Genomic DNA, 144,179 nt, shown 5'->3' on the forward strand with positions numbered 1-144,179 from the left:
GATTTGGGATTTCTTTTCTCTGTTAATGTTCAAAGAAGCAGGCAGATAGACTGACAAACCAGGTCCAGCGCTATGGGGGTGCTTAGGGGTGCATTGCACCCCCAGACACACCTCAGTGCACCCCCAGTTCTGTCCGTATATCCCAACATCTACATAGCATTTATGACTTTTTGCGCACACCTGTGGATTGTAATTGTGCCCCTCTGTATTTTCTCTTGGTGACGAGCCTGTGACAGACATATGAAAAGGCATGGGTAATCCTGTGGTCTCTGCTCCACCTACCTTTGATGATTAAAAAAGTACACAACAATTGCCCAGCAATTACATACAACACTTTGATTTGCACAGCAGATAATGACAAAGAGGCACCAATGTCAGACATGCTTGAGTACCTTGCAATACATGATGACAACATACTTGGTAACATATTCATTTACATACATACAAACATGATTACGTACTTCAGAATCAGACCAGTCATCTGGAAAAAAAGTTTCAGCAGATTACTCCACAAATATCATTTAACACACAAGCTCTGAAGGTGGTCAACATACATTTATAATCAGTAGGTGGTGACTGTGATAGGCAAATGTGACTATACACTTTCCCTTAGCCTTATTGACCATCAAAACAATCACGTCATCCTTTAAATCCCTTGTGATGGGATTTTCATTATGTCAGGTTTTCAGACTGATCATCTGTGAAGATCAGCAGGTTTGTTTTCAAACAGGACTAACGCTGTACCAGGACTAACAGAGAACACCATGCACTGGTGTAGTAGGTTTGTATAAACTGCTTTCTGTTCAGCAGACTAAATTGTCATTGTGGATTTTACAGAAAAGTAAAAACAACTGGTCTGCAATAAACGCATATGATAAGTGACTCCCTCTTCTATGTGGTAGAGAATTTAATGAACTGTCAAGATATACTGTTAGTGACCATTAACTGCAATTTGCTCTCATTCGCTGTTCTGAGGTGAAGCTCTCTGGTCCTGCTCTACAACATCTCTTTCCAAAACTTATTGCCTAAACTTTCAGCATAAACTACATTTACACCATGAACCATGATGAGAAAACATTCCCCCTCGAGCCGCAACTGTTTAACCATTCCCAGATTTATTCACAAAGTACTCATTCAAACGGTGGAATGTTTCAAAAATAGAAGGAAGAGGGTGAAAGTAAGGAAAATTAGAGCGTGCATGCTGAAGCACCACTCTCTTTTATGGTGTCCCGGCTGCGTGTTTTTTAAAATAGCATCTCAAACGTTAAGAATGGCAAATCACCTCATACAGCTTGTTAAGTGTTTTGCTTTTTCCCCATAAAGCAAGGGAGGTAGCACAGAGGCACAACCTGCACTCACAGCATGCTGACGCATATACAGCACTGCCTGGCACAGAGAGATCTGGACAGCACAACTTAAGAGGTAAACACTACGAAGCTGAAGGCTGGCACCCAAGCCATCCAGTATGGAGTGTCCATATGACCAAACTGATGGGTAAAGAGAGATGGGCTTGTTTTTGTTTTTTTTTTGCATCTTTGTATGGGGGAGTGTGAAAGGGGAGCCTTCACCTCCCCCTAGAAACTAAATGTTAATTGTTTATGGTTTGTTAAATGTTTAATGGCCCTTCTATACTTTTCAAATTGACCAATAGGAGATCTTTTGTCATCAACTTGACCAAAACCTGTTAGTTGCTACTTGTGTAATTGCTTGTTTGTCTGAAGCCAGCCTATTGGTTAACAAGCCACACCTGCCTAATTGAAGGCTTATTAAGTACAGGTGTGTGGCTGGAGTGAGAGAAGCTCATTTTGTTCCTGTTGATGGTTTGTGTTGGCTGGTTTCCTCCTTTTTATTTGTTGGGCTTTAAACTAAATTATTGTTTTCTTGAGCCTTTATTCTTTTCTGCACATCCTGTTGGTTGTCATACCCACTTGGAGGGGGCAGAGGGGGAATATTACATTATTGGCATTTAGCAGACACTCTTATCCAGAAGCAAGTTGCATCAATTCCAGTTTTTTTTTTTTTAACAATGTTATCCATTTATACAGCTAGATATTTACTGAGGCAATTGTGGGTTAGGTATCTTGCCTGAGGGTACTATAGCAGTGCCCCCATGGGGAATTGAACCGGCAACCTGGTGGGAAGTGAGAGCGGGAATAGACAGGTGATGCAAGCTTGAGCAGGCTGACCTCAGAACCTTTTAGGCACTGAGTCATGGGAGATCACCATAGTAACAGCAGCAGCAAGGCCCAGGAAGTTTTGTCTCAGCAGAAGGACAGTACATTGTGTACGATGTGTCCGAAAGGGCCGAGGAACAGGCTCAAACCAACTGTTGGAAGGCCTGTTGTGACTAATGGAACAGTGTTACCCACTTGAGTTTTTTTTTTCCCTTCAGCAAGCCATCTGGCCATGCCCAGTCCTCGAGCGTCTTCACAAATGTGGACGTCTGTAAAATTTCAGACCAGGGGCATGTCACAGGTTCTCCTCTGTCCTACTTGGCCTGGGTTTTTCAAGTAGTCACTTCAGTGCTAAAGGAGATTACGCATATCACAACAGAATAGGCAGTCCATAACTGAAAAGTGGTTTTACTGGACAGATGGAGAGGGTTTTTTTTTTTCTTCATTTGCTTTGTTTTTTAGTTCCTGACTCTGACGCAAGACTTTGCTGAGGTGCTGATACGTGCTGACACTTGTATTGTTAATTCTGTGGCAGACGATGACAGCCCAATTAGGTGTCAGATGCAATGAACCCAATGAAACCATTGTGTTCAAAGTTACTCTGCCTGTCAGATGAGTGTACACATAAGCTTATTTTTTTTTACCTTGAATTTAACCAAAAGAAAAACAAATTGCTCACAGAAGAAGAAAGGTTTACGGAAGGACAAATAATTTAAGACTAGAGACCAGAAGTGGAGTCATGCTCATTTTATTTTTTTATGGGTACATCTGCACTGCCATACAATTGAACCAACCTGTTTTGAAAGTGTAGTATTTTCCTATTTGCTTGTTTACCATGGACCTCAAATCATGAATTTAATATCCTTTATAGAATCATGCAACAGCATTAATAAAAATATAATTTTAAAAATAAAATAATAATGATATTCATCATAACCATAATTTCAAGAAATAAGACACAAACTTGCTGTACTTTGTACAAAAGGCACTTTCTCTGAGTTTATTTTCTACAGCAAAACTCAGTGTGTGCTTCTTTGCTATTGTCACTGTCATTGGCTGGGATAGGGATCCTGCTGCAGGTGGGAAAAGGGGTTCTGGTGACATCATTAGTGTTGGACAATAAATGGGTTCTGATGACATCATTAGTGCAGGACAGTAAATGTGTTCTGGTGACATCATAAGTGTGGGACAGTAAATAGGTTCTGATGGCATCATTAGTGCAGGACAGTGAATGGGTTCTGTTGGCATTATTAGTAAATGTGAGGCAGTAGAAGCCTGGATAGCAGTTATTCTCCATTTCCTAAGAAACAGAACCCTACCCAGCTGTCTGGCTGGTAAACTCCACAGAACATTTAAATCTGTGGTACGCTGGAGCCAATAAAATGAATCCATAACAGCCCTCGGGACTTTTATTCCAATTGACCTTTCAGATGTAGATTTAATTTAAGCTTTGGACTAATTTTTAAACACTCTGGGGCTGGAGAAAAAAAATGAAAAACATTTGACGATGAATCCTCTGGGTTTAATCTGAACAGGACAAGCACTCAGGTTTTCAATGGCCTTCAAAGTGCCTTTTGAAGTTGTTCTCCATGTCCCACCATTCCAAGCCCTCACACTGCGCATTTCATAATCTTGAATATTCATACTTCTTGTTTAAGTATACGTGAATGTATGACGATTTCTATGGTATTAATATCTTACAGACATCTGTGTGAAGCAGAGCCTTCAGCTGTCCCCCAAAAACTGATGATTATTTGTTAGTTCTATTAAATTGTTAAATTAGGGATTAATTAAGGATCATCATTAATGTGCCACTCTTTACCAATAACAGATCTGCATTTCATCTGTGTCATTTTCAAACCAGTTAATTGTGATTATCATTGTCTGTCTGTAATTATGTGACTCTTTTCTCAACCAGCTATCAGAAAATTAGCCTCACCTGTCTAATCAGAGGTCTTTAAAAACAGGTGTGAGGTTGGCAGGCTAGGCAGGTTTTTTTTTGTGAGCAGTTTGGCTATGGCCTCAGCCAGGTTCTGTTTTGTTGAGTGTTTGAAAAAATGATTTTGTTTTTGTAGGCAGGAACATATTGGGCAAAAAAAAAAAAAGCCAAAATGAACTGACACAGCAAAAGGCTCCAAACGTGTAAGAGGGCAGCGAGATGTGTGATGCTGGGAGAGAGGTGTGTGATGGAAGACTGAGGGGGCCGCGCGCTACCCCGCTCGATCTGGTGGCTGTTTGGCACGGGCCGCCCCTGCCGGGAGAAACACAAGCCATGTGGGCGGCTGCAGCTGGGGTGTTGCGGCGCCGGCGGCTTCCTGCAGCTCGTCTTCTCCTCTCTCGTTCTCCCTTTCTGTTCATCTGTTCATCTGCACTCAATGACATGCTTTCAACGGCCGCTCATGTCTCGTTCGCTTAGCAGATTTGTACTCTTTGGGCTTTTTTGTGTTTTTTTTTTTTTTTTTTTAAAAACAACCATATTGAGCAGTCAGTCTGTTTCACTCGCTGTTACGTCAGCCATCTTTAAGGCTTCTCTGCAGCTGTATATGTCCAACAAAAACACCACTTAGCCTGCAAACAGTCCTTCCAGTTGAATGCCAGGTATCAAATGTAAATGAAAATCCATGGCAACAGAAGACACAGGGTACAGAGCAAAATGGACTTTCAGCAAACAGTTTTTTTTTTTTTTTCACCAAAATCCGTACAATTTAAGAGTTTAACAACATGTAAAGATGAATATTACAGATTTTATACTCTTTTTAGGTACCCACATATTGTTTAGGTACCCACATTATTGTTGCTGTTTTCTGAGCACATTTCAGCCACATTGACCCATGAGTGTACATTTCAAATGTCTGCATATTTGCTGTTCTGTAATGTTCTCGAGCTGTAAACCAAGTGACCATTTTAACAATGTTTGCAGAATAACACTCTAAACAAGTAGTATAAAAGGGGAAAAAATTGTGTTTTTATGAGATCATGGTGGTTGGAATTTGTACAAATCATTCATTAGTGGTTGAATGATGGGAAATTGTTCAAGATTCCTCACCTGGGAGTGGATATGGTGCCTTGTTCATCATCTTTAGGCTGTAGGGGTGAAATGCAGATGAAGGATGTTACCTGTAAAAACTGCATGGTCCTTCCATTAGCCAATCTGGCCTATACACATTTAAGAAACCGACAAGTTCTTAGCTGATATGAATCAATTCAATTAATCCTGACATTTAGACATGCATCAGTATGATGTGTAACACAGTGTTCCCCATTCATATTTTTTATCATTCACTGTTTTGCTTTTCACCTTCAGAGGACAAACTACAAAGGCACATGCTACATATGAGTGGAGTACCTGCACAATTGTTCAGATAACAAGAGTCTTGCTTTCATGTTAACTCTCATGTGTATTCATGATTATGAGAAGTGGAAGGAACAGACATTCCCTATCTGCATTGTGTACAAATCCAGGCCAGCAATATGCATCTTGTCTGTCTGTAATATTAAAGCCTTCAAGTGACCTACTGTGGCCTGCTATTATCCCTTGCTGTTTCATCTCATTACTTGTCAAAAGTAACATTTCGTCAGCTTCTTCATGCTACCACAGACTGCATGGTGAAGAGCAAAGTAACAATAGGAAATGCATCTCATGTATAATGGACAGATGGAGAGAAATGAATCCCTGTACCTATGTTTCTAAAGGAATGACCTTAACTGACACTCCTAAATACAAAGTGAAAATGTGCATTTCCCTCATTCCCTCTCTTTACCTCCATCTCCCTTGGTAACAACCCTACTTTTCTCCTTTGCTTTCAGTCAAGACGGGCAATGGTTGCTTGAATCAGGCAGGTGGGCGTCTTTTTGTCTCTCTGACTTGCCAGAACACTCTGTATGGTGTGTGTGTGTGTGTGTGTGTGTGTGTGTGTGTGTGTGTGTGTGTGTGTCTTTAACAATGAAGAACTCAAAAGGACACTGCTTATGATGAAGCGCGAACCAGCGTGCATTGCAGCCTTCTAGCAGAAAGGCTGAGTAGTTGAGGTTTCACATTCACGTTTTTTTCCACTATATGGAAGTCTCAAAAACAACAAAACTGGGATAACAATGATAACTCTCGTGATATTCAAGTCATTCTCCTCTGCCTACCAGATGAAATTCACAAGTGAGTGAAAATGGAACCCCTGTTGTTTGCCCGATGGATGAAAGGCAGAATTGTCTCCATAATTGCCGGGTTGGATTGCCACTCTCCTATACAACTGATGCAGAGCAGCTGTTTCCAGTCCTCAAAATGAGTACTAATTAGTTTGTGGTGAATTGTTTATTACATTTTAATTGTGAATTGCTACAAAACGTACATAGGTTATGTGCATGTACGCAAATGTGCTCTGTGAGTAAGAATTTTGGAGGGATATGAAAGTGCGCCGCTACAGTGTAACTTGGGCTTGTGACTGGTTTCAGCAGAAAGACTGAGGCAGTCCTGTGCTTCTCAAATCTCTTAATGTCTTCTTTTCAGTATGCAGACCAAATCTGAACCTACCCAAATGTGCACCAAACCAAACTACCCTCATATACCCTCATGGTTACACCTCTTCTCCCTGCAAATTACATGGTTGTAAAAAAAAAATGTGTAAATACACAATCCACTCCTTGTACACTTAAGCTGATTTCTATCTTACTGCATGGGATTAGTATTTATATCCACTTTTATTAGCACATTAGTCATGAGCAGACAAGGAGCAATCAGATTCAGTGCAGTCTAGGGACCAGAGGCACACAGCAATAAAGTTATGGGGATTAAATGCTAAAAATTTAACAGAATGTAAATGGATGAAGTAACACCAGGATATGCTTGTGGAAGTAAGAGGAGATTTCTCTCCATGGAAACTGATTCCTTGGCTTTCAGTGTACCTATTTACTAAACTGTAAGGTGTGGAGCTCTGACGTTATCCTGTGGTGCTTACAGGTTGGGTGATCTTTGGAATGAATAGCCCACAGACAAAGTTTTTGATATGATGTATTATGCATGAAAAAAACACAGTCTGCTTAGCATGCGTGTCATAAGTCCAAATAAACATTTTTTTCTGGTATCATTTTAAAATGTTCACAGCATTATTCAAACATTATTCAAAAATAAACAATTCAGTATCTTTCAAATACTGTATGTAGATATAATGGTGAAATCATAAATGCAAATCAGAATTTCAATAACAGCAAATTTAAAATGATGGGAAAAAAAGTACTGTGAGATGTGAGAAGTACTGTATATGTAGCTTAAATGAAAAAATTGGCTGATTACTTGTTCTATTTCAAGTGCTAAAATGATAGACATGATAATAACCAAGTCTGACAATCTATTCTCTGCATGAATCAGAATTTTCCTCTTTAAAGTATTGAGTGCAACACACCAAGGGCGAGTGTTCATATCACTACAAATATAATGGCAGCAGTACTCAAGAAATACCTGCCCACAACAAAATCAATCTATGGTAGTTTAATTGCAAAGCTTTAATATCATTGTTTTTTTTAATGATTTGATTTGATATTTTTCCAATATCATTTCATTACATTTTACAATTGTGTGAGACATGACATAGAATATTATATGAAACATATAATTAATTATATAATATTATTATACATGGATACATTAATATATGCACTATGTAACCTCACATTCACACATTTTATGTTCTGGGAAACAGCATCTGCTAAATGAAAAGATGCAGCTATACTGAATTGCAGTGGAATCAGAGCTATAGGGTGCTAAGTGCTACTGTTTTTGCTTTCCAATAATACAGTAATTTGCATCACCATATGATACGCTCACAAGATGTTATCAGGCATTTAAAATATCAACAAATGCATCCATTATCCTCACAGATGCTGTATTGTACTGTATCTCCATATTGGATTATTCTTCCTGCTCTCCACTGATTGAATATAATATTCCATTAAGTGACACAGTACAGTTTAGAATTTCTTATATTGAAATAAACAACCATGAAGTATTCGGGCAGTGTTATGATGCTCTGCGGTAAATAATGTTTTAAAAGGCCATTCTGGTGCATTGTTCCATAATATTTCATATTTTTATTATTGGTATGATTCATTGAGCAAAGGGAAGTCACAGATACAACAAGATCAGACATGGAACAGATCAAGTTGAGGTGTGTGTGTTAGCACCATCAACAGGATCAGTAATAGTGGAGACAGTAACAGTTGTTGTTGTAGTAGTATTAACAGCAGTAGTAGCAGCTGTAGTAGTTGCAGTACTTGTAGTGTATTGGTAATAGTAATCATAAATGATAGCAGAAAAGATGCAGCGGTAGCAACAGAAGTAGTAGTAATACTGGTAATAAAAGTTTCTTTGTGTCCCTGTCTGTCATGGATTGATTTAGTGACGCTAGTGACAGTGTGGTTTTTGCTGTATACTCCACTTTGTCTTCTTTATCTTTTCACTGCTCAATTATAGTGCCAAGTTGCCCAAGTTGACCTGACAAAGTGGAATGAACTCCCAACACCTACTTTCTGTGACACACTGTTTACGGTCTAGTTTTCTGCCACCAGTAAATTATTCCCGTCTTAGATTTTTTCATTGCCAAATTGCCTGCTGTCTGCCCATTTTTGGATCTTATTCAAATCTTCCTGTGTCATTTCAGCAACTTTCAAACTGTTTATAAGTTTATCAAACTGTTTAAAGTTTGATATACTGATCAAAGGTAACACATTTTATATAATAATAATAATAATAATAATAATAATAATAATAATAAATCAGTGTCTCAACACTAATCCTTGGGGGACTCCTCCTCCTACATAACTCAAAAACTACATTACCTCTTATGTCATGATTATGTAAGATTTCTCTATCTGAGTCTATGCCTAAGTACATCTCTACATGTAGCTCCCTCTCAGGTCCCTAGTTTTAAGTACTCTTCAGCTTCGCTTTGCGAACAAATAATTTCCCAATCCTTTCATGCCTCTCTAGTTCAAGTGAAATGCATCCCACTTGTACAGGGAGCAACTGTTCCAAAGGGAGCTCTAGTGTTCTATAAACCACCTCTAATCCCTGCCTTACCAATTTTGGGGTCTTGTACTACAGACCTGGCGCTATGGGGGTGCTTAGGGGTGCATTGCACTCCCAGGCGGACCTCAGTGCACCCCCGGTTGTCTCCTTACATCCCGATATCTACATAGTATTTATGACTTTTTGTGCACCCCTGTAGATTGCAATTCCCTGGCAGTTTTTTTTTCACTGGCACCAAGCCTGTTATTCTAGAATACGGGACAGAATTACTAAATCATCAGTCCAGGATCTGCTCCTGAGGTTTCTAGCCTATCCAACATGACTGACAAGAGCCAGAGCACTCTTGCATACTACCTACGCTTTGTGGCAAACAGCCCTCAGCCCTCAGCGCTCAGCCTAAGGCATATCAGGTGAACTTCTATAATATGATATTTTATATGTTATTTTTGATGTCAATAATAATGAATAATGAGTTTTAATCCAGGAAACATGAGGATGATATGTATTCACACCTCTGTAGTGAGTGTTTTGTAAATCCTCATATGGCATGGATAGCACAGTGAAGATGCTTCCAGAAGTATTTTATGCTTTTGGGGGGTTTTGACCATTCTTCAGGGTGGAATTTCTCTATGCCCTTCAGATCTTTTTTTCCACTTTTGCTCTTGGCCTGCTTCATTGAGTCTGAAGGACAGATATTTCGTACAGGGGCAGCAGTGTGGTGTAGTGGTGAGGAGCTGTTGTACCCTTGGGAAAGGTACTTAATCCAGAATTGCCTCAGAAAATATCCAGCTGTATAAATGGGTATAACTGTAACCTCTATAAGCCACCCTGGATAACAGCATCTGCCTAATGACAATAATGTAAAGTACATGTACATTTACATTTACATTTATCTGGCAGACACTTTTATCCAAAGTGACCTACAAGTGAGGTAGAGTACAACACAAGCAGAAAAACATAAGGAGTCAACAATATTAGAAGCGCTGCATGACCAGGTTTCAATAGTTGGCCAGACAAGGTACAAGCTAGCAAGCAGAGATAAAGAGTGTGTTACACCATTAGATTACACATTTTTAATAGTTTAGTAGGGAACAGTTTTGAGACATGAGAAATTCCTTTAGGGGGTAGTGTTTCAGGTGCTCAGGTGAGAGTGGAAGAGCTGTGTCTTCAGATGTTTCTTGAAGACGGAGGGGGACTCAGCAAAACAGACTGAGTGTGGAAGTTCATTCCAACATTGGGGGACAACGCGGCGAGAGGAAGTTCTGGATAGCGATTTTACGCTAAGATGCGACGGGACCACCAGACGCCGTTCAGTAGTGTAGCGGTCAGGAGGGAACACAGGCTTGCAGTAGTGAGTTCAGGGAGGTAGGTGCAGGCCTTGAACATGATGAGGACAGCTACAGAGAGCCAGTGGAGTGAGACCAAGAGAGGTGTAAAGTGAGCCCTTTTTTGGTTGGTTGAAAACTAGACATGCAGCGGCATTCTGTATAAACTGCAGAGGCTTAATAGTGCATGCAGGTAGGCCAGCCAAGAGAGCACTGCAGTAGTCCAGTCTTGAGATGACCAGAGCCTGGACAAGGAGCTGCGCAGCATACTCAGATAGATAGGGCCTGATTTTCCTGATGTTATACAGCGTAAATCTGCATGATCTGGCAGTCATCACAATGTGGTCAATAAATTTTAGCTGGTCATCAATCACTACCCCCAGGTTCCTTCCTTGGACGGTGTTAATGTCGTTGAGCTGAGCATGAACGGAGATGTCATGCTGGATTGACGGGCTGACTGGAATGACTGAGAGCTGAGTCTTGGATGTGTTGAATTGAAGGTGGCGCTCCTTCATCCAGGCTGAGAGACAGGCAGAGATCCGTGCTGAGACCGTGGGGTCATCAGCATGTAATATTTAGATTCAGATATTTTCCTGGTCATTTATTGTGTGACTGTATTAGGCTTTCAGTATTCAAAATCAAGGTGAATGTACATGTACATGTCAGGGTTATTGTGGTTCCTTCTCTCAGATATTCCAAAAAAGACTGCTTTTTATACTGCTCCATAACCGTGGGGCAGGCTCCACCAACCCATAACATGGTGAATGACATGCCTGTATGTATATATATATATATATATATATATATATATATATATATATATATATATATATATATATATATATATATATATATTTACTATTATTATTATTATGATTATTATTATTAATATTTTATTGTTATTATTATTATTTTATTGTTATTATTATTATTATTTTATTGTTATTATTATTATTATTTTATTTTTCACATTCCATGGGTCAGTTTAATTTTTCTTCAGTACATATTGACCATGAAATAAAAATGGTATCAGCTAGTACCCTGGGTGACCCTTATATATAATGTTTCATTCACACTTGTAGATACAGAATGGAGACTCTACTGCACCGTATCTTAGTCCCTCAGATTGCTGTGAATCCTGAGAGAAATAACCCTTCACTTGTGCAAATATAATTCCCATCAGAACTTCACATTAAAGAACAAAACGCAATCCTCCAGGAACACCTGAGGCTGCACTGACAGTGCTGTAAGGACAGTGAAGAAGATGGAAAAACAGCAAAGATTGATGGGACACTGCCACGATAAACCCGGTGGACATTCGGCACAATGCCATTCCAGTTTACGCTCTGTTCACAAGCAGTGACAGTAAGACCACCGTTACCATACCGAATGACCGACATCGAGCGTGATGGGCAGCTCTGTATCTCTTCTGCATGGTTCCCCTGTCGCTCTTTGCAGGATTGCACGGCATATCTCTGCACAGTTCAGTCTGCTTACAGTAAATGTGATTTAACAAATGAGTAAACACATCCAGCTTTATGGGGGGGGGCTTGGGTAGGCCAACCTAAACTTTCACCTGGCCCCATCAATTATATCGACCTATGTCCACAATTGCTGCTCGATGACCCTCTCCCATAGCCCCCCCAGGCACACACACACATACACACACCCACACATGCACACCTTTTTATACCAGTAACCTTCCACTCTCCAAAAATAACAGACCTGGAGCCCTGCAAGTACCAAATGGTTCAGATACCCAAAAATTGCAGTCATGGGCCCTAGTTCTGACAGCGGATTTTGAGTGTGAAAGTGACAGATGGCGAGTGTCATTTTCTGATGTCAAAGAGACAGAGACACACAGTTTCTCACATAAAGTGACAAGAACACAGAGACCTTGATCTCTGCTTGGCACAGGGCACAATGGGAGGGAACTAACCAGTCTGACATCCTGGCGATAATTATAAACCACAGAAAATAACCGACTTGACAGAAAGAGAAGTTTCTATCTAGTAATAACACCATACCTATGAAAATGCACCTTAAAGTGTGGATCTCATAAGCAATCAGCCCCCTTGGCAGACAGCTACACAAAGCTAATTACCAGATTTGAAATGTTTTCAGGCAATTATTAAGTGGCTGTGTCCCAGGTGGCCAGATCAGCAACACGCAAACTTCACATGTGGGGCTCAGGTGGTCGCTATTCAGCCTCTGGTGACAAGAGCACCCTGACTGCATCCGCTTCAACCAGCAGCTGGGTGTGCAGCACATAGTGTAACACATTCTATGTCTATGGCTAACATTACATCCACAGTGCACCCAGGAAGAAACAACGGCCTGATGCATCAGTGCACCAGCGCAAGCATGAGAATACTGATGTCTTTAGGACCGCAAAAAGGTGCCTTTTTACACGTCAGTGCAAAAATGTTGTGTCTTTAACCATGTTACATAACTTGTATTTGAAGCAATTTATATTTAGATTTTTGCATATTTCAAGCAATTCACATTAAGTAAGTGCTCAAGGATGCAGCAGCAGTACAACTTCTTAAGTGGAGGGGGAAAAAAAATATATGACAGAATTTGGAATACAACAAATTGACTCCCCTGACTCATTCACATTTAGTGTGTTTAAGCACCCTGAGTGCGGTTATGCTGCAGTTGTTGTTACTGGTACGCTCAAAATGAACCCATTTTCCCAAGAAAGTCTCGAAATGTCAGACACCAAATGGCAGGTGGGGTGGCCTTAATAATGAGCTCTCTTAATAATTGCGTTTGAATGGGACTGTGAAACCAGCCTGGTTGTCGGGGAAGGATATTTGTCATTATTTTGCTCTCCCGAGGGTCTGTTTTGATGTGCGAGGAATTTGCCATGACCCCTGCAGAACAGCTTTAAAAGGCACTGCCGTTGGGAGTTTCAGTGGCGGTGCTCTATCAAATAAATGCGGTCGTATTAAATTAGTTTTCCCGCGTTGGAGTAAACACACTGCCTACACTTAACATCAGGGGGCATGCGCTGCTAAGAAACATCAGGAAAAAGGAAAAAAAAAAAAACAGCACTAGATGAGAAGAGTCTAATGATTCATAAGCCAAATAAACCAGTTTGCAGAGCATAATTAATTAGCATGTTTTCCCTCTCTCTGCTTTAATGCGTGGTACTGAATGGCAGAGTTGTTTCAGACATGTTGATCACATCAGAAGGAAAAGGATTAAATGCACCTAGCCAGTGTGTTTCAGTGAGAACATCAGATGGTGCACCCTTTACAATAAAACGTGACATGAAGAGAATCTGATGAAAATTCATTCAATATCAATCTATTCGTGGTTGGTATTATGTCAAGAATAGCATCCGTAATAATAGTAATAAAAAAACTCTTCCTATGCATTTCCACCCTGAGGTTTGGTTCAGATTTACCTCTCACACCTAACGGTAACTTAATATATCACCAGCAAGACACTGGACTGCCTGAAAACGTCATCCCCTCAGATCTTAAGCACGAGACAGCAACGCAGGCGCTCCCGCGATATAAAAGGTACGCCGATTGCTTCACTCGTGCTGTTCTCCTCGTAGCAACAACTTCTGGACAACCAGATTGCATCTGCACTCCAGACGGGCTTGTCCACAATTACAAGTATTTCTGCGCTGCTGGACGATGATATTTAGGAAACGCCTGCAGCCATGCAATCCGCATTTCCTGCCGCACCGCTAAATTTCGGATCCCCCACCCTTGCCCCCTTGGACGGGGATTCTAGGGCTTTGCTGATGGTCAACTGGTCGTTGCCTCCGCGAGAAAACGTCTCGGAGGTGGACCCGGAAAACCGCCGGGCGCTTCAGTATGGAGAGTTCTCACCGTCCACTTCAGTGTTCTTAGCCGTGCTCATGACTCTGCTGGTGTTCGCCACCGTACTAGGCAATGCACTCGTAATTTTGGCGTTTGTCGTGGAGAAAAGTTTGCGGACTCAAGGCAACTTTTTCTTTTTGAATTTAGCCATAGCTGACTTTCTTGTAGGTGAGTGCGCTGTGTGATATTTTTGTCACAATTGGTAATGATAATCATATATAATGATGGCAGTTACAGACGTATAAAATATTACATACGTGTTTTGCATTGCTGACAGATGCTCTCATGCGGACTTAGTAACTGTGCTTTCATCCTCTTTAAACTCGATTTGTCCGCAATAATTGTGGTAAGGCACCTTGCTCAGCAACACGTCGGCAGTGGTATCTGTGATTCGCTACCGATGCAACTTTTCTCTCTTCGTGCAATTAATGTATTCCGGTGTAATTAACTTGGACCGTCGCAAACAAACATTTGACTGATGCGCAGTTTTTCACTTATTGTGTCTCTTCAGGTGGTTTTTGCATACCAGTGTACATTCCCTATGTCTTGACGGGAGAGTGGAGACTTGGGCGAGGTCTCTGCAAATTGTGGCTCGTGGTGGACTACATGCTCTGCACAGCCTCAGTCTTCAACATCGTCCTCATCAGCTTCGACCGGTTTTTGTCCGTCACAAGAGCGGTAAGAGGACCCTCCATCCCTCCGGCAGCCTGTACTGCACCACTCTCAGCAATTTTTTTTATTCATTTTGCTCATAGCCCGCCCTCTCGTATAGAAGTATTCTCGGTGCTTTCCAGCAAAACCCTTTTGAAGTATAAAAAGCAAGAGATAAGCAGCAACAGGGAAAATAGATCAAAGGAATGAAGAGGTAGTTAAGATGAGCCTTACAAAGTGCTAATTAATATCACATATTTATTTACAGCATTTAAAAAGCAACGAACGTAGGAGTTATATTGTTAAAGCCAATCATTCCACAACTATAAAGTCAAATACAGACCAATTTGTCGTTTTATTAATGGAGAAAAATCGGTATCAAAGGGCAATAATTGTATAATCATGTTGTATAATCAAACTTAACATTCAAATAAATACAGGTTGTATTGCACCTGAATACTCTCCAGCTCTTTAGCCGTTACAGAGATAATGAAGCATGATCAGCACTGAAGTCACTGTGAAACTCATTACGCTACACATGCGTATCATAGCTTTGTAGCAAACAATTTCATGGGCTTCAAAAATACTAATTATAAGCATGTTGTGAAATCTGATGAAGTCTTGCATACAATAACTAAATTGATTATGCTCTGGAAAGAGTTAAAATGTAATGTACTGAAGGGAGTTTAGCGGTTGTATGATCTGTAGACGATGGAGATCATTGTTGATATCAGACGTCATTCTCCCAATCCAGGAAGTATGGAAACCAGTGAAGCTCTCTCTCCGTCTCTCTCTGCGTAAGGTGAGCTACAGGTGCCAGAAGGGCGTGACCAGGGAGGCAGTGCTGAAGATGGCGAGCGTGTGGCTGGCGGCGTTCCTGCTGTACGGGCCTGCCATTATCAGCTGGGAGCACATCGCCGGCGGGAGCGTGGTGCCGGAGAGCGAGTGCTACGCCGAGTTCTACTTCAACTGGTACTTCCTGATGACCGCCTCCACCGTGGAGTTCTTCACCCCCTTCATCAGCGTCACCTACTTCAACCTCAGCATCTACATCAACATCAGACGGCGCAACCTGATGCGGGAGGGCGTCGGCGCGGGGTCAGGGGCGGGGGTGGGGCCGGGGGACCGCGAGATGCGGCCGAGGGGGTGCGGCGACCGCGGCGAGGAGCAGCAGGTGTTCTTCGTCAGGCCCGCGGCGGCCCGGAGCAAGAGCGAGGATGCTGAGAGGTCCAGGGGCCACACCTTCCCCGGAGGCAAGGAGCCAGCGGGGGATGGCGGCAGGAAGAGGCGGGACAGCGGGCTGCTGGACCTGCCGCCTCTGCAGCTGGAGGGCCTGGTCCAGAGGCCGGGGGAGAGGCGCGGGGGCCCGCATCAGGGCCGACCCGACGCCGCCGACCCCAGCATGACCGGACGCTTCCGCCTGTCGCGGGACAAGAAGGTGGCCAAGTCCCTGGCGGTGATCGTGTGCGTTTTTGGCCTCTGCTGGGCGCCCTACACCCTGCTGATGATCATCAGGGCGGCGTGCCACGGCCAGTGCGTCCAGCACTACCTGTACGAGATCTCCTTCTGGCTGCTGTGGATCAACTCGTCCATCAACCCAGTGCTGTACCCGCTGTGTCACACCAGCTTCAGGAGGGCCTTCAGCAAGCTGCTCTGCCCTGCCAAGGTCAAAATCCAGCCCCAGTATGTAGAACAGAAATGCTAGGGGGTGAAAGACTATGGGGTATGTGGGTAATAAGTTCATGACTGAAAACCTTTCTTTTTTTTCCTGGAGATGTACAGGGAAAGTCATGTGTCCAGTTTGGTGTTAAACTGCTCATTAGTGACCAGTTACATCTGTATGATACAATGTGATGACTTTTTTTGGTATGGTAATTTTTTGTGCTGATAGTTTGGATAAATGTGGTGGGGTGCACCAGAGTCAAAGTGTGATTCATTTGATGTTGTCCAAAAGACTTTTTCCAACAAAATGTATGTTTGTTTTTATTAATATTGCAAATGCTTTTCTTTCCCCTCAAACAGCCATCTTGCTTAGACCACTTGTAAGATGTTTGTCATGGTATTTATCCAGTTTAAAAGGTATTTTTAATGGTTATGCCTTTCCAAAATCTCAGGAAAGCTTGGCACAGCCAGATGCCCTGTTATATTGTGCACCAAAGGCTCTAATAAAAAGGCTCTTTCTTCTCTAAAGGTGTTATTTTTCTGGATCTGCTGGATCTGCTGGACCAACATTTTCAATATTGTTTTGCCAGCGCCTAGATGACAAGGTCATCCATTTACTGGCACTGAGGGTCTACAAATCTGTAAACCAACATTTGATTAAAAAGCACTCAGGTGTTTCATGTTAGCCGTACATGTCCTGGAGTTTCATTTCAGCTTTTACACAAACATCCCCACATTTGGGCAGGTTTTCCAGTAAATGTCCTATATATGCACCAGGTAGTCGTAACACAAATTGCCATATTGTTTGTTGCCATGTTGCTGCATGTCACCTGACTCATGACACCGACACTGAACCCCGTTAGTCTCAGTATATTGGCATCGGAGTCTGGGTTTCCAGTGTTGTACTCATTAAGGCTTACGCAGATCTCCCCTTCCCACTAGCCCCTTCCTGAGGACTGTTGCTGAAAACAGTTTGTTCCCAGTGACTAACATAACATCAGTAACGCTGAAATTGATTTTTGAAATTGTTCTTGAAAAATAAAACTGCTGAACCCGAACCTACTGCACTCCACAGTAACAGGAAAACTACAGCACTGTCTATAGTTCTCATTTCAAACCACAGGTTTTTTTTTTTTTTTTTTAATATTTTTAATAATCTGAACCTCATCTCATTATTACCTCGGGTTCAGCAACCATAGCTATACATTTATGTAACTTCTTTGCCTTTGAATCAGCCCATTACAGTTTATCTGGATCTCTACTGGCAGTGACAATGGTACCTTTTTGCCAGCAGCACTTCAGGGTAATTTCTTGTTGCGAGTTATTTCATATCATATTAAACCTCACTCTCCAAGGCCAATGATGAAAGGTAGCCATGTGAGGAATTGAAACTAGGGAACAGACAATCAGCCTCTCTGACAGCATGATTGGCCTATGAAGGCCAATTCACAAAACCAGTGGGATTAAAATTTCTCCAGGGTAAAAACACAATGGGACCTAATCCTAAAAGCATTCACACCTTCATGTTATAGTAATTCTTAAATCAACATCTTGAAATTAGGTAATGCGCATTTTCAATGCCTTTTGCCTTCCCACAGATGAGAGAAAAGATTTTAAGACAACCTCCACGCTCTGCAGACAGTGCCATATTCAATGCATTTACACTGTGGGGAAAAAAAGAATAAAAAACAACCATTTTTATGATTCATTGCCGCTGAAGTTTATTTGGTCATCAGATGACAACTAACAAAGACCTCCGTATTTAGACTGTACTACATAAATTGAATACTGCCTCACAGAATTACTCTGTAACTCCCATGTACAACTCGCTTCTATATAGCATTTAAGTTGTAATGATATAGAAATACATATTCAATATTCATATATTCCTTCTGTGTTAAAGCCACATTGCTACTTTTAATCTATATAAAGTAATTCCTGTGTCCTTGATATCAGCTTGCTCCTCTCTGAAAATGATCTGTGAAATTAGCACTCATGTTTTTTTTCTGATTCACAATAAGGTTGTAGAAAAATATACAGAACAAAAAAAAATAAAAAAATGGAAAAGGTTTCTGTTTTGGATTGACTTCAAGCTAAACGTTCAGAATCAGGGTCCTCCTGTTCTCTCGATTACAGCGGGTGCACACACAGCTCCCGCTCTCATCTTCTGATGTGTGTCAGTCTGTCCATCCACACCTGTGTCCATCCCACCAACTGTCGCTCAAGATATTCTAGGCATGCACATTACACTCAAGCAAATGGCACCTGCCTCAAAGGTGAACTGCAACCAGAAAAAAAATGAACACGCAGAGGGAGTCACGCTATCGTCTCCAGAAGGGAGCTAATGGTTACGTTCTACCATGCTGCAGCAGGGCAGAAGAATGCACACAAATATGAGCACTTAGCACAACAGCCTGCCCTGTCTGGAGTGCGCAAGATGGAGACGGCTAACACATCCACATGCTGTCTGCAAGGTCTCACTCACGAGCAAGGAATTTTTGCGTTAATGAAACACAGAAATGGGTGAAACAGTCGGGGGGGGGGGGGGTTTATTCATTGCCTCTCGGCTGAGGGAGATACTGAACAAAGCAAAGCCTGGCAAAGCAGGTGGGGCCGTTAAGGCTTGTTTTCTTGTTACTTTGAAAGGTGTACTCGACGGGAAAGGAAAGCTTCGGATTGGCCAGGCTGTCACGCAAAGAAAAGACAAAGCAATGAATGCAGGGGGAAACAGAAGTGCTGGGAGAGAGAGAGGCGGGGCAGGAGAGGGGTGGCGTTTACCACTGGATGGACTATTTTGGCGTGGGTGGCGCCCTTTACAGGACCAGCCCCTCGTAGGGTCGGCCCTCGGCCGCGGGCGACTCCCTCCTCAGGCGCAGGTGCTCGAGAGTGTTGTGGAAGTGTTTGTTGATCTGTTCTGTCTCCTCGCTCGCCTCAAGGTTCGGAAGGTCCTCCTGGATCTTCTGGATGAGCTGGTTAAGGACCTGAACCGTCACCTGTGGAGGAGCAAATGCGTGAGGCCACAACAGCCGACCATTTCACATACCTTCATGCACATCTGTCTCTTTTTTCCCCCACATTGGGTGCTTTTAGTGGTGTGAAGGTTTTCTGTCATGCACTATCCACCACTGCCTAGGGTTTTGAAGAGTGGTTTCACATTTAAAGGCAAATTAACAGTACATCTGTAGTTTACACAGATTGACTCTATAAGGCATTCTCATTTTCACAACAGCTCATGCTAACAAGGTTGAATGTACTTTGGTTGAAGGTGATTTCTTGACTGATACCAACTGAGATTTACTGCATATGGCACCCTTAAAAAAGAAAAAGTGACTGCCATTAATAAACTGCATTTCACAGAAACAATGCAAGTTACAATAAAGGTACCTTCCAGAGAAGCGGAATGCTCTGACAAAAAAGCAGACAGAAGCAGTTAAGAGAGGAATAAGTCAGCAAAACCACCCTGGAGAGTAATAGCCAGAGTTAGAGTTTTCACATGGCTGCAGATAAAGAATTGCCTGCGTCTGTGTCTCCCGGTGGCAGCTCCTCTCCTTTCTCTTGTCCTGGAGGCTGGCATTAAGGGCCTCCTCTTTCACTCTTTCATCACTACCCGCCACTCTCTATTACCGCACAACCTTTCAGTGTCAGCTTAGAATACCCCTCTGAAAATGAGAACAGAACGCCACACAGAGGGGGGGCACGCGGGGCAGACAGGAGATGCACTCCGCGCTCCTCTCTGCTCGCTTTTCCGAAAATGACCCAATCAGAGGAGCGTGGGCGCTCCCGGGGAAGTGACAGCTCAATTCCTATTGTGGTAGGCGCGGGGTTAGTGCGGCTTGTTGCCGAGCTCCCTCAGCCAAGGGGCAGGTCTGACAGCGCTCTCCTGACAAAGGGAACAAAAGGGGCACCCAGCCAGGAGCAAAACAACAGGGGCGTCGGAGGAGAGCTCGTACCGCCTCGTTCTCCTTCTCGTAGAAGTAGACGTATCTGTTGAGGATCTCGATGAAGAGCTGGACCTGCAGCGAGGGGTCCATGCACTGGTTGGCAATTTTCAGAGCTTTCTTCAGGCACTCCATCACCCGCTTGCCATCACGGATCTGAAACGCACCAGAGGCTTATCGTTTTTATTTTAACTGTTACGCCTATCCCCAAATTAGGACAGCTTTTCTATTTAAATGTCTTACATATTCACCACATAGTCATAACACAAATTGCCATATTGTTCGTTGCCATCCATGGTACTGCATACCATCTCACGTCTGACAGAATGACACTGCACACGGTTAGTCTCAAGTCTGGATTTCCATTGTTGTACTTATGAAGGCTTCAGTATTGGCCCGAGGGGGGCATTGGGTTTTGACTTGCAGACAGCAGGCTGTTATTTGAAATTGTAATTTAAGTTTCATTACACTTGCATTAAAGCTATATTTAATAAATAACACACCAACATTAATATGCAACGGGGTCAAACAGCACACTCAGACACACTTGCAGACACGCGCACACACCGCTTCCCGTCAATCAGAGAAATGAGAAGCAGCAGGAAGACTATTCTCAGAGAGCCTGGTAATCAGGATCCCCGCTTTCATTTCACAGGCTTTCTCAGCTAAATGTCAGTTCACCCACTAAACCATAATCACTGGTGCCAGGTGAGGAGCTTTGCCTACATTTATTTCAGCTGCACACCCCATGCATGAAAGTAAAATTCTCTCAAATCTTTTGAAGTATGACTAAACAAGTGCCACTGATATAGACACTATAATACATGTATTGTTGAGAAAATACATTTGGGTCAGTCATGTTCTATCATAAAGTCAATACAATCATAAACTATATATAGACTGGTAGAGGCCTTCCTTTTCATGTGCCCGATAACAAACTGTGGGTACATGTATCGTATCACCATTCCTCCTGCACACTGTAACAGACTGCAATTACAATGGGATAACCCACTTCCTCTGCCCAGCAAATCAACCAAGAGGTGATCATAACACAACCAGAAGCTTGTTGTAAACATCTGGCCTTGTTTTCTGTCCCCTGACTGCATCTAATCAGCCCTGTGCCTCCTTCGCGGTTCCCTCAGGCCAGCGGTGACGTTGAGACCGCACCTCCTCCCCATTTTTGTCGGTGTTGCGTCCCGACCAGAAAAGGTGGGCGCAGGTGCCGACGGCGCGGCACTGGTCCGGCTTCTTCAGCAGCTTGGAGGCGGCCAGCGCGCACTGGGTCCGCAGCGGCTCGTGATTCTCCTCGCTGAAGCAGCGGGTCCTCTCAAACGTGCCGATGATCAGCGTGATGGCCGCCAGCTGGGCCTTGGAGTCACCGATCTCGTCCTCGTACAGGGAGAAGGCCTGCGTGGGAGGGCACACAGGAAATGACCTCAGTCACAGGAAATGACCTCAGTCAAAGGAAGTGATCTCACAGCCAGGAAGTGACTCCAGTGCCCTCACACACAGGAAGTGACCTCATTCTCAGGAAGGGACTGACACCATTGTTTTTCACGCCATCGACATTGGATAATCGGAGGGGGTCCACAGTACCTGTGACATGAACTCGTAGGCCACCGTCTCATGATTCTCGAAGCCGATGTCACCGGCCGCTATCGCCCCCTGCAGGAAGAGACGCAGCGGCAGCTCCGCCAGCTCAGCTTTGATCAGTGCACTGATGGTCTGGTGGGCGAAGGAGAAAATCTTCTGGCACTTCTTCTCCCACTTGTCATCCTGAAACAGAGGGAAGATTTCACACACAACATCCTGCACACATATCTGCGCTAACAGGGTCTGCACTTAGCCCAAATTGGTGGGTGTATACCCCCATGCCAGGTCATACCATAACATCCATGTTTCCTATTCATTTGGAATTAAAACACAGTAAGGTGGTTAGTGATCTGTGATAGATTAGCATGCTGTGTAGGGAGTATACTTTATCCACACCACAGAATTCTGTAGAAACTCTCAGCTGACAAATCCTCACTGCTCATACAAAGCTTTACTATTTATAGTATGCCAATATGAACTTAAGAGTACTATTCAAGCATTTCATGAAAAACCAATTTGGAAAGACTGTGCAGGAGAGCAAGAGAACAGCTGCCTTGATTTTAATTACTTGAACGGCTGAAAGTAACATTGTTCACAGTCAATTGTCACTTGTGAAGTATGACACAGTATGCCATGTGGCTTCAGGAAATGACAAATGCGTGCTGTAAGCTTCTATTTTAGGCAAAACATAACTTAAATTGGGAAAATAGAAGAGTGAAAAACAAGATTTTGATCCACTGTTTATTTGTTTATATGTGGTCATACTGTTCATTTCTGTGATGTATGTAATTGAATCATTATGTGTTCTAAATGTCATCAGGGACTGAGTCGTATGTTAACAGTATTTTGCAGACGGAGGCTTTTGAGGCTTCACCTCAAAATTTGTTGAGGCTTTTACTTGACAAAAAAAAGAGATTTGAATGAATTATTCATGTGCATTTCGCCATATCAAACCCAATCCCGCAAATTAAATAAGTGCATTATCCTTTTCAGCTGGAAACCAAAAAAAAAAAAAAGCTTTCTTTTTGGACTTATCAAATCTAAAAGGCTGAGCAACAATGTTAGAGAAAAGCGTAGGCACTTTCATGATTGCTCCCAAATAAAGGGAAACAAGTGGCTTGTGTGGAACGGAGAACGGGGGCAAAGGAGGGAGTAAGAAGGGGAGGGAAGAGGAGCAGAGAGCCCCCACATACCGAGCTGGCGTTTTCTTTGTAGCGGAAAGCCAGCTGGTATGCGGCGAAAACTAGCGGCGGGAGCGTGTGACGAATCCTCTGGTTCCCTCCGGCTCCGAAGTGCTTCCTGGCTGTGTTCAAAATCTGAAGGCCAATCACAGAGGACACAGAATCAAAAGAATGAAAGCTGGCAGCAGCACTGTGCTGCAGGGGGACAGGTATATTCCCCTCACTGTGGGATTTTTCAATTAGCCAACCAACAACAAACGCCTGCCGCGGAGAACAAGTAATCACAAATAACACGTCAAGGCTAGTTAGGAGAAAACAAACAATCAGGAATTTCTACACACACTCTCACCCCCCACCACCACACAGAGGTGCAGCAAAAATGTTTTGAGGGGAGGGGTTGTGTGGCTGTCCATATGCAGAAGGACAGGAGCAGGCTGCTTACCAGGTATTGCTGATCCGGGTCCTCGGATCGGAGGAGATGAATGAACCGGCCCACCAGACTCTGCTCCTCCGCAAAGTCCTCGGGGTCTGGGTCTTCGGCGGGCTGGTCCGGCTGATCCTGGATCAGCGTCGAGACCAGATTCAGGATGGCATCCACCTGGAGAGAGAGCACCGCATCAGAAGTGATTTCCACCTAGATACCATGTCAGGCCCGATGCTGTTTGTGATGTTAATCTAGGTAGCAATCATAGATATGGTCTGGCCCCATGCTGGGTAAGTCATACTTAAAACCTTGATGAACACCGTTTTGCTGCCTCTGTGGTACTGTCTACTGATACCACAATGGACCATCACCATGTCCAGCAGTCATTTGGTAGCATGAACACGCTACCAGTCTCCTCATAATAATATACCCACTATAAATGGAAAAAGAAGTAGACCCTTGTTCAATATTTTTTGAGGCACTCTGACAGACAACACAGGAATGACATATTGGCCTTTGTGTCACAATTCAAGACATATATAAGACATACAGAATATGGGCAGGTTACTCAACAGTCTTTAATCGTAACAGTACAAAGTCAGGAGTTTGACCCTCAAAATGACACTGCACGAAGCCTGATGAATTCCCTCCCATACACACATCCTGACGGCAGAAACTGACAGCCTACAGAAATCCTTATCACGAAACATAAATCCAAACAAAGAGTCAGTGTGGCCTTCATTATCCTTAAACCCATCACCTCTCGCCCTTGACCCCACCTTGGCATTATGAAACTACCCACCCAAAACAGGTTTTACAGTCACATAACCCACACATAGTTCTTTGTCAGTATAGGTGACCTTGGTGTTTTAAAAAAAGAAAAAAAATGACCTGTGGTGCTACACAAGGACACAAGGATCTGTTTTTTTCCCATTGTACATGCCTCCACTGAGTGAAATCATTTCTGAAGTTCATGTGACCTTCACACAGTTCTACACTTCTGTATTTTTTACTTATTTTATCTTTTTTATTTTTTTTCCTTTTATCCATAATGTCATTTTAAAGATTTTTACATTTTATTATGCATTATATAGACTTTAATTGTTGCATTTTTTTAGTGTTTCTTACATTATTCTGTGCTTTCTACATTTTCTACATACAGTATTGCTTTTCTCCATAAAGCACTTTGAGCTGCAACTGCTGCATGAAAAGTGCAATATAAATAAACTATTATTATTATTATTATTATTATTATTATTATTATTTATTATAATCATCATCATCATCATCCATGTTTTCCACAAAGACACAAGCTCTGTGGATTGGTGTCAAAAACCTAGGCAATCTTCATACAGGTCTATCAGACTAACACTTGTCCTGTTTGTCTGAAAAACCCCAGAGCTTTCACACACCAGATTAAACGGCATTCATGTTTTAATGCCTCCCAAATGACATTGTGGGCACTGTACTGACAGGTATTACAACTGAGGGGGAAATCTGAAGGCTAGAGCCCTCCATCAGCAAGAGCGAGGCGAATATGCTCAGCACCAGGGAATACTTGCATTGATTGGATTCCTGGAAAGGCAAAATGTGTAGTTCCTCCCTGTTACAATGTGAGAGGTTTTTTTAACATTGCCTGCCTGACCAAAAAAGAAAAAAAAACAAAACGCAAGGGTGAGAGCTAGAGAGGCAGAGAGAGAGAAATCAGCTTTTACATTTTGTCATTTAGCAGATGCTCTCATCCAGAGCAACATATAAAGCAAGAGCACGTCTAGTAAGGAAAATCGATCACGCAGAACATTATTAACCATATTCAAAGTGCATCAATCCCAAACAATGTAGCAATAACTAGCAGGTACATGCTTCCAATCATAAGTGAAGTGCAAGACTATAATCTTGCAACCACAAACTGCCCTCTCTCCACCGGTAAAGTTCCAGCTCATTTTAAAGGCATTGTTCATTACACAATACCCATGACTCACTCGACGAACCAAGGAAAATTTCTTCAGCTGGGTGCCGCTTTTCAACAGAGCACAGGCAGGAGAAGTTCAACACATTGTTGCTTGAAAACCTCTCAATGTGTTTCAGAGGTTTGTTTTTTTTTTTTTGTTCCAATTTCTCCCCAATTTGGAATGGCCAATTCCCCAAATTCTGGAATGTCCAATTTGTCATCATCGATGTTCGGTCCCATTGGACAACCCCCACTGTCTATCCGGGAGAGCATGGACAAGCACATGCCCTCCTCCGAGACACATGATGTCAGCCGCTGCTTTTTTTCACACTGCGGTCCACAAGCTAAGCTAGCACAGAGATGAGTCAGAGGAAGACATTTCATATGCAGCTTTGGCACGTGGACCACAGGTGCCCGATCGACCAGCAGGGGTCGCTGTTGCTAATGGGACTGAATCCCCTGCCGACATACCCACCCCTATCCCCGGCGGAACAAAGCCAATGTGGTCCTTACTGTGAGCTCCCGGTCACTGTCGGTTAGTGACACAGTCCGGTTTGAACCCGGGCTGTAGTGCTCAGTCTACACTCAGAACAAGTCATATTAGCGACTGAGCCACTTGGGAGCCCATGTGTCAGAGGTTTGTTGTATGTATGTATGTGTGTGTATGTGTATGTGTATATGTGTGTGTGTATATTATTTATATATATATATTATATATATATATATATATACACACACATACACATACACATACACACACACACACACACACACAATTACGATATTGATCTCAATATCGTGAGTTTGATTTTTGCCATAATTGAGCAACCCTACTGCGAACCGCTGGTTGGGCCTCTTGGCAATGCATTGCGCCAGTTCCACCTGACAACACCCTCCCAGGGAAAAGGCACAGGTGCTCAGTGCTGGCGTATTTTTAATAATGCGTTAGTAATTACTTGTGCATCACTGTCATACACAGCAGCACTGGCTACAAATTTGTTCCCCATCCTCCACCCTCCTCACCATATGTACAAAAATGATGAGCCTGCATTGAAGGGACAAGTTTATGAAGGCAAAGCAAATATAAGCAGTAACTACTACAACTGAGGTATTTGCTTGTAGGGAAGAAGTGGGGGGGGGGTCTCAACCATAATGAAACAAGAAAGAAGAAAAGATGTAGCAAAAGATGTGGAGACTGGCCACTACTGGACCTGAGACTATGTTCTGCTGGAAGTTTCCATGAATAACATACAATTCAGCATTAGCGCGACCGCTGTGCAGTGCTCCAATGTTCCGCTGTGGAGGGGTCGGTAATTACAAGGTGCTCTTTGCCGTTTTTGCATGGAAGATGTAGTTTCCCCTGAGAACTTTTTTTTTTTAATATTATTATTCCAGTGACAACGTGAGCGTTTGAGTGACTATGTATGCACCGTCCTCCACAGTCTTTATCAATCGCTACTGATTACGCGAGACCAAGGGGAGCGACAGGTGTACATTATTATACGAGGCAGCGGCAGAATAAATGACCGCTGTGCCAGGATGAAATAATTAATCTGCATGCGTTTCAAAAATACATCCCTGTTGCCTGGAGGGGAGCAGTGAAGTTTCAATAACCAACTCAGAATGAATTCCTGCTGACAGATGGGGAATGGCAGGTTCTCTACGCTTTAGCCAATTTGGACAAACTGGACTGCAACTGACAGCAGAGGAGTGTAGGCTCTGGCTCCTTCAGAGTGCCATTCTCCGCACGTTCACAGGGAAAGCGTGCCCATTCCCTCCTGAGGAGCGACAGATTCCCCTTTCAGTTCCAAGGAGTGGGGTGGGTGGAACGCCTCACCTGTTCCTGGGCCACGATCTCCGTACTGTAGTCCAAGGTGTTGCTCAGTACGTAGCAGCTCATCGCCTTGCGGGACTCGTAATCAAAGTACTCGAATAGCGGGTGGAAGTGCTTCAGCTGCAGAATGGTCAAGATGTTGTTGTAGGTGTCCACAGGGATCTTCAGGAGCCTCATCAGTTCCTTGGATACCGCACTGCTGGTTGCTATGCTATAGGGAGGAAAGAGGGTGGAAAAAATGAGAATCCCAGGAGATGGTTCCCCATGGTGGTTCTGTGAGACATAGGTCACATTCTCATATTGACTTTATTCTCACTTCCCCTGATATCAATCAGTTTGTTCCAGCTGCCAGTATATTCTTACCTCATACATTCTGCTTTCTTACTAAGGTTCCATCATATATTCATTTCGTATGCAAACTGAAATGGCTAAAGCTAACAGACAGCAATTTAAAACGTCTTCCACCGAAATGAGGACTGAGGACTGGCTTAAACAAAAAAATTGACAGAATTTTTGCAGCTGAACATGCAATCTATGGATGATCCTACAACACTAAGAAAAACGTTTTCTTAGAAGTAATTGTACTGCGTTTGTTTTACATCTGAACTCCTCTCTAATAGAGGAAATGGCAGATCTGGAAAAATAAACACAGGTATTGGGAGACTGAACAAAAACACCTTTTCTGAAGGCCAGGCACATAAATTACTGACACCTAAGGCTAAATAGAAAGAACTAACCTCTGTGAGGGGCCAATTTTTAATTCACAGATCCAAACAGAAGTATTATGAGATCCCTGAATGACCCAGCCTACGACTGACATTAAGACTGAATAATGAGAAACTATTGGCATTCATTAGTGGGCACACTAATACTTAACTCCATTAACCATGTAGGAAGGATTATTTGTTAGGTATGAAAAGCTATTATTTGTTAGGTATGAAAAAGTATTAAAAACAGTAAAGACCCCTTCAGTGTTCCAGTTGTTGGTTATTAAATTCAAATTTGAAAATGAATTTCGTAAAACTTCCGGTCTTGAGTGCTACAACGTATTGACTGCAACACTGCTTATAACCAAACAGGCTTTCTTAATGGGCTACATCAGGTACAGAAACAAGTCTTTAGAAGCAGCAGCAGCAGATATTGTGTAAGGTATTTATGTATGTTTTTTCCCTGTCTCTGTGGGGTACAGTCATGTATAACTTACAATTTATATTTAATATCATGCAGACCAGCATGTAGCCCTTGGAAAAAAAAAAGCAAAATCTAATGCATCTAAAGCTATTTGAATGTGCTGCCTCACGCACCCCATTCTCAGACACACCTAGCCCAGCATGCCTCACTTTGTGCGGAGGTCTAAACCAAACACATACTGTGAAAGTGTGCAGCAGCAAGGTCATCGGGGCTACCAGTAAACGACCTTGAGAAGGTGCAGCCCTTCAGCCCACCCCAACAGACTGTTAAATGCTCACTGTTTAATTGTTAGAATTGGTGAAATTGAGGATTCTCATTGCCTGCTTTCCATCTCGTAAATTAAGCGCTCTGATCAATCAATTACAACTGAAACTTTTGCAGGAAGCCATTTTGTGTGCTGGTAGCTGTAGACTGGTTCTGTTTTTTTGAGTTTTTTTTTTTTTTTTTAAATAAATTATTGTTTTTTTTTTTTGTGAAGTTTTACTCCTTCTGTTAATTTATGTGCAGAGCATCGGCCAGCTCTGTAACGGACCTCTTTCACAGGTGGGGGCAAGAGATAGAGAAATGAGAAATGACAATATATGGTATGAGGATAATGCAATCAGAGAACATACAAGCATAATGTGATTAGAAATGACAAAATGCATAAAGATAACAATGAGAAAATGTACTAAGAAAATGCCCAGCTACATATTAAGTTCAATTACACTGAGTGCCTTTTATATGATGAAATAATCCTTATCAGTACACGCATTGATGCCTTCTGTCACCAAGGCAATCACTGTAAGGCCCCCTTTGCCAATACTAACAGTCACTGCAACAATAAGGCAAAGCTGAGCGTTTCACCAGACCGATAACCAGACATTTGCTGCGATATGAGTTCTGTGCACAGAAGATGGAAGACTGGCAGCCTTTCAAGCACAGCCAAATTGAAAGAGGGATGTAGGCTATTTATTCTATCTGCAAAAAAAAAAAAAAACATCACACAGGAAAATATAAATCGATGCTATAAAGCAGGAGTGGTCGACCTGACCCAGAGAAGGAGCCAGAATTTGCCAGTGTCATTGACAAAAGGCCACAGGGGAAATCAGCTGGTGCACAGTCTCTGTTTTCAATGATTTACGTCACAGAAGAAGACCTCACTGAAAGAGGATCGATCTGCATGGAAAAGCACAGCTAGTTCTTTCAACCTCAATCTGGTACGTGTATGTGTACCATTGCTCTTGTGCGCGACTAGCTGTTCAAAGAGTATGTAGCTTAAATTACACAAGAGTAGAGAAGGGACAGACTCCTTTCTGATGTAGGTAAAATTTTAAATGTAATTTACATGTCCAATTCTACAGAAAGAATTCTGAAGACTTCCACTACCTGTCAGCTAATCAAACCTTCCACTATCAAACTGCAGAAAAACTCTCTCTCTCTTGTCTAACATAACCACTGGATAGGTGTGATTCAATCAAACCTTGGAAGAGACCCCCACACTTCCTGTAACACACAAAGGCTGAACCTCACACTTCCTGTAACACGAAAAAAGCCAAGTCCCACACTACTGAAACCCCGATCCCCCCCACAACACGTTAAAGCCAAGCTCTGCACTCACTGTTCCAGGTTCAGTTTGTTGAAGATCTCCACGGTGCTCTCCAGCACTTTGTCCACGTAATCCACGCGGTCAGGGTAACACTTCATGGCCAGGTTAATGAGGGACACCTGCAGAGACACCACATCCTCCGCAGGCATGTCCTGCCTCGACTGGGGACAAGGACACCACAACAAATAAAAAGAAAATAAAATACAAACAACTTCAAGGTCCATCCAACAGTCTGAACAATGTTTGAAAACTGAGTTTGAGTGACAATACATGAAACTCATTCAAGTTCAAAAGCATCCTCTCACCTGTATAACTGTAGCTACTTGCTGTGAGAAGATGTCAAACAGTTTAATATCTGCTGGGATGCCAGGACCGTCTTCTCTGTGAGCAAATAATGCCAGTCTGGAGAAAACAAGTATTTGGTTTTTAAGCTACCATTATCAAGCACCTGTCCTGTGTCTATCTAGAGTTCTGTTTCCATCTTTTTTTCTATTTATAACATATATAATTTGAATATTAGGTGAATTTCTAAAATTATGACCCAATACATGAGTAAAAAAAAACAAATTGGTGAATTTTCCCAATAAATATTAAGTATTGGGTAAATGGACGTAACATATCACACAGGAAAAGTATAGAATGGTACAGAATTTTGCATTAACTTTTAATATTTTGTACCACAAAATGTTTTGCAAAATGCAATATTTTATCAAAAAATGGTGTGTGTCAAATACAAATACAATCATTACAATTGCAAAAGTCATAGATAATTTTTAACATGACCGAACAGACCTTCAAAGACTTTTTTTAGGTCAACTCACTACATCCTGGAATTGCACGATATATCGTACCATGTTTTAATGTAAGTTACTGAACCCATAACAATGCTTTTGTACCCTTTATACTTTTTAACACTGATATGCATGTTGGTAATATAGTATTACTTATTAACAATGGTCTGAGAATTTTCCAAACTGTAAAAATCTGCTTAAAAATGATGTTGTGGTATGACACCCTTTAAAAGTGTGTTCTTGTAGCAGTGCTGTACCTGTCAATGAGAGCAATGATGATATTTTTGACATTCACGTTCTGGTGCAGCTCAGCACAGGAGCGCAAGAACGGGTTCAGTGTCTGCAGGTGGAACTCGTCAGGGAAAACCTATGGAGGGGGAGAGGGGACAAACAGAACAGGACACAGCTGAAAAAGCGGTTGCGTCCTAGGCCCAGTCCACTGCTAGGGATTTTAGTTGATGTGAGTGTCCGAATTCTTCCCAGCACACAAACACACACTTGCAGACCTCCTCACTGACTTACCGCACATGCCCGTCCACTTAAACTAAAATAGGATAGAATAGAGGAGGAGTAGAATAGAGGAGTCCTGCTGTAGCACTGCCAATGACGGTTCATGGTTTGCTGAATTTTTTAAATAAATTATTTGTTCATTTTTCATTTATTTTTTTTTTTCCATTTCTGCTGTGTTTTTATGAACCAGCAAAATTTTTTTGGGTACCAGCCAGGGAATGCCACACTGGACAAGTGGTCTTCGATTGAAGTGTGCATGATGGAGTTACAGCCACTGCATGAACCACTGTGGCAGTTCACAACTGTTATGCCCTTAAGCAAGGTACTTCCCCTGAGCAGTGTGGGTAAAAATGGCTGCAAAGTTTCAGACAGATATCACTTTATAAGCGCAGAGCTCCCCTTTCACGCTGCTGAGCGGTTTACGGGTTGAAGCTCTAGACTAAATATGATCCAGTGACAACAACAATACAGACAAGACGCTGTAATGGCGTTAAAAGAAAGATTACCTGTATAATGCATTCCATGAGGTACTCCTGTGCAAGGGAATCACGGCAGTTGACCACCTGCTCCAGGACTCCAGACAGGACAATCTGCATGGGAAACATGGGAAAGGTTTACTGACATGGTGGGAGAGAAATCGCACACCCTAGTTTTCAACGATTCAGCAGGTGCGCCTTTTCTATACCAACCTGATCAGTCATTCACATTCCAAAACTGGAAAACTTCAGTTGATATTCTCTCTAGGAAATAGTTTGGAAGTGTTAAATTCATTCTAAAGCTCAACATTACTCTTATCTTGTCTTTCCTTACACTTTATGCAGCATGCAAACAAAGTTTATTAAATCGTCTCAGCAGCAGAAATCTCTTTCTCACTCCTCAGCACCAAGTCAGGAACTGTCAACGCCTGACATTTCTCCACTCCATAAAGTGCGAAGTGAGTGGACACTTGTGTTCTGACACCCTGCAAATCAATGTTTTTTTTTTTTTTTTACCAATGTCAATGTGAGCCCTCAAAGCATGCTGTCTCGGACGGCAATGCATTTATTTATATTTTTATGGGGATGTCGTTTCACAAGATTTCAGCTGATTTCAGTTGGATTTCAACATTGCTGCTCTCTGTGGTCTCTCGTTTCCGGCAGGCACTGAGCCACGCTGAGCCTCTTTTGTCTATTCAAATGCAAAATGCCTTCTGCGATTTGTATGAGACTTTGAGTACCATAGAGCTGGTTACGAAACCGTCAAAAATTCCAATTAGCTTGTCATACTGCTAAATAAAAAGAAAAAAGAAAAGACTTTTGGATCCCTACTCTCTACAAGGCAGGACACAACACATAACAACAACTCAACAACTACAAAGCCTTGGCCATTTGTTCTGAAACCATTCCTGTCTATTTAATGCCTGTACCATATGACGAGGTCGCTCAAAGATAGCCAACCGCATATCTCAAAGACAAAACTTGTACATCAAGGTGTTCTTGAATTATCTGTAAGAGGCCTGCACCACATTATGGACAAGAGTACAGTTATTAAGAATAAAAACAATTACACAGAACAGCGGGATCTGTGGCGGCTGTTCAGAGAAGGCAAGAAAAGCCAAGCCACCTCGAAAAGTAATTAAACATTCTGTTTTATATTTTTGCCTTCTTACATAATTAAAAATGCATAAATATAAAGAAGTACTGCATGTGACTTGAAACACATGACGAAATGGCACCAACTATCGAACATCTTAAAATTGCCTCTTGTTCATCATCAGTACATCATTGTCATTTACCAGATGTTCTTACCTACAGCAACTCACATTGGTTTCAATCTTTACATGTTATCCATTAATACAGCTGGATATTTGCTGAGGCAATTCTAGATTAAGTACCTTGCTCAAATGTACAGCAGCAGTGCCCCAGCGGGAAATTGAACCAGTAACCTTTCGGTTATGAGTCCTGCTCCTTAACAACTATGCTACACTGCCGCCCACTATTACAATCAAAAGTATGTTCTGCTGAAATTTTCCATGAATAACACACTAATTTTAGTCAAAATGGAAGCTGGGCTCCCCATTGAAATCTATAAGTAAAGTGGATTTCAACAGAAGTAAATAAGCTGCTTTATCTGGCTCTGATGGGATGATAACATCATTATGAGGAGAATTTAGCCTGCTCAGAAGCTCAGCTGTGCCCAGCTTCCCTTTGAAAACCATGAGAAAATGGCTTTCAACTTAAATCAATGTTTTGTCGAGCTCTGATTAGACAGTAACAACATTGTGACAAGAATGTAGCCCCGCCCAGAAGCGTAGCTTCATGTCTGCTTTGTACAGAGCTTGTCCTGCAGGGACATTAACACAGGACCTTATGACGACCAATGGATCTTTCCCTTATAGACAACCAATCATAACTATTGGTGAGCACTGCCTCCATCAGTAAACCCACAGTGCTCTGTACATAGTGAATTGAGGCGACTGCAGGATGTGAGAGTAACTTAACGGGAGAGTGGAATTTAAATCATTATTTTATTCTTGCTAAATTGGAATATCGACTAATTGGTGTGTGTTGTCTAGTGTGTGTTAAAAGTTTCTTTTTACATTTTAAATGGTTGTCCTCTTTCATTCTCAATTCATGAAAAATATATTTAAACAAATGATTTACACTTAAATTAAACAAGCAGTGAGCTTGTATTATATTGGATGTGTTGCCTAATTCATTGCAAAATTAACTAATCTTCTTCCCCCGGAGACACCACGACTGACTCATTCAGATCATTTTAGAGGGATCCGGCTGAAAATTTTCTTCCGGACACAGCCCCCACCCCCCCAGTCTCAGCAGGTTTACAGCCCACCAGCCACAACCGGTGACAGCACAGCAGAGGGATCCATGGCAACAGGAAAGTAATTAGCATCTCTTGTCCACGGAAAACACTGGAAGTCTATGAAGAATTGGGAGCAGGCTAGCACGTAACACAGGCACCAAAACTACAAGGGATGACTCACACCATCCATATCCCCCAATGTCATGACTTAACATCAATTACGTAACGGCACAAAACTGTCACTGTGCCATTGAAATTGGGACAGCAACCTGCACCATTTAGTCTGGCTTTATGTGATACACCCTGCAGAAATTGTACGCCCATTAGGCAACATCAGTAAGTGTGACATCAGTGCACTGTCATTTTCACCACTGGTCCACAGAATTTTTTGAGAAAGAAACATTTCACTGTGTTCTTCTCGGCTTTTAACCACCATAAATGACTTTGGGCTACCTGCCAGATGTCTGGTTTAAAAAACGCAGGTGTGTTTTAATACTTATTACATTTCAAATCAAACGAAATAAAATGGTCTGTCTAAAATGCTTAAGAACACAGGTTCAATTATAATGCTGGGTAATCTGCTGTTTGTATGTCATGGAAACATGTTCCTTCTAATTGACATGAAATACACAGACGTGACATAAATGCACAAATCCCCGCTGTGTAGAAGACAATTATCATACAAAAGTGTGGCAGACTGCTGTGGCATAACGCATTCATAGCTCAGCGCTCTACTCCACCAAGGACCTGAGGTGCTCACTTTTCAGATGATAGGTTGGGCACCCCTGCTGTTACATGTATACCATGTGTGATATGGTACACCAGCACAGATACTCAAACATGCCAAAGCATGCACTGACACACACACACACACACACACACACACACACACACACACACACACACAGACGGACCTGCTTGTACTTGTCCACGTTGACACCCTCCAGCTGGCTGAGCCGCACCAGGTTGGTCCCCACCAGGATGCGCAGCTCCTGCCTCTCCTTCTCCCTCTTCTCCCGGTCCCGGCTGTGGCCCTGGTGCTGCATCCGCACCCACAGCTTGTTCATCTCCGCAAAGTTCAGCAGCACAAAGTCCATCGAGTCGTTGATGTCCCCCGTCGTCTCCTCCCTGCCAGATTACACAAAGGACTCAGCGCTGCTTTCAACAGCATTACGAGTTGTTCATTAGTAGTATACTTAATATTAATTATCAGCAATTGTTGTTATTGCTATTATAATGGCAATATTGTCACCGTTGTCAATATTACTCATACTACATATCCGCACTGTTCCTGAACTTAGATGTGGCTACGTGACGAAACAAAACACGTAATGCTTCACACTGCGCTGTAAATAATGAAATAATGCAAATATGCATATAATTTGAATGAAAATTTGTTTGTGGCGTGATCTGAGTTCAGGCAGCGTGGGCAGAGTATGTGATTCAATGACAGCATCTGCCTGCACATCACCAATGATGCTTCCAGCAACACATTTCAGCAATGAGCTGCTATGAACAATCACTGCCTGACTGGGATTTGTACCACCATTACTCTCTTGCCTTACCTAACAGTACTGCCGTTCCAGCAGTACCTCTCCCAGTGGCGGCTGGTGAGCTGGAAACAGGGGAGGCTGAAACATTACCTTTAAATCTATCATTACTTTCAACCTGCTCCCCTTTATCCTCCTTGATTAACAATAAAACAAATAATGCACAGAATAATTGACACCAATGCGTAAACAGAGTAAATGATTATGCTCACGAAACATCGCAGATTGTCTGTAGTTTGTGCGCTATTGTGAAAGCTACAGCATGAGGTTGTTTAATTAACAAGGATCGCAATTTGAACAATTAAGTGGCAAGTAATCCCAAAGCTTTCTCTTAAACGTTTCACACTATAGCTTTCTTATGTTACAAAATTCAAATTACAAAACGGAGCTAAATTTAGTTAGATCGATTTAAATTACTGAGAATAAACTTTTAGGTTAGGTTGAGTGCAATGAACAATAACGTTTAGAACACAGACCTCACAAAAGCTGTGATGTGTCATGAGCATTTAATGTAATTTAAATTGATAAATGCCATCCTTGTTAATTAAACAACCTCATGCTGTAGCTTTCACAATAGCGCACAAACTACAGACAATCTGCGCTGTTTCGCGAGCATAATCATTTACTCCATTTACGCGATTGGTGTCAATTATTCTGTGAATTATTTGTGTTGTTTCAGCCTCCCCTGTTTCCAGCTCACCAGCTGCCGCTGATCTCGCCACATACAAGATCAGTGAGAAGCGTGTCCAACCCTGCAGATTTGTTTTGAGTTTTGTCCTGTCTATCTTCTATTCAGCATTCTTAATGCAAAAAAAAAAAAAAAATCCAGAAATTGCTTCTTTGCCCAACCGCTCCACTCCCACCGACATGTCCAATTACAGGGTCATCCGCTATGTCACAAATAAAGAAAAGAATGGATGCATTAAGAAAAAAATAACATGGCCTTTCCAGTAATGAGGACGCAAATAGAATATGTTCATCTCCGCAAAAGGAAAAGAAGTTATTTCCTGCAGTGGAAATAAAATAAATTTTGATAACAATGCTTTGTACACTAAGGCCTGCTAAGGCCTGAATAAATGGGACTTCCAATTAGATCCATTGATTACCTAGAATTTTTACTGATATGTTGCATTTTAAACCTGATTCAGAAAGTATATATATTTTTTTTTCCACTTCCCCTGTGAGACATATGAATGTTTTCCATTCATCAGCCCTGACTGCAAGCAGGTATGCATGCATGAATGCACAGTGGTCAGAGCTTCTTGACGTATACTAAATTAGAAAAATAGAAATTACTTGGTACAAACATGCAATTTATGCCTAACACAATTGCTTTCTAATCACAGACACACGGGTCATGATTAGGCTATTCAGTTGAATACACCTGTGATACTGCAGCTAATTTTTGTGTTCTGTATTGCCAGACCTTGAAATGACTTGAAGTGAATGGTCTCCAGCAGTGCACAGTGGCAGGTGAGACTCATTCAGATTACCTTCAATTAGGTTAATGAAGGGAAATCAAGGGCTGGCAAAGGACTCTGCTGGCAAATGCAAAAATAAAAAAAGAATCTTGATGGGTAATGGGATGCAAGACATCAAAATTTCACTCATATTCATAATTCATAAGTTTCACCCTACTATGAGAGGTAGGAGCTGAAAGAAGTTTGAGCACTTTTTAAATTAGCTAGTGAGTGGATTAAATGTTAAATTTGCACCAAGACACTATTTGGCTCAAGTTTTTGTAAAGGGACAGTCAAATCCCTATGATTATCTTATTCACTTGTTTAGGTTTAGCGTTCCTATCCAGGGTGCCATACCTTTTTTATGTTTATTTTCACACATTTGACCTATTTATCGAGCTGGATATTAACAGAAGCATTTCAGATTAAGGATTTTTAGGCTAAAACAGCATTATCCCACTGGAGAATCTGACCTGCAGTCTCTGGTTTGTTACCCTAGCTCCTTAACCACTACCTTCTGATTCTTATGCCTACGCAGTGCTAAAAGAATCTCACACAGTGAAAGACTATATATAGACTGATTCTTATGGACAGGCAGCACTGAATGAATCTGTGTTCTGTACAGTGAGTGAGTGCTGACTGACTCCTATAAAGAACCACTGCAGACTGGTTCTTACAGACAGCCAGTGCTAAATATCTCTCCTAAAGATAACAAATGATTACCAGCTCAATAAAGACAGAGCAGAATGATATCTGACCACTGTTCCAGAGCTAACTGACTTAATTAGAGACAGTCTGTACTGATGGAGCCCTGAATAGTGATCCTGAGCTGACTGACTCCTGTCTGATTGGCTGTGGAGACCTGCTGGGGAGAAGGGGCGGGGCTCGTCTTACTCAGGCTGCTCGCCGTCGTCAGGCAGAATGTTCCGGGTGCACTGCAGCAGGTAGTTCCTCAGAAAAAGCCCTCTCAGCGGATGCTGGACCCCGCGACACATCTCCACCAGGTCCTTAAGGATGTCCTTCCGGGACTGGGGGAAGGACCTCACATAGACCACACCCACCGTGATGAGCAGGTAGCTGGGGGCATTGGGAGAGGAAGTCAAAACAACACGCATAAGAGGAGTATTCAGACTACACATAAGTTGCCAATTTCAAAATCACACAATCTAAAGGACTTCTACATAAAATAAAATACTAAAATAAGGTAATAAAACAAAGTACTCAGTTTAAGCTGATGGGCTGCTCAGACCAGCTGAACACTGAAATTCTACATGGCCTACTAATTCTTCAGAAATTAATTACCAGTTGGAGCATACAGGACTTGCTTGGGCACATTCATTTTAAATATTGCACCTCTGGGACTTCCCTTGATCTATTTGGATAAATCTAGCTCTGCCAATTACTTCAGCCATCTGAAAAATATTTCGCACAAGAGGTCCAGTTCATCCGGAACCAGGAGTGGCAGGAAAAATGAGTCCGAAAACATTACACAGCGAGGCAGAGATTAGATTTTTTTCCCTCCAGGAGACCATAGCAGGACGGAAAGGGGTCTGAGTCTGTTCTTGTGAGTTTACATTTACACTTATTCATTTAGCAGACGCTTTTATCCAAAGCGACTTACATAGGTTACAGTTCTTTACAATGTTATCCATTTATACAGCTGGATATTTATAGGCAATTGTGGGTTAAGTACCTTGCCCAAGGGTACAGCAGCAGTGTCCCAGCGGGGATCGAACCGGCAACCTTTTGGTTACAAGTCCTGCTCCTTAACCACTATGCTACACTGCCGCCCAGTTCACATCTAACAGATGAGGGAAACTGAAGGGCCTCCTGCACTTAGGAAAGACTTTCCCACTGTTCCTTCCCTGACGGTGGGAAGAGGACTGCCCTGCGATTCCCAGAGACTCACAGCCTTGGGATGATGTTCCCTGCATACTGGACCAGCTCGTACAGATCCGCGACCTTCCTGCCCTTGGCAAACTCATCCGTGAGGTAGACCTCCAGGTAGTGCAGCTCGTCAGAGATGGCCATGTCTGCGGCACAGGTGAAGGATTCAAAGCTTTTTTCCTACTGTGTGTTTAACAAAAGTTGCATCCAGAGCATGCAGTGGTCAGGGAAATAGACTTGTGTTCACAGGTCTGCCCGCTAAATCGACTGCGCTTAACCCGGTAAAATTCAGAATGTCTGCAAAGTAAACAAAGTAAGCTGGTTTGGCTATGGATGTCTACAGAGGAAACGCACAATGAGATTGTCTGGAGCACAATCCAGTAAAGTCGTTTAGACTACTGCACGGAAAGTCCCAGTCGCAAAGAAAGTTATGCATGCTTGGCACTGCTCTCTGTTACATGTGAGTGTGTTGGGTCTCACTGGAATGTGAGATACAATAAGATAAACCAGCCTGGAGAAAGAAAGCCTTCCCTTACAAACGTATTGCATACTCTCGCTCTGAAGCCCAGAAGCAAATAGAGAAACAGCTGTTGTCAGCCTTCAAAAACATTATATCTGTGATGCACTGAAATACATATTTTCTCACTCATCTTTACAAGCCTGGAGCCTGGACTGGATATGTAATATCACACACACATATCTACACACTTGTTAAAGCTGCCCCTTCAAAGCCTCTGTAGCGAAGGGCAAAAGCAGTCACCCCACCCGGCCTCGAACCCGGGTCTACAAGGTGCCAAACCTGCTGCTTTGACCGCAACGCCAAAGAGCCAGGCTTACTGGTATGGCAGTCAGAGCGCACACTCAATCGTAGTGACAGCACTCTGTCAAAGCCTCCTTCCACAGACTGTATAAGGATACAGAGTTCATAGTAGCTCTTCGGAGACAGCATGGAGGTCCTAAGCTCCCCCAGCATGTTGGAGGCATGTTTCAGTGCATCCATCAGCTTGTTCTTGTCCTATAAGAAAAAAAGGACATCACAAAAAAACAAACACTTCAATGTCAGTCAAAAAAAATGAAGACCATTATTGAAGACCAGCAGTGACTAAATAATGCGGTGAGAAGAGTGGCAATCTTACCAGGCAGCGCTTCATTTGGAAGGACTGGACTTTAACAGCCTGGACGGCCTCATCGAGGAGCTTCTCTTGCTCGTCCTGGGGTGACTGCTGTGTGGTTGGCTGGAATGAAGCCAGAGGGAGATCAGCGGGAATGCACGGTGAATTGGGACTGCGCACAGGCGTTTACGCTTAGTTTAAAGGCGTGAAACTGCGGGCAGGGGTGCGTACTAGGACACGAAGTCTCGTACGGGTTTCATAAACTGATGAGAATGACTATATTTGTTGTCCGTGAACTCAGTTGCATCAGACAGACCTACCCCCAACATTAGCATCAGAAAATATAAGGTAGCGTTCTATAACTGTGTGTCACGTGGGTCACCGCAGGCAACAAATTGGCTAAAAAAAAGTTAATGTACTGTAAATTTAACAAGTCAAAAAGTATTTGGTTGTTTTACAGGAATGCACTTTAAAAAGCTGAACACGGTCATCTGTTTTATTTGTTTAAGTTAAGTTTCTATTTGGATTGAATTTTGTCACTATTGCAATTCCGGACGCGAATACTGCTCTACACTTGTAATCGAGTGGTCCCTTCTTTCAGACTGTTAAACTTCGTACTCACTGTCACTGAAATGAGTTCTGTAGGGTGGCTACAGAGCGATAGTTGTCTTACTACCTGGCCCGTTAGCTGACGTTTCCATTGACAAGATTCAATTTAGGAAACATTTTATCTGAGACAGAAATCGATCGAAACACATGCAGTAGTCAAGTATAATAATAGCATACAATACATCCTGTTGACCGATTTACCATGGAGAATGTTTATGCGCGGCTTACTGGCAATGTAATTTTCAAAACCAGCCGAAGGCTGAAAAATGTGTGCTAGCTAGCCAGCCAGCTAACCAATCTGTGCTTGCTTCAACAGGGAGGCTACATTCTTGATTCAAAAGCTAGACAGCTAGCTACTGTAGCAGATCACTCACCTCGCGACTAGCCAGCTAGCTGCCCATTAAACTACCACAATATGAAATAATTCTGCACTATGTCTAATGACATTGGCTAGCTGGCTTATAAGTCCCTATACGACATTACGGATATTAGCTGACAGTAGGCTGATTGCTACACCAATATCCTGCTGTTACAGTATATCCATCTGCAAACTAGCTACATCACTAGCGTTAGTTTATTTATATTTGATTACTTCATGACACATATCTACGAACAAATCAAACACTGCCTACTCAAAAGGAAACGAAACATTGATATAACTAGTTTATTTTTGAGAGAGAAACGATAAAGGGGAAAACAGGCCGGACGGTGAGTAACGTTAGCTAGCTAGCCAGCTAGGCCTTGCACCACCCACCCTTAAAGATACTTCATCTTAAGCCCGTTTGAGTTCTCTCATTTTGTGCCGCACGCCGGATACGGCGCTGCACCCGCTCTTATGCACTCTAAAGCTTGCATTATAAGCTGTATTACTCCTAATCATTTTTCACTTACCATCGTTATCAAGTCTGTTTTCAGGAAACGCAAGATACCCCTTTAAAGGTTCTTAATCATGTGACTATTAGCAGCCAGGTTTCTTTGCGACGCCGTGTTCCACAGCCCCGCGTTCATTGGCTAAAAGGAGCAAAACAAGAAAAAAACGTGGGAAAGCTTTGTTTATTGGGGGACAACTATATGATTGGCGGTAAAGGTAGCCAATGACAAGACGACGACACAGACGACCAGTCCCGAAAGTGACAGTTTTGGAAGGAAGTATGGAACGCTAGGATTAACATACCAACGGTTTATCTTTTACTTTCCCTGAGAAAAAAGACACCAAATGTTAAAAGTATACATTGGCACGTCATTTTTATTGCAACATTCAATTTGAAGCCTTTCCTTTGAATAAATGTTTACGTTAAACTGAATTCACTTTTTAATTCCCAGTTTAAAAATGAGACCGTAAGTAACTTTATGGGGAATTCAAGAAACAATACTTGTTTTTTTCTTACAGGCTACAATAGACAGCTAGGACCATCTGTGGCTGAAAAACACCATAACCATTAACTATTCCATCAACATTCATAGTCTAGTAGCCCGTGCAACCAAGCACAATCTCCCCTCAACGTCAGTGTCCAGTATTGAGCCAATAGATGGCGGGAAATGTTTTATTTTAACCAATCGAGTTAGTGCTATTGCTTACGAAATTGAAACCTACGGCCAATCAGCGGATAGATAGGCGTGGTATATAACAAATTTGGCGCCAGAGTTTTAGTCGGTCATTGACGCAAACTTGTTAGCAAATAGGGAACTAACAAAGTCGCAAGGTTTTCCCGAAAATGGAGAAAGAAATGTTTTGTAAACTTGCATCAAAAATGGGAATAACCTCTGCAAAAATACTAAGGTAAGTAGATAACTCAGGATACCGTGCTGAAGATCATAAACGTTTTCCGAAAACAGATGGCTATTTCTTCATGGAGACCCCACAGTATGCATAGTATACTTAGCTGGATTACAGAGCAAACTGTTTAACGTTAGCTACTTACCCACCGGTGTGACTGCAAAGTGCTAAAGCGTTGACAAATCGTATAGGCTAGGCAGTCAGTTAACTAGCTAGACTTTCTAATTATCCGGCAAGCAAACGTTTTTTTTCCAATTTCGGCTTTTGCTTATGTTTTGCAGCCAAGCAGAAGAGTACGTAAGGTTGACCCAACTTAGATGCAATGGACTGAGAAACGTGTCGGTAACAAGTAAGGCTGTCATCTGTCTGGACCTTGCTGCGACGTCAATGAGATTTCCACTCGATAAAGTAAGATCCCAGCCAGTTTCTGTTATTCTTACCCATGCATTTTTGTCAGCCTCGGGTGGCGAATTGCCAGCGGTATCTAACTTTCTGATGCCTCATATACGGACATATTATATCGGCTGTTTTTTGTGTGTGCTTTTCGTTAAACAGGAATATGCCATTAAATTATCGGGACTGAATAAGAAATTGTATCAGAGCAGTTTGAAGTCTATGGAGTGCATGCTGGGCCTGGAATCTCACATGGGACTCAGAGACCTGGCGGTGCAGTATGGATGCACGGAGGCGGTTACTGTAGCAGCCAAGATACTGAAAAGGTAAGCGACGGCCCACAACTCAATTCCCTTATTTATGTAAGGGTTAAATGGTGTCCTAGCCCTGGTTTTGTTGACGTGTGTCATGACACTGCTTTACCTATTTAAATTTGCTTTCTCACTGTCATTTACCAATTAGCCAACCCTCCCATTCAAGCTCAAACTAATTGGAAAATTTCTCGTAACAAAATGCTCAATGCAACTGAAATTATTAGTTGTAAGTATATTTATGGAAGCAAAGGCTTACCTCTTCACTTTAGTTAAACACTTTGACATGTTTTATTGAATAAAAAATATATTGGCAGTGTTCTGGTGTTTTTTGGAAGCCGAACTTTTATGAGGGCACTGAATCGTGGAAGGGAGGACAAAAAATATGCAATTCATTACCCCTGGACAGCTTGGTTATCTTCGTGTGGTGTTCACCATTTAAATCCCTTTTGCATTTACCTTTAATTCGGATAAAATAGAACCAACGCTGGCTCAATTAGAATGACAGGAATTCTCTACTGTGGCGAAATCAGGTTGCCTGTAAACCTCCTTACAAGATTTCATGATTACCATGTAAAGTACAGAATAAATTTCTCCTGAATGTTCATATTATTGTTGATTTTGGTCTTGTTTTTAATAGTCCTCCCTGATTACCTGTTTGTTGGAAAGAGCATTTATAACTTGCTGCGTGAAATGAAATCAATGTTGACTGCATGTGCTTTTGGGTATCAAAATTGTCATTCACAGTGCAGACTCCATTATTTAGGTACCATCAACACTCTCAGATGGTATCAGATTTTTATTTTATGTGAAAGAAATGGTTCACTGTGTGCTTTCCTCAGGGACTGCATTGAACACCATTACTGTGGCTTTTTGCACTCTGCTTGGAGTGTGCAATACCAGATTGTAACTGAAGTATTACTCTTATGCAATGGATAGCAATGATTGAATGGCAGAGTGAAGTATTCTCTCTCCCCCTTTAGTCATCTTTTTAGGTGTTCAATGGATGCATGGAAAGAGAGACTATGGAGTGTGTTTAAAGTGGTTTTAATATAGAGATTCAGGTAGAAGCATTAACACAATGCCATTTATTATAGACGTGAAATGGGTTAATCTCTTATGTTTAGCCATTGATACGCAGTCAGAAAAAAAGGCTTGGAGTAAGTAAAACTTGACTCTCAGTGTAAGTGTAAAGCCAGTCAACCTTAAACCACTGAAAATACTAGTAGCACAGGTAAATACACATGCAGTATGCACTTCATATATGCCCCATTTGATCTAGAGGTAGTTGCATTGGTGCAATTTCTGAGCCCTGGCAATGCAGTGCATAGGGCCCAGTGTAGCATAGTTAAGGAGCAGCACTCATAGCTGAAAAGTTGCCAGTTCCATTCCCTACTGGGACACTGCTGCTGTACCCTTGAGCAAAATACTTAATCCACAGTTGACTCAGTAAATATCCATCTGTATAAATGGATAACATGTAAAAATTGTAACCAATGTAAGCTTCTGTAGATAAGAACGTGTGGTAAATGACATTGATGTACTTGTGATTATGATGAACAAGAGGCAATTTTAAGATGTTCGATAGTTGGCGCCATTTCGTCCTGTTTCAAGTCAGCATAAGCATGTGTAATACCTCTTTTATATTTATACATTTTTAATTAATTATATAAAACAATGTTTAATTACTTTTCGAGGTGGCTTGGCTTTCCTTGCCTAAAAAAAAAAAAAAGCAATGTGTACAATGTATATGTTGGCTGAGTCCCGATATGTAGTATGGGTTATGTGCTGTATGTTCTGACTCTTGTCTTTTTGTTTGTCAGATATGAAGATGGCCTTCCTGAAGCTCAGCAGCGAGACCTGGACCTGTCAAAGCCCTTATTCACAACAGCGGCTTTGTTCACCGCATGCAAGTGAGTGGGATTTGACAGCGTGTTAAAAATATGCTGTTTCAATGAATGTTACCTGTCATGCGTAGCGGAGGAGAATTAAAGGACAACGATTGTGCTGGCACCAAAGAGGAATGACAAATGGGTGCTTGGAGATGTTAATGGCTGCCCTTAGCTAGACATAATGCTCTTTAAATTGCTGAGGGCACAGTACTTTTTTGTGTTGCGAATAACTGCACCTTTCAGAGTTGTTTGGTGTTCAGTGATGCTTGAAGCCAAGTTTCAAAGGCAAGGGTTTCTGCACAATGATCATTTCCTTTAGATGCATTTTAATGCGAGTACACATTGGTGTGGCTGATCTATTTTTGCCTCCCAGGTGCTTGAAAATCAAAGTGGACAAGAAGCTGACAGCCTCATCAGGAGCTAAGAAGGGGATATTTGACAGGCTCTGTGCTCAGCTGCTGAAGATGGGCCAGGAAATCTGCAGTAAGTGAGGCCAGGCAGATTGCTTGTTCACAGGTTAAGGCAGGACAACATGAACAATAAGGGACAATTGGATAGGTATGCGTGTGGATCCATGTGTCAGCTAGCCTTGGGAATCAATTTTGTCCCCTCTGGTTTTTTACTACACTTCAACTTCTGTTTTTTTCTGGTACCCTGAATTGCTTGTACCCCAATATTGATCCATCCAAGCAGAGCTTCCGCACAGATACAGGAGAGAGGCAGAAAATGCTTAAAAAAGTCACTTTTTGAATTTTAAATAGTTGAAAAGAGTATTCAGATAATTCAGCTTTCTGAAGATACCAATTTTGTTTGTCAATTCCAAAAATTGTGCAAATGATTTATGTTAAGTCCCTGCAGTTCCGGAACAGTGTTTTTGAGAACAAATCCTCCAAATTACAGAGGATTAAGTTAAATACGGGTACAGCTAAACTTCTGTGCCTTTTCTAATTCATGGTAGGTGATCCTGACTGACAAAATGTTACTGTCGCACGCTTTAAGGCATGGCTCTTGCTTCATTGCTCATCAGCTTTTGGTTTTTATTTTCCAGCCTTCATAGTTAGCATTAGCTCTTCATCCTTATACATCGCTCTTAATGCCACTGTCTGTGAAGTCATCATCCGACCTTTGACAGTAAACTGCCAAGAACAGAATGAGCACAGTACATCTATGCCAGTGGCTCGATCAAGATTAATATGCTGGAGGAAATTTACAGCAGTAGAAACTCTGTCACCCTGTGATATTTCTGGCAAGCCACCAGCCAACCAGCCAGCTACATACTTTATTTACCTCAGAATGATACCTCACATGAGGAACTGCACAGCTAGAGTCTAATACAGGCTGGAAGTGATACACACTGCCTATCAGGGCAAGATTATATCAGAATGTTGAGCGTGTTGAAAGCCTTTACCAGCTTTTAAGGTCAATCTTATAGATGTAAAGCCCTTTGCTGTAACAGAACGTGTCCAAAAATCGTGGTTTATGCATTCATTGTTTATGGCTTTAAAAGTGTGCTTTCATGATTTCGACATTCAAACGTAGGGAATATTGTGGAAATGTGTCTTTTTAACCATATCATTTAAATTCCAAAATGGACGAAGTGTAACTTTTTGACAAAAATGGCCACTATTTGCCAATGTGTCGCATATATTTAGAGTGTGTACATGAGTGTGTGAGATATACTCTGATTTTTAAAAAAAAAAAATCTCAATAATGGACATAATGTGTTTCACTTCACATGTTGAATCATGTCTTTGTATTTTGTATAATATTTCATGCAGGTGTTTCCTTAAATGCACATTGGAAGTTGCTCTGGATAAGAGTGTATGCTGAATTATATAAAATGATACACATACTCTGTGAGGCAGAAGGTAGAGTGCAGAGAAGAGGCAGACCATTAGTTTAAGAAAGCCCATCTGCTAAAAGGACAAGTTTTTTTTTTTTTTTTTTTTTTTTTTTGGTTAATTCAATTTTCAGTGAATGGAAATCCAGGGCATTTTTCAGTGCACCCGAGTAGCCATGGTTACAGGTCAATGGGATCTGGGATAATATCAAGATGGTGTTGAGGTGTGACTCCTAGTATTCAAAGATGGGTTATTTATAGAATTTAATTAATCATATGCATCTTGCTGGGTGTTAAGGATTTAATGGTGGTCACGCTTGATAACCAGGGCTTCTTTGTTCATCTGATGTAGATGAGGGTCCTCCAGTGAAGGAGCCTTCCAGAACACCTCAGAAACGGCTGAAAACTCTGCTGGAGAGTGTAGAGCAAAAGGACCATGGTAAGGGGGAACAAACCTTTAAAAAGGAGTCTTATAAAAGACAGACAGCTCCCTGTCACGTGATGGAAAATGTCATATCTGCTGATGCTAAATGATGCTTGCTTTTTTGTGTTGTAGACCCGGAGGAAGAGCTACCCATTTCTCCAAAGCAACAGAAGTGTGAGACAGAGCAGTGTGCAAAACAAGACTATGAAGAATGGAAGAGGAAAATCCTGGAAAATGCATTGAAAGCCAAGAAAACAGATGCATAAATATTGACAATATTTTTATTTATTTTTTTATGTGAGCAGTTTATTTGTGGTTGTGAAGAACCTGGGAAGTGTACTAGAATACCCAGACTTCATTGGCATCTTCCTTGCCTAAATGGTGAGGTTCATGCCATGAATGTTCACAGATGAGGACAAAGGCAGTGAGTACACTTCAGAGGTTTTCTTTTATTTTGTTTTTTCCCCCTGCTTTAATTGCAGATGGCAAGCAATGTTAGCATTTGGATTTTTTTTTTCTTTTTTCAATGAATGTGTACATATTACAGTCCTGAACAGCACAATGTTATAGTTGTGTGAGTGTGCAGGCCATGTCAATATATCCAGTGTTTTTTATGTTTAATCTTTTTTTTATGAAAGATCCATTCAGCAGTTGAAATCAAGCCACTTAGTACAGTCAGGGTCTTCAGGAAACCTTTTTTATTCAGTCAGACAAGCAGTCACTGTCTGCAACATCTTTAATTAAACAACATTTTTATGAATTTCACTGACATGCCTGATTTTTGCCTTGAGAAGCACATCCTCAGCAAAGCTGTGCAGAATATTGCACAAAATCTGAACCTCCTGTTGTGGTGCAGGCAGCAGAAAGGTAGCCCACGTGGAGCTCAGCGGTCATAAGTAGCTGTAAGAGCAACGTCCCTCCTGAAGTGATTTGCAGAAAAGCTGATGAACATCTTTACATGTTCTCTCATCTTCCCCACATGTGAAATCAAAGTCCAGGTGGTTGACAGATAGCAGGTCAGTATAGGACCCACAGTAAGTGTCACTTCACAATTTTCACCTTGTGTGATTTGCCTGAGTGCATCTAAAAATCACAGCATGCTAAATATATGGTGGGGCAGAATCACGCAACCCGAAAGTGGTCTCATATGTGCAGGTTCAAAATATGGTGTTATGTAATGGCAGCCTTCACAGAAGGAAAGAGAAGATGTCTACCTTATTTTAAGAGGATACTCAACATTGTGGTGAAGTATTCGATGTGCTGATCAAGGTCTATGGCCTTGTGCTTAGTGTACAGTTGTAACAAACTTTAAATACCTATGAAAACAATGCATTCTATTCCCTGCAGTAAATGGTTATGGCTCCTTATCTGAGATACAAAGCAAATCAGAAAGGTATGTGTCTCTTAAATTCACCTCATCCTTCACCAGATTAAGATTTGGGTATGATGAACAATCATCTGGAAAAGAAACTCATTAACGTACCAGACAATTATGCACAAATACAACCTATACATTAGCTTATGCCATACAATTATACACAATTACATCCTACACATTGGCAAAACATAAAATGTTGAGCTGCTGTGTGATGCATTAAAAAAGTGATCAGAGCGCAGCTTGTATACTTTTTTTTTTTGGCTCCGACACCTTTCATATTGTGTGTATACTTAACTTATTCTGCAGCACTCTTTCAACGCAGCTGCAAAGTTTTCGTGGTGTTGCTGAGGTGGGGCGGAGGCTGTCTTCTTGATCTGACAGCTCGTCTTCAGCGCTATGCTGGGTTAATGGACCGATTCTGCCGGAACTTCTTCAGCCTGTTAGCAGCAGCGACTGCATAGAAGTGTTTCTGTGTGAATGCATACAGAACAGGTTTGGTTTTATTCAGGATTCTTCAAAACTCAAAACTGTCAAAGATCAGATAGCAACATACATGGTTAATTATTGCACTGAGACCATATTATCAGTAATTACAGTCCTCCACATATGGAGTCTTTCTTTTCTTCCATATAAAGTGTATGGTGAAACAGGATGCCCTTGAGACTGAAAAAAAGGTTGCAAACAAAGGACACTGATCTAGGAACAGCACTTGTGTGGCAGAAACAAGAGCAGCTCCTCACCTTCCACTGCCTGTGTGCGGCCAGGTAGCGCTGCAGGCGGAGCAGAGACTTGAGCTGCACCTGGCGCATCTTGGCCTTTTCCTCCAGGTTGTTCAGCCAGCTGTGCTTCATGCATCCAGTTGCACTCAGACGGCTGCTGTTTGAGACATGGGTAGAGAGGGTTAGCCCTGCGGAAATTAGTCTCACCCCACCAAAGTACAGGACTGAGGAATAAGACCGCACTGAGTAACAGCATAAGGAACATGTAGTATTATGAGCAAACATACAATATTAAGCCACGTGAGCATTGTAGGTTATTAATTTGGGCTATGGGAATTAGGATTGAGGGGAAAAAAAATCTGTCTCGTACAGAGTGGTATTGATCTGCTCAATAAAGGAGGAAGGGAACATTGATTCGTGCCATGAAATAGAATGAAGAACCTGACTAAATAACTGCAGTGCTGTTCAGACTCAACACATCTCTGATTATCTGAAGAGGACGTAATGTTTGATAATGATGTAAAATCACAGCTGTGTTTCTGATACCTGTATGTTTCAGGTAAGCGGTGACATGAAGATCGTGCAACTTTTGCTGTGTAGTTAATTCTCATTTCTTGTTATCAAAAATTGTATTAAACTGTCTGTGGAGTGAACCTGTTTCTGAAAGGGGTGTATGGTGACATACAGAACACACCAGACTGCCAGTGGCAGGACAGGAGAGAAGGGTTACCATTTTTCGGGGATAAGCAGCCTGGAAATGAAGTCCTTGGCCTCCTCTGAGACATTTTCAAAGGCTTCGGCATCAAAGTCCCAGTTGGAGTGGAGGATGTTATTCATTGTTTCAGTGTCATTGTCCCCAAGGAAAGGTGACAGGCCACTCAGACTAAGAGAGAGAGAAGTAAAGGCTTTGTATTCAGCAACAGGGGGCTGTGCCCTTCTCACACTGAAATAGCAAACTGAGGCTGAGGCTGATAGTGAGGCCTGCCTTCCATTCATTTCAATTCAATTCAGTTTCAAACCTTGACTCAAATTTAAATGTTGCTGCCTAATTTTTTTTCCGCACAAACACAGCTCAGCATGCACAGTCATCACCACAATTAATGAAAAAAAAAACTGTGGCTGAATTAAAAATAACAAGTTAAAGACAAACGTTGATTTAATCTTTTGGTCTTACAAAATCTTATCAACATAAAAATTAATTTTTCACAGAAAAGATTTTTTTTCTGTGCTGAATGAACAAATAGTGAGCAACAAGAAAGGAACAAACATAAATATGAGGGCCAAATTAAGGACAAAATGCACCAAAGTCAGATCAAAGCCTGAAATGGGAATATTTCGGAGGGTAAAAGTGTCAAGTAAAAGACCCCTTGTGATAAAGTATTACAAGTAAACTATCAAAGACATAAGGATCTGCATATTATTAGAGTCAACTCAAAGCATTTCTTGCGTAACACCAACAACACCAGCACCCCACTGGACAAAAAAGGTTAGTAAAACTATGCAGCTCCATAAACACTAACATGCTTCCATTTGTGATACATGGTTAACCCCCATTCCAAAAGGAAAATTAATAAATAAATACTTCTGAGAGGAGCAAGATAAATAGAAAGAAGGAGAGAGAGATATATATACATGCTCCGCAAAAACAAAATGCAATAATACACCATTTTTTTCTCAAAACTGTTCAAGTCATCTTTAATGCAATCGAAGAAATGAACTGTAGAATATACTGTATAATTGTACAACATATACTAAACACTGCAGATTTATATGAAGGATCAAAAGCTAATTTAATTTTGTGAATGCTTATAAAAATACAATCAGAATATTATGACTGTATAAGTTAATGTTGAGGTTATATACATTATATATTTTTTGTTCATACTTTGAAGTATATTAAACTTTATTACTCAACACAATTTGGTAGTGGATACTCACAGCATGTATGTAATAACTCCTACACTCCACATATCTGTTGGGAATGAAACAAAGTCATAGTTCACCACTTCAGGAGCCAGAAATTCAGGTGTCCCAAAGTGCACCCTGAGTTTCTCTCGTGGACGATATCTGACAGGAAAAAAAAAGCATAGACTGTTGTTCATTTCCATGTTCAATCCATTGATCAAATCTTATTTACAAACATATTTCAGAAGAAGTTTCCTTTATTTACACAGACATGTCTGTGCTGCTGTGGCAACAGAGGAGATATCCCCTGGAGTGATAATAAAAGAACTAATTGAACAGTCTTTGATTGGATTTCAGACAGAGAGACTAACTGAAAACCTTGAAGTACAGGCTGTAACTGACAATCCTGCGGCAACATTTAACATACATATGATTTGGTCTTGATAGAATTATTTTTAAAATATTCAGAAAAACAGCAAAATACCTCAGACATTAGTGAGGATAAAATTGGATAGTGTAAATTCCCCTCAGTCCTGTCATGGTAACCAACGAAACTCTAAGAACAAATCTAACCTGTTCAGACAAGTGATAAATATTAGCACAAAGTGTAGGTGTATTAAGTTGAAATTGTTATTCACACCAGAAAGAGATAGATTGATCAAGCTGTCTTTAAAATAACAATAATACATTAGACCACTTTAGTAAATCAGTGGCTTCAAGAAAGTACCTATATCTTTTGCACAAGTGGCAAAGCTTGTGAGCTTAAATGTAAAAAAATGAGATTTAAAATGATCCTTAGTATCAACCTTTTTTCGTTTGCTGTTTGTCTGATTGACATGCATGAAAATAAACTAAATAATCCTTCCCCAAAAGCTTCCCTTTTCCTCAAATTAAAGCATCTAAAGAAGACAACTGAATCACCACTGGAAAACAATTTAAAACTTGACAAGTTTTTAAAGGTGAAGAAAAAACAAAGAACAAACTCAGTTAAAAACAATGCACATTTTAGTGAGCAATTCAACAGTGGAGGGTCTGCAAAATTTGCATATCAAGATGCCCTGGGGGGTTTGTAAAAAGAATGAAGAGTAAATTTATCTTTCACATGGTTAAATAACTCTTCTTGAGAACAAACTCTAGCTTGTTTGAAGTGTAATAGTATAAAACATAGTTTCCATTACTTTTCAAGTCTTCAAGTCTTTGTTGAGCCACAGTTCTGAAGGTTTTAAAGATGTATCTCGACCAGTGATTGATTGACATCTGGGGTTACAGGTAATTCAAGTGCCCACTCAAGACAATGTATTCTATTAAGTCATGAAAGTCTTACAACAAGGACGCAAGAAGATCTTCACTCGACACCTCTGCCCCTGAAGAAGGTATCAAGCAGGGTAGCACTGGCCTTTAGGCTTACCACCTGAACCTTTCAACTGAAATACACTTTTTTGCTGTTTTCGATACCATTTCCTCTCATTGCTGGAAGCCTGACAGCCCACAGTCATCCAGGATAGGACAGTCATATTCTGACAGCAGGGGCACGCAACCCTAATCCTGCAATGCCTAAATGCTCCTGGTTTCTACAAAGTCTTGATCGCTAAATCTAACCAATTACCAGGCACTAATATTCCACAGCTAACATTTTTAATGCATTCTGTTATTGATAATAGAGAGGGAACTAAAAAACTGGAGGTACTCTAGGAACAAGGACACCCTCTCCTGGCCTGGAGGAACAATGTGTAAATATAGAAATGGGGAGTAACCAGCAGACTTGAATAGCATGCCTTCATTGTTAAAATAACATCCAGCCAGGTGGACCCTTGCTACAATGACAAAAGATCTCAACATGTGGCCAAAATTATCACGGCCTTGACACTACGGCATGCATGCCAGCAGTTAACCTTCATGCACCTGGAACGCTGGAGCTCCATGGAACCCCGAACCCACGGTGACAGGAGCCACACCATAAACTACTCACGAAGGCTTAAAAGGACAGAGATTTAAGAAGGGTTTCTTTCTGACACTCACTTTCTCGCCAGTCCAAAGTCGATTATCTTGATCTGATTGCCGGTGGTGCTCACGCATAGAATGTTTTCTGGCTTGGGGAGTAAAAATGGATAAACATGAAAAAAAAATGAAGAACGTTTCAAAAAAGCACACAGAGATACACTATATGGACAAAAGTATTCGGACGCCTGACCATTACACCAACAGGGACTGTAATGACATTGTATTCAAATACACATACTTTAATATGGAGTTGGTCCCCCTTTTGCAGCTATAACAGCTTCCACTCTTCTTGGAAGGCTTTCCACAAGATTTTGGAGTGTTTCTGTGGGAATTTGTGCCCATTCATTCTGTAGAGCATTTATGAGGTCAGGCACTGATGTTGGACGAGAAGGCCTGGCTCGCAATCTCCGTTCCAGTTCATCCCAAAGGTGCTCGATGGGGTTGAGGTCAGGGCTCTGTGCGGGCTGCCAATCAAGTTCTTCCACACCGAACTCATCAAACCATGTCTTTATAGTCCTTGCTTTGTGCACTGGGGCACAGTCATGTTGGAATAGAAAAGGGCCTTCCCCAAACTGTTGCCACAAAGTTGGAAGCATAGCATTGTCCAAAATGTCTTGCACTGAAGCATTAAGATTGCCTGCCCTTCACTGGAGATAAGGGGCCTAGCCCAAACCCTGAAAAACAGGTGTGGCCAAATACTTTTGTCCATTTAGTGTACAATGCAGCACAGGAGTCCCTGAGGTGTGACACTGTTGCCAGGGCCAGCAGCACGAACGAGACTGGGACTAACATACCTTGAGATCCAAGTGTAGAATGTATTGCTGGTGGAGGTACTGCACCCCCTCGCAGATCTGTCGCACGAACACAATGGCATCCAGCTCTGTAAGCTGGTAGTTCTCATCGACGATCCGCTCGAACAGCTCTCCCCCCTCCACACTGCAAGGGTTTAGGGTTGTGGTCAGCACATTAACTTAACAGTACAAACTCCACCAACGCCCTGTCTCACAGTAATGCCACAGTCCCACAGATCGAGAGCTGGGATATGGTAAAATAGGGATAGGGATATACTGCTGTGCAATTTGTTCAATTCACAATAGGATCCAGTCTTAAACTGGCATATACTCTCAGATAATATTTTGTAAAGTCAAAAAACAGGGAGGTTAAATTGCGTATTACGCGCGCCATCGAAAAAGGGCAGCTGGAGTGGCAATTTTCTGGAGGGAATTGTGTCTTTTCGAGCATCATTTCAGCCACAATTATCCCACTTCAGCAATCAGCCTAACTAGATCCCACGAGTTTCCCAAATGAATACTTCAAAAGGCAGCTCTGGCACTTAGAACAGCACAGCTAAAAGCTTGTGGGAAGGAACGTGCGGCCACATACGTGAGGCTAAAGTTGGATCCCGCGGTGCCTGTGCAGTGTCATCAAAAGTGATTTGCGCAGAAGAGAAGTTCTCAGCAGAGTACCATTTATCTTCAAATAGCATTGTACAAGTGTTCTCATCATAAAAAAATGTCATTTAAAAAATTGACTGCTGCTGTTAGTTGTTTGTTTAGCCCATTGTCTTTTCTCATTTTCTATACTTTGTGGAATTTTTTTTTTTTTTTTTTTTGTGAGAAACAGAGAAATAGTAATGTTTTTCAAAGACGACAAAAGCATTCCTGTTTGTTTGTCAAAAACGCTTTAAAGTGTAAGTAACACAATCACGACTTACTACTCCATGACAAGAGTCAGGTTAGTGCGAGTCTCAAAGGCATCATAGAGCTGGATCAGGTTCACATGGTTCAGTTGGTTCATGACGCTGATTTCATTCTTGACTTCATCCTGCAATGAAGAAGCACAAAAGAAGGAAGAAAAAAAAGCACAGTTAATGTCACTCAGGAATAGGGATAAAATCAACCAGTCTTTTTCTGGCACAAGTGATGGTTCTAAATCTGTGCATTTCAGAATTCCACCAAAAAGCTGTTATTCATATGGATGATTTCTCTGCCATTTTTTTAAACACTTAGATTTTTACCAGATTACGATCACGGGAAATGACATAATCACACGGATCAATTGACCAATGGGAAAATTCCGAAGCAAATTGTGCCTGAAGGAAGCCTGTGGGTAACATCTTTAAATGAAAATGACTTTGTAGTTTCTAACATATTGTTGTGAAAAGTAGGTCTGTAATTCTTGAGCAACCAAGGCTTCCAAGGATGCTCTTTCACATAACATATTGGTGCAACATGGGACCCAAGGTTACATAAAACTGTTAGATAAGCAATCGATGGCTGGTGGATTCGTACTTCCCCAGACAACCAGTCAGCTTGCCCTGAAAGCTCTTACTGTTTGCTATCCTCTACTCTGAAGTAGTCCACCAAGTATTGCAAAAATGTGCCTCTGTTGTAGGGAACAGAGTGTTCCCGTAGGTCCTGAGTGTCTTCCCCATGCAGAGAGGCTAACATACTGAGATAGAGTAAGAGCACTCAGTCAGCCTTGTCAGATACATGGTATTGGCTAAGTGTAGGTAGGTGAAGATGCCTACTGACTGGTTGTACCACACAGACAGCAAAAAAGAGAAACAAAACACCCAGGCTGGCCACAACTTGGAGTAATCATAGAGCTTGGGGTACTCATACAGATGGGTGGGCATCAGAGTGGCACTGTGATTACGGAGGTGGGTCTCAAGCACAAAAGCTGCAGGTTCGACTCCAAAATGAAGCAAGGATCTGCCTTTGTACCACTGAAGAAAGGACATAGTCTGAAATAATACCTTCGAGTTGCATAAGTGGACAGTATGTAAAAAGAAATTCAAGCCATGTAGGTTTCCCTGTACAATATATAAACAAAGTATAAATAGCATGTATATAAATATATAATAGCAAGGCAAGTTATTTCGAGTGAAAGGCTCCCCATGCATCATCAGACAGTGTTTTGTGCCTGAAGGAACTGGTGCACATGGGCCTCATAAATCAACAATAACACAGGAGGCCCCCCGTGCCAGTATCCATGGCAGCATACTCACTCGGTCCTTCATGCTTTTTACTTTAATGATCTTGGCGGCCAGCGTTAGCCCTGATGAAAGCTCTGAACACTTGTGGACCTGTCCGAAACGGCCCCTGAGGAAACACACGGACAGGCCAGATATTACAGGATACATGCACGCTCACGCACACCAAAGAACATATACGCAGCCTGGCACATACACACACACAAGCGCCCATGTACACTCAAACTCATACACACTTACGCACATGCACACATACACAAGGTATTTTCATTTAACATAAATATCCATGCACAAACGTTTCAGGTAAAAACACAAACACAAAGAGATGAATACATGCACACATACACAGACACAGACAGGAGTTGGGGCTCGGGTTTTGGGGGAATGAGTGACAATGTTAAAAAGTAATTTGACAGCTTATTGACTACAGTTTGACTGTGTTGTTCTTTACCTTTACTATAATAGGAACCCACACTAAAGAACCATATTTTAAACTGAGAAATAAAGCGAGGTCATTTTCCATTGAAGCACCTTTGGGGCTTGGCTGAGGGGATGCTGCTTAAAAAGCCTCAGATGAACTCGCATCATTTTGAATTGGAAAATAAGTTCATAATAAAAAAATACAGTACCATAAATAACCATATTCAGTTTGCTTTACAGCGAGCCACGAGACTGCCATAATAAATTAGTTAATTCAAAAAAGACAAGCTCTGGTTTGCCTGAGCCAGTTATTTTCTAACACACAAAGTGCATCTTAAGTTTAAGTGAATAATCAGCCGTGAGAAATATGAGACCTTCTGCGGATTTAGCTACACGCTACTTAATTAGTTGATTCCCCTCCTGGTCTTGATGGTTCAGGTTGCCATCAGTTATGATGAGGTCCACTGAAATAGATTTGGACCTGCAAGCAAATCCTATCATCAAAAGGGTCCCCAGGTGTTCTCTTTGATAGCAGTTGAAGAATGGAAGAGGATCCATTCATTTAAACGCAGACATATTTTTCCGTTTACCCAGGTTGGTACCCTAAACATCTTGGACTGTCACTTGTCTGTGGCTGCGTGTCTTGAGTACTACATTCACAATTGTCTTCTCCATTGCATTGTCCCCATCGTTCTGAATATCCAGGTAAAAAACTGGCTTTCATCATCCAACAAACTGTGTTTGAACTGGGTTTCTATGAGCGGAGCCAAGGGATCAGAGGACAGAATTTTCATTATTCTGCCTCAATAGTGAGCAAGGTAAAAAATATATTTTACCGGTTGAAATGTGACACCAAAATAATGGGAACATCTATGCTTGTCTGAATATGACAGATGGGGATTAGGGAGAAGGGGTGCATGCAAGCAAATGTGGGCAGAGGCTAAAGGGATCAATGTCCATTTCGACTGAAATTATATAAAAGCATAACATCCAGAGAAAAATATAACTTATTTAACTGGTCCAAGACAGCCACGGGAGGATGTTAGAGTGATTAAAATGTAAAAAATAAAAGGGAGAGTTCTCTACCCCAGAGACAGATGTGTCTACCTGTCTATGTTTAGATACGTACTAAATTTGGTAGTATGGCAGAGCTTCAAAAAAAAGCAATTGTTTCTCTCTTCTGTGGCACTGATCATACACAGTTTGTTTTGCAGCCTTCTTGAAGATTTGAAGTGTACCATCGCTAAAATGGATACAAGCTGCTAAAGAAAGGTCTGTGAACTGAACTGTTTTAATCCTGCAAAAATAACCCCTGTCCACCACACATAGAAAACAAGTCAGTGGATATCACAGGGAGCCAGGAGCGCGCGCACACACACACACACACACACACACACACACACTTCTTAGCAACTAGATCAGTTTCTACATAAATGTGTCCCTCTATCTTGTGAGTAAAGAATATCACAGCTCTGCCAAGGCCAGCCAATAGTCACAACGGTCACACCAGAAATGACACTATTATAACAATGCTGTCATAACACCACAGAAATGTTGATTGGTATCAACGCCATCAACTGTGGCATCTACTCCTCAACACAGTGGCCTTTCACAGTGGATTTGCTTGGAGAACAACTGACATGTTCCAGCAATGTACAAACTGATGTTTCAGCCTTGAATCTCAACAATCTCAACAATCAAAGATGTTGTGTTTTCACAAGCTACTCACAATACTGTACTGAAAGGTGATCCATGAGAGATCAGTCCCTAGACTAGAGTTACACCTGAGGGAAGTGTAAAGATGACAGAAATCTCAGCCATGTTAAGGTACAGCAGAATAAGGGCTAATGAAAATCATATACAATTTATCTCACATATACATAATTCATACATATGAGTTGGCCCAAAACCCTGTAGAGGCTTTGTTAGTGGGTTGGAAAGCAAGCGAGCAAAGGCCTGCCACACTCACCCTCCCAGCACTTCGTTTGGATTCAGGGCGTAGTACGAGCCCATTGGTACCTGCTTGGCACTTACAATGCGGTGCTCGAAGGGGGCAGGCAAAGGGGGGCAGTCATCTGAAAAAAAATAACATTATCAAGGTGACAAAACAGTGGATTTCTCTCGCTGGTGCCGCCTGACTGGGCTGTAAAAGTGGCAGAGCAGGGCCTGGTGACAGGTGGGCGACAGTTCAATTCACACGTTTTGCCGGGAACAAGCATTGATTTAGCGAAGTGGTGAGTGTTATGAAACTCACCAATGACCTTTAGTGGCTTCTCAGCGCTTTTCCACAGGCCCCCAGGGGTTACGCTTTTACTGCTGACCAGTGTGCCCTTCGCAGCGCCTGTTTGGCTGTCAGCATTTCCATGTGCCTCAGAGCTCTCTCCCACAGTCCCAAGCTTGGACTGGGCTGTCTTTGCGGGCCCAGATGGGGCCGGCTCATTCTGAGAGAGGCTTGGTACCCATTGGATTTTGCATTCTGAGTCCGGTTTTGGCACGCCGGTGGTCCTGCTGCTGTCTGTGTTCTGCCCTATCACCACGGCAACAGACTCCAGTGGCTCTACCGTGACCGCATCCTCTTTGGAGCTTGTGTCCTCATCCTTGACGGGAGGAACAACCTTTTCAGTGGGAATACGCCGCTCCTCCTTCTCCTCCTCCTCCTCCTGCCTCTCCTCACCAGCAGCCAATGGAGTCCCCTTGACAACAGGCTCCTGGGTGAACAAGCCACTCTCCGACCTATAAGAAAGGCAGAAGTCCAAGCCGTTGTTCTCAGTTCATCGCATTGTGCCATGTCATTTCATACGCACAATTAACCCAATGAGTCACCGCACACAGCCTCACAAACAATAAAAGAGTTGTCATGGGAGAATGAATTTTTAATCGTAGCATTTTGCAAGCACAGTACGTATGTAAGAGGGCTTGGTGGGAGGGGGAAATCGGCCTACATCAAAATGAATAAGTAATTGTGAACCCAAAGGTCAGGGTTATTTGTTCCATCCAACACAATAAGCCATTCTTTAGCAATGTTTTGTATAAAAAAAGAGAGCGAGAGAGAAAGAAATTGGAAGAAAGAAACATAAAAGATGCTCATCATTTTATTACAAATATGAAGGCCAGAAGCTCATTTCAGCTGCATCCAATGTTCATGTTAAATCATAACCATTCTTCCCTTACTGTTATACTGAGGTGCGCATACTGACACAAGATTAGGTGGTCAAGCCAGTCAACATTTGACAGAATAGTTATCATGGCTATTGTAACTGCTCATTGACCAAGCAGCAAACAAGACTTGAGCTATCCATTTTATAGTGTTGAAATGAACATGCAAGGTTTTCAGATTGCTAATAGACACAGGCAATACTCTGCCTTAGTGGAACAGCGTCAGCAGGTGTGTAACAAATGTCAGTATTTTGCTATGTGTAACAATAATGTCATTGATTTAGACATGATTTACCTTGCCTTGTGCTAAGGTCATATACTCTCAGACTGCAAGGCACACATTGTAAATTCATGGTAAAAAAAAAAAAATTCTGTGTAATGTAACTCTTTCACAAAGTTCCAGGATTAATTTTTTTTCCTCTCCATTAACAGTCTCAATTTATTGCAACACTTCTCCCCTGAAGCATGTCATGACAGCTTTGTAAAATTGTTGTCTCCCATTGTGGCCTTGTTTCCTTCCTGAAAATGTTTGCTCACTTTCTGAAGCAGTATAACAGCATGTTCATTGCTCATTGTGAGCCACACACTCATCCACTGCAGTTAGGTGGCAAGGCCACACATGGTGCTAAGTGACGTTAGCATTGAAGTCTGCAGAACTGTACCTCAACGGCCCAGCAGCTGCAATTTCCCGACAATTTTCCTCGCCGGCCGTTGCCGTGACAACACCCTCCACCCCACTGAACGCCGCTCGCTCGCGGTCGTTTCCCTCCTGGGGCTGCGTCGCCACCGCCCCTTCTGCATCCCCCACGCCCGGACCGCTGTCTTGGGTGTCTTTGTCGAAGGTCTGGGTTCGAGTGGGCGCCCTGCTCCTCAGGGTGACCTCCTTGGTCCGGCGGGTGCCCTGCTGGCCTGCCGGGATACTGGCCAGACAGGGGCCTGAGGTGAGGGGTGAGGGGGCAGGCCCCTGCTGATTGGGGACTGTGGGCTTGGTGCCATGTCCTGTGCTCTTCACTGCCACTCTGGAAACCTCGGCAGGCTGGCTATCATCTGGAGAGAGGCAAGAGCGGTTAGGAATGCTCTGAGATATAAAGAGATAAAGGGCACACATTCTTAGTGAAAGAACAAACACATACTTGCATGAACACTCTGAACAGCCTTTAAACATGTTGCAAGCAAAGCTCCAATTAGAAAATAGACTTGATTCAGCCTATTCAATAAATCACTGAAAATGAAAGCATAGCTCTCACAACATGACACACAACACACAACACTACTTATGCTTACACATATGCTGTCATTTCTTTATTCTCTCCGGGTTTTTCTCTTTGCTCACGGGCTACTCTACTTTCTCTCCTCTATTCAGTATTCAGCTTTCAATACAATTGCTCACCTACTCTCTCCTCCTCCTCTTCCTCCTCCTATTATGATCTCTCTTTCTGATGCTTTCTGTCTGACCTCCTGCTAAAAATGCTTTCTGTCTTCTCCCCTACCCACTCCGACACATCGGCCGCAGCTTCAGCTCCAGATGCCTCAGCCATTCTCCTGCCTGACTGTATCCAGCTCCTTGCTGAGCCAATCCCACCGACCTGGCTATCCATCCCCTTATCCTCCCTACCGAACCAACAGAACTTATATACTCCCCCACAGGCTTAAACCTTATTGGGCTACCCAGCGATGGCCTTGTTTGAGCTGGGTTCTTACATGACATTTCATTACATTCACTTAGAAGATGCTCTTATCCAGAGCAACTTTCAGCACAAAAGAACAGTAGTGTGTCCAGTAAAGTTGAACAAGCAACAGTGTGAGACCAGGCCAATAACACTCCCAGACCAGTGAGCATGAACATAACACTATTCAAGCCCTACCACAAGTTAACTTGTGCAACCTGACTAGACAAGGAAGCCAAGTATACTACCATACATCAGTCACTAGATCACAGAATCCAAAACACGTGTAATACTACACGTAAAATAAACAGCAACTAATACAGGTAGCAGGTGTTAGGGTGTGGGGACTGAGGTGGAACCGAGATGTAGCCTGAAGAGGTGGTTCTTCAGTCTGCGTCAGAACATGGCCAGAGATTCCGCTGTCCTGACCCCTGTGGGGAGTTCATTCCACCACTGAGGCACCAGTACAGACAGGGATCGTGTCTGAGCGGAGTGACGCCATCAGGATGGACAGTCAGACAGTCAGTTGCCCTATGCATCAGCTTGAAGCATAAACTGCCCAATGGTCAATGGCGAAAGCTTTGGTTAAAATCTTGTCAGCACAAGGGGGTCAATGTATATTGGCATTAAGTCCAAATGTACAAGGTAAGCTGTAAAACTCTCACCCGCTAACTGACTGAGATCCTGCGAGCAACGCTCTACTCACCATTAGCTGCTACGTGGACTCCACGATGCACTTGGACTCCTCTATGAAACTCCGGCCCTTTGGACCTTGCACCTTTATCTTCCTTTATCTGATGATATACAAGAAAGACATTTACAGGAACACTGCCATCTTGCAGAAACTTGTCTTTATTTTTGGCATTTCAGTACTTTGACCTTCATTGGAGAAAGGAAAACAGGCTCTGATATACAGGAATAACAGTAATTACATTACATTATTGGCATTTACTGACGCTCTTATCCAGAGAAATTTACATAGATTACATTTTTTTTATATATGTTACCTATTCAAACAGCTGAATATTTTCTGAGGCAATTTTGGGTTAAGAACCTTGCCCAAGGGTACAATAGCAGTCCCAGTGGGTAATTGAACCGGCACCCTTTTGGTTACAAGTCCAGCTCCTTACCACTATGCTACACTGCCGCCCACTGTTTGTTCTGCTGAAATTTTTCATGAATAACACATTCATTTCAAGTCGAAATGGAAGCTTTCCCCACTGAAATCTATTATTGGATTTCGTTAGAAGAAAAATAAGCTGTTTTACTCGCCCTTGATGGGCTGACAACATGATTATGACAAGAATTTTAGACCTGCTTAGGACCTCAGCTTTGCCAAGCTTCCAATTGAAAACCATGAGAAAAATGGCTCTTAGTTTAAGTTACAATTATAGTAATTAGAACCATAATAGGAGGTTATTTATTTATTTATTTATTTTATAAAAATGAAGGGGTGTGTCTAACAGTTCGTTTCCTACATTGGTTCAGGTTTCACTAATTGAGATAAACTTTACCTGTCATTGAACATTGCAAAAACACTGCTCTACATTGTTCTAGCAATAAAGCTGCAAGATCCTAACCTGTAGCAGCAAATGCATTGGGAATATACATTTTTCCCCTAGCAGACTGCACTTACTTCAACCCAAAGGTACAGCTCACCTCATTCATGCAACTGCCTTCATGTAAATGTCTATGCAATGCTGCCACAACATAACTGCATGGGATTCACCATGTTGGAATCTATCACACACTGTCCATATCCAGTTGCAGATCAATTAGACCACCACAGCCAAAGGATCCCCCTCTAAGTCGAAACAAACTGGGACAGGCCTGCTGTAAGGCTATACCACGGAGGTCTGCATGCTACGCATGAGCAAAGGGTTTACAGAATATATGGAGGAGACTCCATTCGCATACTAACATTCATCTGTGCTCCTAATAAATAAATGAGCCAGGGCATAAATATATCATCATAACAGCTGATGTACACACTGTAGACCTCGAGGGACATTTCTTTTTTTTTTGACAAGATTATCACTGTGACAACTGTTGTTAGAATAGTACTCTACAGCATGCAACGTAAAGTCTAGAAAATAAAGTTTTGATTTTCTTTCCTCCGTGTTCAAAGTTTTGCTGAAGATCATGTGACCAGACAGCCAAAATACCTTGTTTTCTAATTGGTCTGTTTTTTTTTCCCCCACTTTTTTTGCACAATGCAATTGATCTAAATAAAAAAAAAAACAGTCTGGTTTTGTGCACATATTAAGCATATAAGAAGAAGAGGAGGTACTGAATTATGAATTAAAATTATTCTTGGCAGAGATTCTTCAGTAATTACCTTTATTAGTTATTTCCTCTTGCCATTTACTTTATCCAAGCTGACATGGTGCGTATGGCATTCCTCTCAGCCCACTGTACTGTTCCATTATACCATCACAGAAACAATGCATGAGTTCTCAGCAAGTGTTTATGTTACTGATTATAGATATATATCTGGCAAGAAAAAAAAATCCAGTTGTTTCTTTGCCCTTAATGCACAAGTTTCAAAAAAGCCATCAAATTCTAATCACACTTTAAATTCCATGCTCTCTAATAAGGTGTAAGGAGGTTATTGGATGAATGTTATGAATGGAGTGAGAAAAATTCTTACCAATTAAATGGAATATTGACATGACACCCCTGACAGCACAAGATATGCCTCATCTATTTATTTTTGTATTTTGTTTGTGGGTTTATTTTGTATCCTAATTTGCTTCCCTAGTCACACATAGTAACCTCTGAACTCAGCATTTGCTCAGAGGTGCAGTATGAAATACTTTTTTATTCTGTTTATCTCTAACGTCTGCTGTACCTGTTTGATTCCATGGGTAAATAGCATATGATAAAATAGGTTTGGGGGTTATCAAATGTAGCATTTCGTTTGAAGGATTCTAAGATTTTTAATATTTTTATTTTTTGCCCAAAAAATGATCGATATAGATGAACCTATTAAGATCTGCTCCAAAAGAGTGAGATCCTCTCATTTGAATATTTTAAGAATGTGGCAGTTATAAATTATCAAATTAACCATTAGCAAAGAAAAACACTGTGTACAGAAATAAAGTCCAGTTCAATGTTTGCACAGCATGTCCTTTACAGGACTTCTAAAGGCACAGCGTGTAATCAAATTTCCAAAACTTAATTATGGACACACCGAGAATCACACCGCGGGCAGGTGGCTCTGGCAAAAGCATCTGCCAAAATCTTCCAGGCTTAACCCCAAGGTTGCCTCCCGAGGGGGAACACTGACCTCCTCTCCTCCCTCCAGCAGACTCTGCCTCCTCCAAGGAACTACACCTCTCAGGATGTACTCCACAATCTTGGAGCTCTTGAAGGTGTCGCCCACGTACCCGATCACCCTGTCAACGGCGCGGACCGACCGTTCGATGCCCTCGATCTGGTCAGTCTGCCTCGTACCCTCCTGCTGGAGGCTCCTGAGGAGCGCCACCGCCTCGCAGCACAGAGATTTGACCTCCAAGAGGGAGGCCTGAGGCCCACCTCCCGGGGGGGCTCCATCCCCTACCCCCGAGGCCCTCTCTTGCCTGAGCATGGCCACGTCACGCACCAGGCCCCCGACACCCTGGCACACTAAGTCCAGCCTCTTCAGGACCTCCGTCTGGCTTCGAGCGATCTGCTCCACCTTTGCATCTAGCGAGTCCAGCTTGACCTCCACGGCACTCAGGCCATTTTGGAGGGCACCAGCAGGCCTCTTTATCCCAGATCCTGTTCCTGAGGCCCCTGCATTGTTCACCTTTCCCCCATCGTACATCTTGGCTAGGCAAGAAGCCAGGGTCGCTTGCTTACTCATTGTCTCCAAGCGGATAAACAGCAGACAGCATGTGGCTAGAGAAGGTGGTGCTGGCGGAGTCTGTGCTGCTGCCTCCTATTCTCCGTCCCCACCATAAATCGCTCCCTATTTTCGTATGAACTCTCCTCTCCAGGCCCCCTGCATGAAACTGGCTTCTCTCAGTCCCCTTGTCTGTATGTGCCAGAGACGTGACACCACTTAAATAAACACCTCAGCTTGGATATGTTATCAGTCCACTTGTTGCCATACCCTCCCCTCCACCACCCACCCCCGCTCCGTCCCCCCCAGGGCGGTTTTTATATGCCCTACCCAGGCTCCGCCGCGACCACACTGCAACGTTCCCTTGACGTCACCAAAACATTTAAATTCTCCTCATGAGTCGCTGCTGATTGGAAAGCATGCAGGGAACGGCCCGCTCGCACCTGCCAGGCCAGAGAGCGATGCCACACAGCGGGCGCTGGAATGATTGTCCTTTTATGTGCCCATTGCAGCAGCTGTGCTGCCGGTCCAAGGACTCTCTCTTTCTGTTTTGGTGCTGATTCATGCTTTGGCTCTACTTGTTTGCTGTTTCCACGCTGGTACAGGATCGCAGTCTCACGAGTGACACGTTCGATGCGCCACATTGAAAACAAAAACATCCGCTTGCTGGTGCCCCTTCGAGGGCCCCACAGTCGCCTGGTTCATTTGGGAGGAAAAACAGGGCCGAGGCTCTTTTCATTCCAGCCCCACGGTGTGACCTTGAGGGCATGTCTGTCAGGTTGCTCTGCACAATGACGGCCCACTTGTGGTCAGTACATTACATTATGCATGTAATGCAAATGTAATTACATTACATTATGGACATTTAGCAGATGTTCTTATCCAGAGAATTTTTTACAATGTTGCCCATTTATATAGCTGGATATTTACCCAGGCAATTGTGGGTTAAATACTTCTTCTAGTTCTTACCCACTATGCTACACTGCCACTTCAAAAACAGCAGGGCGATGCAGGTAAAATACACAGACAGGGGCTGATCACATCACTGTGGCTTAAAACAACAGCCCACACTGTAGCTGCTACTGCATGAAGGCCTTTTAAAATGGACACTGTGATAGTCCTGGGATTTATAAGACTCCCAGTTAGAATCATGTTTTCCACCGTGAACCCTAAAAGCCATCTCCAGCTAATGCCCACAGCCACTTTCACCCGAGCCCCACAGAGATAGGGCTGTATTATGCCACTTTGCTATTAAATCTTCTATAGTATTCTATCTTACAGTAGAAGTGAAGTTTTGTCCTTCCTTTCAGTTCTTCTTAGGGTGTATAAAGAAATCATATAAAGTGAATATATCAATGACAGGAGAATTCTTTTATGCAGTGTTCAAGGACTTGACAGCTGCTCTTTGTGCAGGTCAATGCACATTGTTATTTGTGGTACTCATAAAGACGAGTTCATTCATTACTTTCCCATTCTTTCACTCACTGTTCACTGCATTTACTTTAATCATTGTACACACGTGCAAAATGAACCTATGCACATGTAGATGCAAAATGGTTCTTTGTTAGGCAACCAATGCGATATTGACCGGATAACCTAATACGGCCACACAAGGTCACATTGATTGCACGACAATTGTTACTATTGACATGAGGCAAAAGGATGAAGTGAACAGCGCTGAATGATGAATGGAAAATTTCCCAAAGGTATCTGAAAGAAATTGCCAAAGAATGCAAACAGAAAAAAGAGAGGAGAGAAGCAAAGCATCTCCTACTATTTACTGTTGCAATGAAAGCTTTCACTAGTCTGTTACTTTAGAAAAAAAATCCATAGCAAAAGGCAAATTCAATATTTGAACATATTCTGTTTGTCTATGTCACCCACAGACAACTCCTGCATATGACCTGCAGGTGCACTGATCTTTACATTGTCTGAATGTACTGCATGTAGGCACGGAGCATGAAAAAAGCCATCCAGGCGATGTAAAGATCCATGAATGTGGACAGTGGAAGTTCAACCTGAGACATGTCCAAGACAGCAAGAATAATACCCATTGTTTCAAAGGTAAGAAGCAACATATTGTGTCACACCTTTAAAATGTCCCAAATCATGTAGCACGGTCAGGAAAAGGCAAAACTTCCTGGCGAAACTTATCACTCATGAGCAGTGGTCTGGTGTAGTGGTAAAGAGTGGGATTTCTGGCTTGATTCCCTGGTAGACCACAGCTGTGGTACTCTCAAGCAAGCTACTTAACCCCAATTACTTCAGTAAATATCCAGTTGTATGAAATGGTTGATATGTAAGCTAAATAAGGCTCTCTCGATAACAGCATCTGCTAAGAAAATTAATGTAATTTTTCTCCGCCAATGGGACAACAGGACTTAACCAAGCTGCATTCCTTACGTGACAGGGAGAGATTACTCGCTGACACAAGGAGAGGCATTTCTAAATCTATTTCCATTCTTGTTATCATACCCAACGCCAACTCAGTCCTCTTCGCGTACTGAGACAACATAGTCTCTCCATAAAGCTGCTAGCATAACTCACATTCTGTGTGGGGCGGGGGGGGGGGGGGGGGGGGCTGGGAGAATAGGGGGTGTCTGCAGAACACAGAGCAGAAATATTGCCATGCTCTCTACTGCCCTCAAGAAAAAAGAGCAACACGGGTTCTGTACGTCTTTCACTGAAGGCATACACAAATCACATGCATTTCTCAGTGAGTCGGTGGGAGATTTTCCTGGTGTTGCCTAGCAACACCCTCAATAAATAAATACGCAACAACAAATACAGAACAATGCCAGTTAAAGAGTGGTTTAGCACTGTGTGGTACACCACTTGCATCTATAAGCAGGAACACTGTGCGTGAACTCGGTCCTGCTTACTGAAGGAGAGATGGCTCTGTTGACGGGCAGTGTTTATTAAACAGATGCTCTCTGAGCCCTGCCTTTGATCTGAATGTCACTCACAAGCAGACAGATTTGCAGTCATCTTAAGTAAACATCTCAGGGTAAAGCCTATTCCCTCACAGTTTGCATTTTAACCTGAGAAGGCCGTAGACTGTTAGAAAGGTCCAATTTGCATACAAAAATTGCACCAATATCATCTATAGAAGAAAGAGAGTGTTCTGACGTGATTAACGGTCAACACATTCAATCGTTTTGTTCCATTAGTGCCATTTCCCGAGAAGTGAAAACACATTTTGAAAAGATATCTGCAGGCTGTCAGAACTGAAAAAAAGGATCATCTGTAGGATGGGAGCTGGAGCATATTTCTGTCTTAAGTGTTTGTGGGTTGCCCTTCACTGTTATGTCAACATCGTATTATGTACTCATCTTCAGAATTTTCCACCTGAATCAGACGTCTGTTAAAACCCAAAAATAGCCTGTTATCAAATAAACCAGGCCTTGTAATGGCAAATGGATCTGTCGCACATAAGCTGCAGTATACTTGTGACTGAAATAATTAAAGTGAATGATGAATAATGAACACATAGGCATAACAGCAAAATCATCAATTGTATGCAAATTCCAACATAAATAAATAATAAATTGTGTAAATTCCAGAATTTTATTTGCTTATTTTGTTTGCCAAGGATCCTGCCACTTTGAATCTCATCTCTTCAGACATAATTAATCTAAAATAAATCTGAAAGAGAATGAAGCTTTTCATAAGACATGCCACGTGTGCTCTACGTACATAATAACAGAGAGACAGACAGATAGACAGATGTGCCATGCGCGCATCTCACACACACACACACACACACACACACACACACACACACACACACACACACACACACAGAAAGCATGTATGCTTCCTTACCGTAAACCTCTGGATGTAGTCAGACACACTGAAGCCCCCAGTGCTGAGCAGCAGAGATCTGTGGAGAGGCATCCCCATCACGTATCCCCCGGCTCTGGGGGACGACTTCTGGTCAGCCATTCCAGGACAAGGGAGGTGGGGACATCACTAGGCCCTGGGGGAGCCAAAACATTCTGGAAAGAACAGCAGGGTGGCAGCGCTGAGCGGGGGGCTCTCTTATCGGCCTCTCGACTGGGCATCTGTGCCGCGTCCTGCTCTGATATCACCGCGGGCCCCCCGCCGCCGCGCCGGCCTGCGCGGGCCCAGGCCACTTCCTGTGGAGAGATAACAGCTGTTTCAGATTATAGCAAGCATGCGAGGAAATGTGAGAGTCCCGGTTATTAATAGGCAGCTGAGATTTGCCCATGTTTTGGGCCATTCTGGAGGCAGTGGGGCTCCCCTATGCTGGTGGATCACCTAATGCTCTTTAAACTCTCGCGCTGCACCCCTGCTGTGAGGGTGATGTTAGCTCAAACTGACCTCTGAGTACCATGCTCTCAGAGGAGGAGGAAGAGGACCTGGGCACAGGGACTGCCAGGCAGAGGGGACAAAGCCACCGCCAGTGCTTTGAGACCTTCTCCATGACTTGTGGGCACCAAGCCATACGGCTCCTACCTTGCAGCCGGCTACTTGCATAGGTCTTGATGACGACACTATGACTCATTCAACTTGAATGGATACACTTCTGTTCTTTTGTGCTGGAATTCGCTCTGGTTAAGAGTGTCTGCTAAATGAATTCAAAGTAACATAATGTAATGTAATGTAATGCAATGATGAATGAGCAGGTTCAGGACATCAGCAGCCCTATGGCCACATTTCTTTTCACTGGCTTAACTGGTGTGGCCCCCAGCTGAGAAAAAGCAGCAATGTAGCCATTCCGTCTCTCCACATTTGATCTTTTGAGTCTTTTGACATGAATCAAACAACTATCTTGGCTGCATAAGATGATCCCATATTGGGTAAGTGGTGGGTAATGAAGGTTGATATTTTGATCTCCATCAGATGCCTCTGCTTAAAGCAAGGACTTTTCACGCTTGGCGTTTGATCCGTGATCAAAATGAAAATTTGACACTAAATCCTTGGGGGTCAAGATTGTGAGTTGGCAAGCTGATCTTAGATCAGTGGATAAGGACAGGAAGTACCCAGACCCCAGCACAGAACAGAGAAGCCGGGGGGCTTCCTGGTGTCTGTGCGAGGTCCAGAGGGGAGCAAGTGTGTGCGTCTACATCGTCGGCAGCCGTCCAGATGCAGTTCTCTCCCCCCCACTGGGACACCTTGTTCAGCGGTGTGGGTATTTTTGGAGTGTTGTCAACAGGGTCTGGTGTCTGGATGGGATGTGCAAGAGCGCACATGCCTGGGATTTTACACTGCATGGTTTCCATCGGGCCCAATAACACCGCGTTTGTACAACAGCCTGCACAGTGACGTGCGCCCGATGACTAATGATGAGCATGTAGGTGAAAACGACCATGATAATGATGAATATAAGGAGGGTGGCGACGATGATGGCGTTGCTGGTGGTACATGATGCTCTACTGTATTGTTTGTTTAGGGTTGCTCCCCTGTGAAGCACTACAAGCATTACATTTAATCTGTCCCTCAGAAGAACTTCACCTCCACCCAGATTCAATTAGAAAGCAATGTAATTTATCCTTCTCCAAAAATCTCAAATCTGATGTTGCTCCTTACCATCACTACAGTATGTATCCACACTATAATAATCCTGCTTCATTGTGAACTCAATCTCATTTAAAATCATTTTTTGTTTTCATAAAGCCCAGAATTCACTTCTTCACCCTCCTTTGACATTTCATATAATTTTTAAATCATTTTGTTGTCATGCTTTCTGCATACTTTAAAGGCAGGAAAAAGAATGCACGAATGAAATATTCTAATTCCACTTGTCACTGATGAGGTTATTATGTCCTTCTTATATATTACGCAACTGGTGCCTAAACAAAACAACAGATAGAATGGCATTTAATTTGGGCGCCATTCATAAGATTGCAGCTTTCCATTGAACAGCTGAAACTCAGTGGCATCAAAACAGCTCTAAAGAGATTCCACCCCTAAACCTTCTGATTCTCAGGGGTCTGGTGAGTCTGGCTGGGCCACAGCAGGCCCTTGAGGGAAGACATGGTTTATCTCCGGGTGGGAAAACAGACAGGGGGGGTTAGGCATCCCCAGCCCTGTCTCTGGTGAGTGTAAACATGTCCCTGACACAGACGGATGCAGCCCAGCCCCTTTGGGAACAGACGCCAATTGACTAACTCTCACGCACCCATGGGGAGAAGGCTTTTTCCACAACACAAAATGTTACAAAACTGACCTTGGAGCAGAGTACCACCCGCAGTCTCACTACCGCCTGGAGAGGTAATGCTGACTTAAAATTAGCGGTAGAGAAAGTAAGACAGTAAAAAGAGAGAAGGACTCAGAGACAGAGGAAGAAAGAGAGAGAGACAGAGAGAGAGAGAGAGGGAGGGTAAATACATTAGCGTATCTATCTTATCTGAAGCCCAGATTCTTCTTATTTTCTTTCATTTTAAAAGCGTGCATGTAAATTTGTGAATAAATTGTCCTTTATTGCTTATACAGTTATCATGGTAACCATGCCTAGGGCAATACAAAAGTAAACTTTGTCATTCCAAAATAGCAGACTGAATTGTTTAAACTGAAATGGGAGTTATTAAAAACCTGTTGCATCAAGGAAAAATCATTCCAAGAAAATGTGTTTCCATGACACATCAATAATTTTAGATGTTAAAGATCAGCTTGTCATCCAGTATAGAACCTATTATGTCATTAACACACCATGTGTTTGCGAAGCCCACAACATTTTGCATCAGTGTGTATAAGCTGAAATCAATTATCACTCCTGCCCTTACCACGCAAACACCCACAGCACATCCTGGCCTGTATTGTTTTCAATCACGTTTTTTCTGCTTGCGCAATCATCCTTGCTTGTCTGATCTTTATGTCTGATCTTTTGCTGCATTTAAAACCAATTATAAAAACTGCTATACAAAAATGTCATAAACAACTAAATACCCTTTCATGAGTCAAAAAGAGGGTTTGATTGTTTGCAGAGAGATATGAGGAGAAAGGGAAAGAGTTTACTTTGACAAACTGTGGTTAAAAACTGTGGTTAAAAAAAAGAGAGAGTTCACTGAAAAACAGCAGGGGGAGGGAAGGGAGGAAAGGAATGATAGAGAGTGAGATAGAGAGGCGGGGGGGGGGGGGCTGCTATCTGTCCCCTTAGGAAACAGGGGCCAGCTTGTAGATTAGACCCCCGCAGGGAGGCAGTGCCACTGAGAGGTCATAGGAACAAAAAAAAAACTGACACACATGGTACTGAAGAGGAAAAACGCTGCAGTTCCATAACTGCAGGAGTTCTGCCTGGATTGACATGGTCTGCGCTCAGAGGGTGCTGTCCGGAATAACACTCCTGCAGGAGAGACAAGACAGGGCCGGTGAGTACCAGGAACACAAACACACCAATGGAAGTTATGGGGCATATAGGTCAAGAGTTTCCATCAGCTCATAGACAGAGTGCTGGAACAGATGAAAGAGTCCATATGTTAAACTGAACTAACAAATTTTTCATATTTTCAAGGTAATGTCCAAATGTGTGTCTCATGGGTCTTTCACTCAGTGAGGATCAGGAGGAAAGATTATACCAGAGCTCCTCAATCAATGGCAGCACAAGGACAGAACACCAACCTTTGCCCCAGGTGAGTTGCATCCTTCCACCTCCCTATCATCTTCTATCCTGCCTGCATACCTGCCAACATCTCCGTGTGAAATACCCCAGGGTCCTCAGACCCCCCTAATACACACTCATAGTCTATGAAACACCTTTAAATGCATAAAGAGCAAATCTATAATGTATAAAAAATAAATGTTCTGAAAGGTACAATGTGGAAGTGTGGCCCATACCTAGTGAAATCGTAATTTTACCTCACCTGTAGTTTAAACAATTTATAGAAAAACAGATAAATCCCTTTCTCATAAAATATAACCAATTAAGACTATTAATTAATCAAGTACAGTTGATAAGAAACCAGCAAAAAGAAATGTTTTACCTTGATACCTTGATGAAATCAAGCACAGCTTAACGTTTCATTGCCCGATAGTTCCCTCTATTGGTGGAATCAGGGACAGCAGTCTAGATTTTAGTTTTTGCCCACTGAATTTACAATCAACAAAAAGCTTTTCACTTCACTTCATTTCATTTAAATTACATTAAGTAAACCTGAAATCTTGGTGAACTGAACATGTACAGCATTCCATGTACTGTAGATTGGTTTGCAGAAATGTAAACAATTATTGTCAAGTTTCATGATTTTCGTGGGTTTTTTTTCCCCCCATGTACACCTGTAATCTTTGGTACAAAAAGCTGGGAAACACTAATAATGATAAAAAGCCACATCTGGCTGGTGTAACCGGGTGTCACCGCCCCTACACAAGAGTGCAAGTGTCCTCTTGAGCATATATAGCCCCTTTGACAGAATCAGAAGGTGATGTCAACCTGGCAACAAGAGTGCTGGCTGCAGGGCTGTTCTGGTTGGCGAGTTTGTTAAGGGTATCCTGCTCTCCGGAGTTCAGTCTCTGGTTCTTAGCTCTCCTCATTCACTGAAGCTCCTGCAGTTTCTCTATATGTATATACGTGAAAGTGAAGAGATTTACGGATCGATGAGCAAACCACCTCGCTGGGATCCCTTCAAGCACTGAATACAGGAGGCCACTCAACTGCAGCATCATTCATTGTCACACCCAGAAGTGCAGATTACTTCTGTGCAGCTTAGATGATATCTGCCCCACTGCAGTACATCTAGTGCCCAGTATCTTTAGCCAGACTTCATAATGCATAATGCCTGCCTGGACAGGTGCTCTCAGAACATCATGTTACAGATGAGAAAATGATAAGGCATGCTGTGGACACAATATGATTCCATCTTTTAAGTGGATTACCATACAGCGTACATTACCATACAGTGTGGGCACCAGCAATTATAGAACTAGAGTTGTGACTAGATGCTTGCAGTTTGAATCCTGGCTGGAGAAATACTTCCAAGTTCTTCAGAAAGTGAATTGTTTCAGTTAACGCCCAGCTACATAAATAGTACTTTCGCAAGTCATCCGGCACAAGGGAATCTGCTATGTCAATGAATTGTGTAATTGTCGGTTTGTAACTTGTTAAATGTTCTATTTCAATACCTGAATATGTCATCATCTTTTATTGGCTTACTGAGACATGCAGATGCCAACTGCCCTGAAGTAATGCCCACTGAAGGTGTCAGTCAAACTGACGTCTTCCAATCGTAATTGGCAGCTAATCAACTGTTCTGTGAATGAATCACTTTCGTAGCTGCTCTGAATAATTTTAGATGAATGTCTAAGTATGATTATTGTCATTAATTTGTCACCCGACATACCCCTTTGTTACCCAAGTCCATCATGAAAACATTCTAATACTCATCACCGTGTCATCACTTAAAGTAAAAGTGCTTCTGCCTGACATTCACTGTGAGGTGATCACATGCTGCCTGAACCATTACTATCTTTACAGAGGAGTGGTTTTCAGTCCTCTTTGAATCAATGACATTTTTTGATCTTCACTGCCTCTGAGGACACAGAGATGATCGTTCCAGGCATCACAGTGAGGGGACAGTAACTACAGTAGATTGCAGAAATCCATACAAATTATGTGAAGGTCCCCACTGGGCCTATTTTAAGTAGTAGTAGACTAAAGTAGCACATTTGTGTTAACATAGTGCACTGTGTACAATACCTCAACACAATGAGCAGAAGATACTTGTGTAGTGTGTAAAATACAGTTATATTGCAATTGTTTACTATGTCAGTCAAAAACTTACCATTGGATACGGTGACAGATAAAGAGGTTGATTTCCTGAAGACTCTGTAGAGTGTACATTTGCACACCCGGTGAATTTCTGTAGGTGTGTCAGATGATGAATACTCATAATAACACAAACTTACACACTACATCATCACATAAATCACCCAAATGTTATTCAGAAAGGACGATGAAGGCCATCCTGACTAAAAACTTTAAAAGTAGACCGGGTGATTAATACAAGACAAAGTGCGCAGGTTTATCTCTTTATGGTTGTGAAAGCTCTCATTGCATAAGTATCAAATCAACAGGCAGGGAAGTACATTGTTCTGCTTTCACTGCCAGTGGCACTCAGTACTTCCATGTCATCACAAATTTTTGAATCATATTTGATTTGAGGGCTCACACTTATCGACACATTCTACATCTACAGCCTTAAGAAACCTGCCAAGTGTAAAGAGAAGGCTGTCCCTTCCCTTTTTTCAGGCGTGTGCCCCCCAATATTTACCTGCTTCTGCTCATTCGGTAACACATTAATGGTGAATCAATGCTGGCTGGTAAACAAAGGATAGGTTCTAATTAGGGTTGGGTATCGTTTGAATTTTATCGATTCCGATTCTGCCTGTTCTTGCTTATCGCAAGACATCAAACACTCTACAGTCTTTCAGATCGACGTCATGCTGCCTTAAATGTTTGGTCAGATTTGGTGTGCAACCGGACTTGCAGCTAATTAGCTTCCCCCATGCATTGCAATTTGTCTTGTCGTTTTCTTTTCTAAAGTGAAGCCACACTTTTGACCGTTTACCGCAGTCCATCTTTCACACTGTTGTGACGTTAGCCATGCATGCTAGCTCGTATTTAACCCTTTCGCACGTAAAATATTTTTATGTTATGTAGCACGCGTGTTACCTTACATGGTTCTTTATGTTTTCATCAGCATTATTAAGCTTCTCGTAGTTTTCAATTAGCATTTGCTTTGCTATATTTTAACGTTCCTCAAAGCCAAAATTAGCTAGAATTTTTCCAATCTAGTGTTCTAATCACACCGGTTTTAGCATACGCGCTAAACGGCTAATCACACTGGTTTGACCGTACGTGCGAAAGGTCTAAATGGATACGCTGTTGCGTTAATGCGTAGTCACGTAGACAGGTCCTGGCAGATAGCTACGTACATCCTTGCAGATATGTAGCCTTTGTTTGCAACAATAAAGGGTTATCACGTTTAGGAACCGATAAGCAGAACCGTGATTCAATTATTACGGGTACCCGGTACTTGGCATTTTGGATTCGGCTCTAATTTGGAACCTAGTTTCGGTTCCCAACCCTAGTTCTAATACCCTTCTTACACTACCAAGCCTGACTTGCCCCCCTGCTCCCCAATCCAGACCCAGCTGGCCAGTTTTGAGTGCTGCCTAAGAAACGTTGGTCACCTGGGACTTGTTTGTTAACATTAAAATGACATAGTTTAGCAATGTTTGCTTACAATAGCAAGCTAACATTATACAGGTAAACGCATTCTGTCCAGTAAATACAGCTATAATAAGTTCTGTTGTTGGAATAGTGTGTCCCAAATGAAATGCTTTTTGACTCACCCACCCCAGCTCCTTTAGCCAGTCAAGAATGGGTGCATTTTGTTAGTATAGCATCTCACCAGACAGATATTGCAATCAGATTTCAAGGTTGTCATTATGTTATGAAATCGGACGCAATCCTTGTGTCTGCATCAGTGTGGCCAGGGTGCCCTGTGAGACCGCAATATACAAATTAAATATCACTCCATTCTTCCTTTCCTGTGGTCTTCTTTTTACTACTGAAAAAAACTGCAGTCTGTTTTTTTTAATGAGTCGTGTGATCTTGGCTTTTTTCACTTCATGCCATTTCGCAGGGCATACGCCAATTAAGAGAAAAAAGCGCTAACTACGGACAGCTATTGTTCTGATCCGCAGATCTGGGAGCGCTTCTTGTCCATGCTGACTGCGCGTGACAATCATGCCCACCAGCACACTAGTATGCAGAGAAAAAACAATGCGGTTGAAACCCAACCGCTGTGTGCTGGCAACTTCACACACACACACACACACAACCCTGTGTCATTACACAAAAGTGCTGTTAACAGCATCCAAACCTGAAATGAAGCAACATTTTATTACAGAGATTGAGACAGATATACAGAGACCACAAACAATAAACTCCATCTTGTCAAAGTGTATCTGCGGGTCACCAAATGCTGCAGAGTAGCTGCTCTCCTACTAGTATGTTTGTGATTCTTTACAAGAGAGGATTCTGAAATTAAATAAATTATTTTTAATCATATATTCCTCTTTTCATGCAGACACAATAAGAAAGCCAACAGAGGAAATGCAGCCAGCTGACTCTGGCTCAAACACAAAAAATAAGTTTCACCACATGCATAAACTCCAACTTCCCCAGCAGTTGAAAGTCACAATGCAATGGCTCCCACCATTGGTCACAACACCACTCCTCTTGTGACTTTTACTTTCTAAGAGTTGCACTTCCCTCTGTGTTTTTCGTCTCACTTCATACGCAAGAATCTCAAGAAATGCTCCAACTTCTAGAAAGTGAGTTTTGAGTTGAATGAGCTGTTTATCGTAGCTGATCCGGATTTTACATCTCTGATGTCTGATGTTATCTGCTAAAGTCCTTGATCATAAAGGTTTCGTGGTGGAGGCAAAAAAAATGAAATAACAGTTATATCCTCCACTTATGTCTCTAGCAATCTGGATTTACCGATTTACTTCAAAGAATTGAAAAATTGTGCCTCATGCAATTCTCTGAACAACTGATAAAGCGTAACTGAGACGGCAGGCTCCAGATTCATTAAATGGGCTAATATTAGAAAAATACACAGAAGAAATGCATTTTAATTCATGTTTTTACAAACACACTGCAAGCAACCCATTTATTTATTTATTTTTTTTTTACAAAATGTGAGGCTTGTACATTGGGATAGAAAATCCAGTTCAGCAAGCAATTACTTATATAATAAAACTACATAATTAAGAGAACTTTGACAGAATACCAGCATAGGACCAGGGCTGAGGAACATTACTCTATAATATAGCTCCCTTCAAGTAAGCATACCAGTCCAAAATTAGTCAGACTTTTCCCTGCAAAAACCATGACAAAATTACACAAGTGAAAACACAAGTAAAGCTTTAAATTTCATTTAATCGTAACAGATACAGATTTGGGGAAGACTAAAGATGGGCTGTTGACACTGACATCATTTAGGCCACTATGCATGGTCAACAACCCCTCCAAGTGAGTGTTCCAAGAAGCCCATAGTTTGGCAACTTGTTACTTGTGTACACACTGGCATATTTCACATATAACTATTTTTCACATATGTAGGAGAATGAAAACAATAGTCCACTGTATTGGATATTGGTTAGAATTGCTTACCGATTACATTTGTTTGGCACATCTAAAAAATTTAAATCAGGCAGAGAGTTGTATTTACAACCCGATTGATAAATGAGAGATGCTGCACTGCCTGGCCTATGTTTCTCAATTGTTACATTGTTTATTATCTTATTTTATTTTTTACTTATTTTGTTTTACTTATTTTATTTATTATATAAAGTTGAGTTGGCTCTGAGGCTAAGTATTTCATTACTGGTAATGATGTTGCATTGTTATCAAGAACATAACAATAAACTTGAAACTTGAAACTTTTGATCCTGTGTGGTATTCCTCTTTAATTTGTATGTTTATTCTACCATGATATGTTTACGTATGAAAATAAGCATGTTCAGTGCTTACGTACCCTTTGCTCAGAGGTAATCTTTTCACCTTAAAATATTGCTACAAATAAACTTTCCCTAAGGAAAGGAGACAATTTTGATGTGAATAAGCTTACACTTCTAGTAAACAAGCAGCAGATATTGTCATCTGAAACCTTTCAAGGACGTTATTTTGAGCCCATGTGCACGTCTGTCGAGTTCAACCTCCCTCTACCCTCGGAGCAAGTCAGCACATTCAAGTCTTTCTTCAAAACGGAATTTACTTAAGCAGTGTTTCACCACAATGAATCAGAGGCACCTTCTCAATGTAATGCATTGTCTCATTTTGAACACAAATAAGGCTTCATATGTATAAGGCTTTCCTCATACTGTCAGGGAGGTGGACAGTCTTTCCAACCTGTGTAGCATACTAGAAAAGTGTTCTCTGAAAATGTTCGAACTGTAAAGGGGGGATGTCAGTCTCCGTACTGCACCTCCGCCCTCAGCTCGCGGGTGACGTAGCTGAGAAGAGCCGCGACCACCTGCTGCTGGAGCGTGGCGTTCCCCGTGACCAGGGCGATGAGCTGGGCCACGTCCGTCCAGTTCAGCGAGCCCAGGACCGCCATGACATCATTGCACAGCTTCTGCTGCTGCGGCGGAGGGAGCTCCATGAGGATCTGAGGGAGGGGTCTGAACTGACCGCTGGTCATCCAACATCCCAGCAGCCCCCCCACCGCACCGCCTACCACAGAGACAACAAAAGCAGGAAGACAGGAGTCACACCACAGATATTCCACTTAACTAAGCAGACATTCACCTACGTGAACATACTGAAATTTATGTCTCTGCTATCGCTGAAACTGAAAGGGTACTAATGTGCTACTTATGAATATTATAAATATTTGTGTGAAGGAACATCACAAGGTAGGGCACCAGCACAGAAATCACCAGAACCTATCACCAACCACAGCTTCCTAAACACTGAAGGACAGAGGAAAGAAAGCAGGCAGAGCTGACCGTCTCGTGTTTAGTAGTCTCTGCACGCTACCAGAGAGAAGTAGGAGACGCAGCACTCAGACACATACATACATGCACAAACACACACACATGCACTGAGAATGGATCCAAAAAGCCAATTAAAACAGAGGGTGAAGTATATAAATCAGTACAGAATTTTACAAAGGAGGAATACATGTGGCTAATGTTCCAGAAAAAAAAAAAAAAACTTGTGTTCATCAGTAACACAAAACAAGACCCGAGGCCACAACAAATACACAACTCTATGTTAGACTGAACTTATCCTTCCCTCCCCTATGTAATGATTTTCTGGAAATAAGAGAGTCTGCAACCTTTGAACAGCACTTTTCTCCTTGTGGTGATTAGAGTCGGACTATGTGTTGTGAGTTTAATAGATCCAAGTTTGAATATATCTTCCTATGTTTCATCAAATGATCTCTGTTTTTCATTACAGACTATTAATTGAGAAATTCCACCCTCCTGTGTTAGCAGAAGAAAAGAAGTTTCAAACGCTCAAAAGCCAGGATTGCCTTTTTCAAAATTTAAATGAACAAACTAACCGACGGCGATCCCTGGAGGACCTCCCATTAGCCCTCCTGCAAAGGCTATTGCTCCAGCCATCATGGCACCCTTCCCGGAGTTTTTTACTGCAGCTTTCATCTGCTGATTTTTAGACAGCTCGCAACACAGTTGCATGATGTCATCTACCCGTGGCGGCATGGTGATGATTTGACGCTTCTTCCTGCAGAGACAGCATAACAGATTTTCCTCACAGGCAATGGCAAGGCCGATGATCCAAAGTGCCTGTTGTTACATTACATTACACACATATATTAGTAAACATTAAAATAACGATCATGGCAATAAGTAATGAATACCGAGAATTTCTGCTGTGAAGGGCTTTACACTAAGTAGACAGACAGCTTACAGTTACAGCCACCAATTACTGGAAACAATGCGGATGTTGACAATACCCTCCTGTGTGCAGAGGAACACAGGTACCCGTGCGAAACCGAAACCAAAAACGACTAAAGTGGCTAATTAACGCTATATAATGTCTTCAAAACTCGGATGTAAGTCCACCGAGCTACCATTTCGTTAGTTAACGTCAGATAACACCATTAAGGTATGACATGTGCATGTCAAGTAAAACCGAGCAGCACAGACCGGCTAATATTCATATCAAGGCCACCAGTTTGTCTCCAAACGACATGTCCAAGCGACCCTCCCTCAGCTTTCAATTTCTCAGTGTCAGGGTAATTCATTGAATTCACATGCATCTAAACGGAACACAACCGTCTGTTGCTAACTACGTAACTACATCGATTTATTATAGTGATCGATTTCATATTTGCTGTCATAGCAGTCGCAGCGGTAACCTTTGCTTTCTGACATTAGCTGATGACTGGTCAGTATACTAAGAACGACTCATAACCAGGACGTGGCCATCCAGGAAAGTGTTCAATAACATAATTAATCTTTAAAATAATACCCACCTTTGTTTTGTAGCTTGATTGTCTTTCTTCTGAGAGTGAACGTTTAGTCGCTGGCGATGACCGCAGGAAGTCTAGATAAACTAAACTTCAACATTTACCACTGTATGTCAGCGGCAGCCAGCCCACTCACTGCCGCGGTGCATGATGGGAGTCATTCTCACTTCCTTGTTGCTGTCATCTGCAAGTCAAAGGTTACATGAGAAATGCCCACAGGGCAATTTTTGTAGAATTTATTTGTAGCAATTTATTAATCGTTGTGCGTTTCACCGGTCTAACAGGAACTTTACTGCTCATATTAACATGTTTGCTGAATCACAGTCTCTGCGTTAGTTCTCTCAGGAGTACAAAATACTTTCAGACTTAAACAAAGCCAGTTCTTTCACATATGTTTTCCATATCAGATTTGTCCAAACACATCTGCGCAAATAACTAGGCTCTAAAAAGTATTGACCTAAATCTGAGGTCAGTTTACAAATTTATTTTGCCACATCATTGAACACACATTATACTCACACTGTTTCAGATTAATGCAACCCACTGTTTCCTAATTTCTTCAGTGCAATTTGGCCCAGACATGCCAGACATGGCATTGTCAAATGTCATACAGTGGAAATGGAGAGCATGCAAGATATATCATTTCATCTTTGCAGACCATTTGTTCATGTGTAAGGGCTACACAATATTAGTTTGACCTTAGTGGTAAGGAGCAGCACTCATAACCAAAAGGTTGCTGGCTTAAATCCCTGCTGGGGCACCACTGTTGTACCCTTGGGTGAGGTACTTAACCTAAAACTGTCTCAGTAAATATCCAGCCTTATAAATCAGTGCTATGTATGCAATGTGTCAGTGCTATGGCTATATATAGTGGGTAGTAATAAGAGTTATAGTCTAATGGATACTACATGTATTAACATGGATACTGATGATCTGCACACTAACTGATGACCTTGATCAGGCAATAAACTCCAGGATTATATAAGCAATGTGTAGAAGAACCAATCAGAAAACATGATTTTAACTTACAGGTCAGCAACTAAGCATTTGATTTAATGTATTCATAAGCATCTGACTTTAGGGCAATACAGTGATAAAACTGTTGCCGGAACAGACTGGTTCATACCTATAAAATAGTGGTGGAACTAGTTAGACGATTATGTGCTGTTCTCCAAGGATCGCAGTTTATTCAGACTAGACACTTTTCTCAGGATAGTCAGCTTTCTGTACATTCTCAGCACTTATGGTTGAGGATCCCCCTTTCCTTGCCCAATCAGCATGAGTCATTGTGAACCAAATAGGATTGTGTTTAGATGCACTGTTTTCCACAGGTGGATAGGTCAATTGTAATCATTAATAATTAAGTAGCAGAGGAATGGCCAACATAGTTTATTGTGCACATGTGCACACAAAACATCTCTCTTTCACGCACACGTATAGTGTGTATAAAGATTAAGTAAAAAGTCCACATACAACCATACACTTTAACATGATGTGATTGTGTTCTAATTCCATTCTTATGTGTGACTTAATGAGTTCTGCATTCTTTGAAATCATCCCAGACAAATAGGCAGAAATAATTTTGCTTCTCTGGAATTAATGGCATCTGTAACTTGAATACCACTTCCTCTTACAGTGAAACATCAGGTGTACAAACTACTAAGTGGCTTTGGTCCATCCTGGCTAAAAGAAAATGCATGGACGTTGCAGATGGTTCACATTAACAGTTGTGTTTTCATCAAAGTTTAATAAGACTCTCCTCTTAACATGCACTTCTGTAGTTTTAGCATCTAATCAATAGTTTTTTTTTCAATGTATTTATTATTATTCTCTACAGCTCTCTTGATGCATGTTGAAGTAAACAACTGCGGGAACATTGGCCATGTTTTGGGTCAATGGTACCATATACTTTGAGATTCAGTGACGTGTAAATGATCTGAAAGCTAATCCCACTCGAGGAACCCCTGTAATGCCGCACAGACCATGTCCATTGTATTTGTTTCTCACTTTTGCATTTGCATTTTTATTTTTGTACTTTGTATATCGGGGGGTGGGGGGGTGGTGGGGGGGTGGATATACAAAGTACATGGATTGGGCGAACTATTTGGAAAATCCTTAGAGTTCTGGAAGAATTTTGTCCTGTATGCGGCTCCATATGGTCATACGCTATCTGGATGGACAGTGTCCTAGTACATTTTGTCCTTTACAGTGGATCTAAGATCAGCCTACCCGCCCCCAATCCTGCCTTCAACCATTTAAAGTAAAATTATGATTCTGATTCAGGATCAGTTTCTAAGGGCAAACTGTCCTTACGCCTTGATATGCTCCGCCTTAAGAGGAGGGATATGGTGACGAGTTTTAAAATACGATGACGACAGCAAAGACTGCAAAACACAATGTTCATAAACAAGTCTGAACCTCCGTACAGTACACAGGAACAAAAGTACTGAGATGTAAGACTTCGCATACAACTTCTCAGCAAAATCCCTACTTTCCTCTTTTCAGGTAATTATTCAGTTGGATCGCTTACGCTCACACGTATGCTTATTCTCAGTTGAATTTGTATGTGTGGAGTCTGATCAGCTGTTGTTGCTGATTTCCTTTGTGTTGTTCATCATCTTATAGTGAATATTTTTATCTGGCGCTTTAACAATGGCATTCGATTTTGGATATCTTCATGATGAAAACTTTTCTTCTAATCGTTTAACTAAGTAGTCTTTTAGTAATTTATTTGTATAGATACTTTTGCAACTAGCCTAACTCCTCGTAAAAATCTGTGGCCACAGTACGTGTAACTATACATCATGTACTTTTCTTTTTTAGTTCATGTTTTAGTAATAACTTACACAGACTACTTCATCAAATGTCAATACTGGCAACAGCTGACTGCTCTTTCCTGTCCAAGTTCGGAGTCAAAGCCCTGGCCTGTTTACCTCTATTCGGGACGGGTGCCAAGTATCTTGTGCATGCCCGGGCCAGATCTGAAGTATCACCGTATTAGCAAAAGGCACTGTATTCTATGTTGTCATCACACTTTCTGCGAAAAAAAGTGTGTTCAAGTGGGAGTTTAATACATTATGAGAGCTCATTGCATTGTGTTTTAAGCTAAAAATAATGAACTCCCAATATCGTGCATTCCAATATCCTGTATCAGCTGTTTGCTGACAAAGTTTGCAGACTGTCCCAAGTGCACGAAGGCATGCGTGGCTGTCTGGAAAAATAGCTCGTGAAGTAACCGTGATGCCGTGATGACTGTATTTACACACAGATATATATATATAATGTGTCTGTGTGTAAATACGGTCATCTATATGTACATATGTACAGGCAGGCTTACTGTACAGTCACCCGATACTCGCTATTGATATTCGCTAAACAAAACAGAGAGGTCGATTAACGGTTTAAAGCGATAACAGCTCAGCAGGCGTCTTGGTGTCACAAAATTAGGAATAAATACGGAGAAAACAGAAATAGGTCAGAGCCAAGTACTGAAAGCCGTTCACAAATACAATGAAAATGCATATTGTGGGTACTGGAATATCATTGTACACGGTTCATAGGTCTAGTGTAGTAGAAGGCTTAACTTAATATATATATTATTTGCGTCACCAACACCATATAGACGAAGTTTTGCCCTTAAAAAGAGGGGATAACTAAAGGGTTATAATAGAGTACCTGGGTTCAAGTAAAATATGTGTTGTTTAATAAGGACATTTTCTGTGCTAATATTTGAATAAGGATTACTTATGTACACATTCATTCATTATACCATAGGCTAAAATAGGATAGGAATTCCTAATGTTTAAAAATAACCCAGAGAAGATAAATGAAACCAAGTATTGATGGCTGCCAAAGTCGTGTTATTCTTGACCACGGTGTGCTATCAGACCAAAAGTAAAGGGCAGCATGTTACATGCTGCTGTAGGAGGTATTACAACAAGGCAGGTCTAATTTCAGGTCTGGTGTTAAAAGTCTTCCCGGTTCCATATTTAAGACATTCTGTTATATGCACGAATTGCATTACAAATGTCACCTTAGTATTCTATCCTGTGTATTTTATCCATTCTTCGACAAGAGGTAAACAATCCTAACTGTCTTAGCACATTGTTGTAGTTTAGCTATATTACAATTAATGCCACGACCAAACTGCTTTTTCACATAGTACCACTAGGGGGCGACTTTTTCCTTTTTATTTTATTTTATTTATTTTTTTTTGCTGTAGAGCTATTCGTGTGACCGAACGAAGACGGGGAGGAAATAATTGCAATAATGATTAGGAAATTATTTGCCCACCTGCTCGGCACCCCCGATGAGAATGACATAAACACCTGCGACATCACCGAGGAGACTGAAAGTTTTGATGACCTGTTAGAGTTTGAGGAGGGAGACTGGGTGATCATCGATATTCATGGTGAGTTAAAAACCCTGTTGTTTATAATGAAGGAGAAAAAAAAACTTCCAAATGTGTTGAATGTATTATTATACTTAAGTCTATAACCATAACTCCCTCTCATTGACTACTGGTTGTGCTATGGATTGGTCCAGATGCTCCATTTTGGTAACTCGATTATCTGGGGACAGCACTTGCAAAGGTTTAATGAATACAACAATTGTCTTGTGTATTTCATGTGGGAATTGGCTATGTTCACAGAGGGGCAGGCCCTGGCTCCTCCGCAGGTCGATCCCCTGGAGAACCTGCTGATCGAGCACCCCAGCATGTCAGTGTACAAGCGGAGATGCCAGCGAAACGAGGATGGCCTCGGGTCTGAGGAAGAGGAGGAGGATGAAGAGGAAGAGGATTCTGCTGTGTGAGTGGGTGCCTTAAACAAACACCAACCCCCAAAGACAGGGCTTGTCAGAAGCTGTGAGACACTTTGCTGTGGTGTCTGTATAATATCAAAGCAAGGGGAATTCACATTACCATCTCTGTACGAGACAAACATAAGTGAGTTACACTGGTGCCACCACACTGTGAAAAAGGTACAGCGGATGGTGTTTGCACTGATTAGTTTGTTCCCCCAGCTTTCTGACACCTTCAAAGGGTAACATTTCAGTAAAAGTATGTCTGCGGTAAGGTTAGAGCAGGGGCAAGCAAAGCAGGTGTGTGTGTCTTCCAAACTGACAAATGCTTGATCAGATCTGTGACTAAACCTCGCAAAACTTCAGTAAGTAACAAGTTGCGTCTCAGGAACACGACCGTATCAGGCTCACGGTGGCAGAGGAAGACTGCTGTAGGGCGAGGCATCTGATACCCCTCTGTCGCCCCCTGCAGGCCTGTGCCGGTCAGGCGTCCCATCCCGTGGAGGATGACGGCATGGGGCAGCATCCTGGTGAGCGACAGCCACTTCCACACTTTGCAGACTGCCAGGGCACACACGGAGCGCAGGAAGCTGTCCCGCAGCGCCCTCTGCAGGCAGAACCTGGTCAAGACACGCTTCTATGCTGCCGGGAAACGCTACGGCTACTTCAAGCAGCCCTGCCAGCGCCTCTACAACTACTGAATCCCCGCCCACCAGCCCTCTGAGTGCCTCTGGGCATGTTGACATTAATGGTAATGACAATGTTTACCTGCGAGTCACCTGCCTTCATTCAGTGTTTGCTTGATACTGGTGCCACAAAGCCATTCATTAGTAATCCAAGCAAAGCACAAGGCACAACACAAACAGATCTTTGACAAGCTTAGGCAACAGTAGTTGCATAGCAGTAGTATGCCAGCAACCACATCTGCACTCAGTTTCAGCATTCATTTAAGTTTTTCAGTGTAAACTACCATGCTAACTGCCTTTAAGCCAGTTTAGTTGGCTTACTGTTTTTAGTGCTGTGTTTACTTAATAAAATTGTGGTGTGTGTTTTATGGTTTATAGAATAGTGGCATGAGTGGAATTTATTTTTGCTTTTATGGTATAAGAATGTTTTGTATTGTATGTTGTTGGATACTGTTATCTTAATATTATAGTATGCAGACATTGTTACATAATTATGTCTTATAAGAATCACATGTGTGAATTTTAAAAACATACCTGACCTATGCAGTGTTAATATATGACATTTCACTGTGTAATGAAACCACTATGGCTCCTTTCAGCATGCTGCAGTTATTTTTATATTGTATGCTTGTTTTGCCTTCAGGAACAAATTAATAGTATGTAAGGAATACCTGAGACTGGTAAATTATGTTAACAATGACAATTTTTTTACTGTAACACTGAAATTGATACCACTATTTATATTCATATGACTGTTTCCATTGCTACACATGAATCCATGTTTTTGCTTATAGAAATGCAGTTTGTAAATATTACTATACGGTTCAGATTTTTGTATTTTCAGAGCGTATATTTCTTAAATACCCATAAAAAAGACAGAATAAATGTGTTTTGCACATCAAGTGAATGCTTTTTGGTCATGAAAACGAACACTGGCGAGTCCAGTGTTTTGAGAATTCGCCCACGTTACCCTTACTACAGTGAACATACATGGTGAACACCATTATCACACTTTACTCAAATACAGTGGCTTTATTACACGTCAAACAGTGAAAATTGACACTGAAATGGCCCCACACACGAAATGCACCTCAATCTCCAAACAGAAACAGTACAAATGGACAGACAGTGGACAAACGAATGCAAGATAATTCCTCATATTCACCCCATGCCCCTTCTGTCAGTGTTGCATCACTGGCTAATTCTGCCTGCCGATGTCCAAGGCTAATATCAGTAGCATTAATGGATTATCAGAGACAGAATCTTTCTGATATCAAATCTCAAACGTTAGTATGCTGCCCTGGTTTTTCAAAAGACAGACACAGACACACACACACACACACACACACACACACACACACACACACACAATAATCTAAAATAAGGACATCATGGATCCTATGGCTGTAGGTCAGTTCCCAAGGTAATATAAGAAACAAGGATTGCAAAAAATGATTCATTTTCAACAACTGAACCCTAAAGTTAAATTAACTGGCCAATTGGAACTGATGCGATTAATGTAATTTGCTGTCAGGCACCCAGTGCATTCAGCTATTCAATGTATGGCAAACCTCATGATGTAGATATTACATGCACCTCCCTTGAGTCAACAACTAATCCAGCATTCTGAATTGTGCATGTGTGCTTATTTCCATGCATTACCATTAATTAGTATACATTACTATTAGCGTGTATTATTGTAAATTAGCGTGAGGAAGCTGGCTGTGCTATTGTGCCTCCCTCACATTAATTCATTCATACGAAGCCAATGAAACTAAGATTAATGTTACTATTATTCTATCATATCACAGAAAACCCATGCCATCTATCCAAATTTCCAGGCAGGGCCCAATCACTTCATTGGTTTGGCCTTTTTGATACAATGACTGCATCACAGCGTAAGACTGCACAGAACAAAGGGCCTTGTGGAAACAAAGGCTGACATCCCTGAATAAGAGTAACATTTTGCTACTCACCTTAAATCTGGGAGGACTGCTTTATGTGAGGCTACGTTCATTCCTCAAGTCTTGGCTGAAACGCAGCTTTCTTCCCCAGATATGAGAGCATTAGGGGTATTAAAGCAAGCATTGTGAAAACTAGAGCTAGAAAGCCTGCTGTATTACAGCCCCGTGTGAGCACAACAGGAAGTGACACATTTCACTGCAGTTTTCCTGACTCTAGTCATGTCCAACAATTTAAATTAGTCAGACTAAGGAGTACACTACTTAGTCTAACCCAGGGGTGTCCAAACCTCTCCTGGAGGGCCACTTGTCCTGCATGTTTTAGATCTCTCCCTGCTCCAACACAGCTGATTCAAATGATCAGTTTGTTATTAAGCAGCTTCAGGAGTTCATAACGAGTTGATCATTTGAATCAGCTGTGTTGGAGCAGGGAGAGATCTAAAACATGCAGGACAAGTGGCCCTCCAGGAGAGGTTTGGACACCCCTGGTCTAACCAATGCTACTTTTCCTGCTTTCACACCACTTCACAGTTTGTGCACACGGTTCCTTGTGGAAGTGTCCTGCCAAAGCATCAAGGGAGTGAAATTAAAAGTAAAAAATACGAAAAACAATTAAAAACAAATTGAGCTGCATTACTATTCATTTTAATAAATTACAGAAAGGAGAGAAAACAGGGGGTGCGTTTTCAGCGGCAGGTTTTTCAGAAACCTATCAGACCTATCAAACAGTGGTTTTCCCCTCTAAAAGAGCTCACCCACAACAGATTACCAGATCTTCATTTCAGCACTTCATCTTATGAAGACAAGCTGACACCAACTACAACCACAGCGCTGACAGTCTGCTTACCGCACACTATAGTGTACATAGTTAACTAAACGTTCTTTGCAGAAAAAGTTTATTTGCAACATTTGTTCAAACATTATGTGATTCTTTTTATACTCCATTGCAAATATGGCTGCATAGCGGTAAGCAAAATGCATGTACTTAAACTAGCCTTAGTTCAATTTTATGCAAGTACATCTTCTCATATATTCTATGTACAATATTAATGTTTTTCACAAGGATGTTCCAAAGTTATAATGCATATGTAAAAGTGAAAATGATGACGCAGGGGAGGATAATTATCCATTTTAAACAATTAAACAACACATGACAGAACAAAAAAATGCAAAAGGAAATTATCCAGAAGAGAGCAGTACTGTTAACCAAAACATTGCACAATAGTACCATTTTAACGCCGTCTGCGGAATGTAAAACTACTATTCAAAAGGATTAAATCAAGATTATCAAAGATCAGTGTTCTGCATGCTGATAGGCTCCACCTGGGAAAGGGTGTGGTTTCAACCCAACAGCTGTGCTATCAAACTTTTGTTTTGTTTTCCACTCAAGGTACTCATTTCTAGTACTTAACTAAGATGATTCCTTTCAAATGTCAGAACTAACTAGCAGCAGCAGGCAAGATGCCAGGGTTTAGCAGGCTGAACAGAATTAAAGACAACAAATGTGCAACAATGAAGTGTTCACCATCAGAAAAAAAGTAAGAAACCAGTTTTTGTATTTGTAAAGACACTATGGTGAAAGAGATCCTTATCTGACCAGAGCAAGACCACGGACTAAAGATACAGAGCTTCTGCTTAACCATGATGTAACTCTTGATTTGATGAGCTTCTTCTCATTATCTCCTCAGCCTTTCGGAAATGAGCTGATGGCTCAAAACTTCCCCAAGGTTTCAGTAAGCGGCTCTTAAAATGGTCTCTAACTATAAAAACACACATTAGCTAGAAGAGGGACACCCACGGTGGGGGGGCTCTTTGACTGGCCACTTCCACGTGGCTCAGCCAGTCACCCAAGTGAAGAAGGTGAGGAGCAGGACAGAGACAGTGCACGTGAGAGGAGAGAGGACAGGGAGCAGAACTGTGGAGCAGAGCGGCAGGAGTTCACTGCGTCCCACACGCCCTCTCCCTCGGGTGGGGCCTGGAATGCAGAGAGGAGGTGTGGGCGTGCGAGAAAAGCGCGTCTACACCCCCCACCGCTTTCACAGCAGGGGGGTGGTGGGACATTACGAGAGACTGAGGGATCAGATGATGATGTGAAGGTTGGTGAGATGGGGCTTCAGTCAGAAAATAAGGCCTCTGGAGACTGACAGATGAAGTGAAAGCTGTTGCAGAGGCCAGGTCTCAGGAAGACTTGTTCTCCAGCATGTAGTACCGGTACATCAGGCCAACAACTGCAGCTGCCAGAGCAGGTATCAACCATGTGGTCCAGGAGCTACACACAGAGGGACATAAAGAGTGATAAATGTTTATTACTCAGCTATAGAAGGTAAACATATTCCTCATGAAGACATAAAAAGCCTCCACTAGCACTGCTTGTACAGCAAGCACGTAGTACACAGTATGTTGTTGTTAGAGGGAAATAAGATTTTTCATTTGATAAAAGGAATCTAGCAGCACATTCTCTGCAAAATTATCAGTAGTCTACTGCACATCATCACTCAGCATGTTTTTCGACAAGCGTGAAACTAATTCGAAAATTGAAAAAACGTTTGAAAATTAACCTTGGGCACATTGTTGGATGCACCAAGCATACACAAATACCAGTCACCCTTGTACAGCTGATTTTAAAAGCCTTGCTACATTTCTTCCACTACAGTTTCCATGAAGGCACCCTAACATGCCATTTACTTTTTCAAAACAGCAGTAAGTTTGGGGATGGTGATTCATTCTACTCCAGCCTGCTCTAATATGGTGACACATACAGTAAAATACATTTTCTAAGGCAGTTTGCTCAACTGACCTGGACTCTTTTGAGGTTGTGATGAAGATTTCCTAGAGGAGAAAACACAGACATTTAAGGAAGTTTCCCAAGCTGAGGACAGGGTGAACATGTACAGAAAGGTTTGACTGAACAAATAAAACCTAAATCTAAAATGTGCAAATACAAACAATACATTTACAAACAGTCTACTCTCAGATATGAGCACCCCATGATTAAATTATACCAATGATTTGTTTGATAACTTGGCCGTTGAACCTTACCTTTGGACTTTCCTTCCTGCGGTCATCCTGAAAGATAAAATAATTGATCTGTTACATTTCATTTCAAATTACTCTGCTTACATGCCCACACCTGATACTGTGTTACAGGACAATTAGCAATTGTTCACAGTAAAAGGAATACATATTAATCATCTACTCAGAATATGTGGCTTGGTTACTGAAAAATTAGTATTTACAAAGGCTCTAGGAAGACTGTTTAAATGTGGGTACAGTATTCAAATAACAGACTGAGAAGTTTGGTTTCCCATTTCCTTTATTAACAGTCCTTGTAGATGTCTAACCACTGCCCTAGCTTTACTGTATCCATATGAGCAAGGGGCATTGTGAACACCATAGTCCTTGAGTTACTATATGCTGTGAATCACTGTATCGCATGAGCTGATGAAGACTTTTCTCTCCTTAGCAAATCACAGATTAATTCAAATCAGTCAATTACTGATAACACTCAACAGCTCATCCATTTTGGGATCACAAAGCCCTCCACCTCCTCCCCACAACTACTTTACTGTCCTGTACTTAGGACCTGCTCCTACCCCTAAGAAGGTAGCAAAAAAAACCTCCCAAATCACTGTAAGTGCTGACTGTATGCGCAGACACAGGTGTATACCATGTGCAGCTCCCCAACGAAGTACTGCTGGAGCATCTCCCTGGCGTCTGTGGAGTGGCCCACATCTTCGAAACTCTCTGTGGCATCCGCTCCAGCCTGCTCCAGCAACACCTCCTCACCTCCAGGGTGCTGGAAGCACAAAGACAGGAAGCATGAGTGGCAGCGCATTTTACTTTCAAAGACACCTAGGGCTGCTCCCTAAAGGAAGAGCCACGTCCAACCAAACATTCTCCCAGAGTATAATTTTTTACAAGTCTCCAATTTTTTCACTAATTAACCAGCAAATTTCAAACAAATCTATAACCATGGCTGCATATACTGTGAAACATTTAAAGCCACATTTCTAACAGAGCTGGACATCTTTTGCCAGAAAAGTAAACAGATGAAGGCTGGATGTTGTCCACATATAATTATTTGACTATCAAACCCATTTCTGAACTGAAGACATATGTTTTAGCAAAGTGGAAGGGAACCATGCTTCAGAGCAAGGACATCAATAAATACCTACATCTATGTCCAATCTGGTACTAGGATTTCTGGATATTAATGGAGGACACTACTGAAAATGTACTGTGAGATAAGTACCCATTTTGGATAGTGAAAGCAGCAATCCTGACTAATTTGATTTGAACGTCATACAATTTGCACGACAAATAAACATAGCTATACTGTTATGTATGTTTCTCCTGTATTATAAACAGGTCTTGAGGTATTTACCTCAATAAATACTCTAGGTGTCTTGTGAAATTTAATTCTGCATTGCAGTTCTACCACCATGGTACTCATCTATACCAGGGCTATTCTGATTGCTGTCCATCATGAACTCCCTGCTGGCCCTGTGGTCATTCTTTTATGCAAAATATAACACCATGACACCATGCTGGTCATAGGTAAACCATTTTCTTCTTGTATGCATCTGCAGTTATTCAAGTTAGTTTAGGTTTTTTAATTGTTATAGATTACGGACCTGAAAAACTTGTTTTCCAGTATTGTTTTGTTTGAGTAATGAGTAATTTCCTGTTCCAGACCACAAATAAGATAATGACGATGTTTTTCCGGAAAGTGGAAAAATGGAAGTATTTTAAGAATGTGCCCACACTGATTACGCAGATAAACACCTTATTGATACTGAAAAATGTCTGCCACCTTCAAAATATTACAAACAAAATGTTGCCCCCGTAAAAAGCAGTCGGAAGGAGTGTGATCCACATCACAACGGTTAATTCATAAAGTCTATTGGCAGCACTGTCTCCAACGCAACGAAACAATGTAACGTTAATAAAGATGACTGGCTGCTATCGGAATTCCAGCGTATCCTTACATGAGCAAATGAGACTGATCTGGTAATATACCGGTTCGCACGTCTTTTTCGATGTAATGTTAGCTGTAGTTAGTTAACTGACTAGTTAGAGCTTTTCTGCTAATACCTAAAGCCTCGAGGAGCATACGACCTATTACCACTTTCAAGTATACTGGTGATAGCTATCTTGCTTGCTACACAGCATGCCAAACACGTCCATGACGCCATAGCAACTAAATTATATTTTAGCATGCTAGCTACATAATCTACGACAGATAGCCAAGCTCAAACAGCCCTTTTCGACCCAGCCTTCAATCTGACTGGCTAAATCACAATCTAAGTATCCAGGACAGATTTTTGCTTGCTGAATCCTAGAGGATCCATGCGAATGATAGAAAGTTAACTAGAAGTAGCACATTTCAAGGGTATTGGCAATGTCCAGCTCGATCGCTTCCTAGCGAGCTGGCTGTGTCCTTAGTGATTACACACTGGCCAAATAAAGACACATAGCTAGCTACCCACCCAGCCAGCTTAAGTTTAGCTTTAGCATGGTTAGCGATCGTTACTTACTGATAGTTGTGGATAGTCTGAGTTATCTAAATAACCAGATACTGCGGCTTGCCGAAATGCAACCGCGGCGCCGTTGTTAGCTAACGTGCTTGCTTATTACGCCGGTATTCGGGTTGTAGCTAGACGACTAGGCAGATCTGCATGGAGACTGACGATAGTGGAACAGAATTCGGATCGAACTGCTGGCTAGCGTGCAAGTTAGCAACCTTTCGGCACATGTACTGTATCTCTGTCCACTGCCACTTGACCAGCTAGCTAAATAGTTGTATAATGTGGCTACGATGGCTAGTGCTTACCTCCTCCAGGAAACTTGTGATATCATACACTTTATCGTGGATGATGAGCCAAGTATCTTTGCTCGTGTTGTGCTGTTTTATTTCTTCAAGCGTGTAGTATTTCACGTTGCTTTCCGGGACAATCTCCCCATTAGTTTTCTCTGTGTGATTTTCCTCTCCCATTTTGATCCAGATATCTCGCTATGTTCTTTAAAACGGCATCGACTGGAGACGCACAAGGTAGTTGACACTAGAGTAACTTTTTTTACGAAAGCGTACAGACACTCATTCAACACAGTAACATTTTCTCGGAAGAAAGGATACGTGCGGCTCAGCTTTCCCAAACCAGGCCACCGCCGTGTCATTCCATCAGCTGACATGTGGGATCAACCAATGAAAGCAGCTAATTTTCTCCGACCAATAATCATTTAGTGACGGCTGTGTAAGACCAATAGTAGACCGTCTGTCAACCAAAGAACCAATCATAATCGCTCATTGAAGATCACCAGAGTTCATCACGCAGTTCAAGCAGATTTTCGTCTTCAACTTGAATGGCATGCGGTATACAGTATATCAAATGGGGAGTTTGATACACAAGGGTTTTAATAAGGGAATTTTATTATTGTTATTATTATTGATTTCGCGAAGACGAATGTTAGTTGAACAAAAAATGAAAATGTAGCCTGACTAGTTTTAATACATTTAGAATTCTGTTGTGAGTTGTGAACATGGCTTGAAAATCTGTGATAGATAAAGTATTATCTCAGTGCAGTCTGATATGACGCGGTCAAAACTGTTTCTGAATTGTACTTGCAACTTACTCTCTTTTTACATTGTGATGCGCGCGTATGGAATCTGATGTTTAAAATGTTTTACCAGTTGAAAGTACATATTGTGATTGAACTACGAGTAAAAACGACTAGGCGTGGAAAATCCATATGAGGGTAACACATAGCATACATGGGTCAACAGTAGTAGCCTACCAGGATTTGATATTTTCATTGTAGTACACACTGCACTAGATGGCAGCAAATGTATATAGTTTTGAAAAATTTGAGGATTAAAAATAATCTAGACCTTGGAAAGGAGATTTGGAAGAAAGCAATAGGAAGCTGTTTTGTGTAATTAAGGTTTCACAATATCCCACCATGGTTATGAAATTCCTATTGCCATAATCTGCAGTGAGAATCATCCATTTTGCACAACTTTCCAATTATTGATATGGGGCATATGTCTTTTAATCATTTTCCAGTTTTTGTACTAGTGACTAGTGATATTAATATTTCACATCAAACCTGAAGGCCAATAAACATCATACAAAGACCAAAACTGTGTATGCCAATTTCCATATGAAATGGCTCTAGATAGTATGGTCCATCATGATTCAGGGGAATTTACTGCTTAAAGAGTGGTAAGGCAATAAGTAAGGATGCAAGTATGCAAGGATCACAGGTGCTCCTCACTTGGATAATTCTGTCTGAGTGATGAGTAGCGTTTAAAGCCCATTACGTCACATGATGTTCTGTCAATAGCTTGTTATCTTGGTCAAACTTTGTGTCGTGTCTCTGCAGTAATGATCTGTCAAATCTGAGTGATTTTGGAGCTTAGTATTTCACCATTAAATGAATCTGAGCGTGGTAAATCTTTGTGGTAATCTAAATCATGTTTGCGGTAGATACATATGTGGGAGATGCTGCAACTGACCCCAGGGGTGGGTTCTAAAGGTTAAATGTTGCGCAATCACTCATAGAACAGAAGACTAAGTTAGGCTACTCAAAAAGCTTTGGATTTCACCCACCTTCAGCACCAAAATAAGATGCTGTGCAGCATGGTGCCTGTTGAATTCATTGCCACCAGGCATTTTCAGGTTGAAGTCCAGTGGCAGCACTGAGAACAGCATGCAGGGTATTATTACTCGGTCTCGCTCTCAGGGGAGACTTCTTCCACTCCGCTCAGGTTGTCCAGTTTAAGGAAGCGGAGACCAACCCGGGCGATGAGCCTCAATGGGTACCCTCAGCCACACGCTGTCATTACTGGCATCTCAGCATATGTCCAGATCCAGGTGAACTCCCACAATCTTATATTTAACACGTTATCCACCCATACAGCTTGACGTTTACCCCAGAATGACTCAGGCATGGCACTCTTGCTCAAAGGTACAACAACAGCCCCCCCCCCCAATCAGTGCTGTCGTAAATTGCTGTGCTTTTTACATTGTTTCTTGTTGCCGCCTTTACCCTGACGCTCATAGCGCCGTTTGAAGTTGTCGAAGTTTGCTGTTTGAAGGTGTACCGTATTAGTTGCCCTATAAGCTGTAGCTGTACAAATCTGATAGTACTGTGTCCTCAAACAGACCTTGCTCTCAGCTGAGAACTGTCTCATTGTGGAATTGTAAACATCCTGTCCCCGTACTGTTGCTATACTTACTGTATGCACTTTTGTAAGTCGCTTTGGATAAAAGCGTCTGCTAAATAAATAAATGTAAATGTAAATGTAAACAGCACCCCACCAGGGACTTACACCTGCCAACAGAGGTTAATGTGCAGTTCCCTAATGCCCAAGGAACACTATTACTACACAAACACCTAAGGCAGGCAGCAGCGGGCAATGACAGATAGAACAGTAGTGCACCAAGCAAGCGACAGAACTCCGCGCCATTAATATGCTCGCCTCGTCAGCCTTTCACCAGCTAATTGCACACATCAGGGGAGCTAGACATCACTGTGCCAAACTGGGCCGTGCTCCCTGTGACATCACCTAGCCAATTAAGCTGCCACTCTGCCCATGTGGAAGCAGGAAGTTGAGAGTTCAAATCCTAATTAAACGGCCTTCTAAAAGCTGACCATACCTTTGCTCCCTGGAGGAAGACAGTGTCCTTCATATCTGTTTGCCATCTCTACTGTAATACATTGTTGGTGATATCTTTGAGGGATGTTGGTTTATCTCATCTGAATTAGCCTTATCTGATTAAGCTACATGTTACTATGTGCCACAAAGCAACAAATCCAATTAGCAAAATAATTGTGATGCATACGTCTGAATGATATTTACTCCTCCCCTGTGTTAATTAATTACAGCTCAGCAAAATGCACCCAGCTTGACTGAAATTAATGCCTCTCTCACTTTTGATCCACATTGTATTAGCCTAGCAACAGCTTTAATGCCAGCCCAAGAATTACAAAGAAATCACAGCAAATTAGGGCACCAAGAAAAAAATACAAAAAATGCATTTCATATGCCTTTGATTTGAATGTGAGAGGCTGTGCGTCTGTATTTCTGTCTGTACGTCACACTGAGAAAGACCAGAAGTTTCATATTCCCTAATTTAACCCACTTGATCTCATGGGTCAAGCTTTTGCCTGGTGTGTGAAATTCCAGTGCCAATAATGTTCGTTCCCCTTTTTCCAGCATTCTATTAAAGGCCGATTTAATTTCAATCAACATCCTGATGTAATGGTAGATTTATAGGCAAAATTCTTTTTCTTGTGTTGATTACCTTCTCTGAGTTTGAAGTTAAGGAGGAATGCAACTACAAATTGTGTATGTGAACACAGCCATAAACTCAAAAAAGATGAAAAATCTGAAAACAGGCACAATTGCAATTCATGCGCATGTGAAAGCACAAGACATTGCTTGTGTAAAGCTCACATTTACCTCCAAGGCTCAGAGGAAATGGAGAACTACTAAATGCATTTCTTGAAGCAGTGATTCTTGGCAAAATAGGTACATTATGTACTGGACTGTAATATAGTGTTGTGATGCCAATGTAAGGTTCTTTCCCCTTGTTTGGGCAAGTTTTATAACAGGGTTCATAACAAATTATAGATTTAAATAAATTATGATCTATCAGACATTAAATGTGGTTAATTGCATATTAAGTCATTTTGAAACACCACAACAGCAAGTGAGTCCTAATTGCTGGGTATATATGGGAACTCTACAATACACACATGCAAAGGGTCCATAAATATTTGCATTTACGAGGACCTCTAGGTATACAGTCTGTTACACCTTTCACAAGCAAATCTGCACTCTGTTTAAGATGAACAGTGTGAACATAATCTGCCCCCAAACAGAAGATCATTTAGGGTAAAATGTTGAACAGGTTCCTGACGACACACATGCAAACACACTAATGATGTCACTCTGTGCCAAAAGGCGAAAACAATAAGAGAAGCAATCATGCTGTTGATAACATAGTTAAATATGATGGACTCACATCTGAACTTAGATATGGAAATATGCTGTTTTGAAAAACGTAATGCCCACTATTCATCAAATTAACATTTTTTTCCCCCAGTCAGACTCCTTTTTAAGGAAACAGCTGGTGCTAGTTCAACAAACACATTTTACTGCTGACTAAAACTCTCAGAAAAACTAAACAGCTATTTGCTCTTTTAAAGTATCGTCATTATCATCTCTATCACCACTAGGTGGAGTGAAGGTTATGTGACTGGGCCTCTGTGTTTTTGGGTGTATGTTACTTTGCCATATTATTCACAATCAGTATATATTATTCATATATGCACCCAATGCAAAAATGTTTCCTGAATGAATTTAGGTTAGGTACCTTACTCAGTGACCCAACAGTGAACAGGCAACTCGCCCGATGCCTTAATCACTGTGCCACACCAACACATGCAGAATATGACGCACCGTGAGCAATTCCTTTGATTTGCATAACGCAGAGCATGTCTTTATTTCTGTGGGAACAAGTTCCAGAGGGGAGCAAGACTTAACGAGATTCACAATTGCCGAACGCAGGCACAACTGGTAATGTGGTCTGTCACTCATCAGCCGTAGCTCTCCCCCTGAAACAGCCATTTCATGTGCTAATAAAATAAACAAATGCTGAACAATGCTCGACTCTGAATAACAAATGCTGAACAAAAGCCCCCTGGCTTTCCCCCACTGAAGCATTTGGATAATGACTGATATAAGCTGAAGAGCCACCCACAGCCCTGACAAGTGCCCTCATTTCAGTGCTACTAAAAGGGCTACTTTACTGCCATATGGCTCTCACTATTGTTTGTCTGTGTGATCAATTAGAATTCAACACAGTGTCTTATAAAAACAATCATTGTGTCCTGCTAATGCAATTCTGGCAGTCCTGCAAGGTTTCTCCAGGACACCCATCTGCAGACGGATATGGAGGATCAGCTGACATTGAGCAGATATGGCACTTCTCAGCCAACACATTTGTGAGCATGAGGCAAAGGCCCATTTTCATTCTAATCACAGTGTGCCTTTTGCATCACTGTGTGTAACACATCTAAACGAGTTACATTATTCAGTGACTTCAGCAACTGCTAAAGTCTGGTTTGGTCATCTCAAGCCTGAACTAGTGCAATGCTCTTTTGGCTGGCTTACCTGCATGCACTATTAAGCCTCTGCAGGTGATACAGAATGGGGCTGTACGTCTGGGTTTCAACCAACCCAAAAGGGCTCACATCACACCTCACCTCACCTTGGTTTCAATCCGCTGGCTACCTGTAGCTGCATGCATCATGTTCAAGGCCTTGATGCTTGCGTACAGGACGACCAACAAAACCGCACCTACCTGAACTCACTCCTGCAAGCCTATGTTCTCTCTCGACTGCTACGCTCTGCTACCAAGCAACGTCCGGTGGTCCCGTCGCATCGCGGTGCCAATTCACTGTCCAGAACTTTCTCCGCTGTTGACCCCCAATGGTGGAATGAACTTCCACACTTCATCCATTCTGCTGAGTCAGTCTTCAAGAAACATCTGAAGACACAGCTCTTCCACTCTCACCTGAGCACCTGGAACACTACCCCCTAAAGGAATTTCTCATGTCTCAAAACTGTTTCCTAATAAACTATACATAAAAAAGTGACATAATGGCTTAACACACTTGTTATCTCTACCAGCTAGCTTGTACCTTGTCAGACCAACGTTTGAAACCTGGTCATGCAGTGCTTCTAATATTGTTGACTCCTTATGGGTTTTTTTTTTTTTTTTTTTTGCTTGTGTTGTACTCTACCTCACTTGTAAGTTGCTTTGGATGAAAGTGTCTACCAAATGAATAAATGTAAATGTAAATGCAAAACTGTAAAAGAAGGATAAAGTATTTTGCTGGCTGACGGAGTGTTAACCATGTGATTTTTTTTTTTTTAAATACAGAATTTACTGGCCATCTGTGCAGGACGCTTCATTTTTCCGCAACAATAATGTTCACCACTAGATGGCACTACTGTGTAGAGGTGACAGTGCCATTCTGAGAAGCAGTGATGGCAATTGTTCCACACAAATCGCCATAATATATGAAGTCACTGATACGAAAAAAAAAAAACATAATGACGATTCAAAACCACATTACTGATTTGCACTGATTACAATCACTATTAATAATCATGGTACACTGACACACTGGTAATTGGTCTGAATTAACCATTTGCCCATTAGCCAAAATAATAATAAGAATGATCAAATCAATGGGACTTGCTTGCAGTCAATCAGCCCAAACACTAATTAAGGAGAAGTGAAATGTAAATACACACAAGCATCAACATGCAACATACAACTGTTTGGGCTCCATGTCCCAATCTACCAATTGTGCTGTGCCAACAATAATCAAAGCAAAAGTCCTGGACCAGAAAGCTTGTGCTTACACAGGAAATTGGAGGCACAACCACACTGCCTTCTCACGACAATACGAAGCAGTGCATTACAATAATATCAAATGGAATTATTCATCACTGACTACAGCTCAAATACCATCAAAAGAGCATGTGCAGTGTTGCTGCCAATAATGACAATCCTAATTATGACACAAAGACACGCGCTGCCACGCTGTGATGCTCATAACTGATGAGCAGGTGTTTGAATTAACAAGGAAAAGAGAATTTTGGTGCAGTCAAAAGAGTACCTTGAACAGGTTAATACAGATATACAGAGGCATTTAATCGAACCACTGTGATGGTTTGCGCTTAACTTGGACTAAAGAAGATAAGACTTAACACTTTTTTTTTGTACAACTGCCTGCGTCCACTTAAACATTGTAGGTTCAATAACCAGTACCTTGAAGTCATTTTTAAAGTTTAAAATAGTCTTTTATAACTTCACTGATCTGTTGGACATAAAAGGAACAAATATGAATGAGTGTCCTCACCTGCCGGGTAAACAGCATTGAGCAAGTGAATGGTTTCCATTAAAATCGGTGACATAAGCCGTAACACTGAGCAAGCTGAATCTGGCAGCAAGAGTGAGAGAAGTGACAAATAAGAGACAATCGGTTTCACACAAGACCTTCGCTGCCCCCAAACCAATACACCAGAAGCCAGCTCTCAACTTTATCATTCAAGCAGCTTTGAAAAAGATAAGGAGAACTGAGAAATTATATTTAGGAATTAGGGTGTGAGAGGAAGATTTCACCCAGAAAGGTAATGGAGGTACATACTCTTGCAGGTAGTAAAATAACGTTTGGGTGAAAGATTATTGGTTGATCATGAAAAACATGACACTGATACTATACAGAGTACCAAATAAACAACAAATCATGTTTTGAGCTTTCAGTTTAACCTAACAGCCATGTCACACCTCCTTGGCACACTGAAAAACAAGACCTGGAGGCCTTCCTTTGGCAGTGCATCCCATGGTGTTTATGGTAGGTGAGGTGGGTCTCCCAGTGGAGTCCCAGGGTTCCACTCATGTAACCTTGATGCAATTTTGTCCCAAAAATTACATTACATTATCAGCATTTAGCAGACGCTCTTATCCAGCATGATGTTCATCAGTTGCAGTTTTTTTTTTTTTTTTAACAATGTTATCCATTTATACAAATGAATATTTACAGACGCAATTGTGGGTCAAGTGCCTTGCCCAAGGGTATAGCAGCAGTGTCCCTTTTCAGCACAAGTCTTGCTCCTTACACACTATGCTACATTTCTGCCCCATTGCTGCAGGGGCCAGGTCAGGTGCCTGGCCAAGACATCCTCTGAGTTTTCACCTCCAAAAACCACGTTGTCTTCAGATTGGTTGTGAACGTAAGGGAAAATTCATAGCTAAGTGTACAGTAGGTTTGCATTCTGATATGTGGCAAGAAGATTAACTGTCAATGTACAATGTGATGAGATGAAGGACCAATGGAGATCAGACGTGGCAGCGTCTCAAAGCCAGACAGGGGCCTGAACATCCAAATAAGACTGGCGCAGGACCGGGGGGGGGGGTTCAACGGACAAATTGTCACGGCGATGGACTTGCCGCTGCGCCCCCCCCCCCCCCCCCCCCCCAGTTAGTGAGGGCGCCAGGGGGTTCATCCAGGACACGCGCGTGTGTGACGGCGTTGAAAGACACCCAGGGCGGCCATGTTACCGCGGGCGTGACAGTAATGAGAACACCTCCCCGCCGTCGTCACATCGCATCATTAAAAGCAACACTTCAGCACCAGCTGCATTTACAGACTGCCCATCCCCAGACTGCCACATCCACTGACGTCAATGTCATTGTGCCAGAACAAAGCCACCGCTGCAGCAGGGGACACTGACAGATTTCTATAGAGTTTTAAAATTCATCTCCAAAAAAAAAAAAAAAAAACCTTCTGTTGTAGGCACTTGGAGAAAAATGTAAAAATCAATTTCAGCATTGCTGGGAGGAGGTGGAAAAGAAGGCAACGTATCTGCTGGATGAATCCAGATGAAACTGGAAAATGCTAAAGATTATACTCATACAGCTCCATTGTGTGGATTATGTGCATGTTGCTGATAACATAGCGGCACTCTTGAGATTTCAGAGAATTTGGCACTGGAATGGGGCTCCCCGGTTGTACAGGTTTTCCCCTGCAAAGTACTTGCTTGTTTTGAGAGCATCCCATCGTGATCAGGATGGCGGGATCACTGCCAATCTCCTACCAGGGAGTGAAAATTCATCTCTTCAGGCTGCATTTTGGTTGTGCTACCAATTATAACACTGAAATCTTCCCTTTTCTTGAACATTACTGAATGGACTTATTGCACTAGTTTTCAATACGTTTGATTACATGAGCACTTATTTAGCATTTGTTACAGTCAGGCCTGGTGCCAGGAGAAAATACAGAGGGGTGCAGCTGCAATCTAAATTGGGGCACAAAAAGTCATAAATACTATGTAGACATTGGGACATGAGGAGACAACTGGGGGTGCACTGAGGTTCAATGCACCCCTAAGCACCCCCATAGCGTCGGGCCTGGATACAGTACTGGCTTTTATAGCTCTGTGTTATGGATCGACACACATCCAGATGTAGTGTGTCATTTTATGTTTGTATTGCATACTTATGTGCCCTTTTGTGCCCACGATTTATAAGCCACTGTGGACAAGAGCGTTAAATGTCTGAATGGAAACGTTTGGTCTAGACACGCATGGCAACAAGGGTGGCCGTGTGAAACAGATCGGCATGGCCTCCCGTTATACCCCACTCAAACAGATGATGCCATCAGACTTCTTGCCTTGCTGGGCCCGTATGGCTCCTGCTGTTCGGACTGTGACAGATTCTTCCAAGGGGGACTGCTGCGGCTGACGACTTCATAGCATTCCCTACTGTGACATCATAATCCCCACATGTAACTGTTCCCCCCAGATCCTGGCTGCCACAGATTAGCCTCTGTGGCAGCGCTTGGAGTAAAAGCCATTGAACATCTTATTGCAATTTAGGGTATACTCTGTGCAGAGATGGGAAGGCCTGCCCCTGACAGTCCAGGACTTGGTTTTCAAATATGGCTACAACATGAATCAGGTAACAGGAATGGCATCACAGCTGAAAAGCCTCAAAGGACCTCCTACCAAGCAATTTTAAATACATCATTTGTTTAGCAAATGGACTCAACTAGGGGAACCCACAGAGGTGATATTTAGCATACTGTTCATTTATACAGCTCTATCTATATCTCCTAAGGTCAATCAGGTTAATACCATTCTTCAAGGATTCAACAGCCCTGATTTGTTGCAAGTCACACCTCTTTCCAGAAATTCCACTTCCCTGACCTCTAAGCCACACAACCCTGCACTCTGACCTCCCCTTCCTGAAAGCTGTTTCAGATCATTACCAGGGAACACTCCAGCACACGGCACACCACTGGGCAATGAACGTCTGCTTTTGACCTCTACTCTGACTGATGTTTTTTCACTCACCTGTACCCTATCTTCCTCTTTCTGTGTTGCATCTGCACTACAACAGCAGCCACTGCACTTTTACAGTCAAAACAGATAAAATCTGGAATTGATTACAATAAATATCTGCGGCATCCATAGCTGAGGGCTGTTTAGTTGCTTTCTTTATTGTCTGGATGAAAAATATGGCCAAAATCAGCTCAAACTGTAACAGACAACATACTAGATAAAAACAAAAGTTCTGCACCCATGTTTTATCATGTATGAATAATTATCTTGGCAACAGTAAGTCTTAGATAATCCAATGTTTTGGAGGAGATTCAAAGTATCAAAATTATACAAGGAATGGCAGCAGTATTTCTGCTCCTAATGGCAGAGCGCTGAGAAAAATTTTGAGCATTACACCACCACAATAAAATCTCGTCAGGATGATGCCCAACAGTTTTTACCAATGGGAAATTGGATGCCAGGTTAATTTTCCTGTTCACAAATCTAGAGAGGGAGAACACACACCCACCGCCAAATGCACAAATGGCATTAATCTGTTCTGATGAACCCCGGGTGGCAGCAGATGTGAGTGATCCGTTTCCACCTCTGGACTGACATGAAACGTGTTCATTACGGCGTTGAAATTGCAAGTCCCCTTTTCGAAAAGCTCAAACATATCCGTTAATTGAAAACGGGACACGCCATTGTGCCGTTGTCAAAAATAAATCCAGCATTGCAGATCGTGGTTAATGAACAATTCAAAGTGGTCTGTCGTGGACGCCACACACAGAGAATCAGGCCGATATCAGTGCTTGTATTAAAGACATTCTGCCCCGGGACCGAGGTAGAGATTAAGACTAATCAGAGCTTTGGGGGAGAAGATAAAAATAATAAACAAAAAAGACTTAAATCATTCCTCACTGAGCACAACCAGGTTGGATTTCACAGGGAAATTGAAATTGGACGTTCAAAGTGATTTCCCTCTCAGCGCAACATCTTCAGTAATAAACTCTGATTACCTCAGCAGGGAAACAACAGCTGAGCAATTAGCTCATCCAGTGTCCCTGCCCAAGAATCAAGGGGTATTTCCAGCCTGCAATTTTCCTTTGCGTTATTACCTCTTCCATCAAAATTTTGTCATAATGTGACTGGGTTAGTGATGAAGGTCACTTGAGGTCAGCTAGGTTCAGGACAAAAATCAACTGATCCTATTTTTAACTTGTTATTGTAAGTGATCACCCTCACATAGACCACCGTGTGGTTTCACACTAGTGGAGGAATTTTAAAGAAATCGGGGAAATTGGAATGTGTGTCTCTGCCTGGTGCTCAAAAACACAGAGATTCGCCCTGTGACATACAGGTATTGGGGTACTGCACATCACAGATTTCGTGATATTCTGCTGGAGATCACTCTTTGGAGGGAGGAAGTACATGTGGCTCTGTGGTTTGAGCCAGGAGAATCTCTTTGCAAACACCAACATTCTGTTTGGCTTTAGAATGACAGACTGTGTGCATGTATGTAATCAGTGGTGGGCTATTCCAGACCTTGACAGGTAATGAATGTGGGGACTCCAGACTACCATCAGGGAAAATCATTGTGTCGGAAGCAGATTAGCCCTAGTATCAATCTATGGAAAGTTTAAACAAAACTCAGATATCGGTGGGGCGTTGTCCAACTGTCCTGTTGGACCAGAACTCTGGACCCCCATATCGGGCCATTTCAAAGTGGCATGCGGTGTCTTTTCAGTTTAAAGTTCCAAAAGGACCTACCATCTTCAAGAATTCAGTCCTATTTATCAGCTGCGGTAGTGATACTGACTGTGGGATTCAGAGACAGACTATCCCAGCTCACAGTCCTGCTTCACACACAGTGAAATAAAATGCACATAGCAGTTAGCACTACAACCCAATCCACTAAAACCGCATAAAATTATTCCTAAATGAGAAATGGGGGGGGGGGCAGAATGAGAGCAGAGGGGGCACCAGATCAAATTATGTTCCAACGGGAGAAACATTACAATGGTAAGGTATTTTAGATTGTGATGATGTTCCTGGAGATATTGGATTTTGCTAAGTCTCCGTTAGATTCTTTTTTTTTTCTCGTTAGTGGCCAAAAAAAAAAAAGCAATGCACTGCTGTTGTATTCCTGCTTTTACAGACCATTGATATTGCTTTACTTCATTCCTGACTGAGCTTGCACGTTATTGCGCAGCAGGTATCTGGAGAATCTCACCTGCAGGGCACTGATAATAGAAGTGTGCTTTTCAGTTGTCAAGAGAAAACTTTGTGAAGATATGAAGATATATATGAGGAGATAACACATTGATTTTTTTTCTACAAAATTCATAAGTTTTACAGATATCTGCCGAAATGAATCATTCTACAAATCAGTTGGTCTGATCCCATTTGGGATGGTTCTCTCCATAGCCCTTGGTTGCACAAATATTCTCTTCCTATGGAAACCACAACATTGTGGAAAAATATACATTTATGTACAATTGCATTAGTGAATGGTATGCTAGGATAAATGAAACACAACTGTATTGTTTAACTTGTGTTACATTGTTCATTTGCTGCACATCAACTCAATAAAAGCCTAAGAAGTTAATTAAATTTCATCTGTAAACAGCATTTATTGAACAACTAAAGTAAGTCCATAAAATAACTCCCATACCCCAGGGGAAATGTTTATAATCCTCATTTAACTCCGTGGACTTCATTTTGGTTAGAATTCCAATGATAAATGAAACTGTAACCATTCTACATTATTTAACAAAGGACCTTTCCAATGTGGTGTCAATGGCATTTTCAAATTTCTTAAATTCATGTACTGGGGCTATATTATGACATTCATATGTTATGTGTATTTTCTAGCCAAAATGGGGGGTGGAAAATTCTTAACATTAACAGTTTGTAATTGCATCTAAGCTGGCAAAAAGCTAACATATTGACATCATAACAATGCTGGCCCCCCATCTTCACTCCACCTTGTTCAGTTCCCCATAAATATGATCAGGGTGCGAAATACGGGGGGTCTTGGGGGGTCCGAGACCCCTTGATTGACACTTGAGACCCCCTGAAAGCCTCAACAGCAAATTTCTGGGGGGTCTCTGGAAAAATCTTTTAAAAATGATTTTATACAACACAAAATAATGTATTTACTTTTCATTGCAATGATTCAAAAGTTGTGGTGAAAAGACATGCACAGGTTTTCATAAAATAAAGCACATTACCCACACCTTACCCAAGTTGACAGATTGTCTATGAAACACAATCTACACGTATTTTGAAACCTAAATGTTGGCAAGTATGGGTAGGGGGGACCCCCCGATTGCCAACGGGTATTTCGCACACTGAATATGGTTATGCAATACCAAGGTGTCAGGGCTTCACGCCATTTACTTCAGCTTTGCTTGCAAGGCCGTCCTGAATTTCAACACAACTGCGCGTTGCTGTGGCCGGAGCACAACATCAGGCCTCCTCTCCCATAACCGCCAGCCTAACATCTTCATTTGGTTTCAGACCTCCTGCATCAGATGCAATTACACAAGGAAGAGTGAGTTAGACACGTGCCCAACTATATTAGATTCTACAGAAGCAGCAAGTGCCTCATCGTACCTTTCCTGCAGTTTGAGTTGCATCATCAATCCCAGCTTGATAGAATGATTCACCAATCAGGCCATCACACCTGGCTGATTATTTTGCAGGAAACATGAAGCAGAACAGACAGCTAACATGAGGCACGAAGAGTTTATAATGTTGAGGTTACAGGGATTTTAATGCCCTCTACTGCTCTCAGGGGGTCTCAGGCCTGGGAACAATGTAAAGCTGCTTTGTGACAACTTGTGTTGTAAAAAGCACTATACAAATAAAAATGAATTGAATTGAATTGAATAGAACCAAACCACACAAACCTCAAATTCAAACCGAATGCCATTCTGCATAAATACGTAATGTTCCACTTTCCTGTCTCCAAGACATTGCCCTGGAGAATTCAAGAGAAAAGTTTTAAGAAAAACCTCAGACCGCTTCTTCAGTCCTGTAAAATTCAAAGAAACTGATCACATTTCTCATTTGGGCTAGAGGTTTCTTGGCTCAGAGCTGCTGAATCCCCTCCTCAGCCATTCTCAGGGGAGAAAAGGGCATCGGTAAGAAAACTGGGGAGAAACCATTAGCTGGGTTTTCTTGGCAAAGGTTGTGTACTCTGTGCTAGCAAATGAGGCAGTGCTTTCATGGACTACCTTTTCCAGTAGGACAGGTCTAGGACCAGCAGAGAGGCAGGCAATTAGACTCCTAATTGCACTACCCTCAGACCACAGAAGAGCTAATTCAAAGCCCCTGATGGACTGAATACCTGCAGAGTCTCCCTGACCCTTTGTGACACATAAGGACAAGAAAACAATTAGTTCAGAAAGCTACAAATATAAATGACGTACAGTGCCAAACACTCACAAACACACAGAGACACAAATTATAAATATATAAACACAAACACAAAACGCTAGAACTTTACAAAGAAGCAGCAGTATTTAGAACATGCTACAGAAATAGAAGAAATAGTGATTTTGGAACAAAAAAAGATGCACCAAAAGAGCCCATAAGATCCCTAAGGTCAAAGGACAAATTGACCATGCACATGTATTCTCACAACTATAGGATGTCGGTCCAGTCATTCTAGAAAACCTCTGAAGAACAGAATTACACTGTGCAGCTTTAAGGTTATATATATATGGCATTATGTAGATGCCGTTCTTTTCATAATCCAACCAATTAAGACGCCTACTGACATGCAGCGAATGAAAATTGCCAGACTCAACAGAAGAGCATTAGCTTATCAAGCAAAATGTCAAAGAAGTCGATAATTGCATAGCCCGATTTATTGCGCAGCGTGCAGCTGGTTCCATTTTAATCCCGGCGCCTTCGTTTACCCCTGTTACAGCGCATGCATAGTCTGGTTAAGTGCACTTCGCAAACAATACCAGAGTCCACTGTATAGGTAACGTGTAAACTATTCCCTCATCCGCGAGTGTCACGTTACACTGCTTTGAGTACAAGACTCATGCAATGACAGGGAAGCCAATTTCTAAAAGTACATAGCACTACAATGCTAAATTAGAGCAACTGAAAATAGCAAAAACCTCATTTCCAAAAGACACACTCATTAAAAAATGAACCATTGCAACACCACATTCATGTCGTTATTAAAATGCGGCATGTGAAGCAAAATTGTAAATAACAGGCTATGACTTTTAGATCATTCTCTCCCTTACCACTGAGATAGAGCTTAGCGAAATGACTAGAGGAGGCAAACTGAAACTATGGCATGAAGCTTTATTTTCCCATATAAATTCAACTTTTATCAGAACAAACGATTACTTTCAGCATTGTCGTCTTTTATATACAATATAAAATTTTTAATATATACAATGTGTATTTCATAATCATCTTTGAAAAAGCACTTATTAAATGCACACATTAGGGGTAAAAGAACAACATTTTAACATTGACGGTTCTTTGTATTTTAATGTACAGAGTCTGAAGCATGTAGATCTTCCTTTGCCTAGATCCTGTTATTAGCTGACAACCTGCAATTTACAAAAGGTTAAAATGCTTTAAAATTCTTACAAGCAAGTGTTATACAGCTTTCAGCTTGCAGGATAGTGAATACATTACAGAGGCTTGCTCCAAGACAATTACCGTGCGTTTGTTTTCACAAATTTGTTTTCATTTGATCCAGTCAGTCACTACTATGAGCACCACTATCCCGTACAGGCATTCACAGTTCTCCTTTTCAATGACAACAGGCATTTGCACGGCCTGAACAGCACGGAGTGCATTTGTTTTGACTTGCAACAGCCCGGAGAGGCTGAGAATTCTCAAGGTGGGGGGGCTGAGCAGTTAGCCCTTCACAACAGGACAGAGCAAGAAGACGTCTGAATCTCAATTTTTATGCTGCATTCATTTGCAACCCTTCTATTCTGGGGGAAAAAAAAAGTCAAATTTTCAAGAAAAGAGCACCAGCCAAGGGATGCACTGACCTTTCTGCAATACCACTGCTTAATTATTCTCTCTGCATAAAGTGCAATGCAACAGCTATATCCCTCACCTAGAGGCTGACCTTGCCAAGCTGACCTGACCTCTTTCTTTTCTGTTGTTGCTGCTCTGCTCCAGACTGCCTCTTTTGTAATGCCAGAGGGGAGTTAAAAAGGCAAAACTTTAAATTAGATTCCAAAGAAGTGCTGATGGGAAACGGAGTCCAGAGCCAATGTAAAACAGCTCCTTAACCCCCCTATACAGACTTCACCTCCCATAAGCGCTTTTGCTCAGCATTTGCCCCAGGAACACACACTGAAGTCGCTCCTTAAACAATGGAAAACTTGATAAAACATGCAAATGAAGCAGACATTCAGAAACGGGTAATATGAGTTAATATTAATTACTTAAATACACGGAAGATTTAGTAGGCGTATGGAAGAAAGTGAATGGGACTTTTCAGAACCTGGATTCCAGCAAGATTGACCTCTAGGGTCAACCTCTAGGCCCTCGAATCCATTAATATGTGACAGAAAGAGAGCTTTTCACCAGCTCCTAAAGTGCAAGTACAATAATTTTGGCCTAATTATTACATTTCTGTCATGACATTTGTTTGCTCAGTATCAATGCCTTATCAGCTTATGCAGCACAAACAGATTTTACAATTAAAGTGTGAACTGTAAACCAATTCAGAACAAATTTAAAATGTGTTTTTAAATATAACAACAAGATGGCAAGGGAGGAGTGCACTGGATACTTTAAACATTCAGCCAGTTCAAACGGACGCATCAATTATAAAAAAAGAAACTAAAAAGTGGCAAAACAGGGTTTCTCTGTTGGTGCATGGAGAACAATCCTCTACACTGTATAACAGGCCCGGGGATGCAGTTGGATAAAACAAAAATACATAATCATACCTGCATTGTACACATGCTGTAATGTGACCAGAATGAGGCAGGACTGGATACAGACCATCCAGATAGAACGCAGGATAAATTCCCTTTAAAAAAAGAAAAAGAAATACAAACAAAGGCAAAAAAGCAAGACCTTAAACAGTACGATGAGGGACAAAAAAAAAAGAAACAAAAAAAAAAACAAAAAAAACAACAGCAGCCATGACTAGGAATGGAATTTTAAAGGACTGTCAGAATATACCACTGTGCAGAATGCCCTCCTCTTTTTCAACACCCCCTCCCTTCCTCCCCTTTTCCTCAATATGATAATGTGTCCAAAAAGGCCAAACTGAGAACCATGCCCAGTGCTTCTCCCCAGAGAGGACATCTGAAAGTAGGGTCAAGGATCTTACTGGAACTCAGGCTCTGCAGCTGCCTTTATCTGCTTGGAGAGTGCTCCATCTGCCTGCGTTTGGGAGTCAGAGGACAACACCGGTAGGGGAGAGAGGCCACCCAGGCCTGCGTCGGGGGCCCTCAGATGTGGGTCTCAGTAACCAGGGTTAACAGGGTGCATGTGGAGGACACGCTAGAGGAGCGTTCCTGGAGGGAGTTGTTGTTGTCCCAGACGCCGGCCACCACGTGGACGGCAGCCGGGGACTCGCACCCGAGGGTTCTGCTGATCTTGGGGCACAGCACCAGGCAAAGCCTCTGGGCCAGGAGGCGGAACTTCCTGCGGAAGCTGCGGTTGATCCAGAAGTAGAAGATGCAGTTGAGGAAGCCGTTGGACGTGGGCAGCCACACGGCCACAAACTCCACCCACTCCGGAACCTTTCCGCCCGAGATGGCTGGGGGCGCAAGAGGGAGAGAGAAACTCAGGAGCGGACAATCAGGGGAGCTTGGAGCTGAGGCTCGTTGTTTTTAACGAACACATCTCTGTTCTTCTTTCCCATTTTAGCATGTTGACAATACAGTCCGTGTCGTTCTATTTTTGGAAAGTCTAAACCCCTGCCCCAGCCAGTGGGCGGTACATCACCTGCAAAAAAGTTTTCAAACAGATCTCCAGATGATTGTACAGGTGATAAACACACAGTCTACAGCCTTTCAGATGAGAATGAAACATTTACATATTAGGTTGATACATATCTTTCCTTGTAATGTTTCCTTTTGATATTATAATCTGAACCCTGTGAAGCATTTTCCTAGCTTTCAAAGTGATACAAACCCAAAGGATCAGAAAATGGATTAGATGATTAGATGAAAAGAGACAGCAAAATTTACTTCAAATGACTGCAGTTACACAGTTCATCAGTAACACTAACAAATCTATATTTTGCTTTAATTATTTACTGATTTATGGTAAACCCCTTTATGCTCTGTAGGCCAAAAGTTGCAGTTATTTTTAGACTGCATTGGCACAGACTATATTTCAGTATTTATGTCTTCACAAAACATGTGACAAACTAAAATTCCAGTGCTAACAGGAAACGGGCTTGTTGAGGAGCCAACCATGCAACTACCGCTGGAAAATGCACTTTCCCTGTAATATTGCACATAGTGGCACTGTTACTCACCGTTGTACAGGATAGTCACCATGCATGGCGTCCAGCAGGTATAGTATACAGTCATAACTGGAACAAGCACACGGGAGGCCACGTCGGGTCTGATGTGGCCGCCCATGTTGTGCTTCTGAAGTTTTAACCGCTGCCTCTTTGCAGCAAACCAGAGCCGAAGGTTGGCGTAAGTCATGATGGTTGAACACGGGAAAAATATTAAGCAGGTTAAAGTCAAAGAATACACAACGTTGGTAGAATACGAGGGGTTGCAGACCAAAGACGCCGTGGAGAAGTGCACCTTAATGATCCCATCGGGAAAGGAGATAGGCAACAGCAGCACAGGTGGGAATAACCAGGCGAACGCTATCAAAATCAGAGCTCTCCTTCTAGTCATTAATGATGTGTACTTCAGCGGATTGAACACCGCCACGTACCTTTCGAGGCTTATGGTGGCGAGAGTATACATGCAAGTGGCGTAAATCGTTGAGTTAAAAAATGCCACAACATGACAGAAGGGATCAGGCCCGTCGCTGTAGTCCTTCAGCAGACTTACGCAGAGGTTCAGAGGCATGACAACGAGTCCGAACGCAGCGTCGGCTCCAGTCAGAGAAAGTAAAAAGTACCGTGAGTTTCTTGACCACCCGGCCACTGAGGAGGCGATGACTGAAACGACAGCCATGTTCCCCAGTGTAATCATAACTCCCAAAACCGATATTATTGCTATTTTTATGGGGCGATGGGATAACTCAAGAAGCCTTTGACTGTCCGTGATGGTTGAATTAAAGCTCCCATCGGTAGCAGCTTGACCTGATGTGATGTTGAGCATAGTTTCCTTGTAGAAAGGTCAGCATTTGTCGACCAAGTGGGGCCACGTATCTCAGATTATCGTACTTAACCAAACAAAAACAAACCAGAAAGAACTGCCACGACCCAGGGACACACAAACAAGTCTCTTTCAAAGACAAATCAACACGACAACGCCAAATACTCCAAACATGGTATATGCAGCGTTAAATAGCTCACCCGTGGAAAATTACCAATCCTGCCACATGCTCGCATCAGCCAATCAACTTTCACGCCTCTGAGATACAAAATACAGATCTGGATCTGACAATGTATGCAAGGAATTTTACGTGCAAGAGTGGGCGAGAGCGTGGCCTATAGTTTCACATGTTGTTGCCATTTAATGCCAGTTAAAGGTACATTTATGGCCAGTAGAAAGTGATGAAAAGTGAGATGCCGTCTAAGCACTAACATGCTGGGGCCCATGATGAGCAACATATTTTAGAAAACGTGAGGTAACTCTTTATTTTGCCCTGCGGCCACCACTGGCTTCGGACGTGCTTTCCGAAAGGTCCGTTCCAAGACAGTAAACAAACCGATGCAGATGCGCATCCAAAAGACTAACAGTGGCAAGCCGACGGGTGAAGAGCTAGGCGAATTAGCGAGCACATTAGCAATAATGGGTGAAAGACTAGCCCGTCTCCTCCACCAAACGCAATCCGTGGACTTCTTGTGGTGCGATTTGGTCATTAGCGGAGTGACAAGCAAATTTATCAAAGGCAGAGTTCTGTTGTTTCCTGGCTGCGGCGCGCTCCGAGTCCCAGTGTAAAGCTGCTGGGATTACGATCCCCCTAATGGGGAGCTTCATTGCCTTCTTGCAATAAAAATACAACTAGATGTATCTCTCTTCATTTTAAGAATGGAACATCATAATCTAAAACGAATTTTTGGAAAAAAATTGTTTAATAGGCAGGGACTGTGCAGTAGGCTATGTATTACGAAAGTAAACAGGTTTCTTCGTTTGACGGCATGAACGGTGCAAGCATTTCCAGGCCGTAATATTGTAAATCATCAGAAACGTTCAGCATATACACTATATAGTCAAACAATCGGTTTTGGCAGCAGCATGAATTGAATGAATTAGCCTTTTGAAGCAAAATAATATGCCATTAAATGTAAACGTTGCACAAACAATACAAACGCAATACACCGTGCACATACCATTAGTTTATGAACATAAAGTTCAGCAGCATCTACATTTAAAAATCCGTCTTGGCTTTTCTTCCTGTTCAGGCTTTGATTTAAGAAACAGTAACATTAAAAGCGAGAAATGCATCCACCCTGATGTAGGTTTTCAATGGTGAAAAATGATAGCTCATCTGAATGAATGCATACAGGCATAAATGAATAGGAGCCAGTTTGTTGGTGAGCTGTTATCTCTCCGCGCAGATCCATTTCCTATTTTAAGTCACGTCAAAGGAAAAAGGAGGCCCACTGCATATCTCTGTCTGCCATATTGGTCCTGTAAGGCACTGTGCAATGTCATCTCATTCATCCTGGACTGTCTCACAATAACCCTTACAGCACAAACCAGCTGGAGATTGGCTCCTGCTCTTGCCTCCATAAATGTAGGCCTGTGCCTAAAACATCTTGCATTCAAATCCACTAAGTCTTTTGTCATAGCAGAAAAAAAAACTTAAAAGTCCCCCACACTTTTAAATATAATTGTACATAGCAACCTGAAAATAGAATGCAATTTCTCTTTGCCATGACTAAGCAGCCCTAAAAGCAAAATTATGCCACCTTCACTGACCTGCTCCTTCAGATGAATGGCACTATCCATGTTTTACCTCTAGATGGCGAAAATGCACCAAGAAGGTTAGAGCTGTACAGTAATAGAATTTGGCCAAATTTTACCCCCAAAGCCTTCAGCCAGGCCAGCATTTTCACTCGATTTGCCATTTCCTGTACTTCATATCAATTCAATTTGTTGAATGTAAGTTTCACACATAGTCTCTGCAGTTGCAGTTAGATTCCAGTTATAATTGGGAAACCAGTTGAGGCGCATATGATAAAATCGTGTATGTGTTTTACTGATTGATTAAAAAATGTTTTGGGATCATCTTATATTGTTTGAACCATGTGGCATGCATCACAATAGCTAAAACGATTTGGCAGTGACTTCAGCATAAGTTTATACAGGAGTAGTGTTCGTTATAAAATGATTGCTGATTCAATTCCCTGGGGCACTGTTGTTGTACCCATGGGTAAGGTACCTAACCCTGAATTTCCTCAGTAAATATTCAGTTGTATAAATGGGTAGCATGTAAAACTGTAACCTATGCAAGTCTCTCTGGATAAGAGCACCTGCTAAATGACAATAATGTAATGTAATGTAATACATCAAACCACTAACTGTACTAATAGAATCCCAACAGTCTGCTTCTTTGTTGCATCTACCTGCACAATCCCAGTGGGTCTCAAAACTGAGTCTGCCAGAGAAGACCTGAATGAACACTTCAAAACTGAATATTTTCACAATTTGTTCATGGATGCTTCCTTCCATTATTGAATAGCAGACAAATACACTGTAATCACTTCTAATTCCTTTATAATAAATACTTGCCCTAATTCAACCTCTTCTGCAAATCTGTTTGTTTTATAGACCAGGGTTCACATAAGTTTCAGTCAGGTCCACCATGAAACATTAGGATATCATTCAGGTCAACCCACTCTTCTTCCTTATCATCTGTCCAAACGCTTTATTTCTTTATTTATGTATTTTTATCAAACAAAGAATCATGAAACTGAAGGTGTGATGACGTGAATGCTGCAAAATAGCTCTGTTGTTTGTTCTACTTATATACACAGCACCAACACCCTCTGTTCCCTTGACACGTCATTGATATGCCACATGTGCCTTGCACCTCTGATTGGCTCATTGATGCTTCAGGATTCTTCATTAATAATCTGATCAAGAGAATTCTCGCAATGTCCAACCATTTCCCGTATACTTCCAACTACCAGGACAAAGGCCCTGTCATGTTGGGAGTCGTCAGCTTGATGAACTGTACTCTTAGCTTTATAGTAATTCCAGCATTATCCCCAACGTTATCCCAATTTTAACATTTCCACTATTTTGCAGGAGTTTCTCACCTGCCTTTTCATTTTACCAGTTTTTTGTTTCCCAGTTGGCCCTGGGCTTTCTGGTTTTATGATTCCTCCTGGAAAATCCTCTATGCTACATTGTACATTGCTGTGTGACAATCTCATTATAGAAAACTAAATTTGATGCAACAAACACCAATTCCTCCTTGGATTTCATATCAAGGCGTTAAATTGAACATAATTTTTATTTAATTTTATTTCAATTTTCATTCATTGTGCTAAATGCTAATTTGAATGTCATACATCATTGCCACAAGCATTGTAAATCTTGACCAGTGTGAGTTGTGGTACTGCAGCCTCCACAGACTGTGGGATTGACATGTTGTGTTACCTGACATGCCTCCTAAAACACCCGACACTAATATCATTAGACTGCTGTTGAAAGTGAGGCTTACTTCACAGAAAATGCGGTGAAGCATTTTTCAAATGGTCAAAAAGCACCACTCTCGAGAAGCAACAGAGCCAGGAAGAGCTTTTTTCAAATCACACTGCGATTTTTTTTTTCACCAAACATGTAATATTTCATGTCGAGCGATTTTGCTTCCTGTCTGCACAATTGTCATTCACGATGCTGAATAATGAATTAGAGGACAGAAACATTTTTCCATTTCAAATATACACTATATCTGTGTCTGTGTACCCACATATAATGTCATTACTGTGGAAAGAATCAATTTCAAGGCTTATAATGTCTCCTTAATGGGGATAAGCCAATGCTGTGCTCGCCCTTGCAAACATCTTGAATTGATAGTTTTAATGCTTGTGTTTTGCAGTTCGTATTTGCATGATGTGTGTCTGAGCATTTGCAGAGGAAAGGAGAGAGAGTGAGTATGTGAGTATATGCGTGTGTGTGTGTGTGTGTGTGTGTGTGTGTGTGTATGTGTGTATATATATCCTCTACATTCAAGCAGTAGGCGCATGTGGGTGTACACATATATCCACCGATACAGAAGAGGTTGACATCGCTTGCTTCTCATTGGCATCTCTGTTACACAGCTGGACAGCAACTCTTGGCAGAAGAGTGATGCTACTTTAGGCAGCAGCGGTGTGTGTGTGTGTGCATGTGTGTGAGGGCAGGGGTGGAGGGGGGGGTGTGTGGATAGTGTGGGGGGACTAATACGTACCTGCGAACCTGGCTCCGTGTTAGAAGAAACTGCTCTCTGCTTTCAGTTTGACAGGCACTACACCTGATAACAAGGCCCTGACAGACAAACCTTGCAGAGCCAGGTGCTCACAGCCCTGCGGCCTGTGTATTTATGGATAAGTGCCCTCTTTGCAGAAGGGTGCCAAGAGCAGGCTCTCTGCTTAAATTTCTTTGCCTGCCTTTTTTTCTGATTTGTTTATCAGTCTTGTGGTTATAATGCTGTTGGGCCTGTGTGGGCACAGGGCCTCCATTCTATTCCAGTACTTTAATGTACTTCTTAGGTGCCTGATTGCTTTGAAAATGTGAAAATTACATACATTCACACGCACCCAAAATGTTTGATTGTAGAGAAGTGTCTTACTCTGTGGCAATCAGCAATGTAAAGCCTTTGCAAATGCTAAACGATTGCCATCCTTGTTTATACTTCATTTTGTCTACAAAATTGTAATGTAAACTGCACCAGATACACGCATTCCTAACACATATATAAACAAATAAACAAATCCTTCAGCAAGGCTTTTCTCTGTATATTGTCGTATCAAACTATATGGTGTAGGATTTCATACCATATATCACCACTGCCTGATTTATTTACTGACGTAAGCAAACGTTAAAACATTGAAGTAAAAAAAGCCCAGTGAACTTGGTTTGTTTGTTTCCATTCTGTCATCAATTTGTCACCATTCAGCAGTCACCAGCCACAGCAGGAATCAAAAACAACACTGACGAATCGGTCTCGAAAGATGTTACATTTTTATAATTCAATTTCAAAAAGCAAAATGGTGTAGTTTGAAGTCATTGCTCATGTCTTTTTTTTAAATATAACAAGTGAGAATGCCTACGCAGTCTAGCACTTGCTATGAATATAATTATATGAATGTGTTGTGCTCTACAAATGACCTGAAGGAAATGGAATTTTCAAGGGGAATTCTATTTTTAAAAGTGTGTATGTGTGTGTGTGTGTGTGTGTGTGTGTGTGTGTGTGTATGTCTGTGTGTGTGTGTGTGTGTGTGTGCACGCGTGTGTGTGTGTGTCTGTGTGTATGTCTGTGTATGTGTGTCTGTGTGTGTGTGTGTGTGTGTGTGTTTGTGTGTGTGTCTGTGTGTGTATGTGTACATCTGTGTGTGTGTGTGCGCGCGTGTGTGTGTGTGTGTGTGTGTTGTGGGGGGGCTGGCGCGGGAGGAGTAATACTGTATGCACATGCTCTCTATGGTTTATAATGCAAATGAGCTTGTTAAAATGTTCAATTGCACGCTGAGTCGAAAGAACGGGGACAAGAGACAATCACACTGCAATTCGGTTTCTTGAAATCAGCATTCTTTCTTTGATCTTAAGCAATCAGAATATTCCAAGCACACAAGGAAAAAAAAAAAGAAAAACACTGTAGGAGGGAATTAAAAAGGCTTAAGTTTTTGTGTCCGGCATTATTGTTTTGCTGTAGAAACATTGCTGTAATTTGCCATTGTAATGTTCACCCTTGGTATTCAGCAGACTGGAATGTATCAGAGAACTCGTGCTGCTCTAATTTAGTCCCTGCGAGAAGCATTAAACAAACTGCCACTGACTGGGCGAAAAACCTCAGTGGAATCTCCCAGAACACAAAAAAAAGCACAAGCATTCATCGCGTCTAATTTGGGCAATATTGCTGCCGTTTCTGTGGAAAGTGTCTGTGTGTGTGTGTGTGTGTGTATGTGTGTGTGTGTGTGTGTGTGTGTGTCTGGCAGTAGAGTCAGACAGCAGTTTCTGCATGTCCCCAGTTGCTCCCCCAGCCACACCGCCACAATCCCCCGTCCCCGGCCCTGAAATAGAGCGGGTCAAATGAGGATTTGCCAGGGCTACCTGCGAATGCACCCCCTTCCATCTACCTAATGTAACGAATGATTACCGCGGCACCGCGCCGCTGTCATTTCCCACGTTGCCTTCGGCAACACCCTTGTTCTTCCTTCTTCTCATCTTTTTGCTTTCGTGCATTCTCATTAAGGATTCGCTTTCACTTCCCACACCTCACCATAGTATATGTCTGCGGGATACATTTTAAAAGGGGAATTAACAAGAAATATACATACGCAAGTCAAACTGAAAAAGGAGCCATAACTGAGTGCCATGAGTGTATGCATCACCAGTCACAATGTTTGTGTCAGCGTGTAGCTGTGACCTAGTTTTGACAGTCTCCATGCTTCAAAATTACTCCTTCTGGGCATACTTCATAATTCTATGACTGTACAAGTGGGACAAAAATCAAGAGGCCTACTTTTTCTCTAAGCGAGAATTATACCTGCTGGAAAGCAAGGGAAAATGCTAACAGTCTTTGTCATGCTTTGTAGAAAACCCATTTTGGGTAACTATCTCATGAGGAAATTGCAAGTCATTGGGGTAACACAGAGAGTCAATTGTATTGGCTCATCTGTCAAATGTGAATTGTAGCCAAGGGATATTTCATTCACAAGTGGAATTGGCTTGCTTTGCCATTATTGTGAATGGTGGGATTTGCCATTAGTTTTATTGTGAGAATGTGGAGATTTACTTGTAGTCAGGGAAGTCTGTATTCAGCCGCTAGGTTGACTGATGGTGTATTAATCCATCATGAGTGGTGTGTTTATTTTTGCTCTGAATAATTCATTCATGCATTAAGGACTGGACGTCTAGTACTTTATCCCCACAGAGACCAATCTGACAGCATGGGGAGGTCTTAATTGGCTAATGCACTAGACATTATAGTCTAAATTGTCAATTACAGGAGCTATCACTGAGTGGGTTTGAAGTTGGTTGTCTAATAGAAAGCAGACTGTAATTGTGGGAAGAATTGTATCAGAGCAGGGTCCTGAACAAAGTGGAGTCCCGCAGGGATCGGTGTTGGGGCCTTTGCTATTTCTTATATACATAAATTATCTTGATGCAGAGGTTAGTAGTAAAATAGTAAAATTTGCAGTTGATACAAAACTAGGGGGTCTAGCCAACAGTATAGAATCAACTAAGGTAATACAGGAAGACCTAAACAGCATCTAAAAGTAGGCAGATACCTGGCAGATGACATTCAATTTAGATAAATGTTAAGTCTTGCATGTGGGAAATAAGAACCTTAGACAAGACTACTTCATGGGTGGAAAAAAACTAGAATGTGCTCAATTTGAAAAACAGTTGGGAGTAATAGTTGACCCAAGCTTAACAGGATCTAGGCAGTGTGCTGTAGCAGTAAAAAAGGCCAACAGGATGCTGAGATATATAGCCAAAAGTATTGAATATAAATCTAAAGAGGTTATATTGAAATTATAAAATGCCTTAGTCAGACCTCACTTGGAACATTGTGTACACTTCTGGGCACCACACTATAGAAAAGATATTGGAGTTCTTGAAAAGGTTCAAAGAAGGGCAACTAAATTAGTTCCTGGCATGAAATATAAAAGCTACGAGGAAAGACTGAAGTTACTTAACCTATTTAGACTAAGTGAGAGGAGACTTAGGGGTGATTTAATTGAGGTATTTAAATTTATAAAAGGACTCAATAAGGTTAACTATAATAGATTTTTTAGGGTGAGTTCAGTCTGTAAAACAAGAGAACATAAATGGAAACTAGTTAAGAGCAAGTTCTGCACTGATATAAGGAAATATTATTTTACACAAAGAGTTATCAATACATGGAATAGGTTGCCAGGTCATGTAGTTGAGGCAGAGACCCTTGCTGTGTTCAAGTCTAGACTTGATCCAGTTTTGGATACTCTTTAATTAAGAAATGGCGAGCTTAGTTGGGCCGAATGGCCTGTTCTCGTCGTCATATGTTCTTATGTTCTTATGTTCTGTGAAGAGGAAGGTTTTCTCTCACTCACTCTCTTTCCATTTACATACAGTACCAGTGAAAAGTTTGGACACACCTGATTAGAATAATGAAAAACGTGCATTCAAAAACATTTTGATTTTGAGACATTTCTGTAACAAATATAAATAGTGAAGTTGATATCTATGCATGAATTTCTTTCCAAAAAACTTTCATTTAAAAAAATATATATTTTTGGCTATTTTGAAAAGTCTAAAATATAAATTTTGATTTGTTTATGACACTTTTTTGGGCACTGCATAATTCCATTTGTGTTATTTCATAGTTTTGATTGCCTTTTTATTATTCAAAAATGTTGAAAATAGTAAAAAATAAAGAAGGAAAAGTGTGTCCAAACTTTAGCCTGGAACTGTATTCGTGTGTGTTTCTGTGTGTGAGTCAGGACACTGGACAGTAATTGTCCATTGTGGTCAAGGACAGTGGAAATTCTGCAGCAGACTCCATGCCAAAAACTGTTCAGCCTGCAAAAATATATATATTTTTTACATTTGTTTGTGTGTGTAACTGTTTGCTCCCTTAGTTAAACTCATTGCTTAGCTCTCTGTTCTTTTCTGTACAAGCCAGATAAATAACACATACATGCAGCGAGACATCGTGGGTCAACTCATTGGTGGCACCTGCTCAGAGGTCTCTAGCACAGTGTTTGGCCTGGGTAGAAGCCTCTTTCTTCTACCACTGAAAGTAACAGCAAGTAACAGCAAAGCTATAGCACTCTCAAGCAGAGGTGGAAAACCCCGGCTTCAGAAAGTAAAAGTCCTACCATGTATTAGTTCTAGCCATTCACTAAACAAGGTGATTTCACTGATTAGCTCATCTACCTGGCTGAAGAGTTGTGCTAATTAAATTCAGCTGGTGTAGTGCAAGGGTGGAACAAATACGTGGCAGGACTTTTACTTTCTGAAGCCGGGGTTTTCCACCTCTGCTCTCAACACAGGAACCCATCCATCAATGCTGAATTCTGCCTCCCCGGTTATCACCCATGGGCATTCAGTTTTCGTTCATTTTCTTAGAGACGGTCATCACCTACACACTAGCAAAGGGGCGATGTGGTGTTCATAATTAATATGCACCCAGTATCTGTTGATGATGTTCATCTGCCTTGACTTCGCTATCACGCCAGCGCAAGAGTTCGTCGTCGCTAATCCACACCTATTTATGCATATATACTGCTGTATAGCGTGGTCGTCTCTGAGAGGTTGGCAGCAGGAATATGTGGATTTCCTGGCCTAAACAAGGAGAGCTGAACTTCATCATTGTTGTTAAGGAACTGCATAAAAGAGGCCAACAATTACAACCAGGTGGCATGTACCTGCAAGGGTAAAACATGGTGGAATGTTGTGTGAGTGTTTTGGCTACTGACCATTTTGGATTTCACAATTTTTTTGGACAAAGAACCTGATAGGGGAATGGAACCTGATTTATGTACTTGGGCTAAGAGCTCTGTGTTGTGGATAATTGTGTGACACCTGAAATTGGAGATTTAAAAAAATCCAGGCATCCCTTTTCCCTTGTACACATTGCCTCAATAACTGAAGTTCCAAATGAAGATATAGGAGGAGAAATGTTAGACAATCCCCAAATAAATAAAAAATTCCACTCACCACATCATTTTCACAGCACCCCTCTCCCACCCCATCTCCTCCTTATTTCTATTCCAAGCGGCACTCCAAGCCAAAGAAGCGTACCCCATACCCTCATTGACAGCAACACATCTTATTGTATTTAAATTCACAAGTACTGATTAATATCTACCTTTTATATGCAGAATTTTGTGCTCCTGTAATTTTATTTCTCACTGCCACCGTAGGTCAGTCCCACACCCTCTATCTTGTAACAGCACACACATAATCTAAGAGAGGTCCGCAGTACTGACTATCAGAAAAAGCTTTGCCATGCACTCTGCACTTCCAAACACAGACATATTGAAAAAATCACATCCAATTCTGAGCGAGAATAACAGTTTTGGGGGCCCTTACATAAGCTCTGCTCCTCGCTCGCAAAAACATGCTATTACTGGAACCGGAGGTATTGACTTTTTGTTTAATGTATTCCCACTCTTGTTAGCTATAGCTTCCAACCAATTTTTTGTCCTCTCCGGTAATGCAGAATCTTGGCAGCTGAATGAATAACAGCCGGGGTGGTTTCTGATTGGTTCCCTGGGATGATGTCACAGCCCCGGGTAGGAACAGAGTGTCAGGCAGGTCACCCTCTCCAGGCTACCATGTATAACAGTGTCTGCACCGAGGAGGGGGATCCGGGTGAATTCACGCAGCATCTCAGCCAGATTCTCCCCTCAGCCCCACTGTGATGAATAAAGTACCACCATGCTAGCGGAGGCCCCTTCGTAAGCCTGCAGGTCCTCGTTAAAAGTTTATTACTGTTCATTAAAAAACATGAGCGAGGATTAGAGGTGCAAGTGGCCCTTATCTTTAGCAGATGAACCCTCTTTTTCCATATGAAAGAACAGAGGTATGGATAAATGTATATGTCATGAATAATGCATTCGTTTTTGGGAGCCTGAGATGGTATGGAACTTGGGCTCACTGGTGGTGCTGGCTATTTCCATTGAAGTTGCCACATATTCTTCAGAAAGAACGTTCCTTTCAACCCACAAAGTCAAGGGGGATATAGCTTGTTACTGATTTCACTTAGCTTACCAAATTATGTTTGTTTTGTAAATATCATGCCAAGGGTTCTCATTGCCTATTTTGTTTTTACCTTGCATTTAAATTACCAAGTGAAATACTGGGCCTAACCATATTAACATAAGTAGTTGCATAAGTAGATATACTAAATAGCTGTCTGTACTGGGTTCAGTCTGAGATGCTTTATTCAAAGATATTTGAATATTACTGTGGTCCTGAATGGTCCACATTCTTCATGGAGCTTGTCTAAATCAATAAGTGTATTTTTGAGGCTTTAGCAATTTAAATTTAACTCATTAGAAATGGATGAGATCTTTGCAAAACAGCCTTGTTACTTCTTGGTCACACTCATTTGTGGAAATGCTGTCGCACTTGCAAAAAAAAAAAAAAAAAAAAAAAAAGTAGGCAGAACTGATACAAAGTGATAAAGACAAACTTTACTATACCTTGAAGCAGTAGATGAACAAAGAACGAAAGCCTGCTTGTTTCCTCCATGCCATGGCATGAATGGAATCACCCTGGGGCGTTTTACAAGTACAGTTAATCATATCAAAGACATCTTTTTTTTCCACTGCTACAATATGCGACGCATGTCCTCATCCCAAAGGCTCTATAATTAATTACTTCTAACTTCGTGTGACTGATGAATCCACTAAAGATGCAGCAGTCTTTCTTCCATCCTTCTTCTCCCTGAAATAGCATGAGTCATCTGACCATACCGGGGGGGGGGGGGGGGGGGGGGGGGGGGGGGGGTGCAGGAAAACATCTTGCCGTGTGGTGGAGACGGCCGCACTTCCAGCAGTATATATGCATAAATAATTGTGGATTAGCCACAACAAACTCTTGCACCGGCGTGATAGCGGAGTCAAGGCAGATGAACATGCCCTGGAAGCCGGCATGAGCTCAACAGATACTGGGTTCATATTAATTATAAATACCACATCAACCCTTTGCCTGCGTGTAGGTAATGAGCATCTGTGAGAAAATGAACAAAAGTGACTGTCCCAAGGTGATAACCAAGAGGCGGAATTCAGCATCAACAGGCACCTACCGGTTTAGAGAGTGCTGTAGCTAAGGAGCTGGCAAACTGCAGGCCTCTGACGTGCATGTGACGTTTAGCGCATCATTAGCAATCTAACACATTACACCTCATCCATCCAATCCAGTTCACAATTTTCTACAGCTGTAATTTGGAGGGTAAACGTCCCCATTAGGGGTACTCACTGTACATGATCCCGTGACAAAGGCAAAACCGTGACAAAGCCGTCTTCATTTTTGACTGCTCTAGGCCCATGCTTTGCGAGAACTTGAAATGAGATCATCAAAAGAAAGAAGTTTGATGTCAAAACATGAATGTGGGGATGGGCAGTTCGCACCAAAGTCACGATGACATTCAAATACGTGAGAGACCATCAGTAATGGGTGCATGTTTATTGCTGACTGTAGAGCTGGAGAATTTTTTCACTCAAACATTTGCCTGTTCCTAAGATGACAGACAGAAAAGAATTACATTCCTTGCATTAGCAAGCAAAACTTTTCATCCTTATGACTTTTTCAGGCAGCACTGGGAAGTGTCTGTGGTGTTTGGTATTTAAAATACTTGTCACTAATCTTAAGAGCACAATCTGAGTATGAAAAACATCTGGGCACCGGTAGCATTTAAATAGAGCATAAACAAGATCAGGAGTAAATGGCATGAATGTTACTGGAGGGATGTTCAATAGTTTCAGCAATATACAGTGTGCAGTAACACAATCAGTGTTCAAACACCTTGAAATTTGACTCTTTAATTTTTAAAACCATGCAGAAAATTAAATAAGTATAGCACGATATTCCTCCAAAAGTATTCTCAATCATCTTTTTCAAATATATACTTCTTCTCACAGCAGAGGCTAAAAAATGAAGGAAATTAACAGCTGGAAAATTGGATTTAAGGGACACTGGATAGTTCTTATTTTAGTCTGGCTTATATTTGTACTCTTATAAAGGTGCTAATAATGGTGACTAGGCTGCAGAGAAGAGCTGGAGTCTGCAGTCACACTAAAGTTTGTTCTAAAGTTCACACTAGAGTTTACGCATTTCTTTGTAGTGTAGTAATCACAATTTGCTATCTCCACCACTCCCAAAGTGAATTTTGGGTGTAACGTTTTTTCTTGTTGGCTCCTCGAACTGCACCAATCCTTTACCTAATACACAAGGCCAAAAAATTGCACTTGGTTGTTTGCACTCGGACAAGAAAAGACCAATAGGCTTCCTGCATGAGCATAAGCCCAAGTATAGTAGAAATGGTTCTGTTTATATGAGGCAAAAGTTTCTGAGGCCTGTCAAAAATATTTTATTAATCACATATATGTGAAAAGTGCAAGATGTACTTTGCATAAAAAGGTGAAATCTGTACCAACAAACATTTCAGCCGAAGCTTTGATCAGTGCCCCAATGTACCAGGTCTAATATCCTCAACTCTGCCCTCTAGCATGTCAGTCTGATGTTTGTTGGATGGGATTTTATGAAAGTCTTTGTTCTGGTGATCGTACTGAACAGGTCAACGACCCCCAAGAAACTCATCAAACACAGAAAAATATCTCTTCTCAGAAAGGTGGCAGAAATGAAATCTCTGAATCAAATAAAGATGGCATTCATCTGCATATTTTCCCCCCTGAACAGTAGCAAGAAAAAGAGAGAGAGAAAAACTAATTAACAATCAGCCTCGGAGCCAGTCAGTGTATCCAAAACATAATCACAAAATGTAATTTCCTTTATGTGCTATTGTTGCACGTACAGGTCTGAGATTAAACAGTTATGAGCTCTAATGGGGGCTTAATTTCATTTGTATTATTTATTCAGGTCCAGTTCGGCTCATTTCGCTTTGAGGGGGGCATATTACGTGCAGATATTCCTCTGTGTCTGAGAGAGTAAAGAATTGTCATGCACCAAAGTCTTTAGGGAAAAGGGATTTGAACCCACACGGTCATGGGTTTTTAAACATCGATGGGGTACAGCTCTTGTATCCTTGAGTAATGTTCTTAACCCGTATCACATAATCAAATGTTTCACTGCAAAACGTGAGTAACGTGAGTTTTTCATTATTCGAAGTTAGGTTTTGGTAGCAAATACTGCAAATGGTGTAAAATCTATTGTGACAGCGAGGAGAAACCAGCCTCTAAACAGATAGACAGCAGGACTTCTTTATCTGAGCAGAGTGTCACCTGACTGAAAGGATTATAAAATCACTACTCCCCTCCCTGGCTTATCTCAGCTCCATACCTGTTCTATGGCGGCGGCAGAGTTTGGCTCTTACAAGATTAGAAACTAAGCTGGGTATGCATAGAGACACATTGGTTTTGACACGACAATTCTGTCTGAACAACACTTTGTGTCAGGAAGAAGGATAGAGTTCCCAGAATCAAAAGTGCTGATGTGGTCACTGGTGGGTTTAAGAAAGGTTTAGCCTACCCCTCACTATTGAAACCCAACACCCACCCCCTTCAGTGTTACTGTCTCCTCAAGCAACCTTGCGCTGACATTGTGGCATCTTGAAAACATTCTTTTAACGGCACCCCGCAATTGTCGCGATAAAACGTTCCACCTCCCTGGAAAACGGCACATCGTTATTTCAGCAGGACACGCCCGAGTGAAGGTCAGGGCCCTCCGAGTCTGCCACTGAGTCTGTCCATTTTAATTAACACTTGATGATAATTGCCTCACTCTTGGTCAGTAAGGCGAATTAAAACCATCTTCCCTAGCAGAGATTAACGGGGCCACTTGTAGGGGGGAATAATGAGGTGAGGATAACCCATTAATGAGGTCTGAGGTCATTATCATTAATGAATAATGAAGCAAAAAACCTCTCATCCATCTGCATTGGACATGCAAAAGATGCAACAGAAAGGGACACATTCCAGAACATCGGAAGCGGAAAATGTTCCATCACTTTTCCCATCGTTTGTTTTTTTCTGTTGGGAAGTCAAGTTGTTGTTGAAGGGCCATACGCAAATTTACACGGCAATACATAGAGTCCACTTTCAAAAATTGCACGGCTTGAAATATTTGCTCCAGTAAACTTTAAAATGTAAATTGCATTTAAGATCAACTTCTTGAAGCGAAGAGTGTGAGAAATGACATTATTCCGTTTCCTGTAACGGTGTTTTGTAACGCAGGCTTGCATGGAGACGTACACACAGCGTTTGAAGCATACAGCATATAGAATAATATTTGCTCCTCTCCTGTCAATACATAGTCCAATTTACACTCCTGCACATGCAAACAGACACACACACGCACGCACGCACACACACACACACACACACACACACACACACACACACACACACACACACTCTATACTGCTTTTATCATTGCAGCTTTGTATGGCTTTCTGTATAGCGCAGGCAGATTATGCATGGCTCTGTAAACGTTTCTGATGATTACTGCACAAGTTGTTTGGTTTTTATCTGCTGGTCCGACCGACCGTGCAGGAAGATCAAAAGCAGAAACGTTGTCATTCCGCCATCTGAAACTTTTAATCTCTGAGCCCAGGGGTGCTGTCACAGCTGATAATGAGGCACTATTAGCCATGTTTACCTGTGGAGAATTACGGTTTCCTCGCAGCCAACAGGAAGCCGTTATTCAGGACCCACAGATGAAATCTTCCCGCTAAAATGGGCGGGGGCCCTGGGATGGGGGAGGGGGGGGGGGCTGCTTCAGAAAACCAGCATTTTCATCAATCAACTCGAGAGCTGAGGACTGGAGACTTAAAATGAACAATTTACCCTTTGCTTTTTCAGCCAGAAAGGAGAGGAAATCTTATTTTCTGCCTAGTTATCTCCCCTTTATCATTTTCCCTCTCCCTGCTTCCTGGTTTTTTTTTTTTTAACCAGACGTTAGCGGTGCAAGGCAATGCTATTAAGAATGTATACAAATGACAGGCTGAATTATCGGTGTCAGACATCTCCTTTTATTCGGATCATTTTATTGTCAGGGACGCCAGATTCCCGGAACTAATTTGCACCTTATTAAAAATATTTCACCGGAGCAGCTAAAATGGCAGTCATTCTCACCAATCTGTTTGTCAAAAGGAACAATAATCCAAAAATAATTAGGGAGGGGGGGCTTCTCTGGTGAACAGGAGAGCTTTAACAAAGCTGTGAAAGGCCAGCGCAGAGTGGAGCCACATCAGCATATTAAAGGGGAACGCTCAAATTACTGTTCAGTGGGATTCACGAAAACACTGAAAACATGTTAACACTGAAACAGTGGTGCCTTTGTGTCTGCAGATTTTGATTTTTAAGTGGATGACTGTAAACTAAGCTTTCTCCCTACGTGCGGGGCTCTTAATATTCAGCAGATGCCCTCAGTGTCCATTACGCAGCAGAGAGCTGGGTCTTGCCCGTGCTGGAGAGGAATGCCTCTGAACGACCACAATTTTTCAGATACTTCAATCTGACTTTAGCGTTAAGACAGATCAGCAAATCACTCACCGTTCTGAGAGGGGATACGGACGATGGCTGAGTGACATTACTGCGGGTGGGAATGAGATGCGTGTGCAGGCTTCTTCTCTTCTGTTTCTGTGCTCAGGAAAAAAGGGAAGAACGGGGCAGAATGCACACCCAGAAGGACGCAAAGCCGGCCATCTTCCCCATGGAACAGGTCAGTCCTGAACCCCTCAGCATCAGATGTAGACACCATCCCTAGGCATGATGCTGTCCCATTGAACACAGGCTAATGTAAAAGTCTAATGTATAACATGACAGAGAGTTGAGGGAATGAGGCTTTGGAGATATTATTTGTGTGTGTGTGTGTGTGTGTGTGTGGGTGGGTGTGTGGGTGGGTGGATGTGTTGAGTGGGAGTGTGTATATTTGTGTGTCTGTCCTCCACAGAGGTGTGACATCCACAAAGGCCCAGTCACTTTGCAACTGAGCATCCTGAATTCCTGGAGCAATGAAGAGAAAAACATGAAGAGGAAAAAAAAAAACAAAGGAAAAACATTATCAAGAATGAAAGCACAATGAAATCAACATCGCATGTACGAGTAAGAGGCTGGGCCCTGACCAAGACAAAGAGGTGCTGGAGGACTCGGAGGTGGTTACCAGGTCCACAGAGGTGGAAGCACTCTCATTCTACAGCGGATTCCATTTTTTGTGATCATGAAACAAACAACAGATGAATGAACCCAGCCAAGGCGCAACCTTGAATGCAAGGCAGCTCTCTCCACTGAAACCCGCTCACAGTAGCTGTCACGCAGTACAGGAACAAAGATAGACTTTTTTTTTTTCAAACACGAACTCGAGACAAAAGCAATAATGGTTTCTGTCGCATCTGTCTCTTTCACTTTTTTCCTAGGACAATACAGTGCATGACATCTGAGGGTTTCTTTGGATAAACGTCAATACTGGATAGCAGTCGGTGTGCATGTCCCCACAGTACATAGAGAGCTATCACAGCCGTCATTCTTTTCTACCTTGGATTTGTTCCTTCTGCTCTGCACTTTCAAAAACATTTACATCTATAAATTGGGTGGGATGCATGACAGACAGGGGCATTTTCATCTTCATTTTGTCAAATGCTGCACCGTATAAATAAAATTATTTATGGGAAGAGAGATAAACTATTCTCACAATACTCTAGGTTCAAACTTGAGTTCAGGGTACTTTTATGGATGGGAGCACTCGTGACTGAGAGCATTTTGTGTGTGTGTGTGTGTGTGTGTGTGTGTGTGTGTGTGCACGTTGTTACACAGCACTGCGATAATAGGATCATCGTCCCATGTTTCTGTGGAGTTCCACGTAGGTGTATCAGGAGTTGAAATGCAGAGAGGTTTTTGAGAGGAAGCTCACGGCCTGTTTCATAATACCCTCTGATATATTTGGATAGTGACTTCATCTTACTGTTGAATTTCAGAACAGAGTAATTATCCCTACTTTGCCTTAGCTGTGTTTGCAGCAGTAAGGGATATGGAAATCTCCAATGGAGTCTGAATAGCCAGTACAATACGATGTGAAAGTCTAAAGAAATTAGGCAGACAATAGCCCTGGGGGTAGCTGACTAAGGAGGTGACCTCGTATCTGTCATTCAGTTCAATTTAGGCAATATGGGTCTGTAGCGAAGGGTGAGAGCAGTCACCCCACCTGGCCTTGAACTCGGGTCATTTCTCTTTCTCCCTTTCTTTTTCTCTCCATCTCATTCTTTTTCAGCCCCGGCTTCTCGAAAAACCCTTTTCAAGTGTCTTGTGTCTTGAAGTTGATTCATCTCTTAGTTAACTTAAAAATAGGGAAAAAAAAACTTTTTCAAGTTGGGCCATTACAGCTGGGGACACTTGTAACTTCTGAGATTGTGCCGAATTTGTTCAAAGCCAGTGTGATAAGAAAAAACAACAGATTAATAGGCCTTGATATTCATGCAGGATTATTTCAAAGATTAAATCTGATATAATTAACCATCTTCGAGGAGCTCGCCGTTGAGTGCTCAAGCTTACAGTCACCATCAAGTGCCTCTTATTAATCAATGCAGGGAGCTGAAGAGCATCTGCAATCAGAGGACATTCAGAGAGACTTGATGTCAACTTGCCAGTTTTTGTTGCAGGACAAGACAAAGCCCTTGATTGACACGGCTAAATGAAGGAACAGGTGCATTAGAACACTCCAGACTCAAGCCATGTGTGTTCTCATACAGAGGCGGATTGTACATTATATCTCTCAGCTTCTCGGCTCTCTCTCCCGATGCTGTTCTGGCTGGGCCTTTTCTTGATGTAGACCGGAGCCGGTGCGTGTTGTAATCCAAAACGGATTTCACTCTCGATTGAATCTTTAATACCGAATAATCTGTTTTTCGCTTTTCCGTTTTGTTTCTTGTTTATTTTTCACACATGCATGAGCAAAGCCCCCGAGAGACAAGAATACTTTGCCATTCCAAGGGTTCTCTCCAGTCCTGCCTAATATTATATTCAGAACACAGATCAGTGCTTTGACAGAGATAAAGAATGCGTTCGAGAGATTAGTCCTGGTCTCATTTTTTGCTCACAGGCTTGATGATTCTTGTCAGATTTTGCTGATCCAGTGAGCGTATGAATTTGATATTGCACTTTTTAATCTCGCTTTACATCAACAATGAATCACGTTCAGACTGAAAGCTTTGTGTACGAAACTTTTTGGGGCCGCACACGTCCCTTGCGATATCTCATTTTCCAAAAATCTCCCACATAAAATCTCCATCCACAAGGTTCCCCCTTCCAAAAGGACTGCTGAAAAAGACAGACACTATTGTTACTATTCAGTAAGAGGGAATGGTGTGGCAGTACACTATGAACTCCAGTGGTAACCTAGAGAAAGTGTATAGAGTGGCTCACAAAGGAACAATATCATCATAAAATATCTTTTATATATGTATATGTCTTCTATATACTGTATGTATACATACATGTGTGTGTGTCTGTGTGTGTTCATTGAAATATGTGTCACCCTGAATAAAGGCACGCACGCGTGCACACACACACACACATATTTATACATGTATATATGCATGTGCACCTTTATTCAGGGTGAGTTGCAATGGTAAAATTTTTCACATAATCTGTTTATAAGGCTGAATATTCACTGAAGCAATTCATGTTAAGCACCTTGATCAGCTGTACAACAGCAGTGCCTATGATTTAACCCTGGCACTTCGTGGTTACAGGTCTGGTTTGCTGTGGGGAAAGAGCTTTTAAATCAGATGTACTTACAAGGTCTTTCTCTTTGCCTTATTGTGTAACCACAATAGGACAGCCCAATGGACAGTGGTTTCACCAGCTTAATACCTTGACTTGAAACAACCTAATCCTGTTGTGTGACACCTCAGTGGTACGGTGCTAGTCCATGCCAAGAGGCAGAGCTGTAAATACAGCAACTTTTGAAAAGTTACTAACCTTGAGCATCTTACTGAATATCCTGCGTCACACTGGCTGATTAAAGCAAGTGCAGAGACACATTTTATGCCATGCTCTCCAGTTCATGTGAAAACTTCCTGATGCAACTAGGTGATTTTACAGAGAGATGCTCCTCGCGCCTGTGAGCGGCAGTTCACAATTGTCTCATTCATGAAGACTGTGAATTCAAATTCTGTGTGACAACAGTAAAAAAAAAACAAGCTTTCGAAGAGTCAATGAAGCATTACCTGGAGAGCTAACGGCTCCTTAGCGTTACACGTAACACTGTACATCTGACAAGCTGAGAAGTGAAGGGACACAAATGGTTTCGGAAGTGAAATGTTACTTCGCTTGAAAGGACGGCTCACCAGGGAGGCAGTCAGAAGACGAGGAAGAGGAACAGAGACAGCCAGTTGGAGGGGGGCGCGGTAATGAAGCTCAGAGCACCTCGGTGACGTGGCTCGTCTGTGTCCTGCCACCCGCGTTTCCATCTCGCCCACCTGCGTGCAGCCGACCCTGTGAAGCGAGGAGCGCTCCGCTCTCCCTCCATCCATGTCTGACAAGGCCCCCCTGTGGGGCAGAGGGAAAATAGCCGGGTCTGCACCGCTGTTCACTTCCCCGTTTATGTTTTGTTTCACCTCCTTAAATGTGCTTCCTCCCGTCAAACCTAGCACAACGTCCAGAGGCTGTCAGCTCCAGGCTCCAGATGCTTTCCATTAATGAAACAGAAGTCTTCAAATAAGTACACCGGTGCCGCTGAAAACAGCTTTTCAGAAAGCTGTAATTGTGTGGTACTGTATTAAATGCAGTGGTAGATGAAATGATTCATGGTGCCTGCTATCAAACCATGAAGTATATCAACTCAAGTATAAGTACCATAGTATGTATATCCAAAGCTGCAAATGATTGATGGAGGTGAACTGGGCTGGCCTCATAAAGTCTGTCCATCAATATAAAAGTCAGAGTATAACAATGTGGAACTGTAAATGTTGATAGAAACATTTGTCTTATACAGATTTAGCAGGGGCATGATCATGTCCCAGTGTTTTTTAAAATCACTGTATGTAGTTGATTCTTACATGAGTAACTCATATACTGAATGCAGTTTAGTAGGGTGTGGATGTGTTCAGGTTGTACAGGTAGGTGAAAAGAGGTCGTACACTTTTGCTCGTTCCAATCTTTACAGCACATTAAATGGCTGTAGAATTTTCCCCCGCAAATTATCCATACGAGGTCAAAATCATTTTCCTTTGTTGTAGAGACAAGGGACTTACGAGGAGGCTTGAAATCCAATCTGTTTGGCGAAGCGATTGCCTCCGATGAGAGGAGGAGGGCAGAGTGCAGGGCTAGGTGGTTGCAGTTTTTGTCTCCCTGATGTGATTAAACTCCTCCTGGGTCGATGTTGATGGAGTTCCACTCTCCCCATAATCTCAGCCCAGCGCTAGGAGCTGAGAGGGGAACTGAAGAAGAAAGAATGGCTATAAGCAGGGTTCAGTACCGGACAGTACCGGTCAAAACTTTTAACATACATACTCATAGAGAAAAAAAAAAACAACTGTTAATGAGAAGATTGCCAGATCTCTGGCAGCCATGATGAAGCTTGAGGAGGCCTCTTTTAATGGCTTCACATATTAAGGTCCCATTATTTAACCATTGATTAATACATTAGTATAATTGTTATTGATATTTATTGCAATTCCACTACACATCATACACATTACTCATCTCTTACAGCAGGACACACACTTCTAAACAACTCAACCTCTGCCTTACAGCTTATATATTTTTCTTGATGTGTATTCAGAAGTCATTTATAAGGGGTAAGTATTGGGTGCTTACGGAGAGGCAATGCAAAACGGTTAAACATTAATAATAGGCACAGCAAAAGAGTTCATTAACTTTGATAAATAAATGCTTGTAATGTTTTAATATCAATTAATGGGACTGTAGTATAGTGTTACCCAACATTCAGTGTGCATTTATTAGAAATGTCCATACAAAGATTACAAGATTAATACAGCCTTGACAGATTGCATTTTAGCAGTTCACATCACAATTTTATCTATAGTTAGGAAACAGGTCCTCTTTGAGAAGTGACAGAATCCAAGATGGCAGCCATACCATGTGTCCTATTAACACACTCTTTTAATTATTTTTCCATTCTCATAGTCCTATATCCTTCTTCCTCCCTTCCAATCTGCCATGGCAGAATGACAGGATATAACAGCCTGTGTTTGGCAACTGGTATAAGCTGCCTGAAGAACAACCTGCTTTGTCCCTAAAAATGGTTGTAAGAGGACAAGCGTATCGCTCCCTTGATATACTTGTTTGAGTTTAATAAAGGAACACAGAGTACGACACATTCTGAAATGCTAATGAATAATGTGGCCTTCTAAGATTTATGAAAGTGCTTTCTCTCACATTCTAATCCCCCCTGTGAAGTCCCTTATATCACAAAAAGATGGATCGTATGGCACAAGATTAGGTATTTGATGGAAAGGTGGCTTCTTGCAGGGATGAAGAGAGATATTAAAATGCTCTGTTCGAATGGTGTCGTGGATTTATTTTGTCAATATTCATGGTACTTCCCAACCTTGAGATGTCTTTTCATTTTCATAACCTCATGTGGTCCACAGATCACAGAGATTTTATTTTATATAAGAGGATATTAGATAAAACATATTGCTGCATGATTCTATTGCTGATACAAACATGTATAGTTTAACCATTTTCAGCACATCACCTGTGATGGTGTGATGATACATTCAAAAGGATAATAATATGAATTTAAACACCACATTCTGAAGAAATATCAGCATTTTACAACAGCGTATGTGTATAGTAATCATTTTGGCTTTGACAGTTGTGGTACTTTATGTCTTGTTATAGCTCCTTTGAATAATCCTCTTCGGCTTTCGATATTAGCCATCAAACTCAAACTCACAGCACAAAGACTCAGTTGAAATATTCTAATGAGGATATAATTTAACTATGCACTGATATTCAAGCAAATGAGCTACTGAACTTCTACTGTGATTGACCCAGAAATGTAATGCCACACTTCCCTTAACAATGAATACCTGCCTTTACCTGTACCTCCTCGGTGATACCAGTAGTTAATAAATTATACACTAGATCCATGTTGCGTGGTCAAATGTAGTATGTAAAATTAAACTTCATATTTCCTTAAGTAATAACTAGGGTGTGGATAAAATTAAATGCATAGTCAGCTCATATTTACATGTATATTTATGCTGTTCCTCCATACAGGAAGAACACTCTCTTTTCTGCTCTTTCTCTTACGTATAGTCATTAAGTGTGCTACAGTGTTAGAGGCTTCTGGAAACCTTGTGTTCATAAAGAACAGCACAGATTTGTCCTGCTGGAAGGCTGACTTAGGCTTGCCATAAAGGAAAAGATCATTAGCCTGGACTGTGTGATCCTTGGGTCAAAAGAACAAGAAAAGCCTCTGTACCCTTTTCAGAGATACACCTAAAACCCTGATGCTGAAAAAAGTTTAATGACGGCTTCAGTCAGCTCAGCGCTGCAGAGGTGATTTGTGACTGACACTGAAGTGGGGTGGCGGTTGCAGGGCAGACGGCTTATTGGTGTGTCCTCTTATGATGGTCAACAGTGACTGTACAATGACTGGCCTTGTTCTTAGAAACTCTGTGTCTGTTTTTTCTGTGCCAATTCCCAACACCCTGGGAGCATGGATGCACTTCTGTCACGTCCATTATGTTCTCTAAAAAGGATCCCTAGTTGTCCAATGCAGGAGGCTAAACTAACCCCTAAGTCTTGGTGACCATGACGATGACCGTACGCCACATGAAGTTTGCTTGTTCTTTCAAATTTGACTGAGGCCTCCAGCCTGAGGATGGAAAAAAAAAGGCTTAAGACTGCTGAAAACAGCAGCTTCAGCTAGTTTGTCCAAACCCCGTCTGGCCATTGAGCGTACTGCTTAAGAAGAAGACTACCAGCTGAGAGTTGGGCACGGAGGGATAGGCGGAACTAATGTGTCCATAAATCAAGCAAACACAGACACAAAAGAAAAAAAAATGACTTGATGATTGCTTTTGTTTTGTTTGGTCTCTCATTTGTGTCCGATGATAGCGATCGGCACAGACAGGAACCCAGAAGCCACAGTAGGAAGCAAGACACATAATAAATGGACTCTAGGGACAGGGGGTGTGCAAGGACTGATGGGAATGATAAGAGATTCTCTCCCTCATTAGGTTAAAAAAAATCCTCCCTGCCAAAGTGTTGAAGGAATGATCCATAACCAAATTCAAAGAACTATTAGCAGGGGCCCCTCAATTACCTCCTCTCAATCTGTCATTGTTTGTGAGCTGGTGCTGAATTGAGTATCATGTCTATGGGGGCACTTTGAGAGCTCTGACACCATTCGCACCAGCCTGAATGCGCAGACATTGCATGAGCTCTGGGGACACGCCTCTGGAAGGTTTAAAAACCCATTTACTAAAACTGTAATGCTCATTCAGGCAAGTAATCTACTGACTCCGCCTCGGGCTGTTGCCCAACCAGAACATATTACCCGGCATAGCCTGGTATATCGGCCCAGAAGATCCCAATACCATCTGTACCCCGATAAAATGTCTACCCAGAGCCCATCACCTACTGTAGGCTACTGTAGGTATTTCAACTAACCTGAGTCCATTACCCACCACATTCTAATATATTGGTCAACAAGAGAATATTATTTACAATAAACCAGTAAATCAGCTCATTATTCATAACAGCCCTGTATTCCAACCAAGCAGAGCCTATTACCAACAATAACCCAGTATGTTGCTCAGCCAGAGTCCGTTCTCCACCTGAATGCTTCAAGAAGACATTTTCAAATGGCTCTACTGGTTGCAAAGTGAAATTTATATTTATTTCACTTGCAAGCTGAGATTTCTCATTTACAACATAGAGAATGTCTATTCCAGCATATAGCATGTGGTTTGTGTCCTGCATTTCCTTTCTGCATTACCTGACATATCCAGAGTGATTTACATAACTTACATAACTTTATCCATTTATATAGCTGTACATTTTCTGGAGCAATGTGGGTTATGTATTCTGCCAAATGGTACAACAGAACTGGCAATCTTTGCATTACCAGTCTTGCTGCTTGTCATTATGCCACACTGCTTTTAAAAGACTTTAGTTTAGTTTAGTTTAGCTATTAGTTTATTTAGCAGGGACCATGCTCAATACATTAGCTGCGCTAGATGTAGCTACAGTATATAGCTAATTTGCATCTGCAGTCCCAACACACAAAACACATTAAAGCTTAAAACATTAAATTACAGCTTTAACATGGAGTACTTCAGACGTTTCAATCTGTGTTCACATGATTTTTTTTCCCATTTTATTACTTTAAATCACAAGGCTAAGAGGCATATGTCTGTCGACCAGTAAGGACACATACAGTATAGATAGTAAGATCTAGATCCAGCCTCTCTATCTGGCAAGATACCAGGAAATTTCCGATCCCACAAGACCACTGTACTGGGGCGTAACTGACAGTGAAGTGCAATGGGGCTACTGTGCAATTCAGCACAGCAGAGTGCGCTCACATCAAAACAGCACTGTCTCTTCGATAGGTCACACCATCAGAAGAACCTAGCCAGCGAGAGCTTAAGGATCCTCTGCAGCAGTGATATTGTCTGCCCCTTTTTCTAACTCTCACTTTTGAGTTATTGCACATGTGACACAGGACAGTAGTTTATGGTTTCAGCATCACCCCTTTCAGAATGCTTCCTTCCGGAAAGTTCCGTCTTCTTTCCTGCTGTTTGACCTTCGCCCATGTGCCAGCAATCATTCGAAATGTCACAGCATGTTAAAATCCTGAGAAATGTATTAAAATGACATTACAGCCATTTCACACCTGTTTAGATGCAATTGCCCCCCCGCTGCCTGGCCAGAACATTTAATTTGGTTGCCAATGAGAAAATTTCAGGCCGCATCATTGGCCATGTGCCATCAAAGACCATTTCCTCCTTGTCAAAAAATTTATTGTGAGCTTATTCACGCTGTTGTGAAAATATTTGTTGAACATTCAATAAATATATTTCATCACAGGTAAAATGTAGAGAATAACAAAGTGCATATGTAACAGACTAAGGCACCCAGTGTGGGATTCATGATTTTGTATCTATTCTATGTATCTTATTCTGGCTCTTTTATTTTGGGAAAGTGTGTCTTTATAGATGCCTTTATAATATGTATTGGACTGCCTTTGTGTCAGGTGATTTGTGTCTGGTGTTACAGTAAAATCTTTTCAATTATTAACAAACTATAACTTTAGATAAAAAGCAATTTGCAAGCCCAAAGTAGAAAGGCAATAAGGTTTCCAGTTTGGTCAGGAAGTTACCACACTATTCTCTTTTTCAATATCAATGTTAAAGCCTCACATTAATTGAGCGCTAATTCATTTCAGTTTCAAATTTACCAGAATTATTTTTTCAGATGGAGGTTAATTACCTAATTACTACTTGCTCCTTGTTTCCTTACTAATTGAAAAAACAAATCATATTTAATAGGTAGCAATTTATTTATCAGTGTTTTAACAGTGTAAGCAGGCCCTTGAAATAAAATATGGCTGTTTTTTTTCCAAAAGACAACATGTCTTTCAGACTCCATTATGCATGAAATAATCAAAGTCGGTGAACCCAGCATTATTAATTCTAATGTAAAATGTATTCCATAATTTACATTTTGCATGAATGTGCACTGGCCGCGGTAGCTGGGCTTGATCATTTTGACCTGTTGTGATAAATTAGTCATGGAATAAATTACAGTCTCTGTAATGTTTTCATCAAGACTGACGTCTCCAAATGCCATGTTTTTTTAATTTTCAGTGTGATTTGCTAATTGCATTTGTTGCCTTTTTACAGGAAAAAGGTCCATCCAAATTTAGCGTCACCATTCCTTGTTCCTCGGCAAAGCCCGGGGGGGACCAGTGCTGTCAGGGTCTCTCTGTGCGAGAGGGGGGCAGTGGGGTGGTTGACTTCAGTGTCCTGTTGCCATGGTAAGGGTCAAACTGCCACAGGAGAGTATAGACAGGAATTAGACGTCAACAGCCTGAGCCCACTAAAAAAAAAATAATAATATTCCGTCATGAAGCTGGGTCACAGACTCTCATGATCTGGCTGACCTTAACACTTAAAAAAATACACCTGCTTCAGCATTCAGTGGCGAGTTCAGTTGACAACTCATTAACCTTTGTGGTCGGTTCTGCGTGTCCGCGTTGTGGGAACGAGATCATTTTAACAGAGCCGTCTGCTCTGCATCTGCAATAGGATAAGGACATTGTTGAGCCCCTGCAACTCTACCCTCTAAAACACTCACTGTGTTTGCTTCTGAAATTGCAGCAAATGAGTCTGCAACTGAAATAGTTTAACACATGCAGTCCAATATGTTTAATTACATTGATTGATGGTATTAAGTGTGTTTATTTTGTCTTTGTTTTCCCCAAAAGCTGTTTTTTGGTGAACGTAAAAAAATAAAAATAAAAAACCTCAGAGCATATAGAAAAATTATTTTTCATTATCATATAATAAAAGCATGTTTTATTAAATGCTTAATGTATTTTTAATGTCTCATACTTTGGCTTTGGTTGTCAGAGGCAGCGCAAAGCCTTGCTTTTCCTGCATCACTTTGTGAAGCCATCATTAGCAGCACGCTCGCTGCTACACAAAGACATTTCTGCTCTCTTGTTGCAGAGGAGTCCTTGAATTCCCCTCCCTCGCCTTCGCTCCCGCAGTCATTCAGTGTCATGTGTTGATATGCCGGGTCACAGAGGGCCGTCTGGGCTTATGAAGTAACATAATGAACGCAGATTAGCTTTGGGGTCAATTATGGATCCCGCAGGCCAGCCGGATTGAGCAGCGGCTGGGTCTCATCTTTAAAAAGTGCTTAATACTCCAAGGAGCCACGAGGAGCGATGAGAGTAATTATGGAGCTGTGAAGCCAGCGACACTCAATGGGGAACTAACACATTGTACTTTTTTTTTTTGTTTTTTGTTTAAAACACGCCCTTGGGGGATGCAGCAGGATAAGACTTCTGGGTGGTTTCTACACAGGGTGGGGAGCAACAGAAGACTGATTAGCTGAGCGCAACCTGCGTGCTGTCTCCATGGACTAAATTAACCATGTGATATCTCTCTCTTTCTGTCTCTATCTTTCTCTCTTTTTGTCTCTCTCTCGCGCTCTCTCTCTCTCTCTCTCTCTCAGTCCTTCTCTCAGTTTCCCTCTTTCTCAGTTCAGTGGAATTTGAATAACTGGCATGACAAACACGTGTTGTCAAGGCATGCACTCGATACAAACAGGACAAAAACAATAATAATAATTCAATGCCTGTCTGTCTCACAGTTTCTGGCGTCCAGGTGGCTGTTCTTGTTTTCACATGGCTCACATTCATACTGTAAAAGATGACATGAAATGCTGCTCCTGGAGAGGCATAACTGGGGCATAATATGAAATCCCATCATAAACATTAACAATTGTACAGTTTGATGGACATTTGAGGAATTGTGAATCTGCTTGGATTTATCTGTGTGTGTGTGCATGTGCGTGTGTGTGTGAGAACATGTGTGTCTACATTGAAAGAGAGATAAGGATGCCATGTGACATTAATATTACATTACATAGGGTACAGTGAGTAAATGATACATGCTGTTTGTTGTGAGTTGAGATCTGCATCACTTGAAAATGGTTGGTCTGTCCTCATGTGCACTGAATACAGTTAAATGTGAAAGTCGAATTGTACCCCAAGTCATGGCGATGAACTTTAATTACAAAATAGTGGCAGTCTAAGAAAAGCTACACTTCTTTAAGGCATATTGGTTGATCAAATTAGAAATGAAAAATAAAGGGACAATTTATTAAAATGTCAGAATCAGCGTGCTTCATAGGCATTTAAATATTTGTTACAATTATTGCCATGAACAAATAACAAGATGCCAAAGAAATATTTAAAGGTATACTATGAGATTTGAGGTGCTGTATGATGGTGGTAATACAGAGCCTGTAGCCTCTGCTTGTCACCTCCATCATGTCCAGAGTGCTTCCAGCTGCTCACACAACTTAAACATTTCTGATGTGATGTGAGACTTTAATATGGTGTGTGTCCACATGCTTTTGATGTGTAATATAATGCATTCATTGCAGATGCTTTGTTGTTGGCAGAAAATAGCTGATATGTGCTTTCATTTGTGATTTCAAGCACTGAAACAGAAGGCCAAACATGGACATTAAACAGTCTTGGTCCACCTTCTGTCCTCGGTCTTCATTGCCCTTCAATAATAGAGAGCGTCACAGCTCAAAGTGATAGTTTTCTTGAAGTCAGAGTGAAACATTGATGGGCTTTATGAAATTAGGAGCCATAATGGTGCTCAGCTGGTGTTGCGTAAAGATACTACGAGGGTTTTCCGTGGTGTCAGAGTGAAACATATATGGGTTTTATTTAATTAGGAGCCATAATGGTGCCTGAGCAGATCTGTATAACTCTAGTAAAAGGGATGGGATAGTTTCTCCTTAAATGTGTTCCTTCACAACAGCCCATCCATGATTGTTCACACCGTTGGAGTACTTAGAGAAACACAGTCTCATGCCAGTTGTCTAGAATGGGCATTCTCATGAAATTTCATTAAGCAAAAGGTTTTGGTAAACTGGCTGATATCATAGCAGTGTGGCCCTGTTTGTAAAGGCACCTACATTTGTCTCCTAGCAAATCTGGCCAGTGTGTTTTGTTGGATGAACCAAGCCCTAACCAATGATCATAGTAAGGGCCAAATGACTAAAAATGCTGTTTTCTGACATTTTTAATCTCAATCTCTGATTTGATTACAAAGTTCAGCAAAAGTTCAGGGCTCAGTCTTCTTTGTAAAGGGGGAACTCAAAACATGTGTAAAGTTGTAGGGATGAGTGTAGTTCCGAGCTGCTGAGACAGTCTCAGAAGTCTCTCCTCACCTTGTCTCTCTCCTTGGGCCAAACATCACTAATGAGCAGCGTGTAACCGTGGGCAGGATGAGACGGCAGCTTGGCCCACTTTCAGTCAAAGCTTCATAAAATTCTCTTTAATTTGATAACACTGTCTCCCGATG

The 144,179-nt window shown here is 41.8% G+C and overlaps 8 protein-coding genes across 10 annotated transcripts; 3 read left to right on the top strand and 5 right to left on the bottom strand.

Annotated features, from left to right (window-relative positions):
- Positions 1-14,072: 14,072 nt before the first annotated feature.
- Positions 14,073-16,709, top strand: hrh3 (histamine receptor H3). The gene is made up of 3 exons (XM_036544565.1): positions 14,073-14,521; positions 14,865-15,031; positions 15,807-16,709. The coding sequence occupies exons 1-3, from the start codon at positions 14,191-14,193 to the stop codon at positions 16,707-16,709; spliced, it is 1,401 nt and encodes a 466-aa protein (XP_036400458.1). The 5' UTR covers positions 14,073-14,190.
- Positions 16,710-18,378: 1,669 nt separating this feature from the next.
- On the bottom strand, positions 18,379-42,066 carry LOC118788022 (vacuolar protein sorting-associated protein 35-like). The gene is made up of 17 exons (XM_036543844.1): positions 41,979-42,066; positions 40,503-40,601; positions 40,285-40,381; positions 39,389-39,512; positions 38,374-38,556; positions 35,384-35,597; positions 32,174-32,257; positions 31,415-31,524; positions 30,672-30,768; positions 30,379-30,527; positions 27,591-27,798; positions 23,821-23,976; positions 23,391-23,513; positions 22,201-22,380; positions 21,772-22,011; positions 20,617-20,760; positions 18,379-19,659 (listed from the first exon to the last, which is right to left on the bottom strand). Exons 1-17 carry the CDS (start codon positions 41,979-41,981, stop codon positions 19,480-19,482), a joined length of 2,391 nt encoding a protein of 796 aa, XP_036399737.1. The 5' UTR covers positions 41,982-42,066; the 3' UTR covers positions 18,379-19,479.
- A 689-nt stretch (positions 42,067-42,755) lies between these two features.
- On the top strand, positions 42,756-47,990 carry orc6 (origin recognition complex, subunit 6). The gene is made up of 7 exons (XM_036543207.1): positions 42,756-42,867; positions 43,146-43,272; positions 43,420-43,583; positions 45,392-45,481; positions 45,834-45,943; positions 47,653-47,739; positions 47,857-47,990. The coding sequence occupies exons 1-7, from the start codon at positions 42,803-42,805 to the stop codon at positions 47,988-47,990; spliced, it is 777 nt and encodes a 258-aa protein (XP_036399100.1). The 5' UTR covers positions 42,756-42,802.
- A 243-nt stretch (positions 47,991-48,233) lies between these two features.
- On the bottom strand, positions 48,234-76,330 carry mylk3 (myosin light chain kinase 3). 3 transcript variants are annotated; one of them, XM_036543644.1, is made up of 15 exons: positions 75,532-76,330; positions 73,001-73,100; positions 69,617-69,930; positions 62,672-62,759; positions 60,961-61,345; positions 59,397-59,875; positions 59,112-59,217; positions 56,738-56,831; positions 55,442-55,551; positions 54,522-54,663; positions 53,746-53,816; positions 51,760-51,888; positions 50,552-50,704; positions 49,843-49,978; positions 48,234-49,571 (listed from the first exon to the last, which is right to left on the bottom strand). In XM_036543644.1, the coding sequence occupies exons 3-15, from the start codon at positions 69,734-69,736 to the stop codon at positions 49,497-49,499; spliced, it is 2,088 nt and encodes a 695-aa protein (XP_036399537.1). In that variant the 5' UTR covers positions 69,737-69,930; positions 73,001-73,100; positions 75,532-76,330; the 3' UTR covers positions 48,234-49,496. The 3 variants fall into 3 exon arrangements, with proteins under 3 accessions (XP_036399537.1, XP_036399536.1, XP_036399535.1); XM_036543643.1 differs by lacking the exon at positions 75,532-76,330 and having other exon boundaries at positions 73,001-73,510; XM_036543642.1 differs by lacking the exons at positions 69,617-69,930; positions 73,001-73,100; positions 75,532-76,330 and adding an exon at positions 65,255-66,066.
- Positions 76,331-77,730: 1,400 nt separating this feature from the next.
- On the bottom strand, positions 77,731-81,906 carry LOC118788045 (protein C19orf12 homolog). The gene is made up of 3 exons (XM_036543879.1): positions 81,769-81,906; positions 80,833-81,014; positions 77,731-79,997 (listed from the first exon to the last, which is right to left on the bottom strand). Exons 2-3 carry the CDS (start codon positions 80,990-80,992, stop codon positions 79,732-79,734), a joined length of 426 nt encoding a protein of 141 aa, XP_036399772.1. The 5' UTR covers positions 80,993-81,014; positions 81,769-81,906; the 3' UTR covers positions 77,731-79,731.
- Positions 81,907-84,140: 2,234 nt separating this feature from the next.
- Positions 84,141-88,150, top strand: si:ch211-260e23.9. Its single transcript, XM_036543188.1, has 4 exons — positions 84,141-84,267; positions 85,985-86,173; positions 86,414-86,570; positions 87,035-88,150. The coding sequence occupies exons 2-4, from the start codon at positions 86,032-86,034 to the stop codon at positions 87,261-87,263; spliced, it is 528 nt and encodes a 175-aa protein (XP_036399081.1). The 5' UTR covers positions 84,141-84,267; positions 85,985-86,031; the 3' UTR covers positions 87,264-88,150.
- Positions 88,151-91,309: 3,159 nt separating this feature from the next.
- LOC118788052 (cytochrome b5-like) lies at positions 91,310-95,368 on the bottom strand. The gene is made up of 5 exons (XM_036543889.1): positions 95,043-95,368; positions 92,877-93,005; positions 92,249-92,275; positions 92,007-92,038; positions 91,310-91,478 (listed from the first exon to the last, which is right to left on the bottom strand). The coding sequence occupies exons 1-5, from the start codon at positions 95,202-95,204 to the stop codon at positions 91,388-91,390; spliced, it is 441 nt and encodes a 146-aa protein (XP_036399782.1). The 5' UTR covers positions 95,205-95,368; the 3' UTR covers positions 91,310-91,387.
- Positions 95,369-112,573: 17,205 nt separating this feature from the next.
- Positions 112,574-114,418, bottom strand: zgc:162592 (uncharacterized protein LOC561993 homolog). The gene is made up of 2 exons (XM_036544217.1): positions 113,611-114,418; positions 112,574-112,884 (listed from the first exon to the last, which is right to left on the bottom strand). The coding sequence occupies exons 1-2, from the start codon at positions 114,416-114,418 to the stop codon at positions 112,574-112,576; spliced, it is 1,119 nt and encodes a 372-aa protein (XP_036400110.1).
- Between the last annotated feature and the right edge of the window lie 29,761 nt (positions 114,419-144,179).

This window comes from Megalops cyprinoides, chromosome 13, assembly GCF_013368585.1.
Source record: "Megalops cyprinoides isolate fMegCyp1 chromosome 13, fMegCyp1.pri, whole genome shotgun sequence".
Classification (NCBI taxonomy): Eukaryota; Metazoa; Chordata; class Actinopteri; order Elopiformes; family Megalopidae; genus Megalops; species Megalops cyprinoides.

What these genes read in the sequence shown, in the direction of transcription:
- zgc:162592 (XM_036544217.1), bottom strand. Translation starts at nt 114,418, where the DNA reads ATGCTCAACATCACATCAGGTCAAGCTGCTACCGATGGGAGCTTTAAT. An exon ending in GGTGACTATCCTGTACAACG is followed by an intron (nt 112,885 to 113,610) that starts GTGAGTAACAGT and finishes TTGCGCCCCCAG; the next exon opens with CCATCTCGGGCGGAAAGGTT.
- LOC118788052 (XM_036543889.1), bottom strand. Translation starts at nt 95,204, where the DNA reads ATGGGAGAGGAAAATCACACAGAGAAAACTAATGGGGAGATTGTCCCG. An exon ending in TCGTTGGGGAGCTGCACATG is followed by an intron (nt 92,276 to 92,876) that starts GTATACACCTGT and finishes TTTATCTTTCAG; the next exon opens with GATGACCGCAGGAAGGAAAG. An exon ending in GCAGGAAGGAAAGTCCAAAG is followed by an intron (nt 92,039 to 92,248) that starts GTAAGGTTCAAC and finishes TTTCTCCTCTAG; the next exon opens with GAAATCTTCATCACAACCTC.
- hrh3 (XM_036544565.1), top strand. Translation starts at nt 14,191, where the DNA reads ATGCAATCCGCATTTCCTGCCGCACCGCTAAATTTCGGATCCCCCACC. An exon ending in CATAGCTGACTTTCTTGTAG is followed by an intron (nt 14,522 to 14,864) that starts GTGAGTGCGCTG and finishes GTGTCTCTTCAG; the next exon opens with GTGGTTTTTGCATACCAGTG. An exon ending in TTTTGTCCGTCACAAGAGCG is followed by an intron (nt 15,032 to 15,806) that starts GTAAGAGGACCC and finishes TCTCTGCGTAAG; the next exon opens with GTGAGCTACAGGTGCCAGAA.
- si:ch211-260e23.9 (XM_036543188.1), top strand. Translation starts at nt 86,032, where the DNA reads ATGATTAGGAAATTATTTGCCCACCTGCTCGGCACCCCCGATGAGAAT. An exon ending in GGTGATCATCGATATTCATG is followed by an intron (nt 86,174 to 86,413) that starts GTGAGTTAAAAA and finishes CTATGTTCACAG; the next exon opens with AGGGGCAGGCCCTGGCTCCT. An exon ending in GAGGAAGAGGATTCTGCTGT is followed by an intron (nt 86,571 to 87,034) that starts GTGAGTGGGTGC and finishes CGCCCCCTGCAG; the next exon opens with GCCTGTGCCGGTCAGGCGTC.
- LOC118788045 (XM_036543879.1), bottom strand. Translation starts at nt 80,992, where the DNA reads ATGCCGCCACGGGTAGATGACATCATGCAACTGTGTTGCGAGCTGTCT. An exon ending in TCCTCCAGGGATCGCCGTCG is followed by an intron (nt 79,998 to 80,832) that starts GTTAGTTTGTTC and finishes TCTCTGTGGTAG; the next exon opens with GCGGTGCGGTGGGGGGGCTG.
- orc6 (XM_036543207.1), top strand. Translation starts at nt 42,803, where the DNA reads ATGGAGAAAGAAATGTTTTGTAAACTTGCATCAAAAATGGGAATAACC. An exon ending in ACCTCTGCAAAAATACTAAG is followed by an intron (nt 42,868 to 43,145) that starts GTAAGTAGATAA and finishes TATGTTTTGCAG; the next exon opens with CCAAGCAGAAGAGTACGTAA. An exon ending in GCAGCCAAGATACTGAAAAG is followed by an intron (nt 43,584 to 45,391) that starts GTAAGCGACGGC and finishes TTTGTTTGTCAG; the next exon opens with ATATGAAGATGGCCTTCCTG.
- mylk3 (XM_036543642.1), bottom strand. Translation starts at nt 65,812, where the DNA reads ATGAGTAAGCAAGCGACCCTGGCTTCTTGCCTAGCCAAGATGTACGAT. An exon ending in CCAAACGAAGTGCTGGGAGG is followed by an intron (nt 56,832 to 59,111) that starts GTGAGTGTGGCA and finishes GTGTTTCCTCAG; the next exon opens with GGGCCGTTTCGGACAGGTCC. An exon ending in GGAGTTATTACATACATGCT is followed by an intron (nt 50,705 to 51,759) that starts GTGAGTATCCAC and finishes TCTCTCTCTTAG; the next exon opens with TCTGAGTGGCCTGTCACCTT.
- LOC118788022 (XM_036543844.1), bottom strand. An exon ending in ACCCGGATCAGCAATACCTG is followed by an intron (nt 23,514 to 23,820) that starts GTAAGCAGCCTG and finishes ATTGGCCTTCAG; the next exon opens with ATTTTGAACACAGCCAGGAA. An exon ending in CCGACAAAAATGGGGAGGAG is followed by an intron (nt 20,761 to 21,771) that starts GTGCGGTCTCAA and finishes GGTGCGTTTCAG; the next exon opens with ATCCGTGATGGCAAGCGGGT.